This window comes from Phaenicophaeus curvirostris, chromosome 3 (assembly GCF_032191515.1).
Source record: "Phaenicophaeus curvirostris isolate KB17595 chromosome 3, BPBGC_Pcur_1.0, whole genome shotgun sequence".
In the NCBI taxonomy this organism is placed as follows: domain Eukaryota; kingdom Metazoa; phylum Chordata; class Aves; order Cuculiformes; family Cuculidae; genus Phaenicophaeus; species Phaenicophaeus curvirostris.
Genome location: NC_091394.1, coordinates 12,710,578 through 12,854,756, shown reverse-complemented (window position 1 = coordinate 12,854,756; position 144,179 = coordinate 12,710,578). Strand labels below are relative to the sequence as shown.

The following is a 144,179-nucleotide window of genomic DNA, read 5'->3' as shown; positions in this document are numbered from 1 at the left end:
GTTGAGGTTTCATCAGTGGGGTTAAACTGACCATGAAGAGAGGGGAAGAAGAATAAAAACAAAGGAAATCAAGAAATACCATATTATGGAGAAAGCAAAACAGGTTTGTTTAGATACTCACAGGGAGAAAAGAGGAGAAAAACCAGAGCAGAACGCACCCCACTGGAAGACAAAAGAAATGGGAATTCAGGAAGGATGTGTTGAAGAGAAATACGGAGCACTTAAGGAAAAGGACTTGCTTATTCACAAGGCAGAAGCAGAAGAAAGATGAGGAGAAAAGCAAGGGACAGAAGAGTGTCAGCATGCAGAGGTGGAAGTCAGCCTAAACTTTCAGTAGAAGCAGGGGTCTTTGATGGTGCCAGAGGTGACCAAAACATTGACCAAGTACCTGTGTTGGGCAATAAAAAACAGCTAAGCAAGAAACACAGAGGTTGGATCAATCTAAGCTGGAAAAGGTGGCGGTATGAGCAGCACAAGGGACAGAGAGAGACAGTGGAAATTTGGGAGGAAAGCTCAGGATCTCCGTGAGGATCAGTTGTGGGTATAAAATGAGGAAACATTTGTGTTCAGCATGTCTGAAACCTGAGCAACAGAGAGAGCAGCAGATCTATCGGTGACCCCAGGGAGAGACTTCAGAGAAATGTGGAGACACCACATTATCCCATGTTCAGCCTGCTCCATAAAGTACTACTGGAGAAGAAATGGTGTGAAGAGGACAGAGAAGAGAAGGACCCAGGCCAGAGATGTCAGTACCTCAGCAGTACAGCCACTGTGGGAGGATTTGTGCAGAATCTCTACTGGATTAACACTAATCCACAGGAGGCTACTTTGCTTTAAAACACAGCATCTCTATCTGAGGCGCCTGGCTTAATTATCAGTTTTCCCACTACACAATCACCTCCTCTAATGTCTTTTTAATTATTGTGCTAATGGTTGTATCAAGAGAGCAAACTACAGCTACAATAAGGACAAAGTAGCCTGTTAGCCTGCTTTGCACACATCCAAAATCCATACACTAGGAATGTCATATTTAACTATTGTACCATTCCAGGTCATATGCCACACACAGAAAATTCAGAAGGTAAAAGCAAACTAATAACCTTCATTGAATTTTAATGAGAGTCAGACATCTCACCTGAGCTCTTATTTCCTCAGTCAGGTATGACCTGTCAAATACTTATAGCTGTCGTGAAGCCTGTATTACACCTGTAAATATTCAATCAGAAGTATAAGATTCCCCACAGTTCCTCATCAGGTTCCTGACATATTCATCATGTAAATTAGTTTAAAGAGGCAGCTGGTCAGAATTTTGATTAGAAGGAATAAAGCAGCATATCATCAATGGGAAAAAAATTGCAGCCTGGCAGCAATGCAGAAGAAGAAAGACAAAAGTCACGGGGTCAAACTCTCAGGAATGTCCATGGTTTCTCAGTCATTGGCAAATTCAGGAGGCCAAGTTTCACTGTAAATCTGTGGAAGTTTGTCTATCCATACCACAGTCTTCCTCAGTGACATCGGTTACCCTGTCCAGAGCAATGGTGCCCATCTACTGAAATCCACAATGACTGGTGAAGGGCCATGCTTACTGAGAACTCATCAGTGAGGATGTGTGCTGTGGGCAGGTGCATGAGCTTCCAGAGGTGACTTCTGAGAAGGGCTGTGAAATGTACCTAAAGAAAACCAGTAGGTTCAAACAGAAGCCTACACTTCCTCTGCAAAATGTGTGGGCTCTGCAAACTGGAGAAGGTGGTGGAGCACCAGTGAAGGATCCAAACTGGTGCTTTTGACCTTGCCCAGTTAGGATTAAAGTCTGCCAGCATGACTAGGGGAGCAGGAGACCATCATCTGAAGGATGCCTGCCCAACACAGGGTAGGAAGGGAGGACAGGAGGGCTAGTCTCCACAGACACACAGCTAGGACTGTGCTAGTGACTCACTGCCCAGGGATAATCATCCTCCTTCTGGACCTCCCCCAGGGAGGAAATGGGATACTACTACTGTTGGCACAGTGTGCTGCTGTGCAGGAAAACCTGGGCCCACCATACTGTCCCAAAGAAGACGTTCCAATTTTGGCTAATAGGTACTCCCTGGTGGAGTTAGGGGGTTTGTTTTTACACACAACAAGTGTTGAACTAGACCCACATACAGCCAGACTAGTTTCCCGGGGCCAGGCAGTCACTGGTGCTGGTGAAGTTCAACAACTCTGCTCGGCTCCTCATGTGCCTGGAGTCACGCAGACACACAAGGTATATGTCAAGGTTGAGTGACTCTACAGGTCCATCTCAGTCTCTGAACTGTTCCCTCCGCCCCCATGGTGTAATCCTAAAATTCTTCCCATCTTCCAGGCCTGAAGTGTCTCAGAGTCTCTGCAGGACAGAAAGGGGAACCTCACTGTGGAGTTTCAAATGCTGTCAAGACGGTTGAGATCCTCAACCTCCATTTTCGCCTGTGTGGGTGTGAAGGCTCATCAGTTTTCATAATATTTAAAAGAACCTGACTGGGATTTTTCAAGTGATATGGGGCCATGAAAAGGGTAAATCTCGCCTGATTTTCTCACAAATTATTTTTTTTATGTCAGGGTTTACATACACTGAGTGGGCACCGCTGAACATGAGGGAAAAAAGCTGTATTTTATATAGCAGCTTTCCTATTCCCGTAAATACCAAGAAGAATGCATTTAAGAAGCCCACTTCAAACAGGCTGAAAACTTTCAAGATTTTTATGACAAGAAAACCATCATGAAAGGCTTGTCTGTCCATGAGAGAAAGCACTAAAAGTCTGCAAGCATCTCCCTCCTTCCTGTAGTTTCACCTTCCCCAGGAGGAGGGACAAAAAGCGAAGGGTTTTCATAGACAGCTGGAAAGAAATTTTATGAATCTCTGGGTCAGAGAAAAGGTGACATTTTCCCAGCCTAGCCTAGTCCTGTGGCAGAAGCAGAACACCAGCAGTTTTAATATGAAGCACTAGATGGGAGTAAAACATCAAGCAAAGTCTGCTTGAGAAGCAAAAGGAAGGTTTTTCCAGACTGTGCAAGTAAGCAGAAGATGATGCTGTGAAGATGCGTTTTATTCTCCATACAATTCCAAAGTAGTCTAAGTTAACTTAAAATAAATGTGTCTGGAAGTGCTGTAATAAAGCTCAGTGCACAGACCAATAAGCAGAACTTCTTTGACATAATGCAGAGAGTTAACCATCTGTTCAACATAGAGTTGCCGCAATCAAAGAGATATAGAGGGGCTACTTCATAGATTAAATATTTTCCTTCCTTAGGTAACTGTCTAGGTGATGGTGAGTGGTGCTGGCTCCCACGTTCAAGTGGTTCCTGTCATTTAACTGACAGTGGAAATTGTTGACTGAAAGTCACATACTCGGTCCAGGAAGCTATAAAACCAGCAATATGGGACTGTCACAGGTTTTGCTTAAAAGAAGAAACAGCATTTACAAAGCAAGGAGACATTCACACGCTTGCAGCATATTAGCAACACAGCCTTCTCCTCCTCTTCCTCTAAACCAATTACCAGGAGGGAGCAGTGCTTTCTCTGCCTTTCAGAAATGATTAAACAAATTATCTTTTTTAATGAACCCTCTCAATTCCCATTTGCACAGAAAAGGATGAGCTCATCCCCCAGATACGTAAATAGTGTTTGCAACATTCTGCTTCTCTTTCTCCATTCCTGTCTGCCGGCATTCTGGAGGAAGCTGTGTTTCCCCAGCCATTCTGAGGATATGACAGCATGTCACATACCATAGGCATCACTACATTCCAAATCATGCACCTGGCCTGAACACAGCAAGTGCTGGCAGGGAGATATTATTTCTGCTTTGATTCGCTACCCCCTGCACCTCCAACTGGAAAAAACCACAATAAATTTAGGGTTGATGATGTGACTTTAGAGTTGATGAGAAATACCCAGGACACAGATGTTTGACAAATATATTCCTCAATTCACTGTAGCTTGGTACTTCTCTGTACGTAGGTGCTGTTATCCAAGCACTGCAGTCAATCAGAAACAGGTCCCCACAACTTGTCCAAGTCCTGAGCATTTCATGACCCAGAGGGATAAGGCAAAAAATCCTGTAGGTATTTCATCTTTCTCACATTTTTTCCTTACCAGTCCAGCACAGATAATCTGTTCCCTGGGATGCAAGATTAAGCAGGACTTCCTATTAACTCCCCAGATGGACCCTCTGGTGCAAGGCTGCCAGGTACCACCAGCAAAACGTTCCACCACTTCAGAAACAGCCAGCCCCACCGTCACTTCCAGAGAAGAAACACGGCAGTGTGGTTAATGGTTTCATTCATGACTGACTTGAGCTGGGATGTGTATAAACCATCTCAGAGGAAAAGGAGAACCATCTCTCTGTCCCTTCACCTGCATTTCAGATCCTCGTGGGCAAAAAAACCACAAGGCTAATGATGGGAGGCATCTACAAAGAGTCAACAGAAAAGTAGGTTGGGGTACAGCGTTGTGACCCCACTACACACCAAGACCCAGACAGACCCAGACCAGGGTCCCATGGGGCCCACCATCAGCCCTGCCTTAGGAAAGCCCCAGTTTCAAGGGAGGTGAGGGATGATGCCCATTAGAAGTCCCTAAAACTTCTAAAATTTTTCTAAGTCAGGAAAAATTTTAGCAGGACTAAGTCAAGGCAAAACACTGGTGCCCTCACAACCAGTTTGGAGCCATTGCGTGGTGCAGGCAAGATAGAATGGGGAAGCTCTCCAGCTGGCATTATAAAAGACATGTCAAATTGCATTTCGAGAAAGGGCGCAGCACAACACTGGCTCCACACTTTCATCTCCAGATTCCTGGAGCCACATGGTTGCCAAGGTCAGGGTAATATTTGCTATTTGGAGTATTGATGTCATGAAGGATAGTTGCTCCTTCCCTACCTGGTGCCTTCACTGCTCCTTGTTCTTTTCTTCCCTGTTCCTATCTCTTCTTCTCTTTGCTGACAGTCTTCCGTCTTTACAGCATCAGCCTGGAATTGGCCTGGCAATTCTGTCATCCCTGAAGAGGGCACCACACCACATTCTAGCACAGAAGCCCAGCAAATTACTAGATCCACACTTGCTCACAGCTCAGTGCATGCAGCACCAACAGTACTTTTTCTCCCTTCTACTTGGCTGAAATAAAAGCAAATAAAAGGTGCTTTAAGAGAAAGCCAGGAGCTGCTTAATCAACAATTTCTCTAGTATTCAACAACAAAGAACATTCTCCAACAACAGCTGAAGGACAGTTTTACTGCTAACATTTTCCTACTCTCTTAAGTAAGCATTAGGAACATCAAGCAATCTTTCATTGAGAAATAATATTGGACTAAGGGGTATGCTGGGGTGATGGAAAAGCAATAACTTGCAGGAGAGAGAATTAAAAATACCATAATTAAATAAATCTTCAGAATCAAAATTATATATGTCAATCAAGGCCAGTATGTTTTTATTAAATTAGGATCAGCTTTTCCCAAAGAGATGGTCCAGTAGGTAATTTATTCTGTTTGTTTACTCAAAGTTCAATTGTGTTCTGCCAATATTAAATATTTATCTAATTTCTCTGTGCGTAAATCATGTGACATACTAGCACAAATCAGTGACACTAAAAGCTATATCCATTAATTGATGCTTTGTGGGGAGAGGAAGGATGCTGCCATGCATCTTACATTATCATATAACATTGGAAATAGAGAGGAAATGGCCTTTCAGTTCTCCAAAGCATGCAGTTTGACAGTTCTCAGCAGTCCCATCTTGTGCAGAGATTAGAATCAGGCAAATAAATTAAAGCAGTGTAATCAATGAATGCATTCCTTCTTCCTGTTTGTGAAGAAGGGAGGGGGGCTGGGGTAACACCAGGCGGTCAGGTTAATGAATGCGTTCACAGACCAGAATTACTAAATGAGTATTTGTGCACATGCACATACCGAGCCATTGATTACACATAAACCTATTTGCAAAGGAAACTCCTCTGAGTAGTCTGTAGCTCTGATTAGATGCTGGACCTGTGGGGATTGCAATTAAAAATATCTGTACCAGCTTAACTTACCAAGTTTATTGATTTAACTGCACCAGCATAACAATCTCTCTGCTGCAGGATATTGAATGTGCATTACAGGTTAGAGCTGCATTAGGTCAGCTGAACACAGACATCATTGTCCTGCCCACAATCTGCCTGGATGACCCATCTTCATGGATCACTTGAGACCCTAGCTAAAATCACAAGATTGGTTTCAGCTACAAGATCAAACATTGCTATCAAAAATCATAAAAAAGGACAGGGAAAAAGGTTAATGGGTGTCCAACCCAGCAAAGACCGTGCCTGAGGAGTTGCTGGCAAGTTTGTAAATTAATTATTTCTTGCAGCTTTAACACCATTGCTTTGTATTCCTTGATAAACAAGGTGAAATGGGGTTAATGTGAACTTTGGTTTAGTGCAAACATTATTCCAAAAATAAGATGATGGGAAGCATTCCTAGATCAGAGACTCGAGGCTGATACCTTAAAGTTTTCTGCACTACTCTCTGGGCTCCCACAGGGACAGGGTCTACAGTGTTAGCCCTTCAAGCAGAAGAACACAGAGCTACCTCACCTCCTGAGCACCCTGTAAGCAGGGGTGTTCAAGGGTCAGATTTCTCCAGCCACAAAGGCAGTACCCATCCAAAAATTGCACAAGTTAACCCAGATAGCGGGCAGACAGATTTATTGCCGTAGCTGAACTACCTGATCTGGCTAGTCTCTGTGCCTGCCCCCTGGGGAGTGTGGATTATCTCCTCTTTAATCTCTTCTCCCTTTTCCTTAAACTGGAGGTTGGTACCTGCAAACACACACTGTTTGCTCTAGCCTTAAACTGCTAGCTATATGTGCATCGGGGCCCTACCTTTTATTAATATTTGCTTGCAAAGCTCCTTGCTCACTGTGGCACGACACAAATAAAGGGAGAGTCCATTCAATTTACTTCTTGTCAGCCATGGTTTCCTCAGGTTACCTCTTTGTTTGGCAATAATGGCTCTTTTCATACCTTGGACAAATACAGTAAATATTCTTTTGAATATATCCCCTGTCTCTGCAAGTTCACTTTACCTGTTTCTCCTGGGATACTTCCAGGTATTTTCAGTGTCTTTCTATGAGAGTTCTTTGTCTCCTACAGCAAGGTACCCAGTGTAATGTAATGCAGAGCAGCATCTGACCGGGTCAGCTCTGGAAAGAGGCACATTTTCAGATTACAGCAGGGAGCACAGGGTAGGAGGAGATGCCGTAACACAGCTAGAGGCCCATTTCTTACCTCCCTGGGCCCTTGCTGCAGGGATGGGGCATGGATCCAAAACACAAACAGATCCCCCCCTGTTTGCAGGTTTCCTTCTCCAAGACACCTGCTGAGTGAAGCTGTCTAGATGCCAAACAACAGCCTGCTGTACCCACCATCAGCACCTCACAGCTTCTCATCACCATCCTGAGCCCAGACCATTGCCCCTGCTCTTCCCCAAAAGGGCTTCTTGCCCTCCTCTGCAGGTGGAACCCCTGCCCGGGGCGCCTCCCACCACCACACCGGGCGGTTCAATCAGAATATGAAGTGGCTGAATTAATTAGCAGGGCTGACTGAGGCTTCAATGGATGAGTATGAACTGTGCTCTTTGGCTTGTAATAACACGTAACATATTGCTAGAGGGAGCCGATACAATAGCATTTAACGCTGACCAGCTTCTACCCCCCAGCAGATGCAATACTACAAGAACAAAGCCATCAAGAACAGTTCAGTCATGCTTCAATTTTTTTATTTCATTTTGCATTGCAGATAAACCTAGCAGAAGACTACTTTATCCTAATACAAGCTTTTCCAAACATTACAGCGGTATCAGGAGTTACTTGCTGTCCTTTGCCAAGCTTTCAGCTGTACTGCCACACAAACAGCTGAGTCCCATTGAATGATAATATTTGTTGGTAGAAGTTTGTATATCATAACAGGGAAAAATACCCCAAATTTCTGTTCAAATGAATTCATAATGTCCTATAATTTTTTAGGGGAAAAAATAGCACAGGAATTAAGTAAAAAATAAATCAAAAGCACACCACAGCGTGCAAACTCCTCCATTCAGTCACTCCAAAGAAGAAAGAACAGCTTATATTTGTATGTGTTGGAAAGTAAAGTCTGCCAAACCCTTTCCCAGAAAATTATTTCAGGGAATGCTACCGAATCCAAAATAGCAGCGGCACTGTTGTTTAACCTAAACACAGAGCAGATATTTTCATTTGATTTTGCCCTTTGCATCTCAGATCAGCCAAAATGCAGCCATCCTTGAAAGGAAAAGTAGTAGTGCTTAGCAACCATGCTAGAGAGTCCAGGGAAAACTTCGGTTAACCATTCATATACAAAGCACTGCTGGAGGAAGGAGACATTTAAAATACCATTAGACTTTTACTATAGCAGGCAGCCTTTGATTAATAAGGTCTCATCCAAATGAATGTTACCTATTAGACTCATTAATAATTGAGACCAAAGATAATAGCACAAATACACTCGGGATCTGCCTCTGTGAACTACTTAAGTGGGGGGAGAATAACAACAGAGAGTTGTGGGTTGAAGGAGATCTAAGACCTGCTCAGATATGGAGGAGATACAAGATCAGCTCCCATTCAGACTCAAAATTGACACTCATTGTCTGTAGCAGGAATAGGAACAGGACAGAAATCATCCACATGGCTTCATGCTTCCTTCTGAATGGGAGAGAGGAAAATGTAGATGTTAAAACCTTCTAAGAAGTTGCATGAAGCTGGCTGTTAATGCTGACATGTCCCATTACTTTCTTTTTGCAGTACCAGCTCCCCTGAATAAATTATTTTTCTGGGTCTTTTATACCGGAATTCATTCATTCTTCAGCACCTTTTGACTGGGCTTCTTTCCTTGGGAGCAAAGTGCCCACAGGGATGACCAGATCACATTCCATAACTTCTCCACCTCCCTCTGTGCTTGAGGGTCATGTGACAGGGTGCAGGGATGATGGTTCACTGACTAGAAACAGCACCAAACAAAAAAAAAATTAAAAATCCCTATTTTTTAAAAAAAAAAGCAAATACACGTTCAAAGACAAAATTAGGACACATCAGCCAGAAGTCTTAAAATCTTCCTACAGGACCTAATTCTCTACACTCAACAGTAAGAGAGTTGATTTACTTTTTTTCTTGCTTTTAAATTTGGCAATTGTCTCCCAGCTCTCTAGTGAAGACATGGAGGTGAAGGTAAAACACAAGAGGGCTTAATGTTTTGTTGATTAGTTGTGATGCTCCAGGGCAGGATTTTTCTTATGCTTACTGTATGTGAAGCATTATTTTAAGAAACAAGCTGGGAAGTTTCCATCAAAATCACTGCATTTTCTGAACAGGAACTGGTATATTTGTTTCATCAGGCCTTTAGAAATGTATTTTCGAGGAGTTCCTTATAAAGTTACCTAAATATCATGGCAGGTGCATAATAATGTTTCAATTGTTACTAAAGTACAATATCTATTACTAATATATATAAAAGGCATAATATATATATTTTATATATATAATATATATATAAATACAAGTTTCTGATATCTAAGTCTCACTGCAGTGCCTTGTGACACCATTTCCTCTATATAGCCTCAGCAACTAAACAAAGTAAAACCCCTATTACCCTCTTTTCTAAGTTTCTGGTTGCAGCAGATCTGAAGTGAGAAGGAACACAGTGAGGCCACTGAGAAATTCTGTCTAATTGAAATCAGAGTGCTTTTCTTGTCTTCTCAATGGGTGATTCCTCCACAGAGCTGTCATCTTCTCCTTTCATGGGAAAGGATTTTTCCACTCGGGTAAACCTCAAAGCACATATATTCCCAGGTGCTTTTCTCTGTGTTTCTATACAAAGGTTTACACTAAATTAAAGAGATGGGGAATGTGCAGGTTGTCGAAAGGGCAATACTCTTGCGAGTGCTGAGGAGAATGCCGAGGGACCCAGAGGACCCGAACCAGTGGTGTTCTCTGCCTGTGAAGGGTAACGATGAGGGAGCAGAGAGTGATGAGGTGCTTTCAGGGTCACGTACTTCCAAGAAGAATGACAGGCAGTGAATTTGGAAGGAAAATCTTAGATATTAGTAAACAGGAGCAGAAATGGTTGTCAACAGTCCTGATATATTTAAATACAACTCAAATTTTAGGAAAAGAGAAACAAAACCAAACCAACTTTTGAACTAGAAAATCATTATTGATTGCTGGAAAGACCAGTGGCATGGACAGTCAAGTCTGTAGGTTGCCAGCATGCAGAAGGAATTCAAGCCTACCCACAAGTCCTGCCGGGGTAGAGTGTGTTTCCCTGTGCTGGCATAGCTGTTACTTTCCGGGGACGGGACCTAAGCTCATTGCGCTCATTTCCTCAGCAGTTATTTTCTTGGAACTCCGAGTATTTCTTCCCTTTTTTTTTATCCTCCTCCAAAGAAAAGCATGTGACGTTATTTAATGTGACAAGCCAGCCTTCCCATCATTTTAATTTCTTTCAAGGAGAAGCACCCCACATGGAAATACACAATGCTACACAATAGCATGCCAAAGGTTTTAAGCGGGGAGCAGGGAACTCTTTCAGAGCAAGACTAAGAGGGCAACATGTAATGCAGTTTTTTTCATCATTTTCTATTATTTCATCCTCTTTGCGAGGCTTCCAGTCAAGTGACATTTTCTTTGATAGTCACGTCCTTTCCCAATTACAGTTCTTCTAAAATTCTTCCAAACAGCTCTCCAGTTCCTGGTGTGGCTTTGTTACAGCTCATTTCACTGTGTTAGCTTCCACTACCATTTTTCTTTAGAAGCTGAACCTGGAGATGTAGTTCAAATCCCCCTCTCTTGCATCCCTTCCTCTCCACTTCTGCTTTTACAGAAGCAGATCTCTCTTATCTAAACTTCCTTTTCACAACATTTGTAGTATGATCCAGTTTAGCATAACTCTCCCAGCATGCAATAACTAGAAGAAAGGCTAAAACGTGTCCTAGTGATACAATTGCCCCAGCAGTTCAGCACTACTTACCTGAGGCATTCCTGAGCAGGCAGGGCACTTAAAAATGGGAAGGATCAAGACTCTGTTACGTTCAAGACTCTCCAGCACACTTTCATAGTGAAGTAGAGGAGTCCATTCAGGGTAGGATATTCAGAGGCAATAAAAAAGGAGCAATCCACCTTTGATTTCTTTGAAAAGGTAGATTCTCATTGAACACCGCTCCTGCAAATATTCATACTCACCAGCAACTTCATAGATATTACACTGCTGATTGAACACCACTGACATTCCTCTCTCAGGTTAAACTATTCACACAGGAAAGGTTTTTCCCCCCACCCAGGGAGAGCAATGTAGAGTTTGTTAGCCCAGAGCCCTAAATGGATGCCGCAAGTCTTGGCTCTGCATGCAAAGTGCTTATCAATCTGGTTTCTCTCCTCCCCCTCCCCTAGAATTAAAATAGCTGTGCAAAAGCAGAGTAGAAAATGACACATTCACAGAGAATCTCACGATCATTAGTGAGTTCACCCAGCAGTTATACCCGCTAAACAGAGATTTTTGTGTTAGCCAGCCACTGCACATGAAGATCAGTTTTGCCTGCTGTGACACCTTTGACACTCAGCGGGGCTGGATGGGAGCTTCTTGAAACACCTGAGGCTTATTTAAGATAACAATGCCTAGAAAGAGACCAAGGAAATGAAACAGAGATGGATGTTACCTCTACACATAGTCCCTCTGTCTTGTATCATTAAAAAGGAACACCAGGAAAGATCCTCCTAGAGTGTTGTCCCTCGTAGCCTCACCTTTGCGAGCCCTTAAAGACCAGCTGCAGTCAAATACCCCTGGTCCCTGCTGACATCCAAAAAGCAGTAACACATGCATCAACAAGAGCAAAAACTGGAGTTCTAGCGCAGAGCATGCAGGACAGAGCTGATTTTCAGCTACCTGTTACGATCCCGCCTGGGCCCAATAGAAAAGGCACGAGGCTGGGGAGTCAGGAGCCCTCAGCTGCTGTCTCGTCTATGCTGTGGATGCTATACAATGAGGAGCACTGCACAGATCCTGTGCAAGCAGGCTAGTGGATCTGCAAGCTGGTCTCAGCACTGAGATTAACATGATTTTCACCCTTTCCTCCATCACTAGACTGAGGGAATGAATTCTTCCACCCAGAACCCATGTCTCAGCTCATACTTTAACTGAGAGATTGAGATTACATTCCCCCCCTCAGGGCAAAAACTGAGTAAAGATTATCCTGAGGTCACCTTTGCAGCAACAGGCATATTTCTGAGAACATTCCTGACCACAGAGTCCCCACTGCGCTTTCCTTCTACTGCACTGAGCCAAGAATCTATAAATTCCCTTCTCTTAAAATACATTAATGTAATAAAAGTCAGAATTACACAGCCTGGTATTTGTGATTTACAGCCCTAGGCCAAACACAACAAGTAAGAAATAAGAACATCCTGTGGCAACTCAAACAATCAAAGGCTGTTATGCAGAGAGGTAAACTTTTTACCTGCAGTGGAGGAGAAGAGCTATTGTGTCCATTACAGCCAAAATGAAAGTGACAGAGAAACACCTGCGATACTTTTTTTCTGGATTTCAAGTGAGTAAATCAACATTACTAATGACTGGCCTTGGCAGCTCTCATGTCTAATTACCAGTCGCACTCGGACATTATCATCTAATATTAATACCACTGGAAACTCTTATTACATTCAGTTTATCATGATGTCATGTCTGGCTTCTTGTCTTTCTTCTCCAAGTCTGCATGCTTAACCTACCCCAGTATACACCTCCCTGCTTCCAGATTGAGCTGGCATTTTTAGAACTTCTTTGCTGAGGACAGTTTTAAGAAAAACATCACAGGGCAAGGGAGGCACCGGTAGACATTGTCTTTGCTCTACAATTAGCTTCATACTGTCCAGAGTCTCTTTTTTCGCTTGTGCTCATCAGAATTTAATCTTTATACATAAGCACAACCTCAGTGACCAGCTAATGAAGCTGAATTTCAATCATAATGTGTTTTGACCTGAAAAGTGCATTTACTGGCACTGGCTGAGATTTAGATGAGCAACCAGAAGCACTCCAGCACTGCACCTGTAACACCCAAGAGGAGTAACCAAGAGACTCAAGACCTTTGCCATTCAAGCCTACGTACCAGTGGTAGAGCCATGCTTTCTGCTAGCTTTAACAAGCAAAAAAAAAAGAAGAATTGTCTCTTCGTATTTAAATGAATGACCTTAATATTTCTGAAGGGAAACTGAGGAGCGGTCCAATTCAGAAGGAAACTTAGGCTAAGGGTTACAACATCCTACACATTTGAGGTTCTGCAGCACCAAAACTCTAGGAAAAGATGCAATGGGTACTAACTCAAGGTCTGCATACTATCCTGAGGGCAACCTAGGCTTTGAATGTCACATTGAGACTACAGAAAACCAAACTATTGAACTAATCTCTAGGTTAAACATGTGGCAGGCAACAGGAGCTTGTTCTTTCATGCTTAGCATGCTTCAGCAGCCAGATACCCAAAGGAATAGAGCTGCAGGGATGAGGGGGGAACCAGCCCTTGAGGATGAGACATGTTTTGGCTTCCTGTTGGTGTCAGCTTCATGTAAACAGGTCCTGTTTCCACAGAAATGGATATAAACTGGGCATTTTCCATAACCCAGTTGGCTTGTCGGCACCACTTAGGAGCTTTTTTCCCCCTGGGCAGATGAGTCCACATTTTTCTGTCTTGGCTCTCCTTCATTGTGCTGGCAGCGGCTGCTGCAGCATTGCTTCAGCAACCAGGTACTTCCACCCTAAGGGTACAAACTGCATGACTCTACTCTCTATAGAAGAGCCACATTAATCACAGAAAGTGCTTCCAGAAAGGCTAATGACAGGAAATGGACCCAGACACTGATGCTTTGCATATTATCTCTTACTGCAAGGAACTTCCCTGCTCTTCAATTAAATAATATTCGGAGGACATACTGGTTATGAATCTTCTCCACCATCATTCTCAACAGCTGGCAAAGCAGTTAATTCGGCCCCTTGATGATGTTATACAACCACAAAGGCAGTGGAGGAGTGGATGCTGTCATTAGGAGCAATAAATTAGAAATGACTGTGCACACAAAAATGACTGCACACAAGTTTATAGTTTTCTCACAGACACCTGCTTTGAGGTCCTGAGCTCCCATGCACCCCCAGCTGCCCTCTATTATGGTGATCTCAAGAAAACCAGTAGATACTATAATGAACCTAACTTGGGAGCCAAAATTACGGTCATGCAACTACTATATACAGGTCTTCTCTTACTCCGGAAGAGGGAAGACTCAAATCCTGAGCCATGATGCACAAATTTGGGTACAAGTCTAATATAGATGAAAACATTGCATTTCCACTATATTGTTAAACATAATAGCGAGCCTGCTCTGAATCAAGTTACTTCAATCTTAAAAAGGAGTAAGTTAAAAGTGAACATTGAAGGATTCGATATGGAGGATTCCTTCAAAATCCCATACAGTGTTACTGCATCCAGGACGTAAATATGCATACATACACATACATAAAACATGTAGCTGTTTAACACCTGGAAGACCTTTTCCAACAGTTTTCACTAGAGTGAAAGGGGAAGGAAGAAAGAATTTGATTTTTTGATGAGGCATATATATCTGGTTTTCCTTTTTCTCTGCAGTGCAAGTGGCAAGAAACAGGGTAATTACAGTCCTGAATATTTACATAATTTGGGTTTCTTCAAAGTGGACTAAACAATATCAGAATATACATGCCACAAAAATTGAACAGCTGAGCACTAGGGCTAAATGAAGATCAAGGGGCATACACACATCTGAGTGTGCTTCCTCTAGTTGTTTTTTGCTTGCACACAAAGCACTAGGATCTGTCTATAATAAAACCAGTACAAAGCATGGGAATTATGGAAAGGAAAGTGGGGAAGACAAATAGAAATTTTTTGACATCAAACTTCATATGTGAGCTTTTCTTAGAAAACATAATAATTCTCCAGAAAACAGAAAGTAAGGATTGTCTTAACATTAAACACTGTTTTCTCAGGTATGGGATCTGAACAAAAATCACTGTCTGGTGGCAAAAGAAAAACAAAACCACAGAATCACTAGGTGGGAAAAGACCCGTGGGATCATTGAGTCCAACCATTCCTATCAAACACTAAACCATGCCCCTCAGCACCTCATCCACCCATCTTTTAAACACCTCCAAGGATGGTGACTCAACCACCTCCCTGGGCAGCCTGTTCCAGTGCCCAATGACCCTTTCCATGAATTTTTTTTCTGATGTCCAGCCTGAACCTCCCCTGGTGGAGCTTGAGGCCATTCCCTCTTGTCCTGTCCCCTGGCACTTGGAAGAAGAGGCCAGCACCCTGCTCTCCACAACCTCCTTTCAGGTAGTTGTAGAGAGCAATAAAGTCTCCCCTTAGCCTTCTCTTATCTAAGCTAAACCACCCCAGCTCCCTCAGCCGTTCCTCATAAGACTTGTTCTCCAGTCCCTCCACCAGCTTCATTGCTCTTCTCTGGACTCACTCCAGAGCCTCAACATCCTTCTTGTGGGGAGGGGCCCAGAACTGAACACAGGATTCGAGGAGCGGTCTCACCAATGCTGAGTAAAGAGGGAGAATAACCTCCCTGGACCTGCTGGTCACGCCGTTTCTGATCCAAGCCAAGATGCCATTGGCCTCCTTGGCCACCTGGGCACACTGCTGGCTCATGTTCAGTCGCTGTCAACCAACACGCCCAGGTCCCTCTCCTCCAGGCAGCTTTCTAGACAGACTTCTCCTAGTCTGTAGCACTGCATAGGGTTGTTGTGCCCCAAGTGCAGGTGCCAGCATTTGGCCTTGTTAAACCTCATGCCATTGGTTTCAGCCCAGCGGTCCAGTCTTGCAAAGTAAGCAAGAACCCTAAATATATCTGCAATTACTTCAGATCCCATCATTGGTGGTTTACATTCATTTCAGTCTATCAGGTTTTTTTTAAGGTGAGTATTCTTGTTTCTGCAGGATGCATTTTCCTCAGGACCTGCAAACCCACAACTTTGCGTGAAGCGTCACAAAACTTCCGTGCTCCTCAGCTGGCTGCTTGCTCCCTTGGGATGCACTAGTATGACTTATGTCAACAAAGCTGTTCGCAGTCCACCTGTGAAAAGGAATTGTTATTTTCTCATTTGAATGTTGCAGTAACACCAGGTGAGACAACAAAGTACGCCAGATGGAGAGGTCAAGACAGCACAGTCTCATTTACAGGGCTCCAAACCACTTTAGGGTTTTTGTCTCCTCTCAGCATGTGAGTTCCAGCTGTGTCGCATTTGCCGGTGACAAAGAATTGTCAGCCATGAGAAGGAGGGCACGATGCCAGGTGGGATCAGCCATTTCACCCCCCTATCCACTCCCCAGCAGGTCTCAGGTGGTGAGGGAAAGCAGACCCCCCTCTGAAGTCTGGGGTTCTTACTGACCTCCCTCCCCTGCCCCTGAACCAGCAGGGCAAAGGAAGCACCGCTACCCACAGGCAGCATTGCAGGCGTCTCTTCTGCTTCTATTCGCAACACCAGCTCGTTGTATTAGGCCATGACATGAAACACCAAATGAGAGCACGAAAAGCAGCAGTATGTGTGCAGCACAGCTAAAGGTCACCGCTGCATGTGAATTCACTCTTAAAAATAATTAATTGAACAACAGTCTGACATTTACCCTGCAAAGAGATTTTCAAAAGTTTGCTTGCTGAAGCCTGACGTTCACACGCTAAAATGTTTACTGCTGGGGAAGAGGAGGATCATTGTTATTCTAGAGCAAATAAAAGAAAAGGGATCATATTGAATTCTAAGTAAAAGTGGAAAAAAACCCCACTCTAGGTAAACCTTGCATTAGATTCGCTCAGCTTTGCTCTTTCTCCCTGCTTTGTTTCATGGGACCAGTGAATACCATAAGGGCTCGACAAGCATTTCCAATACAAAATGTAATTTCTGCTAGCACATAATTTCTTTCCTCAGGGCTGAAGTTTCACACACATTTTCCTACCTCAAAAGTATTTTTATTAATGTTATTTGCTGGAATGAGACAACAAATAATGGTCAGGCAGTTTTTTTTCAAGGATATAGAGGAAGAAGGAATAAAAGAAAGGAAATTGTGATATTCTCCTCCTTACATTTTTTTAACAGGAAGCTCAGTTGCAAGCAATCCCTCTATGTTACAGATGGGCTGAAACAAGTGGCCTGATCAGCATCAATTGCTAGGGGCCAACAACCTAAACCCATTCTTCTTTATGTACTTGGCTTCTGCACATCCATGGACCATCAATTTCCTCTTGACTGTATGCACCCTTTTTAGCCCTGGAAGGAACAGGCAACAGAATCATCATAAATTATGTCAAGCACAGTGGTTGCTCACCAAGAAGCCTGTTCCACACAAAGTTCATTAAGTATTTTGTCTCACAGAGAAGCTAAAATGTGAACTTTCATTGTGGACTTGGATCAGACTCTCTTCCATTTGCAAGGCATCTGAAATTTGAATGCAATGCATATCAGAGCATCTCAGCCTGTAACCAGCTCTTAATTAAAAAAAAAAAAAAGAAACAAACACAAACATTTAAAAAAACCTTTCCTCCAGCTGCACAGAAACTCAGTTTCTTTAGTAACGTCTGGTATGGATCTTTGCCTAGTGCTGTCTGGAAATCCACATACGTCCCTTCTTCTGTGTCTTCCTTATCCACATACTTAGTGACACATCCATAGGATCTAGAAGCCTAGTCAGGTAGGGTTCCCTTTAAAAAAAAAGCTATTCTGACTGCTTCCTGCAAGCTGCATTTATATTTACCTGCCCAATGTTCTTATGCCTATAAGCTCCATCATCTTGCTGCTGCTGCAAGTCAGTCTCACTGCTTTGTGATTCGCAGGGTGCCCTTTAAAGCTCCACTTCTAAACCGAGTTTACAATTAGGGATTTAAAATCTCCTTTAAAGAAACAAGCTTTTCATGTGCAGTGACACTGATTTTAAGTTTTGATAATGAAAATCTCCATCTGGGGTCTGCATGTTCTAGTTAAAGACAAGTCTGTGACTCTCAGCATGAAAGCAACTGCAAGCAAAAGCTTAGTTCTTCTTTACATACCACACATTTTGCTTAATCACCTACTATTTGTTGACTAATGCATAGTTTTTAAAGGGAGCCTCATGCATTAGTACATTGAAGAACCTGGCATTAGAATGCATATGTAGAGACAACACATATATATCCCAAATCACAATATAAAGCAAACATTTTTCTTTAAACACTATACATTTTCTAACGTATTTGCATCATTAGCTTTTGCATGATCACAATTACAATCTGCTTTCTGAATACACGATGTACACAGCATCGTACTGCACACTGTGTGCAATGTAAAGACGCTCAAGCCAGATTTTCCAGCTCTGCTGCTGTGCAGATACCAGGGGAAGTAACAAGGCTGGCTACGGTGTCAAAAGGGTCCCTGCAGTCACATGAGACCAACAGAATAATTGACCTCATTAGTTTACAGCTAGCTCCAAAATTAATGGTGCAACACTTATTAAAGCAGGCCAAGCTTAAGAAGCAGGTAGACTTGCAGATTTATTGCAAGTGCATTTAGATCAATTATTTAAAAAAATCATTTTCATTTCCTAAAGGTACATTATGAAGCCAGTTAATCTTATGGCTCGCAGGCCAGATGTGGCCTGGGACCACTTGTACATTTTGACCCTTACCTACTGTCCAGAATTATTTTACTTGACCTCTGCGACAAATTTGGGTGTGGTACCCAGCCAATCAGGGCTGAGGTCATTTACAAACTACTTATTTCTCAAGCACAGGTGATGCACAGACATACATGGCAAGTTTCTTAACATCCAGTACTAACATTTTGCAATTCCTTTATCTACACCCTTCAGCACAGTCCCTCCTGTTTACAAGCTGTGATCAATCAGATGAAGACAAGTTTAATTCTGTGTGTTTCAGTGGGTTGTTCTACTGGTGCTGTTTTGAAAACTGACTGGTCCCATTGACTGCATTTCATCTCAGCAGAGCAAGGCACGACGCTGCTGCTCTGGTGCTCAAAGGGGCTTTTCCAGGAGGGAGGGCTCCTTGCAGCACTGACCAGTGCAGCCAGGCACCCCTTGTGAAATGGCTCATCCTCCCTCTCACCCTCATCGGGGGTGGAATCTGAGGAACGCAACTAGCACTGATTTCCAAATGCAATGGTCCGTATCAAAGATTACTAAAGAAACAGAGCACACTCGTGATTAGAAAAAAAAAGGCTCTGGACTAAAAATAGATGAAGAGATGGGAAGGAAACAGCAGGCATTAGCAGTCAGTTTTGAAGACAGAGTCATCAAAGAAGCCTCCCAGGAATCAGCGCTGGAACTGTTTCTAGCCAATCTCTCTCTCGGAGATGCGAGTGAACATTGAAATAACCATATTTTTGCATGATGTTTAGCTCTTTATTTTTGTCTGTGTCAATGGCAAAGAATTTGAGAAGGAGCTGAAAAGAGCTGAACAGGCAGAAAGGTGACAGGTGAGCTTTAGTGTCAATGCAAGCAAAGAAATACACCTAGAGAAAAATAATCTACACTGTGTATACTTGTGCATACACAGTGTGAAGCTTGGAAGAGGCAATCACAGCTTGGAAAACAGATCTTTGAATGATCATTGACCACTCTTGGAAATTTCTTGTTCAGTGTACAGGATCAGACTGAAAGAAAACACCAGGGTGTATTGGAAGTTATCAGGAAGGGTAAGGAGAACAGGGAAATGTAAAACTTTGCCACCACAGAAGAAAATGAATGCCTGCATCTTGAAAATGGTGTGTGGCTTGGGTCTCTGCATCTCCAGAGGGACATAATGAAATTAAAGTACAGAGAAGGGTAACTAAATTGATTAAGTGGGCAGTGCAGTTGTCCAACAAGAGATTACAAGAGCCTGTAATTCTTCTTTTGACAGCAATGGTTGGACTCGATGATCCAGTGGGTCTCTTCCAACCTGGTTATTCTATGATTCAGCTTGCAAAGGATAAAGCTGAAGAACATCATGTCATTATATTTATATTGTTTTGTATAATATCAAAGTTGGTGGCCATGCTGACTGCCAAACTGTGGCATTGCAGGAACTAGGGAATGCTCAAGGAAACTGGCTGGAAACCACCTTAAAAATGTAAAAGAAACCAATTAGGTACATAGAAGATAATGAGCTTCTGGGAATTGCTACCATGGGAAAGCATAGATGTTGATAGTATAAGCAGGTTAAAAAAGGCATTAAGCAAATTCATAGACAATATATAAATAATTTCTGAAAGGACTAGGTAAAGCTGTATTCTGTATAATTTTTATGATGGTGATTGTGGTTGTTGGGGAACTACAAAAGGTATAGACCAACATAAATGGCAGGGCTTGCACAATCTCCTTAACCAGCACCTCCTGTTGCCATTAAAATCAATGCAAATTTTGCAATCATCTTCAAATGAGGTCAATATACCACAGAATCAGCATAAGCTCCCATATACATACCATGAATGGGACTTCATGGTATCCCAGTAGGATAAAGGCTGTGATGGATTAAAACCTGCACAGCGAAGAGGTTCACACTCAGGCTCAGAAACTTCAGAGAACTTCTGCAATTTTGACTGGATAATCCAGTTCCATCATACACAGCACGCAGAGTGGACCTCATCAGATCTCAAGCAAAATCTGAATGTAAACATTACTGCATATTGCTTACCAAAATACAAGAAATAAATTGTTGACACTCCACCATGCACTTCATTGTAATATAATACTCTGGCGCTGCACATTTTTCTGTGAATATCCTAAAGAAACAGTGTCTTGACCTTCAAATTTTAGGATGGAGACAGACAAAACAAATCTTTTGGGAAAGAGCCATGAACAAACGAGATTTGTTGAGCTGAACTGAGGTTTATCTAAGCTTTTTGCTTTCTTGATTTAGAGGACAGGAATGCACCAGAAGGACATTCTCAAGATCAATATTGCCACATAGAAATATCTGCAAAATAGTCACTAACCTCTGTGTCTTTGTATGACACATTTTTAAACAGCAGGAAATCCAGACTACGATGAAAAAAACCCTGCATACTCAGCTCTTCCAGCAACATCACTTTATAGCTTATTCATCTGGTTTGAATTTAGCCTGTCACAGAGAATCAGCAAATCTGAAGGAAGGGGCCATATATGATGGTTTACTAAATCTCTCCTGTGCCAGCTTTTGGTTAAAAGTGTAGTACTATTCACAGTAAAGAGCTTAAATCATGCCCTGTACGCCAGCCATAACGTCAAAGGTAAGACACAAGGGAAACGTTGACCTTTGCAGCTGTTATGCTGTGAGTCAGTGGTGAGATCAGGTGGCCAAGAAAGCAAATAGCATCCTTGTATCAGAAATAAGGTGGGCCAATAAGCCTAGGGAAGTGATTGTTATCCTGTAATTGGCTCTGCTGAGGCCACACCTTGGATATTGTGTTCAGTTTGGGGGCCCTCACTACAAGACAGACATTGAGACTCTGTCTTCTGCAGTTCAAGGAGATTAACTGGAAACTAACAGGTTGGCTTTTGCTATCCCAGAAACTGTGAGGGTTGCAGGAATTTTCTAGGTCCAATTTATGTGTTTCAGCCAACATTTTGCCACCAAGTTGTCTTGGTAAGGAGATCTGAAAAGGGGCTTGAAGGAATGCAGATGAGCATTATATCTCAAGAATCAGACTACACACTTAATCCACTTACAAATCCTATTTTTTATTGCAACTCCAGTAATAACCCCCATAATTCTGCTAAATTGACTAGTGTCTCCTAGTTAACACCAGGTACCACCAAGTCTGTTTAGATTCTTACACCTCTCAAAATTGAACTTGATCTAAGGATAGCAATAGTTACTTCTAAGGGAACTGAAACACTGATTACAGGTACTGGGTGAATGTAAAATTGCATTGATATTTAGTTTGAGAAGCAGTAATCTTTTACCAAGACACACAGATACCTTTTACTCCACATGAACTCGTGAAAAGAATCCAAAATCTGCTTGCTTCATGCAAAAAAAAAAATGTTGTTGGTATAAAAAAACCCCCACACCTAACCTCCTTATCACAATAATGCATTTATGTGAGAGCAATATCATAATTCCTCTTTAAGGCTCAAATCTCACCCTTTACTTAGCAGCCAAGATACTTTCTGAGGAATTTCTTAGGAGAAGAATGAAGGAACAGGTCAAACCAGGCTGCTGCTCAGTGCCATCCTAGATAAACCTTGGCATGCATACTTACTTAAAAAAGTAGACAGAAAGGGTCTGTTCATATCATCACAGTTTTTTGATGTGGTTGTGCGTTACAGCATCTTTAAATCCCACTCCCTATTTCAAAACCCCAGAAGCGGCAAGGTTGAGTCACAATTTTCGACTCCTCTGATGGAAATTTGCATCAATGGGTTTTGTTGTGTGAGTGGTGGGGGCAAAAGAGCATGAATTACTAAATTAAAAAAGAGTTACTTTTGTGGTAACAGACCTGCAAGCCTATACAAAAGTAACTTCAACAATTTGACAACAGTTTTTTTAAATGGAATGCAGTTGTCATCAGAAAAGCCATTGAACCCTACAGAAATATCTCATTTCCAATGATACCCATCCCTTAAGAGATCTGAACTGTAGTGTTAAAAAAGAAAGTTTGTCGCATAGGAAATGCCATGTACAAATACAGTATTCTGCTGCCTACACCTCTAAGTACCCAATTTTAGACAAAAATTTAAATCATCCTTTAAATGATCTGAAGCGATCACTTCACATGTTTCGATCATGAATGATACTCTGCTTTCATCCCTTCTATCTGTGCTTTTCAAAATCTCCTACTGCTTGCGAAGAGGAGTTAGACACATTCCAATGAACTTAAAATGGGAGGGTTTCATCATTTTGAGATGTTATATATGCTACAAGACCAAGATTCAGTTAGGCCAATCTAAAAGTAACATTTTTGCTCAAAAGTGACGTAGATCTTTATGTTGCTATAGTGACAAATAGGCAGCGTAAGGAATAAAGAGGAGGAGCTAGAAGTTTTGGCCCAGACCCAGAGCTAAGAGGACATCATTGACGTAAGTGAAACCTGGTGGGATGAGTCCTGTGGCTGGTGAGCTGTGATGGACGGTTCTGGGCTCTGCAGCAGGGATAGGCAGGGCAGGCAAGGTGGTGCTGGATGTCAGGGAGGAGTTGGATTGTGTGGCATTGGCGGTTGGCCATGACATGGTTGGTTCCTCTGAGTAAGGATGAATAGGAAAGCAAATGAAGTACATGCTGTTGTGGGGGGCTGCTATTAACAGCCCAATGGGGACAACAAGCCCCATTAATTATTCTGTTAGGAATTCAGTGATATCTCTAGGTCAGCTGCCCTTGTCTATCCTCATGGGACATTTGAACTTCCCAGGTGTTAACTGGCAATATCATATAGAGGGCACAAAGAGGTCCAAGAAATTGCTGAAGCACATTGAAGTTAACTTCTTGGTGCAGGTACTAAGGAACTCGACTAGGAAAGGTGTCCCCCTAGACTTGTTTGTAAACAGAGAAGCTCTCACAGATGAAGTGATGACTGGTGGCTGTCTTGATCACAGTGACAACCAAGTAGCTGAGTTTCAAGTTGGGCCATAGGAGAAAAATTGCCAGCAAAATTTCAACCCTGAAGATGGGAAGAGAAGACTCTGGGCTACTGTAGGAGCTAGTTTGTATGGTCCCCTAGGAATCTGCTTTGGAAGGTATTGGGGTCTGTGAATGCTGGTCACTTTTTAAGAGCTCTTTTAAGCTCTCTTATGAGAGCAGGAGCAGGCGGTTCCAAAGTGTGGGGAATCAAGCAAGCTTGACTGGGCAAGGACCTTCTTCTAGAACTTAGGCACAAAAGGAAAGTGTATGGACACTGAAAGCAAGGGCAGGCAACACAGAAGGACAAGAGAGATGCTGTTTGCCAAAGCTCAACTAGAGTTCAAGCTGGACAATACTGCAAAAGACAACAGAATGCGGGTTTAAAAATGTTAACAGCAAAAGGAGTATCAGAGATAACATGGATTCCTTGCTTGACGAGGTCAGTCACATCACAAATAGGGGTGTAGACAAAAACAGAGACAGTGAATGCCTTCTTCACCTCTGTCTTTAGCACTGGTGATGGGCCCAGGGTCCCTGAAAGTCCTGTGTTTGAATATTGTGACTAAGGGGATGATAAAATTCCAGACAACTATGCGGTTTTTGTGACTTGCTCACACAACAAGCTTTCAAGTCCATTGATGTTCCTGCTCTGGGCTCTAAATGAGGCAAGATTAATGAGGGCAAAAAAATGCATATGACCATGCAATTCAGAATCAGAACAGAGATGCAGAAAAGAGACACAGGAAGAACGTGCAGACAATTGTAAGCTCAGCTCTAGAGTCTGAGTGCTGAAAATTACAACAGAAATATTGTCCTAATATAATTCTTTTTTTAAAAAATTAAATACTTAAGATTGATTCTTTGTCTGCTGGAAGCTTAAAGAAAACAATCACCAAAATTTGATGCTGCTACAACTGTAGCTGCTACCTCCAAGCTCTGATACAGTGACACATCAGCATTTTCAGTACAGAAGTAGTCACTGTGGTTGCAGTTTTGGCTGCTACAGCAGCATCTTGGCAGGAGCGTAACCTGGATTCTTCAAATGTTTGTCAATTTTTTGACAGACTAGGTATCCCCAAGAAGGGCAAATGAAAGGGGAATCCAAATTTTCCCACTGTATGGGAGTGACATTTTCCAGGACAATTAAAAAGGCACTTAACAACTCAAGGTCTTTCCACTTGAAAAATATCAAAAGCTGTATTTTTCACACACAATAGCAGTGTGTATTTTTTTTCAGAGAAACACTTAAAAGCTTCCTTTAATATGTCAAAATTAGATATCTTAAAATATAGGATACTTACCAATTCTTCTTTGCATTGTACCGGATATACAGAAGTGCTGTCAGGACCTTCTATTCTACCTTTCACAACAAGGCAGTCAAGAAATGTAAAAATGGAAAATGAACCCCCCTAAAAAAATCTTTTCCCCATAAAATGTGTACAGACTGTGGAACTCAATGCTGCAATTCTTTGAAGTCTCTTAAGTTCTTAAGAAGTTTCCAGGAAGAATATAGAAATAATAGGAGGATCTAGAACTAAAAGTGTTAGTTAACAAAAAATGTATTGAATATAAGATAATAATTTCATTCTTTTTTAAATCATGGATTTAAGATAATTAAGAAAACTTTCCTGGGTGAGGGGAACAAATTATCCCCTACACAGCACCTAAGTAGTTTCACAGCTTCAGACTCAACTACTTGTTGGGGATTAACTTCCATGAAAAGGACACAAAAAGGGAAAGTACTGTGGGTTTGAGAAGTATTTATGTTTTGGCTATGCAAAATGCTCAGTGAGATTAAGTTCACCTGTCAATAGAATTCCTCAGTCTTCATCTGATAACAATTAAAAAAAAAACACCCAAAACTGTTTTATGCATCTTACCCTCTGGAGGACTTACCAAAATACTTGCACAGGCTACATCAATGGGCACTTCCAGTCAAGTGAAGGCACTTGGGCACCATGAAGAATCTGCAAATATGTACAGTCTCTCTCAAAAGAGATGTGCATTTGAGTTTACCACTTGCTTCACCTGTTGGCATGTATAGACACACACGTACTCCTACTCATGGATCTTGCCTTGCTGGAGCCAATATAACCCAAACTGCACTTTATAACACTATTGCACTTTCAAAAAGCAATTGATAACAACTTCAAGTGTTATTCAAAACCTTTGCCATCTCTGGAGACTTTAATTTAAAGTGAAACCAGAGCTGATTTTCAACTGAGTTCATTCTCTTCATGTGAGGCCAATATGCCTCATCTAGTTAAATGAAGCTCTACCTCCAGGATGAAACATCTGATTTCATTAAGACTTCTGAAATAATTTAATTAAGGATTCTTCCTCTTTCCACATGCCTGTAAACACACAATATTGAAGACACTAGGTGATTCTCTCATTTTAATTTTGTCCCCAGTAGCTTTCATCAACCACTCCTTGAGCTGGAAGTCTTTCTGCTGGGTCCTGCCAACAACGCCCTAATGACAGAAAAGCTACGTATGACACATGTGCTTGTCTCTGGCACGTAACCAGAATAAGAATTGGCAGCTCCAGGTCCTCAGAACACTAAAGAAGAAAAGTCCACCCAGGTCCAGCAGTTAACCTCCAGAAGGCAGTATTTCTTCTGAGGTTGTGATATCGACCTAATCGGTGAGGAAAGGCAGCAAAGTATGGATTTGACTTCAGTCCAAATCATCTCAGTTCAAAGAGATCCAAGACCAGCAAAGTGATAAGCCCACAGGCCATCCCCCTGCCTTCACTCCAGGGTTCTCTCACCTCCTGGCTTCTTATATCCCACCAACAAATTGATTGCACGGTAGAGAGCAAGAACAGGGTTAAGGGCAGTGGAGCTAGGAGGCTCCTTGGGACATTTATTGACAGGGACTATCTACAGAGTTTTCCCTTGGGAAGGCAATTAATTTACTGCAAGTTGCAAAAAAAACCACCAACCTATAACAAAGCTCAGGGAACACAAATAGGACCCCTATGCTGCAAACAGGTCTGTTTGTCTATAAAATCCTTTACTGTTGCTAGACTCCAGATGGCCCATCAAGCTCCTTTAGCTATTTTTCCCCCCAGTACATCTGTGTAAAATACAGTAGCAAGTTTCCCCTCCAAACAGTGGTGACCTTTCAGAGTTCACAACTGATATCACACCATCCTTATGCAAACTTTGAGAAATTAAGTTCCTGCCTTGTATTCCTCAGGTACAATAGGCCAAAATTTATGAATCTCTTACCTTCTTGAAAAAAAACTGAGATCCCTCTGGCAGGGAAAAAAAAAAAAAAATCTTTGTGGAAGAGACACGTTGATCACCAAAGGACTGGTTTTTCTTCCTGGCTTGGCCACTGGAGTGGTGCCCAGGAGGACTCTGCAGCACCCAGCCCTTGATCACAGCCCAGCCAGCCAACCCCAGAGAACATCTGGCTCTTCAGAACAATGCACTCCGCTCTGCCAAACATATGAAATGTCACTGCTAGAATCTACAGAAGAATCAGCTCAGCGCAAAGCATTGGTTAACATAGTAAAATAGCAAAGGAAATTACAGAAAGATTATGTTCCGTCTGCTCGCATGCGTGTTCACCTTGTACATGGGTGAAACAGCAACCAAAGAAGAAGGTGTTCATTTAATCAGTGCAACAAGTGGACTAAAAGACTGAAACTAGGTGTATCAAACACATTCAGTTAATACACAGCAGTCTGCCTGTTCGGAAATACTTCATTTTGAAGACTATTTTTCTACACTCTTAAAATAACTTTACTTACAAGCATACAATTCCCATCAATAAATATGCACAGTGATTCAATATTCTTCTTCTATGTGAAAAACAGAGTTCACATGGCCCTGATCACTCTGTTAAGTATCACACCAAAAATACCATATAGACACATATTAAATTATTTTCACTATTCTTAAAGGTGCATGCAGACATATTTAAGATGCACACAGAAATATCTGATATTTAAAAAGTGTTCCCCAGGCATTTGCACCGTAAGTACTCTAAGTTTTCTTGCCTGCAAAAGAACTGTTTCAGAACCTACAAAATAAATAATATTTGCAATATATACATCGAACAAACCAATTCCTGTCTGAAAGTGGCAGCTGAACCTATGAACACAGAGGCCAGAAGGGAAGCGAGAGCCCACAAGCAGGTGGTGTAGCTGCTGGAGACCTGAACTGAGCAAGAGGTCCCTGCAGGCAGAAACGCACTTTCTGATACTCAAGTGCCGGGCGATCTGCTCACTGGGTACTGAGGGCATGTTCGTTCCGAACAGCTCTCAGACATCAAGCCCTAACAAGAACAAATGGAACTAATAGTTTAAGAATTGAAAAGAATGAAAAAAAAAAGTGAAAGAATGAAAATTAATGAAAAGAATAGTTCAGGTTTATGCACGCCTGGAAGGATGAAAGACCTGAAAGCTATGGTATTAAGTACACAGTACAGAGTCCATCTGGAACATGAATATTTAAGGAGCATTTCACTGCAAGTGAAGAGACACCTTACTAGCAACAATGGAGAGGACCTCGTTTGGCAAAGTGACATACGTGATACATTTAGCAGCTGCCAGCTGACTCAGGCAGAGAAAGATAACAGGGGAGGTCCATGATGAGAAGCGGAACAGTACAATATGTTTTTGAGCTTGTGACTGATCCAGGGCTGATCTTCAGCCTCCCTGACAATGTCAGGACCTGAGAAGAAATCAGATTGCCAGGAGACCTGAACTTATCCTTGCCCAATTCAATTTCTGCAGGCTGCACTCAACCTAAAAGAAGGCTCCGACTCTGACACCGCACTCACCATTGTTTGCCTCCAAAATCCTGCAAGAGGATTTCTGAGCTTAAAACCAGTCCAGCAAGCTGTGGTGCGCTCCGCAGGTCAAGCCAATATTGCCACATGTAGGAAAAAAAGAAAAGCATGAAAAAGATTGCCTCATTTTTGGCAAGCACACAGTGGACAGAAATGATCACCTCAAGCACTGCGAGCTAAGGGGAATTAACAATCTGTCCACAGCCTGCTGCAAAGCACTCTGAAAAGCAAATGAGATTATTAAGTTCAATTTGAAGCCGTTACATAGTTACAAGTCAGTTGCCAGAAACAACAGTATTAAATTGAAAAAGAAGCTCCAAGCACTGGAAATTTGTAAGGCAGTCCAGGGTTTATTGTGAGGAGAAAGGAAACTTGACACGCTGGTGAGTGAACAATCATCAATATTCATGAAGAAAACATTTGTAGCAGTGTTGGGAAAAACAGTACCTTACCTTTACTGGATAAAGGATGAGAATACTTGCTCATCACTGCAGCAGGGAGGCAGAACTTCAAGTGCTTATATAACCCCCAAAGACCTGTTTTAAGATAAGTCAACAATAAGATTGTGTCCTACAAAGCATCATCCTCCAAATATTTTCCTCCTAGGATGACCACTTGATTTGGTTAAAAAAATTGGAAGCATGAATATCGACAACTGGAACCTTGGGAAAGAGCCAGATGAAACAAACCAAGGCAAGTTTCTTACAGCTGGAACTATATTAAATATCAAAGCACCAACTGAAAATATGTGTGATTAGTGCACCTAAATTTAGAGCAGGTCTACAATATAGCACAGGTTTCTGGTAAACAAAGATCAGATTTTCTCAGATCAAGGAGGGGGTTGTTGTGGTGCTGAAAGCTGCTGTCAGAGGAGATAGGGTTTTATGGATATATATGAGGTAGATAAAACTTCATAGAAAACTGTCTGATATTTGATTCTAGGTTTCGCTGCTGGGGACATTGGTCACTTCAGACAGCAGCCATCACACACACACCATCTTGCCACTCCAGAGGAACTTGTTTTGGGAGATAAGGTAACACCATCCCCAGTGTTGGGGCAGAAGGAGTAACTGAGGATAGGAATCCTGCCCCCCTGGAAGGCCTCAGGCAACAACCAAAGTCAAATATCTCAGGTCAGAAGACTGCTACAAAAAAAAAGACAAAAATATTTCAGTTGCAAGCCCAGGCAGCCACATTAAGCAGCTCACAATTTATGTGAATTCCAATAATAGACCCAGATGGAAGCTCAGAAGCTTGTGTGGTACCACAACAGACTGTGGAAGTCAGGTTTACCACATCCACCTTTTCTCAGCAACAGGGACCACCACCCTCAGGAGCCTACCTACCCCTCATTCAAAGCCCCAAGATAACGATTTTACTTAGAATCATAGAATCACCAGGTTGGAAGAGACCCACCGGATCATCGAGTCCAACCATTCCTATCAAACACTAAACCATGCCCCTTAGCACCTCGTCCACCCGTGCCTTAAACACCTCCAGGGAAGGTGAATCAACCACCTCCCTGGGCAGCCTGTTCCAGTGCCTAATGACCCTTTCTGTGAAGAATTTTTTCCTAATATCCAGCCTAAATCTCCCCTGGTGGAGCTTGAGGCCATTCCCTCTTGTCCTGTCCCCTGTCACTTGGGAGAAGAGGCCAGCACCCTCCTCTCTACAACCTCCTTTCAGGTAGTTATAGAGAGCAATGAGGTCTCCCCTCAGCCTCCTCTGCCTTTGCGTTGTACAATATTTTCTTCCTTATAAGAAAACACAGGAGACAGGGCAAGGAGAGAGGAAAAAGGTCAGCAAACATACATATCCTGCCTATTAGAAAGAGACAACACTTTTGCACTCCTCTGCCAAACCTCTCAGGCAAAATCATTCGTAGTCTGATGGAAACGCTGCCTGACGGAGCTCAGGTATCAACCCAATGCAAAGAGGTGAAGGAAAATTTCACCAAAAACACTGCTCAGAGGAGCAATAATGCAAGTTTATTTGGTTGCTGGTGGTTAGGCTTTTACTGGGAAGTTAGCTACTCTCAGTGACTCTTGAGACTGAAATACTCCAAATACTCCCATAATCACTCTTTCTTTTTAGCTAGAACTAGATAAAAAAGCATGAAATACCAAAAAACCCCAGAAACACAGCCAAATAAAAACACAGCCATTGCACTACAGATTATTTCCATATGAAGTCTTAATTTCAAACAGATGATGATCATTATATGAAGCAAACAAGAGTAAAAAATACTGAGTAATGGACTCTGAAATGCAATTATTTTAAACAACCTACTTAAATAACAGCTATTGCACTAAATTCACACATCAGCATTTAAGAAAGCAAAAGCACAAAGACTCACACTTTTCAGTGCAGCCTGAAGTGCACTGGAGGCTGATGGCACAGCGCGTGCTCTGCTCCTCCCCTTTCGCTTTTCCCTGTTGAATTCTGGTATCAACCAAACACAACTCAAACTTTCTGCAGCAAAAGCCTGATTAGACTTTAGAAAAAGTAAGACTTTTGGTCTGAAACAGTTTCCCTACCTTATCTCTGTCACATGATGCAGTTGTGAGAGGATAAAATTTAGAGACCAGATGAACTTCCATTATATTGTACCGTAGTAGAAAATGAATGTTCTCCTCTGAGGTCTTCATTTACAGAATCACACAGAATCACTTGGTTGGAAAAGACCTCCAGGATCATTGAGTCCAACCATCTAGTCTTAGCTTACATGCTTAGAGCAGTATTATTATTCTTAAGTTAAAAGCAGACCACGTTATTTTATTTGAATCCTCTTCCTTTCTCTCTCTTCAGCATTCCTCGTGTATTGGAAATAATTGAAAACTTACTTGCCTTCTTCAGCTGAGCAATACAAAACGATATGATCTTGAAAGATTTGCTTTTTCATTCTTCGTACTCCTTTGATGTTTTTTTTGGGGGGAGGGAAAGTGATTTGAGCTGAGTACTTTGGTCAGGGCTAATTTTGTGTTTACTTCAGAACTTTAAGCCAGCAATGACAAAGTCTGACAGAACAGCTGGTAATTACTGCTAACCCTACAGATCCTAAAATTTCAAATCACAGAATTTACAACATTATCTAGGCATATGGAAGAGGTTTTTAATTTCTTTCATAGGATTTTACATCTGCCTCTGCCCTTGTACAATTGTACTTATAGTAACTGATGCACCTGGCTAAACAGCAACAAAAGGGGTGCCAAATATTGATCCAACACACACACAATTCAAATCTGTTTAAAGCAATTATAGAATAGTTTTCTCTAAGATTCGATCACTTATTGCTATGCAAAACACATTTCTTGCAATGCCCAGAAGTTTCCTGAAAGGCTTTCATTACACAGATGAAAAAAGACTGCACATCTTGGGAGAAAATCACAATGCAGCTCACAAGCGAGGAGATCACTAAAGAAAGAGAGCTGCTTTTGATTAGTCCAGATTTGCTCTACACAGGTAATAATAGCTGGGCCAAACCCATGCTGATGGCTAGCAGCACTCCTTACAGCACCAAAAGAGCATTTCTTATAATTTTCTTCACATCTTTCAAATTTTGTCAGAATCAAAATTCTCACAGGCACTTTAAGCATCATCTGGACTCGACACTGGCATCAACATATTTTGTTTTCCCACCGGTTTTAAACTGTCACTTTGGAAAGCGCCACAAGAAGCCATTTAGACCAAGACGGTGGCAGGAGACAAGTAGCCAATGGCAGCCACAGCTCACCAGGGCCGTGTTAGCGCTGGTGTAGCCGCATCTGCCGTAGTGATTGAGTCAAAAAGGCAGTCAATGAAACCACAGATACAAATCCTCCCTTCGAACAGAGCTCCAGCTTTAGATATATGATACCTTGCAGTGAGGAATAAAATTAGATAATGTCAGAGTAGATATACCCAGTGTAGGGACAGTTTTGAAATGTAATGGTGTCTCAGGTCCGTGGTTTGAGGTCAGAAAGAGAAGAGTGGGTGGTTGCTCTGATTTGGTGAGAGGAAAAGCACATGAAGCAACTGACTGTAACAGCGTAAACAGTGGGAGACAAAATTGCAAGCAAGGAAAGCAGAGAGTAATGGAAGAACAGCAAGACACCACACCTGCTTTCCTCCTGCTCTGACCCAAGATTAAGCCTCTGATGTAACCACAGGGTTACATTTTTGGCACTGGAGACAAGGGGAAAGGTGAGGGGGGAAGAATGAAAAGACATGTTGCAATGCCAAGAAAATGGGACTAGTCCCAAAAAAGGAAACTGAGCTCTTTTAGCTGTAATCATCTTGAAAATACTTTGCCAATTCTTTGCAAAATAATGTGTTGTGTATCCTTCTTTAAAAGTAAATATTTCAAATTATTCAGCTATGGAAATGTTTTTGTATGTTTGTTTGGGTTTTTTCCTTTAAAAGATTGCTTTATGTGCTATTTTTTAATTCCCATGAACTAGATACCCATGCTGACAGCTGCAGAATCCTGCCTGGCTTGGCTTTCTGTGCAATTCAGTGGAGATATTTAAGACTGAACAGTGTTTTAGATTCTCTTTCCCCTACCTGCATCCTCCCTTCCCACAAAGAGAAGGTAACAATCATTTTCCCTTTGACTGTTAAGCAAAGCTTCCTTTTCTTTGAAAATTACCCTATTTTACAAATGTGGGGAAAAAGAGAGAAAGATGAGCACTATCTTTTCAATGAGAAGAGACGGATGGCTTTTGTGGGCTCTCTCTTTTGTGAATGAAAATTGAACAAGGCACGGAGCAACTTACAACGGCCATTCTGACAAAGCCACCACTGTTTTTCAAATAAAGTCCCTGTTACTGAAATTCTAGTCCTGGGGCTGGTGATGCTTTGACCCTTAGAAATTCTGACACTCCCCACAGCCTTGGCATGCCCATGTTTTTCAGGATATCCAGAAGCCCCTCCTGTGAAGCAGACACGAGTGACACTATGAGAGTGACACGAAGTCACTACAGGCAAGCCTTCAGGGTGATACTTCTTCTAGATGCAGGTTCTGGCTCTCCTAACTTTAAGAAAAATACTTTATTTTTCTAGGTCTCAACTATATGTATTGATAGTTAGCTATTTGAACCAACAGAATGACTCCTGAGAAAGCACACCTTGCCCCTGTGCTGATCCTAAACATTTCCCATGTAGGGTGACTGCATATACAGTAAAACTGGTTAAGAACTGGTTTTGGACTTCAAAAATAATAATAAAAAAATATATTGCTTTCAGTAAGTAGAGGAGCATTAGAAACTGATCTTTGAGACATTCAGAGGAGCAACACATTCAATTGTTCAAGGGTTTTTTTTTTTTTACTATTTCCCTAACCATTAGAAATCATTAAAACAGAGTAAGGTCATTAGCAGGGCTGGAATTTTTATTTCGCTAGTTTTTGTTGTTGGTTTTGTTTGTTCGTTTGATGTGCCAGCAAGGTACAAGTCTGTTCCAAGTCACATTTACCCCATTACCTCTTAATCCAAACCCCATCAGCTAGAATATAAGCTCCTATTCCTTCTCTCCTTTATTATATACAGCTGTACTAAATCTATTTTAGCTAGTTAACATTCCTAGTCCAGGCATAGCTTAAAAAAAACTAAGTTGAAATTTACAGTCATCAAGCTATATCCACAGGATGCAGGAACACTCACTTCATTCGCCTTTTGCAACAGCTTAGTTTTCAATAAGCTTCATGCTCTGAATTATCAAGATAGTTTGAAGTCAAGGCTCACTTCATCAGTTTTAGAAAAAGGAGCATACTCAAGTTTGCATTAGAGTGAAATTACCTCTAACTGGAATTCTCCAAGTTGCAGAGTTTACTTGCACATTCTTGGTTATACGTGTACCACGATTCTTTATTTCTAGTATCCATAACAGGGAAAGAAACTCTTTTGCTTTTCATATTTTGGGACACACATGTGCCTAGCACCAAAGCTCCTTCTCAGCCGCTTGACTAATTGTCACAGTTTGTAAGGACCTTATGGGAAGGAGGAAAAAGGGAGGAAAAGAAGCATACCTGAATTAATTCCACTTGTGGGTTTTTAAATATTCCATTATGAAAACAAAGATGTATGGCGTCACCTACGGTGCCAAAACAAAGTGCTTGACGCATTGATAATTAATAATTTCTTAGAGGGTTTCCTTTCACAAACAGCAACTTCAGAAATACCTTACAAAGCTGTATCAGCCCTAGGTGCTCAGATCGTCTACTTGAGAAGCGGTAGGAAGAACACTTGATACGATCCCAACTGCAGTGAAATACTCTGCAAAAGAGGGCATTTCATATTCTCAAAGCAACAAATACTGTATGTGTAGCTTTGCCAAATAACGTTACAAACAAACTTGGGTGGATCATCTAAAGAATCTCATACCATTAGGAAAGACAAAACTGTCTGTGTTAATACTGTGAAGCACGGTTTTCAAGGCGAGCAGTTTAATGAAAATCCCAGGTACCTTAATCTCATAATTAAAGTGGAACTTTGGTTACAGGAAGAAATTTAAGATGAACTACTGCATCTCAGAAAGGCTGGATGCAGTTATGGGTATCACTATCCACAACGACTTTCATCAGTTCTGCATTTCTGCCAGAATTTGTCCTTCTTACTGATATCTTCACAGTCAAGTTCCATCAGAGTAGGATTCATCTAACTATCTCATGGAGCTGCAATATTACAAAATGCTAATACAGCAAACGATAGTAAACAAAAAATCCCTCAAAACAGACAAAACCTTTACAACATTGATGTCTGCAAAACTGAAAGACAAACCAGTCTCCTCTAGTTCCCACTACTCTAACCAGTAATATTGAAGACAACAGTCTAAAAATCATACATAGGTATAAACTGTATAATCCTTTTTCCCATTGATGAGAATATCTCACAAGGCGGAAGGGATGTCTGCTCCTACAAGGGTTGTCTCACGCCCATGCCCAAGATCAAGCACAAGAGAATTGTTAGGCACAGTGCTCCACGGTTCTCTGTTGGAAGGTCTGGGAGAAGGGATAGCATCACTGAATAGCTTTGAGAGAGCAATAAAGACATTCCCACTAGCACTGCTGTCCCTAATACACAAAACACTTTAATATTACCTCATTGCCATCATTACCATGAGTGCAGTTCTGTCCTCTCTTTGAAAAATGATGGAAATTTGTACATCAGCCTTTCCGGCTCTACAGCCAGACTCACATCTAACCCATCTCTTTTTTATTAATTTCCCACACATCACTGACAGGATGAGAACAATTAATGTGTCTTGCTGATGTCCAAGTTAAACATATAATTAACAAGCAGACTCAAATGGCCCCATTTCTGGAAGAGAGTCCATTACACGTTTGTCTGATATTTCCTACCCAAGATACAGGAACTTGAACCAATTCAAACCGCACATAAGAATATTCAGTGTATGCAGTAAGTGAAACAAGTTAATCTGAGGCTCAGTGCACCAATATAGTTGGTCAACTGCTTCTACATCAAAACACAACATTTTGTGTGTTGTGGATATTACACCAGCTGGTTACAATGTGTTGACAGCTGCACCTAGCAACCCAGCAAGTATTGATGAAACACCATGAAAAAGGCATTGCCTGTTCACTCTTCAGGATAATGTGGCCTCCTCTCCTTTTCTTGCGACAAGATGGTTCTGCCTTAAATAAATGATGTTCATAGGTGTCCAATTCTGGAGCACTTGGCTCAATAAAGGCGAGGACCTGTTGGAGCAGGTCCAGCGGAGGGTCTGGAAGGTGATCAGAGGGATAGTGCACCTCTCTTACGAAGCCAGACTGAGAGAGTTGAGGTTGCTCAGCCTGAAGAAGGCTCCATGGAAACCTTACCGTGGCCTTTCAGTACTTAACAGGAGGCCTAGAAAAAAGATGACAAACTTTTTAGCAAGGCCTGTTGCAACAGGACAAGGGTTAACAGCTTTAAACTGAAAGAACGTAGATTTAACCAGATATATGTAAGGAATTCTTCACTATGAGGGTGAAGCTCCATCCCTGGAAACCTTTAAGGTCAAGCTGGATGGGGTTCTGAGCTACCTAATCTAGTCAAAGATGTCTCTGCTCACTGTAGGAGGGTTAGACTAGATGACATTTATAGGCCCCTTCCAAGCCAAATCAGTCTATGATACAAAAGCATTTTAACTAGCAATCTGGCCACTTTACTATCAAATCAGCTTAAACACCAAAAAAAGAAAACAATTCAGTCAGTAGTTTGTGACCTTTAAAATGAAACCGTCATCCACCCAAGCTGTTGCAGGTCTGCAATCTTCAGGCACCTGTCATGGAGATCAGTTGAAGGGAAGGTGGACACCACCACCCGATGACGTGTTGCAAGGTGGCAGATGCAGATGCGCTCACTGGCTTCCAACAACAACCACAGAGCAGACCAGGTGTGTTCAGCTGGAGTGAACCACTAGGTCTAAAATGCCTATGCACAAAAAGAGTTGAAGTGTTATCTCTAGTCACTGTTTTGACAAAGGCAAAAAATCCCTTCTCTACTGACAAAGCGTTGGGGGGTGTGGCATGGCTGCTGAGGGGCATGGTTTAGTGTTTGATAGGAATGGTTGGACTCGATGATCCAGTGGGTCTTTTCCAACTTGGTTTCTATGATTCTATGATTTTTGGGAACATTAAGAAAATTTATTTCTTTTCAGTGATGTCAGTGATTGCTTAAGATCACCCCAACGTTTGTCAAATCTGATTGCAGGAATGAACTGAGTTAATGGATTATACTCAAATGGTCTCTGAAACTTTCATGAGGCTGGAAAAATCACTGATCCAATTGGACTGAAGCATCAGAGAAACAAAACACATCTTAGAGGACTGATCTTGACACATTAAAGACACTCAGTCTCTGGCAAGTTCTTAGCCAGAAAAAACAGACCTTTGGGGTCTGGTTTCTACAAAACCCATGACTCAAAAGAAGATGCAGTTTCCTTGAAGATGTGTTTCAGCACTGTTGCATGGGGTTGAAACACACTTTAAAACAAGAATACAGAATCACAGAATCACTAGGTTGAAAAAACCCACAGTATCATCAAGTCCAACCATTCCTATCAACCACTAAACCATGCCCCTCAGCACCTCATCTGCCCATCTTTTAAACACCTCCAAGGATGGTGACTCAACCACCTCCCTGGGCAGCCTGTTCCAGTGCCCAATGAGCCTCTCTGTGAAAATTTTTTTCTGATGTCACAGAATCATAGAATCACCAGGTTGGAAGAGACCCACCAGATCTAGTCCAACCATTCCTATCAAACACTAAACCATGCCCCTCAGCACCTCGTCCACCTGTGCCTTAAAACACCTCCAGGGAAGGTGACTCAACCACCTCCCTGTTCAGATATCCAGTCTAAATCTCCCCTGGCGGAGCTTGAAGCCATTCCCTCTTGTCCTGTCCCCTGTCACCTGGGAGAAGAGGCTAGCATCCTCCTCTCTACAACCTCCTTTCAGGTCGTTGTAGGGAGCAATGAGGTCTCCCCTCAGCCTCCTCAAGGCTAAAGAACCCCAGCTCTCTCAGCCGTTCCTCATAAGGCCTGTTCTCCAGCCCCTTCACCAGCTTAGTTGCTCTTCTCTGGACTCGCGCCAGAGCCTCAACATCCTTCCTGTGGTGAGGGGCCCAGAACTGAACACAGGATTCGAGGAGCGGTCTCACCAGTGCCGAGTACAGAGGGAGAATAACCTCCCTGGACCTGCTGGTCACGCCGTTTCTGATACAAGCCAAGATGCCATTGGTCTCCTTGGCCACCTGGGCACACTGCTAGCGCAACACAGAAAAGTAGAACAACACGGAAAAGTAGAAGTGGCACACAATGCCTCCCAGCAGTCCAGAGCCATGAAAAGGAACAAGAAAAATGAAGCATTTCATTGCACCAGGGACTTGATTGAGCAGGCTCGAGATGACACTCACTACTACCTTACGTACCAAACATGACAGGCAGGGCTAAGCATTCCTGCAACAGGTAAGTTAAACGACCTCTCAAGTGATCAGTTGTACACACTCCTGCTGTGGGGCTAAACTGCAATTTTAATTAGTTGAAGTGATTTCATGTGCTTTGTTTCAACTACTTCACATAAATATGTATATATGCACAATGTATGATTAAATAATTCTTCATTATTTCTTTGGGAATTTACATTCAAGATCACAAAAAAAACCCAGGCCACATCAGAAGAATGATTGGCTTTGACTACAAAGGGCAATTTTTGAGAGCTACTACATTCAAGCAAGCCTTAAATGTGGAACAGAGTTGGTTCCTGTGGTTTTCAGCATCTGGGAATGAGAGAAGAGATGGGGTTTGAAATTTGTCTCCAGTTCACCATATTAGTACAACCACAGCTGAATGGAATGACTCGTGCAATTTGATCTCACTGCCTCAAGGCTTTTTTTTTTTCTTTCCATTTCATACAGGGAGAGGTTCTTTACCTGGTAATGGAAATGACACTTTCCACTCCCAGCACTTCCCTGACTTAAATGACTACAGGAGAAATTGCAAGCGAAGGGTTCATTGGCATTCAACAAGCCATCACTTGCTGTATTACAGCAATCATATATAGTGACGGCTTTTATATCATGAGATACTAGAATACTTATCATCAGAAATGGTCATTTGAGCTGCATCCATCTAACTGCCATTTTGATAATCTGGTTAGCTACCTGAAAACATTTTCAGACCAAAAAGATTAATTAGAGATGTGAAAACCCTGATTAGTCAATTCACATCCATCAAAGCCACAACAGAAAACAGCAGCTAGGAAATTCTTCCAGCTTTTGCTGAACTTGAAACAAGGACTTCGCTCTGAAACAATCCAGATCTCCTCATCATGCAGCCAAGGCAACTACAGAACAACTTCTCAAATTCTTTGGCCTGACTATTTCCAACGCTAAACTTGCTGCAGCAAAGAAGTCTGGGCTCCTTTCCCACTTCCTGTGGGCTGGACAAGGACCCAACAGTTTTTCTTGGACCACGTAACAGGATAGGTGCCTGCCTTTGCCAAAGTTAAGTCTGTAGGAAAGGCATCTTTCTAGAATTTAGAGGAAGCAGTGGTGAGGTCTCTTAAAACACTGGTTTAACCTCCCTCCTATTAGCAGTTCACTTTCAGTATATAAACTATACACAGCCAAGTAGTTACGGCCCCAGAAACAGGGAACTGATGCAGAGGACAGTATCTGAACAGTAAAGATTTCTAACAATGTGGAAATGCACAGTGAAAGGATGACAGGCAAAAGACAAGTTGAGTAAAGGAAATTCCAGCGAGATATTGGAGGGATGGGGACCTTCATCAGGAGAGGTGTCAAACAAGCTGGGCAGAAGGTTGCATCCTTCAAGATATTGAGAACGTGACTGGAGAAGACTCTGAGCAATCTGATCTAACTTTGAAGTCAGCTCCTTTTGCAGGGCTTTGGACCAGGTTCCAATGCAAGAGAAAAGCAAAAATGGGAATGTCAGAAGCTTGTGACTGAACCAGTATCATTAAGTACTGAGAAAGAAGTCCAAGTTATTTAAAATAGCAAAATAACCAAAGCTAGGCAATTTATTAGCATACAAGGAAAGAAAGCAAAAACTATAAATTCAACCTCATGCAAAATGGAGCAAAGAACTACTTCTATAGTCCTGTGTTACAAGCTAAACACTCAGAATTGCCACTAAAACGCCACTGAGGATCACTTCACGAGTACAGTTACTTGTTGCAGAATTAGAATGCATAATGGATAACAAAAATAATGCACATCTCTAATGGCAATATATGAACCCTTCAGTACCTTAAGCCTTAAACACCATAGTCCAACCTTTGGAAGAAAAAAGACTACTCAGAAAGAGTGATAAAAATGAGGCAGAATTCCACAAGAGGTGAGATCAAAAAGCTTTTCTGAAGAATACAAAGCATGAATAATATAAAGGTTATTTCAGAACTCCTATGGGCAATCTACTGAAAGTATGATGCATTTAAAACTGAAAGAAATTCTTCTGTGTCTTACTAGTTGGTTCAGAGGCAAGGAAAACAGTAACAATCATTGCACAGGCAGGTTGCCATCTATGCCCTGAACTGGTGCTATAGCAATTACTTGGTTTATTGTCAGAAGTAGTCGCTCGCTTTCATCCCAGGATTCAGTTTTGATGCAGAGTAGCTTTACCTGGCTCAATGGCTTGGTATGGTTAAGGATGAGCTGACACTGCATGAAAAGCAAGCAGAATGCTACAAATGCAGTTTCCAAGATTCAAAAAGAAAAGAAGTGAAAAACGTAGTGAGTTTTCACATCAATGTCATAGTTTCTATTCTCTAGATAACCTATTAGCTATGTGCCAATTTTGTTTTCTACCTTAAAACCTGTTATTACACAGAAAGTACTATCCTGTTATTCAAAGGACTGTCTGCCATGTGCAGCACCTTCACACAATATAACTATGCTTAGTTTAACACTGTAATAATTGAGAATTGTTAAGAGTAAGACAAAAACTTAGGAGCTATTTGCTTTAAGAATACTGTAACAAATGTTCTTATAGACCTGACAGCAAACAGCACTCTGATATTATGCAAGCTTGATTATTTTAACTTTACACATACCTGCCTTACCCTAAATCTCTAGTATATAATTAAGTTATAATTAGGTTCAAATAAGATGCAAGGCTCCTAAAGCTATAAAAACCTATTCTGTAACACTTAAACTTTCTCTTATTTCTTCATTTGACAGTATGGAGGCTTTGTTAAAATAGTGAAGGGAAAGCTTTGAGTAACTATTTCTCAGCTAATCTTCTGAAATACACTTGCATCTCCTTGCTTACCCTGAAGGGGAAATACAGCAGAATGAAAGGCTTTGCTCATCTCTCCGAATGTGTTACAGCATTTGAATAGAGTCACTAAGAGGCATTCTGCAGAGTAAGAATTACGAAGATTATCTTATTTTTGCTACTACATTGTAATGTAACAGAGATTTTTGTCTTTCGCCAAGATACGTTACTAGAGTAGATATCTCAGATTAGGACCAATGCTGTGATAAAATTAAAAGTGACTGCTAAGGCCTTTTGTATAGTATTACCATTAAAAAAAAAATCAAGCTAATAAAATTCAACTTAATTTCATACTGATAAAACAAACTGGCAGATTAAGAGAAAAGCACTCAGTTTTATGTATAGACAAACTACTTCTGTAACTGTCACTATCTAAACAGACTGAAGATGACCTAATTGGATCCAGCACAGCGTGGTTATCCAGAGTCTGTACCCTAATTAGCAATGTGCTTCAATTCAGTTAAAAGGCACTGGTGTTTCTCAATAAATGTCTTTGCACAGGCAAATGAGAAGAAATGGAGAACAGAACACTATCTTTAAAGCACGCATAGAAAATTTATGCTAAACACACTGTGCACAGGACAGAAAGAAGACAATAAAAAAGCTTACCAATTCTCTCAGAATACAACTACTGATTCCCCCCCTTACCCTGAGTGTATTTGCTATCAATGTCAAATAAGACAAACACGACAGCAGTGGTCTTTTTTCTCGCTCCTACATCTGATCTGAATAAAAGCAGCCATAAATGCAGAGGCACTGGAGAACAGAGTAGGGTTTCTAAGAAAAATTATTCATATGTCTAATAACACAAGTATGTTACACAGTGATAAAAAAACACAATGCCTTTTTTGTTTTCAGAACAGGTTAAAAAGATAGCTACAGAGGTTCTAAAAATTCCATCTAAAGACTTCAGTATGAGAAGACAGATTAGACAAAAAGGAATTAAGTATGCCTCTAGCTCTGAAAGGATGAAGTCAATTAATATTCCTAGGCAAAGTTGGGACACAGAACTACAATGTCTGTAAGCGGAGACCACCACTGGGAGACAATAGCTCAGAGTCACTAAGGAAGCTCATTTTCAGCAGGGAGCTCTGATGACAGCCATGACATTTGCAGTAAGAGAAGCTAGAAGAAAACTGTGTGGTAGAAGCTAGTCTGTGGCCGTGTTTGACAGGTGCTTAATAAAACAGAGTATTTGAAATGCACATTTCAAATGCAGAAGCCCTTGGTCATCCACCAGTACAGTACGACTACTGATCATGTGCTGTGGCAAACTAAGCAGAGGCCACTGCTAGTCTACCAGAACCTGTTTTCCCACTATGGGACTGGCTGAGCTATGAGGCTTTGGGCCAAACACTTCAGAGCTGCAGACACTCTCCAGTCCACTGCTCCCCCTCCTCATATTCTGCAGGGAAAGAGGGCTACCTTTGCAGGTAAGCCTCAGCAAGGTATAGGCTAGAAATTAGATTGCTACTTCAGTTTTCTGAAGCTGACAACTTGATACATGGGGGTTTAGTTGTGTGATAACTTTTACTGCAGTTTTATTTGCCCAACACATTAAATGATTAATCAAATTAGCAAGCGTAGAAACGGTGAGGTCTACCTACAGGATTAGTCACACTACAAGCCACAGCACTGTTTTCCTAATAGGCGATCACACCAGTAATCATAAAAGTTAAAAATATATTCACTCTTCTGTGTTCAGTGATGCGTCATATACTTATGAAATCTGAAGCACTAAAAGAAAAAACTTTGATAACTTACAGGATGCTTACACTGCACCTCTAATGCTCCCGTTTCTCATTCCATGGAAGGTTACCCACCGCTGATTTAGAGCCTCTTCACTGGCAATATTTTTAAAGGGATGTACGTTGAGTTTGGAAAACTGTTTCTGAACTAATATGTAACCTCATTTTTACTCAGCCCCACAATAAAAAAACACCCAAACCAATGCTAACTTGCTAAGATAAACTAAAATAAAATCCAAAACATGATCCAAACCATTATGCACTTGTAAAACAGCAGAAGATTTCAGAATGTACTTCATGGGGCTAAAACGCAGAGTCAGACTACCATGTACGATACTTAAGAAATAGTATAAAAGCTCAAGGGACCACAGAGAACCTAAGGAGCAAGAAAATATATCAATTACAAATGATGACACTGTCCTTCACTTTTCACTGGCTGTACCAAAGGAATAAGTCTTCTCACATAACTAGAGTTGGGTTTGTTCCTTTGAGTTATTTGGCCACACTTCAATATCTTTCTGACAAGAGTACAACACCTTGTACCAAATCCACCATAGTGGATTTTCATAAATCCACTATGACCTCAGAAGATTTGCAGGGCTATTCAAAAAGAGGGGTCAATTAAAGGTAGCTGTATATTTAGATGCTTTATCTGACATTAATCCCACATCCACTCAACCTATGTATTTTTAAAGCAGCAACATAATAATACAATTTGTTAGAATTTCCCCTGCTTTGTGTATGAAAGCTCTTGTGTACTGCTCCAGAGATAACAGAGAACACAGACTACAGCAACCTGGAATAGCAAATCTTAATTGGCCATAACAGCCAAATATAGTTCCACACAACTTTCGCATGAGTCTAGGTTTAATTTGCTTTACAGGACAGTTGGCCAAACAATGACATTTATCATAAAAATATCCTCTCCATTAAGTAAATATTTTTTTTCCAAAAGAAAATTCAATGTATACTCTGAACGTTCAGTGGCTCATATTCAATATCAGCCCACACAGATTTTTCTTAACAAAATAAAGAAATTCAGTTAAAAAATGCAGACCAATGTAATGACAATGTCATATTGCTTTTGGCTATGTTAACCTTAAAAAACATGCCAATTTAGCTATTTTTCTTTAGGTTTTATTAGAAAAAAGCAGCAGATCAACATTACAATTCAGAGTCTAATCTAAATATGCACTTGACAATGAAGCACATCTGGATATGAAGTGAAAAAGGGTTCCAGAAAACCTTCAGTTTTGCCAATCTCTTGCTACCCAAATCATGTATCTTTTCCTCTGGCTTTATGATGACTGAAACCAAACAAGGAACAGAAGATTTATTGCTATGAAAACAAAATCATAGTACAGTAGTATGAGTCTTGGGCGCTAAGCGTATTCCATCAAGTTAATTTAATTTCGAAGTGTACTTAAATCTTTTGTTTGGCCATGAAAGTCCATAAGCTGACTGACCCAAGTATAAACTGAAACGGCAGGTCTGAACAAAAAAAAAGTTAAGACAGTATGTTATCCTCCAGTTTTCAGACAGTAACAAGAAGATACAATTCCAATAACCAAGAAATTAAAATAAAAAAAAAATGAAAAAGTTGATCTGACATTCAAGAGCTAAGTTTATTCTTATGCTCATTTTTTTTTGCACCCAAATAATTTTAGACCCACCAGAAAAAAAATAGTATTTATGGACTATCACACAATTGAAAAAGAGAAATAATAGCCTTTTGACTCGGTTATTTCCCCCCACTGAGGTATAAAATCTACATATAAATTTGATACTTCACTATAACAAATTGTACTTTTCATAGTTCTGATTTAGTTTCCATTAAACCCTGTTTACTTTTTGGTTTTAACCACAGAATTCTTATTTCATGTTACTGAATCTTGTTTCCAGCTCTCCATTTCATTTATTTGTGGATCTATATTTAGTAGTCTGGTTATCACTGCTAACCAGGAAAAAAAATTCTTGGAACTTTCTTCATTACAACAGCACTTTCAGCAGAGGTTACTGATGTTGCAATCAAACTACAACGATATGCAGCTCTTCTGAGAGACAATTTCATTGATTATGTTTCCACTGTCCAAACATTCTCTGAATTATTTGCTGGAAGAAAATCTTTCAATCTTGTAAACATCAGTGGGCGCAGTTTCACTAGTATGTGTGGTAGTTCCACATCCTTATTCAGGAAGGCTGGTTCACAGCTACTGAGAAGCTGCAGGAGTTCAAACAGCTGATGAACTGTGAATTCTGCTGAGCAGAAGTTTCTTCTGTTGCTACTTAATGATGTAGCCAAAATATCAGCCGAGGTAGCCCAGTCAATCCTTGCTTTGCTTTAGAACCTCTCAGAATATTTCTGGAAGGGTGACATTGCGAAGCAGCCACTGCTGGGAGCGGCTACCATTGCAGTCTCTGATGCTGGGTACCTGGCTGTCCTCTTCGGTGGCTTTGTCCAGGCACTGGTTACTGTTCACATGCAACAGGGTTAATTTCTTGAAGACAAAATAAGAAGTTAGTTTTGCAAAAATCACCAGGCATAAACAAATAAAAAAATTGTAGCGTCCATTAAAATTCTTCCATAGATAAATACAAACTAGACAAGACTCCTTGGCTGACTCCAGATCCCAATTCTAAAGAACACATACATGCTATTTGATGTCGTAGATACTAAGAGCATTGTTTCATGAAAAACAGAACAGTCTCAAACTTCTAAAGTAATGTTCTTTCTCTAAACAGCACTATACTGCTGGGAATCTTTGAGAAGTCAGAAATTAAAATTTGGCAAGATGTACAATTTCAATTAATAGCTATTATAGTAATTTTGATCAGATCAAAATGAACACATTTTTCTCATTTTGGGACGGAAAACTGACCCTACGCTATGTTAGTTTTATATTAAGTTCTTCTTTAAAAAGCATGTTCTTCAAAAACGTCTACAAAGGTGAGAGTGGTTAAACAGTGGAACAGGTTGTTCAGAGGGATGGTAGATGTCCCATCCCTAGAAACATTCACGGTTGGGTTTGATGGGGCTCTGAGCAACCTGATCTAGTTGAAGATATGTCTGCTCATAGCAGGGATTTGGACTAGATGACCTTCATGGTCCCTTCCATTCCAAACCATTCTATGATTCTATGATAAATACCTATACATATACATCTGTGCATAAGTAAGTTTAGTAGATACAAGGAATCTTCCATACATTACTTCATCTACCGCAACAAGCAGCAAAGGGTAAGCAAACAAAACAAAAACCAGAGCACATCAGTCTTCTGCACTCATACAGCAAGTGAAGACTGAAAAAAGGGAGTTGGATCACACTTGACCAAATAACTAACACGGCTTTTTTTTTCTCCTCCTTTCTTTTCCTTCAGCTAAGGGAAAGAAGCTGCACGCCTCCTGAACCAAGGCAGAAGAAAAAAAGGTACAGAAAATTGACCTGACCGTGTGGGAAGGCACTGTTGCTTGGTATTCTTTAACTTATTTTTGTGCTTTATTAGACAGCTTTCAGAAAAGCTCTGAAGATTATACCTAGATTTTCCACTGACAGAATAAAGAGAAAAAACACAAATAACAAAATTTACGTCTGGGAATCACCATAGGGGAAGTCTGTTTTACAGTCCGTGGCAACCATTGCAAGACAAACCATTGAAATTAAGTATGTAAAGATGCAGCGTTCTTAGACTCATATTTATTCATTTCAATTAACATTTAATCCTGGAAACCTTCAACAGTTTTCTTCAGTCCCCTACCAGAAGTTGCAAGCAATGTGCAGAAACCCTAGTAGAGATCTGCTGTTTTACACATTAACTGCCATCCTAAGGAAAAAATAATTTATATATCTCCTTTTAGTCTTAGGAGCTGTAGTTTTTGTTAACACTTCAACTAATAAAATCTACAGCAAGTGTACTGAATTAGAAGTAATGCCCCCCCCTTTTTTTATAATCAGTGAAGTGACTTTTTAGTAGCTAAGTATCAGCAGGTTCTCATTATCAAACAGTCATCTTGATTATACTGGCAAGTTTCTTCTTCCACAAACTGTTTTGCAGTTGTCTTTTGCAATAACTGATGTTAAATTATTAAGTTTGAGAATTTTTTTTTCTTCCTAACTAGCCATGCCACAAGTCAGAGTTCCTGAAGGCACTACTCAATCACAAAACTGGTTTTGGAGCTTGCAAATAAAATTAATAATGAACAGATCAACAGTCAACGATTTCTACATTGGGGCAGTTCAACATATGAGCTTCAAAATCAATTTGAACATCATGTACAAGAAAGAACGATTTAAGTAAAGCTGCTTTATGAATGTGTACCTTAACCATGGCCATGATTAGAAATGTAAAACCTTCCTCATAAATTTGAGATGCTGATTTTTTAATTAGAAAAGAATATCCTTTTAGCCTTGTGGGAGCTAAGACACTGGTGCTGAAATTGTCACAAAATCATTAGCATTACCTTTCATCGGTCCAGTAGATACTTGGAATGATTTTCCACTGTTGATCTCACCTAACAGAACACTACACTAGCAGATTATCTTTCTACAGAGGATCCAAAAGCACACTGAAAATATTTTAAGAGTTCCCCCAAAACTCACTCTGTAATTAAATCAACACAGATGCTCATCGAGTGACTACACCTGAATTAATGATGGAGAGAACATAAGCCTGACTGTTTCCTGACTTTAGTTTCCAATAGTGGTCTCACACAGGAATATGTTGCCCTGTAGGCTCATGTAAAAGTTGTCTCATTTTAACATCACAAGTCATTAGAAGACTTACCACTGGATCATATTCCCAAAGCTGATTTCCTTTCAGATGGTGGCACTTGAGCATCGTTACTGGACCATTAAGTTTGGATACGTCTAAACATAAATCATCTGTTCGAATTTCTTTGTTGGCAGTATATGAGAAAACCTAGACAAGAAAGAATGAGAGGAAGTGAAATAAAGGTTCAATTAAAAGTGTCCTGAGGTGTAGAGAAGGGAGCACATTTGTGTATTACTTCATTAATGTCCACTAATCCTTTATTTTTTTCTGTCAGAACATTTGGAAAAAATATTTTATAAGGAAGAAATATAAACAAGCTCTTCAAAAGTCGATGTTTTCAAACTGCAGACTGCTTCCTGCATAGAAACAGGAGGATTCTCAACACAGGTAAACTTTGTATACCAGAAAACAATTCATCAAGAACTATTAATGAAATAGAATGAGAAAACAGATATAAAACAAATTCCAGAACTGACAATCAGAAAAACGCATATTAGAAGTAGTATTGCAAGTAGAGGCATGTTTTTCTCCAAAGTAACGATGCCAATCAAGAGGTCTAAACAGGAGACAGTTCCAGAGAACCTACAGGAGGTGAAGCCTTACTTAAAGAAGTCCCTTGCTCCTCTAATTTCATTTTTCACTTGAAAGTTTATTTAAAACCTGTTGCAATCAGGTCTCAAAAACCCACAAATGACAAACCACCAACAAATCTCATCCAGTTCCTCTTACAGGCATCTTCTTCAATGAGGGTCTCCTAAAATATACTTAAGCTGTAAAGTTTAAAGGATAACTACTGAAATAATTAGAAAATTGTTCTGATGAGAAGTAGTGTTCCCAATAACTCTATATATTAAGATAATAAAAATTGTCACCTGATTGCCACCCATCCCATGGCAGTTAAAGATTCCGACTTTCTCATTTTCTTTTCTTGCCATGTTATCCAGACACTGATTTGTCTCCACATTTCTTATCTGGGAGTGAAAAAGAGCACATTACCAAAGGTTGCTGTTTTTTAGAAGAGAACTAAGCCCATCGCAAATCACACTGACATCAGTTCTTTCTGCTGTACATTCAGGGGTCATGTGAATGAAACGTAAAATACAGGAACTATACTTCAATGAGAGACCACTATCTGAAACTCAGACTCCCAAGGAAATGTTAAAGCAACTGAGTTACAGAACCATGGTTGTTTCTTTGCTTTCTCTTAGGGATCTTTCCATCTTGGGGATGCTTGCGGCACCAAGATTCAGATACAACAAAATGGACACAAATCAACCTCCAGACCAAAACTGCCAGAAGCTTTAAAACACTCTCGTAGGTCCAGGGGGATTAATTCCTTTTGAAATCCCTTTGACTGGGTTTAATTTCCTCACTTACTGAGTTACAGCCTTAATCCTCATATTACTATATAATAAGCAGGCATGACTATCAGTCTCTCGATAGTCATGCAGCAGTACAAATGCCTGCTTCATTCTCTTAAAAACGTACTTTAAAATTGAACAGTACAAAATCATTCTAAAACAGGACCAATATTTGGTTCAACATGACTTGCAGGGGAGAGTACGTGCCTATTTATTTAGAACAGCATAATTTGTACTACCTCTACTGTCACGAAATAAAAAAAAAACCAAAAACAGAGGGATGTCCAACAAGGCTTGTAGGCATCACTAGAATTTGCTGGTCAGTGATGAGGGTTGTGGGGGCAAAGTTCAGAGCAGCTTTTAGGCAAAGTCCTTGTTTGACCTGGTCTAGTTCATTAAGCAAAAATCTTCTCGTAGCCTATGTAGAGAGTACTTATGAAAGCATTGTACAGAAAGTTATGCATAACTATACATATCTGAAGGAAATATGACATTTAGTACTGTAGTGAGTTCCACATGACATTTATTACTGTAGGAAAAAGAGGAAAACATCTAAATTACAGTATCATATATCGAATTTCAGTCTTCTGCCAAACTGAGAGACCAGATGTATCTTTGCACACAACAGAAACAAGATATTTGAACTTGGCTGGAGGTAATTTGTTTGCACTACTCAGCACCGAATACAAACAACTTACAGCGCAATGTACTTTACATAGGATAGTTAAATATGTAGGATAAAAATGTTACCTCTCCCAGAGAAAAGTAATGGCGTGGAATTTGGGAATCAGGATAAACATTCTCCAGGTACCAGGAGAAAGGCTTGCACTGGAGCTTGCGTCTTAGTCCAAGTCGTGATGATATGTCCCCATAATCAACTTTAGTAACCCCTGTAGGGACAGAAAAGTTTTATTTGATGGCTGCTAATAAACTTCATACAATGCCACTTAATACAAAAGGGATCAGCATAATACACTGCTTACATAAAAGATTTCCTTTTAGAAAGTCATACCTACACACAATAGAAGTTATTTTTTAATACAGCAAACACTGTTTATATTTTCAGAGGACATATCAGTCATTACCTGTGACTTCTTTTTCCAGAAAATTATGCAAAAGATGGAATCTATGCTACATATGGCAATGTCTTATCTATAGTTTACAGAACAATTTGAATGCAACTGCTTATTAAGTTATCGCAAGAGAAAGGGTGAAACTGTAATAGTCACTAATGCTGTTCTACCCCAAATGGCAATTGGGGTGCATATCAACACAGTATAACATAGCAGTCTCCTTCTGTGAGGTAAGGAGAATTCCATTTTAATTTAATTCTGTAACCCAGGTATCACTTGCTGGACCCTTCATCACTTGTCTAACTGCACAAAGAAATAGTCAGAAAGCAACCTTCATATAAGGAACCAATTCTTTAATAATTCAGTATTTATTCAACATAACTGCAGCATTTGAAGGACGTATGTTCACCATTAGGATTTATTTTTTGTGGCATTTTGCTTGCCTTTTTTCCCCCCTTTGCTCCTTATTTATTGAAGTGTTCATTCTTCTTGAACCTCCCACTCTTACGGTTATTTTAACCCCATGTGAAAATTCATTTGCACAAGTCCCATCTGCACATGGGTTGAGGGATGTGTGCATGATCAGTAGATATTTTTGCCTCCCTGGAATTACGCACTATTGTGATAAATACTGCAACAATATTAATTAAGGGTAGAATGATTTCTAGTTTTCAGGCATCACAGCCTTTTTGTATTTTTCCACGCTACACTTCACAGGCTGAAAGCAATTCATGACAAAAAAACCTCAAACCAAACAAAAACCCAACCCAAGAAATTTAATGAAGTCCTAGCAACATAAATTCCCCTAACAGAACACAGATATGTCTCAATTGGCCACCACACTATACACCTCTAGCTGCCTACATTTTTCAGAAACCCTTCCACTTAGAGAACTGTGAATTATCTCTAAAATTGCTGACCTTCTGAAACTTAAGTTTGAGACATTTCTAAGTTGGTATACTGGTATACGGTGTTATTAAATAGACCTGCCAGCAGATGGTGTATTTTCTACTCAATTAAGACAAATAACTGCATTGTTTCAGTTAAATGTTTGTAAATATCAATAAAAACGTTAGTAATTTCAATATATCAAGCAGAAAAAGTGCTATCCAGGATTTTAGGCTGAGGGGGGTTGGTTGGTTGTTTTTGTTGTGTTTTTTGCTGTAGCTTTTTTTTTACTGAAGACTTTTTAACAAAGACGCAGGAGATGGGAAAAGGGAAAAGTTGTTTTTTAAAGAAATTTTGATTAGTGCAAAATTAAATTTAAAAATCTCCTGGAATACAGCCCCAGAAAATTTCAGTCTGTACCCTCCGGTTACAAAAGAAATCCCAAACAAACAAACAAAAACAAAACAAGAAAAAAAAAAATCAAATAAACCAACCCCCCCTCCCCCCAAAAGCACTGTCCTATTTTCACCAAAGCAAATATCTCCTTTACACTAAAAGGAGCACACTCTCTTGAGATGATGAAGTCAGGAGGCAAAGGCTGTACCAGCCAAAGTCAAGCATCAAGTTCTTCATTTTTCTGTGATGAAAAAGCATCTAATGGATGAAACAGTTATCACGCCATCCTTACAACCACCTTACAATACTCGAAACTCATTCACCAGTTAGCTACAGTAAGCTTCACAATATAAACACTGTTAAGGCTTTCTCACACCCCTGAATGGCAATAAGAATTAAAGTCACAACCATGAAGAGTTAAAGCCAGTGACACTTAGTAGCATACAAGTGTGTTGTTTATTGAAGTAGCTTTAAATGTCAACATGTAGAAAGAAAAGCCAGCTAACTTTCCCTCCATTACAATGAAATAAAAGGTGTGTACTATATCCTATTTAAGCATTTTTAGTGTGAAAGACTTTTTAAAGCAATCTTCTCTGAAGTTAGGTCTATGCTAAATTGTATACTGGTACATTGATCACAACTGGCAGCAGGCTAGCAGGTGGACTGAATAGTAAAACCAGTTTAGTTGTCTTAGAGATGTCCTCTAGCAACGCTGAATTACTGTTGCCTAGATTTCTTATTCCTTGTCTATATTACACAAAGCTGGCGTGAGTGTTCCTATACATCTGCACTATAGTGCAGCGGCAGCTATTTATAGGTAACGGATCTTTCAAGGAAAAACATAGAAGCAAATTAGGAAAACTGCAAAATATCAAGTATATAAAAAATTAAAACCATGTCTAAAGTCACTATTTCCTCCACAGATGGTCAAACCTATATACACACAACAGCCACATATACCTTTTCCAGTGTTTTTGTACTTGTTTTTAAAGGCTTGGCTAAAAAAAGCAACACAAAAAAACAAATCACAAACCAAGAATCAGATCAAATCTTCCTTCCAGGAGATATTATGCCAGACTCTACAGCTATGTGCCTGATGAAGACGACAGTCATATCTACTAGCAATTCTTTCAAATATTTGGGGTTGGTTCATTTAAAAAAAAAAAATTAAAACCCCAGAAGTAGTATTTAACAGTATTTGTTACTGTTGTCTTTACCTCAACACGTAATACATATTTTTTTCCCCAACTCCTCCTCCCCACACCCTAATTACCCTAAAAGCTCGGACTTCCCCAATGATTCCAGTTTGCCATGCAGTTTGTTGTTTGCTGTGGGACAATCACATAGATGTTCCTCCACACATATGCTTCAAGATGTACTTAAAATAAATACAGATAAGGCAAAAAAAACCCTCATATCAAATCATCCAAGCACACTATCACCGGATCTTTTGCACTTGCTTGCTTTATCGCTATTCTTGAAGAAGTTTGGAATGCATTACCAGACTACTCTGATTAATAATATATAATAGCCTTTGCTTATAGTTTTACAAAAACATACACATAACCATATCTAACAGTAGAATATGCTTTCTTCAGTTTTATTTTCTTTGCCACCTTATATCGAAGCTTCCCATCAGCCTTGTTGCAACAGTTCTGACATCCTCAAAGTTTCAAAACAGCTGAAGATTTGCTTGCCAAGTTTAATGTGTGGCAATGCATTTATGGTAAACTGCTTTGGAAAAAAATAATAGCATGATGTTTTCATCATGATTACAAATTGAGCAATCACTTTCAAAAGCACACTATGAAAATTCTTTCATCTAAAACTAGTCTTCTGTTAAAAATTACAGGAATTGTTTTTATTTAGTATTTTGAAACTTGATAAGCAATAATTTAAAAATAATCCAAACAACAATATTATTTGCATTCCCAATCAATGCTAATAGGGAATACTAGCTGAAAATAATCTCTCAGTACATACTTTGAACACAGGCTTAGCTACACTGCAAGATGTGAATTCAGTCCCTTCCCTGTCCTCCATATCAACCACAAATAAAAATGTTATCCACTTCCAGTCTGTATGTACTGAACCTTGACTTACCATGCTTGGCTAGTGACAAGTGTATGTAGCAATTAGAAAGCAGGCCCACTGATCCAGTTTTCAGTATAACACATCTATGTTTCTGTCTAGATGGCTCTTGCTTAGATTAATTCTGCAATGCTCTCTTTTTAGGCCTTCTGTCTGTCCGCTTAGCCTCAGTGCAATGGAAGACACACCTCTGGGGTAGACTTTTGGCCAAAAATAAAGTGAATTTCAATACAAGCTAGATGAGGTTCTAGCCAAGCTCATTCGAGCTGCTTTTTGGGATGTCTTCAGCTCACCAGCGGCGATATGAGAGGCTGGTGAATGACAAGGATGCACACTGGACAAGGAGCAGGGGGGTGCATGTAGAAGCTTGAACTGAGACTCTCATGCAGCATGGGGAAACCACATGCTCTGAAAATATCCATGGTTTACCTTTAAATTAAGGATAACAAACCCTACCACTGTCAGTCTGTCGTTTATTAGAAGGTTAGGGGGAGACAGCTGTGGTAAGCCAGCCTATTGCTTTGTATCTTCTGCTGCAGAAAGGGGCAGCTTTCCCTTGCTCAGCTTCAGATTCCTGGTGCTAGCTTGACCAGTAGTGAGCGAGCCCACAGGACAAATCATCCTGACAAGTTCAGCAAGTTGAGTCAGTTAATGTAGATGAACAATCAATAAGTGAGGGAAGGTGAAGCCCTATCCTCTGCCATGGAAGTGAGGCACTCTCCTCGCATTAAGCTGTTAGACTGATATTGCACTCTTGTGAGCCTCAATTTGGACAATCCAGTCCTCGTATTTTAAACTGGAGAAAGGGATGAAAGGCCAGCACTAGAAATAAAGAAGCGGCAGAGTCTCCAGAACAGCAAGGAATCAGACTACTCACCTGCTCATGCTGGATCCACTTTCTGAAAGCTTAAGAGGAAATGGTCTGGGAAACATCGCCCTGGTGTAACACAGGACTGTGAGGAAAACCATTGGCTAATGAGAAAAGCCTACAGCTAGTGCCATTACTGCTGTGGAGAACAGCTGTTGCATGAATAAGATAGGCTTGATTTTGGCTGAGTAGCAGCTGCTGCAACACTTTCCTGCCCAACCTCCATCTGTACCTAACCACTGTACCCGAGCAGAGAGATGGCCTCTAAAATGAACAAAAGCCTAAAGCAGAAAAGTAACAATTTCTACTAGGCTGTACTTATTAAAGAAGAAAGGATTACAGGCTTACTTTTCAAGAGGGCAGCTTTCCATTTGACTACATTACATCAATAGTAAAAAGTCTCTCAAGTAAGCCTGTTCTTTCTTCCCAGGAAATACAGATGACATGAAGTGGGAAAGCTACCTGAGCATCTTAGGTTTGCTTTCCTGGACCAATCCCCCTGCAATCTTAGGAGAGCAGTAGAGAAAGGATATAAAGGAGGAAACAAGTTTCTTGTTAGCTAGGCTCAATGATGCCTGTCAGTGTATTACCTCCTTCAAAAAATCAAAATTTACTCATCCATGTCAGCTAATGAGAGAAAACCCTGGGTGCACAGAGGACTGCCTGCTTCCCTCACTCATCCGCACCCAGGCTTACAAACCAGCAACAGCTTTCAAATATTCACCTTGCTCCTCACAAGAACTCAACACGCTATCACAGGGATATTGAAAGTACACACTGTGCAAGCAGAGTGTTTCACAGGCTGCATATTGCACTCTGCCAGAGGGTCACTACACCATTATTCTTCAAGAACAAAACATTTACATTTTTATATTAGGAGGATTCCTGGAAAAGCAGAGCATGTCAGAAAGAGCCAACGTAGCAGAGATTCACCAAGTACCTAAGACAACTATTGGCCAGAATGACTTACTGAAACTTACCCTGACGTTATTTGCCACCAACAGGTAAAATAAGTGTCAGCAACACTCCATTAGGATTGCAGATACCAGAATAACAAAAGTAAGGCATTTGTGAAATTCCCAAAATAGTAATCCTTTCTAGTTAACACCTATTGGCTCTCACAAATTATAGATTTGGGGAATGAGAGGCATGAGCGACACTGAGCACCTTTATGCGTTCATTCTCTGAACCACGGGTATTGTAGAATAGCTAAGGATGACCCATAGAACTAACAGCCCCAGGCAACAAACCAATTTCAGAATAACCCAACCTCTTCAGCTACTGCAGGATATTATTCTTGAAACACTAGAAAATTCTAATGCCAAAGTTTAGTGCAATGTCAATATGGACATGGGTACACAAATGAAGTCGTGTGCCAGCCGGCAGGTACAGCTGCTCTGAGAGCAACTCGGCAAGAATACGTCCCTGTCTAATCATCAATGCAGGCTATTAGCATACAAACTATGCAGACACATCTTTTGAACGGAAAGAAAAATACACGGTGCACTTACAGATAACTACTGCAGTTACTTTCACCATTTCAAAATTTTGATCATATTCTATTTTAAACTAAATTCTTCTATTCCCTTTCTCCAACAGGAGAATACATGCATACTCCACAATACTGAAAAACTGTAAAAGAAAGTCCTATGAAAACCACAATCCTACAAAATTCAAACACTATATGGACTTCTTTTGTAGGTTACACTTACCACATGAAATGGAAGGACTACAGAAATGATATATAAAGCAACAGCGCCTTATCATGCTGTTCAGTAATTTACTTTTTTTTTCAAGAATTAGGTTATTTTTATGGTTTGGTGTTCCAGCTGCTTAGTGCATTTCAAAATCTAGCTTGACATGGATGCAAAAAAGCAATCTTAACCACAAGTTATTGCACCTTTTTGTATTCAATTTTTCTGAAGATCCATACATGTCACGTTTGAACTTAAAATGCCTCATTAGCAACAACACAGGGCAATAACCAAAAGCTGGCAGCTTCTGATTTTACCTAAAAAGCTTTGTGTAGTAGCAGCAATCTTTTTAAATTAAAAAATCTTACCCAGTCTTATTTCAGTAATGCATTTTCTTAAGACAAAAAAAGAAGTATCATAAATCTGTGGTCAATTGTTTCCACAAGTATTCTTAAAACCTACCATATAAAACTTGACACTATTCAGACTCATGTTACACTGTACTGCAGCTTTTAAATTTCAATACTAATGCAGATTTAATAAGCATGTTGCAAGGAAATACTTCTTTTAAAGATACATATTTGGAAAAAATTATGTTCCAGATAGAATTACCACTGAGTATTTAAAGTCAAATGACTAACGTCTCAAGTATTTAGAGAGGATGTCTGTTACTACCGCAAGTTTGTCTCTCTTTGTTTGTCTTTTTAAACAACAACAACAAAAATATCCTGTAGTGGAAAGTAATAATTCAGTATTTCCTAGGCTTCCTTTCTATTCCTGAATTTTTTTTTCCAGAAAGTTTGAGTTCATAGGAAATTTGCTCTCATATTTTACATCCTCCTGTTTTGTTAACATCCATTTTAAGAAGCATAATAAATATCATCACAGTCGAGCATATTGGCAACGTGCCCCTATACTCTGGTTTGTGAAGCGCAAGCTTGAACAAGTCAGATGTTCACTTTTGCCACTCCTGCTACAGGTTTCACTTAAACCACTCCTGATCTACTTAACCTGGAACGCCTACAACACAGAAGCCAGACGCCCAACTCCAGCACATTACAACAGATTTGTATGGCTAGTTTTCAGCACTACAGCTGAGCTCTGACATTCCACTGAGCTTTAATTCTATTGCACAGGAAGCTCACTCATAAATCATGAGCAAGGAAGGAGGATGGAGACTTCAGAGCACATCTCTGGCTAACAAAATTATTTTTCAATTAAGACCTTTGTCTTTGTACATCTTAGGTGAGCTTTCTTTTACGAACTTCAAAGCAATAGAATTTTAATTTATATACTCATTTTGTTTCCCAGTAGTGACGTTTTAGTTCTTAACAGGTATTTCTCATAACCAAAGACTTGCTCACCTGGGGAAATGATGTAAAAAAAGTTTTTGAATTCATCCATCCAGACTTCTGCCAGACGCCTGTTATTTTTGTTGATTATCTGCCCTGTACCTCCTGGAAAAGTGTACGGTGTTGCTTTTCTGAACACATGACCCACATGAGAGCAAGTTACAATTTCCAAAGTGCCACCACACTGCCAGATCTGAAAGTGATAGAATAATTATTATGCAGCTTCAAGTTGTGAAAAAAAGAAGTTTAAAACCGTTAATTACTTGCTTCTATTCAAGTTGGAGAAACTTCATTAGGTTTAATACATTCTACTTAGAGAAACACATGCTTGCTTCCTTCTCAACGGATAAGGACGCTAGTTTGTCTACAGGAAAGTTGAGGAGGGGCCCTCTATCAGGGAGTGTAGTGACAGAACGAGAAGTGGCAGTTTAAAGCTGAAAGGAGGTAGATTTAGATTGGATATTAGGAAGAAATTTTTTACTGTGAGGGTGGCAAGGCCCAGGTTTTCCAGACAAGTCATGGATGGCCCGTCCCTGGAGGTTTTCAAGGCCAAGCTGGAAGAGATTTGGTCTAGTGGAATATGCCTCTGCCCATGGCAGGAAGGTTGGAATCGGATGACCTGTAAGGTTCTTTCCAAACCCCTCTATAATTCTATGGTACTCACATGCCTGAGTGAGTTAGTATGAGAAAGAGCACATCAGGCTTCACAGCAATAATGAATGCATCAACAAGAGACTACTTTAGAGATCTGGGCAAGCTGACAATGAAGGAAGGAAAAGGCTCATCACATGAATCATAGGGAAGTAACAGGTGGTGATCTGTCCATGAAGGTCTGTTGTAAAATAGAATGCCCATGTAAAAAAAACCAAAAAAAACCACAACAAAAACCAGAACCCCATGCATTTCCCAAGTAAAGTTTCTTAAAATGCTTTCAATTTAATTTTAGACCTCTAAAATGGCAGATTTAGAAAGCTGAGTTACTTTAGAAGTAGCCACCTATATAGCTTGAGCTGATAAGTAAAATGAAAGGAAATAGTGCTATTTGGTAGAAACAAAAGTTAACACAACTGGTTAGGGTCCACATCCAAAGGGACACATGCAATCGAGTTACAAAATAGCAAGAACAGAGTTTGTAACAGAGGTGTCAACATTTCACTGACATTAAGCCATGCACTGATGGCATCACCCTTACTTATGCACCCTAATTAGCTTTTCTAACTGCACTCCTTTTAACACACACCCGCACACACACTCATTCTTCAGAATGTCCACTCCAAGCTGCTAATCACAAGGCTGTGCCAACTATTTACCATGCACTTTTCATTTACAGATTCGTATCTTTGCATATCTCCATTGGAGGAACTTGACGGGAAGCCAAGCGCTAACTGCAACAGGAGACGACACCGACGCAGGCAGCATATCTGTATTTTACAGAACTAAAGATGTACTGTCCTGAGTTACAAACACTGAAAAGAGTTTTACCTACCCTGAAAGAAATTTCTAAGTTTTCTCCACCCCAAATATCCATTCCAGCATCATATGTTCCAATTTCCTGAAAATAATCTCTGTCTATAGAAAAAAGACCTCCTGCCATTGTAGGTGTCCTGGGGAAGAAAAAAAAAGTGCCGGTCACCATAAAAATATATACTTAAATACATTTCACACTTACACTGACAAAATGGCTTTTTATTAACCAAGTTTCTAACATGTTCCTTCTCAATAGGCTTCCATCCAAATTAAGTTACCATTGATGTACTTGCTAGCTCAAAATTTCCAGAGATGGAACCAGTTAGTGACAGTTCTTATTTTCTCACTTCAAACTGGAATCCCGATAAACAACCCCTAGAAAGCTGCTGCAATTCCTGAGAAAGACTTCTACCCCTGACGCTGGTAACTCAAAAAATAAACCATTTTCTACAGGAAATTTAAATTTCTGTTAACTGTTGTTGAAAAACCTGTGTGGAGCCATGAAATGACCTGCTTGGTTTCACTGTTAATGCTTTATACAAGAAAATTGTACAGTCAGGGCTACATCAAGGTTTTCTTCACAAATTCCTTATTGGTGAAAAAATAAAACCGTGCTACTTTCTCCTAACTTTAGCAATATCTCCAAAACTTCCATTTTTCAGTCAACAAATACACAGTAGGTAAATTACGTAGTAGGCTGACTATATAACTTTGTAGTTAAAATATATAAAATATTTAAACTCTTAGCATAAAAGATTTTCTATCACTAGTCATGTTCCTTCAACGAGAAAAAAACTATGCCACAACACAATTCATTAAGTACTTACTTACATGATTAACCTAGAAAGGATATAAGTAAACATCTGGTGAATATTTTAACCAATTTAATAATTTTTCATTACCTAACAGGAAGAGTTCGATCTCCTTTCCGTCGATCCATCTCTCTCTGAGGAACAGGATACCAACGAAAATTCAATTTCCAGTTGAATCCACCATAGGTCATATCAGAACCTGCCATATATTCAAAGGTGTCATCGCTAATTACATCAATGATGGGGCACACTACTGTTCGCCTAGAAAAAGGAAAGAACCAAAACCTATTAATTCAAGTGCTAAAAAGGTGGGTTTTTTTAAAACAAAACTTGTTTTTAACACATATGGTTTAAATTTTCATAATGTCATCTCTTTATAACATTTACCGTGAAAAATACTCAAATTCCATCTTGCTCATTGGATTTAATTAATCTAAAGGAAAATATGTTTTTCTGATACAATTTTGGCAATGTTAGCTCTTTTTTAAATAATATTTGTATTATTGCCAGTAATATTTATCCATCTGCAGATGGAAAAATTGATCACATCTTTCCTGATGTTATACAGTCCAGAAAACAAGAGCTTTCATTTTTAGTTAAGTGGTCAAAGTTACTTGCATGTTTTGAAATGAAAACTTGGTTGTTAGCTCTGGGGATGGAGTCTTACATGCTCTCAGGACTAAATACTGTTAAAGCATAACTATTGCATCAAAGCTGACAGAAAGAGGCTTCCTTCTCGCTGTCCTGACATACGCTCACAGAAATTATTTCCTATCAACTTAAAAGACCCCTAAATAATAGTCCTCAAGCAGGCTCTCTCTCTCACAGAAAGTGATGTAAAAAGATTCAAAGGTTGCAACTAAATTCAAAGGACTTCAGTTGGGCCATTTGCACAAATTTTAACAATTTATATATCTTAGTCTCATAGAAATGTACGTCATGTATTAAGTCTTAGCACATTTCTGAACAAAGATTCTATATTACTTTTTATCACATAATGCCATGTTTTGTAACGTTATGAGTTATTTTTATCTATAACCATAAACGAAAACACAGATTTTTAATACCATACCTAATATCTGGTCCATTTAATATGCTGTAGAGTAACAGACTAGTGTGCAACTACAGAGGTACTGCTCAGATGTATGAATATGTTTTACCACAGATCATTCTCTCACTTGTTATCTTTTTTTTCTCTCAATACAATTACCATCACACTATTATGGAGGCAAGTGTTGTGAATATTGACTTATGATGGAAATATAAAGCTATGTTACTGCAGTGTAGATAAGTGTGATTCCAGTAACGGTTCTAACTTGCTTCCAGTAACTATTCTAATTGTAAAAAACAAACAGAAGGCCAAGTCACAGCACAGAATTCCACAATACAAATACATTATGAAATAAAGAAACCACAGTGAGAACCAAAAAACAGTAAATTTGACAGTTCTTGCTCACAGTAGTGGTGTTACATTAGATCTGGTTTCCATTTCTTCCTCAAAAATATCTTCCCAAATGCATGAAGGAATGAGCCAATCTGCAGACAGAAGACCTCAAATTCCACTGCTCCCTCAACTCTATTCATGCTCAGGTCTCCTGCTATTTAACACATTATCTAATGCATCCCAGTATAAGCCTCATGTTAAACCAAGTTTTATTTTTAAAAGTTATAGTCAATCAGCCTTTTAGCTTTACACAAATGAAAAGCACATAATTCATCTGCCTCCCTCTCCCCCTGAAAACAGATACTTTCTTGTAGGCTATATTTTAATACTTGGAACATTTCTTAATAATCAAAATAACCAACAGGGACCAATAGATGGGTAATTACCTGTCAGCTTTGATCCTTGCCAGCAGAGGTTCAAGCCAGCCTACTGTACATTCACAATGAGCATCTAAGAAGGTGATGACCTGGCCTTTAGAAGCAGCAGCCCCCTTTAATCTGGCTCTAATCAATCCAGAACGCTGTTCCATTCGAATCACATGAACTGGCACTTTTAATTTTTTCACATAACTTTCCAGGGGTCTTTTCAAGAAGTCTGCAAAAAATGATCAAAACCACAGAAACTCAGTTACACAGTTCAGCTTTTTCTTTTTTTTATTTAATGAAGAGATTTGAGTTGAGCCATTTCCTCATTTCTTTTCTTTCTCCTACTTTTTCACATAGTTTCCTCTGCTGCTTATTCTACACTTCACAATACACCCTCCCACATCTCCGTGTGTTTCACTTGCTAGAGCAGGAAGTTCCTCCTCTTCATTTCTTCATTATAGGAAACCAAAACGTAGACAGCGTAGAATGCTTGCACAGAAACCAGATGGGATAGGGAAATTTTTGTTATGGAATAGATGTGACTTACTTTCTAATAGATATGCAGAAATGTTCTTGGACATAACACTTTGCTATCAAGAAAATGCAGGAAACAACCTGACTAGCTGAACATGATGAATTAACTCCTGCAGGAATGTAACTTACAGATAATTTCTTTGCAAGCAGTTGATCAATTTTTTTTTCCCCAATTCTACTTTCTCTAGATTTTTCCGTTTTTTTTTATTAAATTACCACTGTAACACCTAAAACCAAAAATACAGATAAAATCAGATATGCATAAATTAATCTCTTTATTATTAACAAACCTCAGCTTAGCCAAGGAACAAATTACTCAAAATAACAACAGCCGTGTTGTATGTACTACTATATTCCCAGAGGCTCAGAATTACTTGCATTACAAAGAACTAACAAATTAAAAAAATTCCAATTCCCATGCATAGTTCTTGTCAATCATGAAAAACTATGGATGATGCCAAATGAAAAACAAAGAATAAAGGCAGAATGCAATTGACGGTCACAGAAACAGATTTCAGCAAAAACTTGCAGATTTTAAATCTGTAAAAGAGGCAGAATAGTCTTATAATACAGCTACAAAAATATATTAGACGATACACTCAAGCATATGGGAGTTGTACTACAACAGTGCAAAGTTCATAGGAAGATTTAGCATAAAATAGCAAGTATCTCATACAAGAATAAGCGTGACATGAGAAGAGAAAAAGCACAGCATGAACTCTCAGTGGCTGTTTTGTAAATCTCGAGGGGCAGAGCTCACCTGAGGTTGATTACCATTCCTTACAGGTGAATAAGTTCTAATTGCCTCCTCATTTTTTTCTGTGCATTGTTGGACTGCCACTAAAACCCACAGAAATAAGTTCTGACACATCTTGAAAGCTGAAACGTGCTAGATGAGCCTAAAAGTTTGATGGATCTTACACATTTGTTTCCAGAAGAACTCAAAGCAACTTAATTCCTGTTATGCATATTATCAGAGACTCAAATGAATACTTATTTATTAGTACAAAACCATTGTACGTGTCTGAATATTTTGCAGGCCTTCTGAGGTTGAGCACAGAGATCATTTAGCTGACTGAGTCTGTAATAAATATAAACTAACATCTTTACAGTGCAGCTTTCCAAAGCCACTTGTTTAAATGAGCTAATATTATGGTAATGTTTATAGTTTTAATGTATATGGCTTCCATGATATACAAAGAGAAAACAAAGGTGAAGCATTTCTCTCTATGCTAACCATCTCATGAGCAAATCACACAAATAAACATGTACCTCTGCACTTTTCAGGTGCAGTACTGACAACCTTTTAGAGTCGTTCTAACCACTTAAAGCCAAATGAAGTATGGGCTGTAACACTGGTCCTTGAATGCACAGTTACATTAACAGAATGGTAAAATCCTGTCAGGAGGAAGAGAGAAAGATTACAATAATAGAACTGTGGCCAGGCAAGGACTGATGCAATCTGCCTACCATGCTCGGCCAAGAAGTGCTGACCTAGTTTTAAGTACTGACTGGTCTTCATTTTTCCTGCTAAGTTGTTGTTTTTGTTTTTTTTTTTTAATAGATACCAAAGATCAATACTTAAAACCAAACCATGAAATTATGAATTGTAGCTACAGAACAATATTACAGATATGTCTTGTTTTGCCAAAGCTTTTCCTTTAGGTGTAAATAAGTGCGTGATATTATGCAAATTTATTCTTCTAAAAGCATGACACTAGCAGGTACAAAGTGTGCTTCAGGCAGACTGAATGATTACTTTATTCCAATTAAACTGACTCTGATGCTAGAATTCAAAATCCACTATTCAGGCTGAACACGTTCTTTTTCCAGAAAAGTCTGCTGCTTTATTTCAACACAAACAGAATGCTTTAGTAGCATATGCTAAACCCTTTAAATTTTCAGGCATCATACCCTTCTGTCTTGTTTAATGTAAAACTACACTTGTTGGAACCATAACAAGTTTTCAGAAAACAAAGCGAAAACCAACTTTCGGTAATTGTTGAAAATAACTACAAATGAAAGATGTTTGAATGATCTGAAATAAAGATTTCAAAACTAAATATTGAAATAGGTTCAATAACACCACCAAAGAGAGTCTGAAATGCTACATCTTTCAGCCTGGAACTGAGTTACTTTGCTTTTATTACCTAGCCCAAACCCAGAACTGGACTACAAATCTACTTTGCAACGAGGACACGGCTATTGCTATGTCAAAACTGGGGTTTTTTTTCCAAAACAGAAATTGAAAAAACAAAACATAATAAATATTATCACAGAATCACACAATGGGCAAGGTTGTAAGGGACCACTGGACATCATCAGGTCCCATTCCCCTGCTAAAGCAGATTCACCTAAAGCAGATTGCACAGGAACGCGTCCAGGCAGTAGATTCTATAGCTTCCCTGGCAAACCTGTTCCAGAGCTCTATCATACAACAAAGAAGATTTTCCTCCCATTGAAGTGGAACCTTCCTGTGTTCTAATTTGCACCCATCGCTCCTTGTCCTGTCACTGGGTACCACTGAAATGGCTTGGGCTCCATCTCCTTGACACCCACACTTTAGATATTTATAAGCATTGACATAAACATTTAGAAGGTCCCCATTCAGTTTTCTCTTTTCCAGGCTAAGCAAACCAAGCTCACTCAGCAATTCCTCATGAGAGATGCTCTGGTCCCCTAATCTTATTAATAGCCCTATTATGTTTACATTATTTTAATATCACCATGCTCTTTATTTCTAGAATATATTGAAAGCTGACCTGTCACAACTAATAATTGGTATTGACATGAATTAGCACCAAGGACTGTTTTGACAAATGAAACAGAGCACACTTGCAATAAACTTTGTTTTTGTAGCAACTGTCTGTGCACAAAAGCTAACTAACCAAACCAAATGTACTTTCTCTGTTCCACTAAGGAAGTATATACCTGTACAATATCTTCTTATAGGCACTTAGAATCCAAATACCACCATCCATGTTAAAAGAGGATTGTTCCTTGGGAACAACACCAAGAGAGGTGAGCAGTTTCACACACAGTAGAAGCAAACAAACCTGGAATTTTTATATAAAGGTTAAAAAACTACAATAAATTGTAGTGTGTAATTACAAGTTCCCCATAATTATGAACAGTGAAGACTTGATCTTGTACCTTTCTAAAAGCAAAAGTTAATCATACCTCTCGTGTAATCTGGAACACATTTATGTGGTAGCCTTGCCCTTTGCATGGCCACTCCTCCTCTGCTGCCAGAGCATAATTGTGTTTAAGGCCCCTGTCTCTTCTCCCAAATGACACAGAAACTGGCTGATGCAGTCAAAGTTAGTATCAGTCAAGAACCCAAAAGCAAGTGTAGATGCCAGAGAGAGGGAAGGCCAGACACATACAAGTGTGAATACAACCTGAGTGCACAAGCTATGCTTCCTTAGTCAGAGCTCAGTTACCTGATATGATCTTTCTTTACTCTATTCAGCTACTCCACAACCAGCTGCACTCGAGACTGATGTAGTTTGGAATGGGTCAGTTAATATGCTAGGGTATCATAATACACAAAATCAAACTGAATAAGCTCTTACCTTCTACCATATTAGATTAGGAGTGAATTTTTGCACTTCATAAGTTCTTCAGCTACAAAAATTCCTGTTAGCCATTATAATGCTTACTATCATACAACCTCTTGTTAACTATTGTAGTCCATGCACTGTAATGCTACTTAGACCATATGATCAGAAATCCAGTGTTTGTCTCCATATACTTGTTTGGACAACAGTCACCAATCTCACCCTGAGCTGGAATTACCACAAGCAGCAGAATATGGATTTTGCTGCACAGAAATCAGATGCATATGGATTTTGCTGCACAGAAATCAGATGCATAAAGCAGACATGATAGCATATTTGGTATAAAACCCTTCTACAACTAAAGCATGGGAATTTCTGCTGATACAGATGATGATCATGAAATCACAGAATAACCAGGTTGGAAGAGACCCACTGGATCATCGAGTCCAACCATTCCTATCAAACACTAAACCATGCCCCTTAGCATCTCGTCCACCCATCCCTTAAACACCTCCAGGGAAGGTGACTCAACCACCCCCCTGGGCAGCCTCTGCCAGTGTCCAATGACCCTTTCTGTGAAGAATTTTTTCCTGATGTCCAGTCTGAACCTCCCCTGGTGGAGCTTGAGGCCATTCCCTCTTGTCCTGTCCCCCGTCATTGGGAGAAGAGGCCAGCACCCTCCTCTCTACAACCTCCTTTCAGGTAGTTGTAGAGAGCAATGAGGTCTCCCCTCAGCCTCCTCTTCTCCAGGCTAAACAACCCCAGTACCCTCAGCCGCTCCTCATAAGGCCTGTTCTCCAGCCCCTTCACCAGCTTTGTTGCTCTTCTCTGGACTCGCTCCAGAGCCTCAACATCCTTCTTGTGGTGAGGGGCCCAGAACTGAACACAGGATTCGAGGAGCAGTCTCACCAGAGCTGAGTACAGAGGGAGAATATCCTCCCTGGACCTGCTGGTCACGCCGTTTCTGATCCAAGCCAAGATGCCATTGGCCTTCTTGGCCACCTGGGCACACTGCTGGCTCATGTTCAGTCACTGTCAACCAACACACCCAGGTCCCTCTCCTCCAGGCAGCTTTCTAGACAGACTTCTCCTAGTCTGTAGCACTGCATAGGGTTGTTGTGCCCCAAGTGCAGGACCCGGCATTTGGCCTTGTTAAACCTCATCCCATTGGACTCTGCCCAGCGGTCCAGCCTGTCCAGATCCCTTTGCAGAGCCTCCCTACCCTCCAGCAGATCCACACTTCCACCCAGCTTAGTGTCGTCCACAAACTTGCTAAGGGTGCACTCGATGCCTTCATCCAGGTCACTGATAAAGACACTGAATGGGGCTGGACCCAGCACTGAGCCCTGGGGAACCCCACTTGTCACTGGCCTCCAGCTGGATTTCACACCATTTCCCACCACTCTCTGGGCCCGGCCAGCCAACCAGTTTTCCACCCAGGAGAGTGTGCGCCTGTCCAGCCCAGAGGCTGACAGTTTCCCAAGCAGAATGCTGTGAGAAACTGTGTCAAAGGCTTTACTGAAGTCCAGGAAGATACATCCACAGCCTTTCCCTCAGCCAGCAGCAGAGTCACTTTGTCATAGAAGGTGATCAGGTTAGTTTGGCAAGACCTGCCTTTTGTGAACCCATGTTGACTGGGCCTGATCACCCGGTTCTCTTGCATGTGCTTCATGATAGCACTCAAGATCACCTGCTCCATGACTTTCCCTGGCACTGAGGTCAGACTGACAGGCCTGTAATTCCCTGGATGATCTACAACCGGTGGCTGCCAAGACTTTTTTCTAGTAGCTTATTATCTATTAGTTGTAGTGGAAAGCTTTCAGTGTAGAAATATAAAAAAGAGCATGATTTAATATACAAATATAGACATGTTTTATCTAAAAGAACCATAATACTCTCCCATCTCCACTAGAAACACAAGTATCCCCCAATTATACTTTATTACCTATGCCACTGAGGAAGATTAAGCAATGAATAATCTAACTATCAAGTATGAACCAAAATAAAATAACAAATACTGTATAGAATATTATTTTTATTTCTACTATCTTGCAATTCACAAAAAAATATGAGAAGAGTAAAATCTAAGGAATGTTATTTTTAGGAAAAAATTAGCTTTGAGTTTTGTCTATTAACTCATTAATTCATACCTGGAAGTTTTATTCAGTAGCATGCAGGTTTTTTATCTGGAGCACTATATATAAAAAAGTAGAATCCCTTACAGCATAGACACTGAATTTCAGCTTCCCAGGAACTGAATAATCAAAATTAATCCTTCTGAGCACTAACTTTAATGGTAGCACTGATAGTAAATTTGGATGTGCATGAGGAGTGGAGTTGCCTATGCTATTATTCACCAGGTGATTCAAGTATTAAACACCCTCAAGCTTTACGAATGCATTAAAATTCCAAATGCAAACCATGAAAGCTGTAATGGGATAGACCCACTAACAAACTCTACACTATCAACAGAAAAGCAAAACAAGACACATAAAATACCACTAGTTTTCAAAGAATGACCCCCCACACTGTATTTCAAAAGGGGGATTGCTCACCCTGCCTTCCCCTGCCCCAGCTACAGTCTTTTCCTAAGAAGCAGCAAGCCTGTAGAAAGTGAGTCTCAATTTCTGAACTAAAAAGAGCAGCAAGCTAGGGCATCCACGTTATTACCTCTTTCACTGGCATCATCAACAAGGACAATTTCTTCCAGCATGTGCCGTGGCGACCGGTTTATCACACTATGAACAGTTCGTAGAAGTGTGCTCCAAGCCTCATTGTGAAAAACAATGACAACGCTTGTCGTGGGAAGGTTGTCTGCATAGACCTTCGTTTTACACCTATAAATGAAAAGAAGGCACGTATGTGTAAAGGACAATTCTTCAGTTAGAACTGGATTTTTGAGGTTTATTTCTGAGTATCAATATTAACATTTGTGACATGCCAATTGTATGTAAAGTATGACAAAGGAGCAAAAGGTGCACAGATTTACATATCTACCCAAAAAAACCCCACCCTGACTTCTATGTATACATCTATGTATTTCATCCTACCACTACGAAAAGAGAATCTCAATTCAATAACCAATTCCAGAAATGAAAGAGACATCCATACTGCTAACATACAGACATGATAACGGACTATTTATTTCACAGAGTCATAGAATGGTTTGAGTTGTAAGGGTCCTTTAAAGATCATTCAGTTTCAAATCCTCTGCCATGGGCAGGGACACCTTCCACTGGACCAGGCTGCTCAAAGCCTCATCCAACCGGGCTTTGAACACCTCCATGGATGGGGCATCCACAACTTCTCTAGACAGATTGTTCCAGTGCCTCATTAATCTAACAGTCAAACATTCTTTTTATTATCTAATCTAAATTTGTGAAGAGTAGAAAGCCCAGATACACTAAACCAAGCCCCTAATTCAGGCCTCAGAAGGCAAATAGGGAAACCCTGGTACTGTAATGGGGACAGAGGGGGAAAGGAGAGACAAACATAAGATAAGAAACTGCAAACTTAAACCAGGAAGTAAATGCAATAAAAAAGTATATAATGAACAAAACCAAATAATAACTAAGAGATGAAGAATTCTGGACAGAGTTGACATCTAGAAAAAGCTAAGACTACATGCATACTACCTATAATACTGGTGAGTTAAGCGTATTTCATAATTGCATGTTTTTATATTATGCAGGTCTTTTCCTCCTCATTGTATACATACTGAGAGTGCTGTAAAGGTTCAAATTAAAACATAATTGTATTCATACTCCAAAGTTAGCACAGAAAACCACAGGTTTAGCTCTCCTAACAGCATATATAAGACATTTATGCAAAATAGGGCATACACTCCAAGCAACTCCACACGCAGCCAACACTTTACACTCTGCAATGCTATTTTAAAACAAGTGATATTTTCAGTACCTCCTAGAAAAATCAATATGCTGTACATAAAGTACTCTTCACAACTCTGAAAATACAATTCTGCTCTAAGAAATAATCAGGCAAATTTAAGTGTTTTCTGCACAGATCTGTTCCTCTTGCACATTCAAAAAACACACACAAATTCAGATAAGATTTGATGGTACTAAACCCTTTCAGAATCAAAGCTAGAAAGATATATGCAGATCTCAAACACACAGAAAACACTGAAGAAGAAAAAGAAATATATTTAATGGAGCTTCATTCCAACAAAAAAAGCTGTTATTAGATCCCAAATTATTGAGTCAATTTACTGTAAAGTAACTCGATTAAGTGCTATTAAACTATGGGTATTTGTGACAATCACCTTAACAACAGTGCTTTTTGAGGGGCTTGAGAAGTACCTAGTCCATATCTTCTACCCTAAACACACAAAAACAACACTGAAAGAATAGCCTGTCAATGTAGGATGAGATGTCAGCACCTGTCCCCACCCTTCTTTCCTCTGGAAAAACCAGTGACACCAGGAACGTCAGCCAAAACTGGGCTCCCAACATGAATATTTTATTTGCTGGATAACTTGGTTAGCCAGAGCTCTTCTAAGCGAGATCAGCTCTCATAGCATGTACTCATTTTGGCTCTGAGGTAGTGACAAAAGCCCAATGTGCACTGAGATCCCAAAAAGATCAGTAAGTCCAGGTACAATCTAAGAAGCATCTAGAAGAGCTTCTATAGAATCACGTCTCATTTCTGAGAATTGAAGCAGTAGGATCAGGCAGTATCCATCTTCAATATTCTACTGTCTTATTACAAGCTTATGGCCAATATTAATTGCTCACTATACTGAAGTGAACATCATAAAATCTTTAGGGAAAGCCATATATCCCTAAGTATTCTGATTCAATCCACGTAAAAAAATAACCCCTTGAAAACATGCCAGATGATAAAGTTATTTCTCTGGTATTACTTGAAATATAAAATAGCTTTTCACAAAAATGCTATGAATATCAGATGAAAAATTCAATCATAAGACAAATAATTTCCCCCCATTTTTGTCACTTGTTCAGCCTATTTTGCTACTTTAAAATCAAATTCTTAATGTTTTATTCCTTCTGCTGCACTGCTCCCTAGACCAGAAAATAAGTGTCTGATTGCAGATCTTCAGCTACAGCAGTAATACAAATCCACCAATTGTTCCTCTGCTTTTGGCAGAACATTTGAAAAGAAGTTGAGAGAAGCTTGTTAGCAGTTCCCTCTGAAAAGCAATAACAATGTGTCATTCACCAGGAATATCATGCTGGTGTGGCCACAGGAGCTACCACTGCAATATGAAATCACTCATCTCCAGCCTTTCCTCTTCTTATGGTTTTACAGAAGATTTTATTTTACTAAGCTCATATCAATGAATTGGTATAATAAAAGCCAGCCAAGTGATCAGGAACTACCAAGTTTAGAAACTATTACACTGTTCAAAGCATCAATTTATCAAAACCTTTAAGATCCATCTTTGATGGGAAACATTTTAGCATTAAGAAGAAGGAATATAAGAATTTTTGGGTATCCCCAGGCATGCCCTCTATCCTGTCCTGCATAAGGTGAACATCCTCCTTTCTATAATGCCTAGTCCCACCTCCAGAGATCAACCCCATCTGAGGCAAGAATTTAAAAGCAGCTCTAGACTGGCTTGTTTACCGATATGTAAAAGGCTGCCATGGGTTTTATTAACAAAACTGGCTTAGAAATTTTTTAGAAATTCTTAATAAAGTGCTTGGTGTGAAGTTATTCTAGAATTAACTAGTATTATATCAGATTTTTAGTACTGCTTCCACTTGCCTTTCTATATATACCTTTTCACTATATGTGTACATTTTTTTTGTGCACAGATCCAAACAAAAAAACCCTGGGTTTCATTTTGAAAACACTGATATACACTTCTTCCCCAAGGAATATTTTCCTGCAGAACGCAAGACAAAATAGAACAGTTAGCACCTGTGATTAGAGTATTTGACTTCTATGTAAGCCTCATGTTTTATGCTTATTAGCAAACATTTAAATTAAGAATCCTTTTTGCCTCTCATTTGAAAAAAATTCCCCCAGAAAGGGATTACTATACTATTTAAAACAGAGCATTACTTTCAACCAACTGTTATGCAATATTAGTAGCAGAATATGACCACAAGGGGTATGACACATAGGGTATGAATTAAGGACAATATGAATTTTAATTCATCACTAATACATTACGTTCCTTTCATTGGACCATGCCTCAAACAGTTTTAAAATTGAGTGCAGAATATTACTACCATCTCCAGTACTTAATAAAGACTGGAAACAGCAGCTGAGAATGTCTAAGAAAAGGATGATGCATCCCACGTGAAGTAATCTATGGCATTCACCATGCAAACTCTCAGCTAATGTGATCCCATATATTGTTTAGATTGTGGAAATTCCCCAAAGATGTCATTTTAAATGCAAGCAGAGACTTACTGTCCTATTACCTAAAGACACAGAAAAAGAATAAGCCAGACTGTCAAAATATGATTAAGACAAAAAGCCTAATTAGTCTACATTTCTTTATACACACATTCCAATGCTCAAAACAGTAATGTTCTTTATTTCAGAGCAACTCTTTCTCCTGCACTGAAATCCCCACCTTCAGCTGCATTAGTCTTGTATTATTCCCTAATATTTGATTTCTTGCTTTCATTTAGCTGAGAAATAAAATGGAAAATTAATTAGGAATTAAAATTACTTATCCAAGGACTTTAATGACCTATCGAAATCAGATTTGAGGAAAAAAAAATAGTTTACAAGCTGTACTTTTTTAAAGCTGTTTTGAAAAGAAGCCAGAGGACTATAAAGACGATCACACACATTCTTCACAGAATTTCACCTTTTTGCAATTTCGTATCATATATTCAGAATACTTTGGCCTGGTCCCTTATAACTACACGGTTATTTCTAAGTCCATAGATTCCCAAGAGCACAAGGCAGTTTAACAGGTCCAAAAACTTCATAACTGGAATTTATGTTTAACGGACTAAAAGCAAAGGGAAGGAGGACTTATCCTAGCGTATGTGCGTATAACATTGCTAAAGAAGAACAATGACAGCAAAGTAATTACAGGGTGTTGCTTACTTCAAAATTTTAGATCAGTTATAATTTTTCTTTTTAAATGGAAGCATAAAAGCAAGTGAGTTATGTCATGTTTCTCCGTTATCACAACTTTTTGTCAAGGTGTTAATTGAATCTTATATAGAAGCTCTACACATTTTAGATAACGAGATGTTCAGAAAAAAAATCTCAGAGAACTTTATTCCATGGATTATGTATAGCCACTTGAAAACTACCTGATGCTACTTCAAACACACCTGAAAAGCCCCTCAATAAACAGCTCTACTCTGTTCTCTTATGGCCCAGGGTTCAAGTAGTCCACAGGAGACATTACAAAAAAATAACCAGAAGAGACATCAAGTAAGGCAATTGTGTGCAAATAAAATAAAGTCATTAAATCTCAGGTTTAATTGCTGTTTCAGCACACTCTTGCAAGGAAAAAAGACAACGCGTCAATGACGACCACATCCTCTCAACTCTCCTCCACATCTGGCAAAATTGGAAGCCTCTCTTCTCTCATGCCAGTGAAGGAACGAGGAAAAAAAAAACCAACATACTTCACCACTGTAGGTACAGAAAAAACTGCCACGTGATCATACTAGACCCTTCATTTGAATCCCTCAGAAGGTGAATTTCTTCCAACTCTGCTCAGCGCCCCACTCAGAGATCAATAAGCTTTAACCTCCCCCCACCCCCAGCCACCAGCACCCGAAACACAGAGATACCAGGACACCTGGATACCACTCAAGGCTATCCTAATGCCCACTATTTCAGTTTACCGTAGGGATTTTCACCAACACTTCAAATTACTACCTTAAAAAAACAAAGAAAAAAATACAACTGTGCAACCATCTTATAACAGAATAGCACTTGGCATCATACCAGTACTATGAAATACTACATTCATGGGTCAATTTCCTTAGAAATTATTCCTAATACCTAAGATTGAATGCTACATGCGTAATATTGTCGTATCTCGAAAGACAAATATTTACTATATTAGCAGTGATCTGTCTGTACACTCTTCAAAGTCATGCTAAATAATTTCTGAAAGTATTGTAATAAAACAGGATTTAATATCTTAATAGCTCTTAAACACTTCTGTTTCATAGGCTAAAAAAAATCACAGCCCCAGTAAAAGCTACAAACAGGGTAGAGGTCTCATAGGAAATAAATTATTCACTACCACAATGCTGACACAGTGAGACACAACAAGGAAAAGCTCATTCACTACAGTGAGACACAAAAAATATTGTGGGTCATTTTCTGGGAAGATTATATCATAAATATTTTCTGCATTAGGAATAAACACTACATTTCTAAATACTACAGGGCAGATCTATCCCTTCTGATGCTGCCAACAGATTATTCTCCACAGAGGAGCAAAAAGTGGGCAGGTACTATTGGAAATGCTTTTTTTTTTTTTAAATATGTAATTTTCAAAATAAGGTCACTCATGCTTAACTAATCACAAAAATTGATACTCAGACACTACCTGAATTAGGATTTGCTGTACCTGATATCAATTTTTATTCCCAGACTCCTCCAGCATTTCACAGGAACAAGGCACGACCAATAATTTACCGTGGCTCAAAGACATTAACAGCAGTAAAACACCTATGCAGTAAAGCACGTGTTTTCTATCCCCATGCTCACAACTCAGAGCTCTATGATAAAAGACAGATATGGAATGCGAGCAAAAGTGCACTAAGCAGCTCTGTTGGAAAATATATATGCAGTATGATAATGCAGTTCCAATGCATTTTTGAAAGCTGTACTAACAACAGATTGGGGCTTGGAGGGAAACTTATTTGGTCATCTTACAAATTTAGCACAATCTTGTCTTGCATACTTCAATAGTTATAAATAAATTGTATCCCAGAACTTCAATTTGACAACATAATATCCAAGTCTTGCTGAAAACCAGGTTAGAGCTGAAGTTTTGAGGACAAGCCATATAGCATAGCCTCTGTAATAAATTTGTTTAATATTACTGATGCAGTATAAACAGCACACTTAATTACTAAAATATACTGGAGTCTCTGGGAAGTAAGCATTGGTATCCTTAGAGCTGAAAATGCATATTTATTTTCTATTGAGGTTCCCAAAGTTAATACCAGTTCAGCAGAGCAGAAAATCTGAACTCCTCTCATGAAACCTCAGCTTTAATTAATGATACCTGATGAATATCGCTGCAGTGCCATAAAACGTCAGTACTCCATTGTTTACCTGTCCATTTGCCATAAGTTATGGCCTGCAATAAAGTTAATGTAACAAAGCCGAGGCAAATCTATGCCCAACGCAAAAGACTCCTCTCTACTTAAATCATGGATGAAAACAGTTTTGAAATAAGACTGAGAGTCACCCTGAAGCTGCTGAGACTGACCTACATTTCCACCAAGAGGATAACGCCCCGTAGCAGGGGTGGCAGAGAAAGTGTCAAAACACTACAGCAAGAAGCACCAGCACTCAAGTCAAGTGGCATGTTTCTGGTAAACACTGACTTAGTCTTTACTGGATATGAGCAGCAGCCTCGTGATTTCATTAAGAACAAAGGTGTTAAATCTGCTTCCAACAAAAATTTTAAGAATAACCTAAACCCACCAACTGAAAATAATTGAGCTGGATAAAGATCTAATTGTCACACAGAAACAACACAGCTAAAAGGGCTAGAAGAAGTATTTCCGAGAAAGATGGAATCACTGATTGTTGTAACAAGCCAAACCACTCCACTACGCAGACCTTGCATACAAGCACAGTTTCAGTTTGTGGGCACATAGAGAAAGCACTGCAGACAAGGTTGCAACAGAACTTCATGCTATCCCTGAAGCTGCTTCTTCCAATCAAATCAGAACAAATTAGTTTAGAAAGAGGTCTTCAATTCTATGGTTCATATCACAACTCCAATTAGTCTTTCTGAACAGGTGACCTGAATGCAGGCAAACCTTACTTAAACAGTTCCATCCAGCCTGCTTAATGTCTTCCTTCAAATAGGATTACATAATTTACCTGACATCAAGAGTATGAAACTTTCCTTTCTTCTGATCTCAAAGATTTGGATATAAGAAAGGTCGCATTATCTCATGAGTCAAGTAGAAATCTTCTTTAGACCCTGGAAACAAAATCCAAAATGGTCCTTAAAACCATTGTGGTTACAGAATTCAAGCAGAATTTCACAAAAATAATTAGCTGCAATTGACAGTTTGCCTTATCCTGAAAGTGATCACAGGAAAGCATCTCTTGACAGAAGCCAAAGCAAAGACTGAAATTGAGCTTCAAGTTCTCTAGCCAAATTGAATTAATTGAATAAAGTTCAGGATATGGCTGCTCATCCAAAACGGAAGACACTCATAACTATGAATAAGACTGTGAAGTGCTTGTGTGTACATACAAACACACATGTATATATGTACGCATATATACATGTATGTGTATATATGTCTATATATGAAATAACAGTTTCAGGAAGCAAGCTGATTTTTAAAGCAACCTCCCCCCCAACCTTTATCTAGGAAAAAGATTTACAGGTAATTTCTTCCAGCTAATTCATTAACTCAACGTGAACAAAAATATTTCCAAATGTTGATTCTAGAGTGAGCCAGTAACAAGCTACATGCACCATAAAAGCCAGATGAAAAAAATATTCCTGCTTGAAAGAATTGTGAAGTCTTTAATACTTCACAGGCTTTCAGACTTCCAGCATGACATTGCTGAAAATTACATCGCTGTCATCAGATCAGATTTCCTTTACAGATGCCCAGTTAATGAACATCCTGGATTTCTAGCTTATAACAAAAGGTTGAACAAACATTCCATCACTTGTGTAGACAACTTTGCTCCGTTGTGTTATGTTTTACGCCACTGGGACCTGAGATAAACGAATACCAAAAGTTCACAAAGCATATCACAATTTATGGAGCTATTTGAATCCCTGTGACCTCATGAGAATTTTAATGCACATTTTCTTCAAGAAACTTGTACCCCCTTTCCCCATTCCCTCCACGTTCCATCTAATGCTGTACAACTACAGGCTGCTGCCAAAAGTGATAATCCCACTTTTCACCATTACAGTTTTGTCCCATCTCCTCTGAGCCAGATGTGGTAATCATACAGCTGCTGGGTGTGTTGCTTCAGTTTGCTGATTCAACAAAAAATACTTTTTTCTCCTTTCTTGTGTGCAATCCTCCACCCAGTCAGTAAACACAAAGGCCAGATCAGTATCAACAGAAGCAGTAAGAAGACTTCTTTCATCTGCAGTCCACATTTAGACCAGGTTAAATGTAGTTTAAAACTACTCCCTTAGCTCTTGTCCCAAATGAAGATAACTAAAAGAAAAGAGAGCACACCTTCACAAGCCTCACATAAAAGTAAATATGTCAAGTGCTGCCATTTAAAAAAAACCCAAAAACCATAAAACATCACACTTCTGAGTTCCAAGAGCACGCTCTTGCATGTGTACCTTCACTAGTTTTATCATGTTTTCTCCAACTATTTGCCTGACACAGGGACTGTGTAAGTTTTATGAATCTGTCATATTATGATTCAACTGCAGTATCTTAAAGCAGACAGCAAATCAAATTGTTTTGAGAAGTTAAAAATCCAACTTCCAGTGTATTTTCACATTTTCATTTCAGGCTTAAAAACAACAACACATTTTTGAAGCACATGTGTGAAAGCCAGATTGCAGTTCTGTAACTGAAATGCATTGTATTGTATCATATAATTAACAGTGCATAAATCTAAATATGGTTCTTTCTAAGCAAAGAGATGACAACATTAGTCATAGGAAGAACTTACTCAGAAAGGAACCCAGCATAATTGCTATAAACTCCACAACATCCATGTAAATTAGACTCAGAAGGATGGGTTTTAACCCCAGAAGGAGCAAAAAAAAAATGCCTATTTCCTCCTGATTATGAAAGTAAGCTTGGCAGCAGGAACTGAGCAGGGTAGTTTGATACAGTAAAAAAGCCTTCTGACCGCATTACTGTACTGGGTAAACATTAAGGTCTTCTAGATCTGCATTTTATTTAAGTGGCTGACGTCACAGTTCATATTAATTTAGTTGGTTTACTCAAATATGGAGGGCCACCTGGATAAAAGCTTTTGTTTACACCCTGACAACATCTATACCACTCAAACCCCATCATATGTGCTTCCTGAATACAGAGGGTTTGAGAGAAGGACTGTTAAAAGATCCCAAATGTTATGCAGAAGTAACTGAGGTATAATAACACGTCTGGCAAAATTATACCAACTAAGGAATAAAATGACAAGGAAGATCATTCATGACAAGTTCTACAGAACCTGCAGCCCTGGAGAAAAGGTTGCTAAGGTATCCCAAAGTTATCTACACTACTCCTTGCAGCAGGTCTACTTAGGGAAGCCCATCACCTTTCCAAAAAATCTCAACCTGCAAAATGACACCCTCCTAGTGCTACATCATAATCTCCAGTGGGGACCAGAGCTTACACATATAACATCATTCAGACCCAGCTACATCCCCACCTTTCCAGACTTGAGCACTTGTGGCAGGAAAAGGAAAACATTTTAAGATACTCTTTTCTAAAGTAAAAAAGTCATAATTGAGTTTAAACTCTCCCACTAGGGACCCAAAATGTCTCCTCAAGCGTTTTATATATTCCACAAATTATTAAATAATGACTACAGCCTGGAAAGCTGAGCCTCAGAATACAGTACTCATTCTTCTATTCAAAAAGCAGCACCCAAGTAACCTCAGACAGCACTGAAAGCAAAAGCCAAGTCATACAACACATACAAGCTCTGTGCATTTAACCACACCGCTTCCCAGTCTGAATACTGGTCTAAGACACAAGCACAGCTGAACACCTATTTTAGTCATTGACACCTATTTTTATTCATAGCCTCTCTCATCTTGAGCAAAATCAAGGCAAGACTCTAGTGTTCCTAATCACCCATCTTTCACTCTTTGCTGTCATGTCAAGCCCACAGCTGCATATTTTGCTGGCAACTGTGAATCAACCCCCACTTTGATGACTGATTCACAGACTAGAATAAGATAGGCTTACAAGAATAATTCTATTAACAACTTAAAACCAATCTGCTATCCCCTGCTGCTTCTCCTCCTCCAACATCCCTCTAGAGGTTGTGAAATTGTCAGTAATATCAGTTACAGTAACAAGCCCCAGTCCAGATTTGGGGAAGTATCCAGGTTAAAAGAGTTACTTCCCGTTCATTTTTTTCTGTAAGCAAATAATTTTTTTGGGATAAGGAGAAGAATCAGTAAAATAATGTTCCTGCTCAGAGACCCAAAATGACTAGCAAATCGGGCATATGTGAATGATTTTAAAGGCATCTATGTGCCTCAGTAGTTTCACGCCAAGTAATAAAAATAAACCCGTTGATACAACTGGGGCACTGCTCAGCAGAACACAGATTTCAACTTCTGTAGATGTGTCATACTGAGGAGCTCCCTGAGCTGGAGAAGTGCCTAGAAGTTATTAAAACAGCTCACATTTTTGTACTTCTAGTAAGGAAACAAAATTTCTTGGACAAAACATAAACATGCCTGGAGTGGGTCATCTACAGAGATTAACCTATTAGCACTCAGAGACAGAAGCGCGAGGCAGAACATGTAACCCATGAAGGAACTTGCTGCATCAAGACCCAGGCAGGTAGACAATGTACTTGCCCTTGCACCCATGACAGGGCTTTGGCAGAACTGGAAATTAATGAAGGATAATGCAGACTACTTTAAAAAATGCTTTCCAGCCGACAGGTTATGCCTTCCATATTAAATATCTGTGGCAAATTGCTTCCAGCACACCTAATTCCATCAGCTTTTCAATGACTAACCGTTAGGAAAAAACTCTTACAGACTTCCATATTTCAGAAAAGCTGACATGCTGGAGAATTACAGAACTTTAAGAAGTCACATTTCTCCACCCCATGTTAAAGGAAGTCACCCACCAATCCTGTGAAGAAACTAATTACGGGGTTGAACAGCTAAGCGTGCCTTTGAACACATCCCACTTTTTCAATACCTTGACTAAAAGTGCTACTAGCAGCTTTGCTGTAAGCTACATGAATGTGGCAAGAAATTATTAGAAGGTACCCATTCTCCTCCTTCCCCAACTATTTCCATATTAGCAGGGATACAGATAGAACAGTTACAACAATCAACGTCGCTTACACAGTAGAAAGTGTTTCTGCCCATCTGAGCACTTTGCATACATACAACATCAAAGCATATTTATAGCTTTTGGAATTTTGGACATGGCTACAAGAGTTCTTTGAAAATAATATTAATCCACATATACAGATTGAGATACCCTTGCATTGTAAACACAGTATTGTTCTAATTTCCTAATAACACGTTAACATACTCCCAACTTCTTAATTAGCATGACCTTTTAGGGTACACACTGAAAAGATGACAAAAGGAGGAGCTTTGTAGAGACAATTTTTCCCTCAAATGTAAAGATTCTTGGCAGCATTTACAAAAACAGAAAATCCAACTCTGCCCTGAGACCTTATTTAAAATTTTATTCTAGGAATCCACTTTCACACACATAGTATTGTGACAGTATTTGTGCCCATACAAATGGAAAAGAGAAACAAATACAATATCACTAAATCTATAATGCATACCTTACTGTGAAACACAACACCTGCAGAACACGGCCAAGTTTACCAGACAAAACTTCCTATAGCTCTGCTTGATTTTACAACTGTCATTTCATTTGTCTGCTAAAGCTAGAGTGATACATAGGTAACAACTTTTTAACAGTTTATAACAATTTCTCTTTCCCTATCTGGTTAATTCAAAGTCTAGACTTCAAAAAGCTTATGGTTAAGCCAACTTTTTAGATACAGAAACTTATTTTCTTTTCTTTGTACTTACACTACAAATACAGCAGACTATATACATGCAACATGAATGTTGATAAAAAAAATATTATTTTGTTTCTTCCATACTTCCAGGGTCATAATTAAAAACTACTCATGTTTACCAACCAACTATTCTAACTACTATTTCCCCAAAGTTCTGTTAATTCCTTCCATCCAGTTTTTCCAGAAAAAAAAACTTGGAGAAATCACCCCAAACTAGCATTCCTGCTTTGACAAAAGTCTCCCACAAAACTCATTATTTCCCTTGCAGCTAAAACAAGTTCAGAATGCGAACAACAAGTTCTTAACCAGTGGAAGTCATCACTTCACAGCGAGGCAACTTCTTATCCTACAGAGAGTGTGATAAAAGGGGCAGACACTACACAGGAATCTGCATGAATGCCAAGACATCCCATCGCCAAGTTACAACCATAATCAGAGCAATGACATGACAGAAGGATATACCCCCCCTCCAAAAGACACCTTGTCAATTTTGAAAGAAAACCCTGTCACAATTTGCATTCTTCCACTATACTGAGAAACAGGTAAATAGTGACTATAAAATCTGATTAATAATACCTGAAAAATCAATGAAAAAGTTCCATTTATTCCAATGGCTCAATTATTAAGAACACCAGCACTACCAGGAATTCACACACTACACAGAATCACATTCATTACAATAGATGAAGACACATACACAAATCAGCTCTTTTATTACCACTAAAAATGAAATGCACCAAAACTTCATCTCATTCTTCTATTACTATCTTTGGAGGTAGGAAATAAAAACAAATTAAGCCAGCAGGTAGGCCTTGTGGGTACAGAAGGAACAGCAGAGCTTCTGAAGAAATGGAATTTCTATAGAATTTGATTTTTGCAGGAGAATGCAGATAATTGATTAGGAAAATTTAGTTTCATGAAACTTATTCGAGAGTCCCTTTCACAAACAAGATGAGTTGAGCTTAGGGGGAGGCATTAGCTATCCTGCCAGAGTAGCCCCTGGAGAGTAAAGCAATCTTAGTTTTATTTAAAACAAGGCTACAATATTCTTTTTAATTACTTCTGACTCAAATAGCTCTGGAGGGCTTGATATTTCAGAAGCAAGATCAAAGACAAACCAGATGGATATTAGAAAACATAATACAATCTAAATGAGGCTTTGCACATTTCATTAGGTAAGAAATTTTGGAAGTATTTATTTCTCATCATCAAATCTCTTCTATTTCATACAACGCAAAATTTTCATCTGCCTCATTACAAGCAGTGCATAATTTTTTCAAATAAGTAAGATTTGACATTTCAGGAAATAGTTAACTGTTTTTCTTCAACCAAATTAATTTCTATTCCCCAAACAGGCTTCATACTTGTAACGAGATTCAAACTTAAATAATACTGAAGAAAACTGGTTTCTGCTGTTCAACCTCATTTTACAAGTAAGTACTATATAGACAGGAAATCCTCCTACTCTTCACTCAAACAGCAGTATCTTGCAGAACCAAACTCCTGGTTTGGATCACCCTTTGCAAAATCTTCATTTAAGTAGAGCGCATTCTTAATACAACATATAGCACTTACCCTTCTAACCTGACATCAGGTAAAGATCTGTTGAGTGCAATCATTTCACTTGCCATTAAATTAAATTGATTTATTTTAAACATTTCTTTCATTTTTTCTTGCTCCTCTTTCGGAATGACCACAGGCTTCCCCATCTCTCCAGGTCCTTCATGTGGTTTTTGTATGGGTTCTGGAACTAAGAAAAAATAAAATGTTGGTAACTACTTTTATGTGTGTTTGTTTATACTTTATTTTTTATACTGTAGGGGAAGTTCCTGTTTAAAACAGAGTTCTAAACCTACACCAGGGTTTTGGAAATGAAAACAAATCTTTATATTTGGGATTTTAACAGAAGTAGTCAAGTGCTACTCTAAGACATTACCATTAATTTGAAAAAACATTAAGGGTTTATATCTATCCATCATCAAGTTCTAACTGATTTTACTGTTAAAAGTTCTGAAACAACGGACATCTATATCCCAGACTGTTCTTGCACACACAAGCTTTTCAGGAAAACTTGAATTTTTCTTTATAGGGAATTTAGTAAAGATTAATGTAAAGTAAAATTGTAACTTTGAATTTATTTCCACATTTTTATTTTGACAGAATGACACTGGCATTTACAGCTTAGAACTATTTTTTCTTTCAGTAATTTTATTCTTAGTAATATTATTTTTAGTCAATAACATTAAACTAAAAAATGTAATTATATCTCTTAAAACAGAAACACACATTTGACATGTTTAAACCAAAGAAATCTTAAATATCACATATCTGATCAAACTGATGAGGGAGAGAATTAAGAGAAAATGAATCTAGAACCTTGAATTATTTGTGGGGTTCTTTTTAAATAAGAGCATGAAAACCCAAAACATTTAAAAAGTTACATTTTCTTTACAAATACCCATTTACTTTTCTTCTGAACCAAAATGCTTTAAATGCTGCAATACTGAATTTGAAATACATTACTACTTTAATTAAAACTTTATACTGAATCCATAAAGAAATAGTAATTCAAGATCTAAAGGGAGGAACAGGAAGTATTTTAAAACAAAAGGCACCAAAGCTCTCAGTAATAAGTCTAGCTTCAAATTATCTTTAACTTGCATCTAGGATAGCACAGCGTAATTAAAGCTTATGCCAAGAGCAAACAGCCCTGTAAAGACAAAAACAGAATTTAAGAAAAATCCCAAGCTTCTGTCTTTGCTGAAACACTAACACCTAAAACATACAGTTACTAATAAATGAAGCATTTTACTAGCATGCACATAGCACTAATCTGTTACAGGCACAATGTGTTCCTTGAGAAACTTTCATTTTCGAGTACCTGAAGCAACTGCATGAGCTGCATTAACACAGTAACATTTCGCAGAGAAAATCCTCCCAGCACAGAGATGTTTCCTTTCTACCAAACTCCCCAACACTGCAAATTTAGCTATATAATACCAGAATTTGTCAGCTGACCACTCATACACTGAAAACTGATAGAATAAGTATGGCTAAGCAGGTCCTGAGTGAATCAACTCAGGTGCTTGTAACCATGGGTTAAAATGGGCAAGTAGTTCAATTTGCATCTTTGCCTCCTAAGTAACTACAGTTGAATCCACATCAAAAACTTGCGGATTTGCAATTGAATAAACTTTTAAACTGGAATTTGTGCCTTTTGAGGAGGTAAACATAAAATTATGGTATACCACAAGGTAATTATTTGGGCTTAATTTTATATATCCCTCTTTGTTTTATTACTTGGGCTATCGTAACTATTTTTATTGTGTGTAGCAAATAGTATATAGGCTCACTTGGACAAAAAATGATTAAATGATGAGTGCTCGACACACCTAAAATCATTAAACAAAAGCTATCAGAATACAGTTACATACACAATGTTCTTCAGCATTCTCAAAACTGAATTGTCTTATCCTACCATATTCTCTATTTAGAAGAAAAAAAAGTTTCCTATGTCATTTACACTTCCAGTTGTGTCTTAACTTTGACTAAACCAGATAAACTGAGTAGCTACATTAACCGAAAACTCATACTTTGCATTTGCAGATCTCACTGTTTAATGCTAGCTTAGCACATCACTGACTTGGATCGAGGTGTACAAATTAATCAGTTTAATTTTTAAATTTCTTTAGCAAATACGTACTACTTGATTACAGACTTTACATAAATAAAATGCTCCATTCTCCAGCAGAAAAATCCAGTAACAGCTTATTAGATCCACAGACATTTTATGGAACTCACTAAATGCTAAGACAGGCAAGCTTGGTGTAGAGGTAGAGATGACCTTCCAAGAAGTTAACCATCTTCTCTGAGGTTTCTGCACTTACAGTAATCTGTTTTCCCAGAAAAGCATGTAGATTTACATGAACACAAGCCAATAACATTCTCCCAAAATGACTAAAATATGTTGTTAAAAGTTCCAGTGTTCTTTCGTCAGTTTACCATTAAAAAACTATTTAATTTGAAGGACTGTAGATATACTACTAATGACATATTACTAACAAGTGGAAATTTAATTTACAACTACAAGTTTCAGAGGCAAATGAATGACTTAATCATCACCTGACCCAATGGGAAATCTAGTAATGTTTTTTCAGGCATTTCTCACTTGTATCAGTAAACCATTAGTTTCAAAGTGGGCTTGATCTCTTCCAGACGTTCATTAAAAAAAATCAGTAACTCCTTATGTCTATGGATTACAAATTCCATTTCACCAAGCAAAATACCTAATGAAAACCAGATACCTCAAAATCCAAGACCATCTAAAGCCAGTAAAAGGGATGGATTCTTCAGTGACACGTCTTTAGGGGCCACAACAATAGCAAACTGACCAAAACATCAAGTCTGGTCACTTTTGGAAGAACCACCAAAATTACAAGCCAGCCATTTGGACAGGTAAAAGTTCAGAGAAGTTTTGTCTCTTACACATACTTCAGCCTTAATAGAACAAGGCTGATTTATGATAAGCAGTTCCTATTTTCAAAAACTAAATCTGTGTTTTATACCTTGAACTTTCTAATTTTCTTCTTTGCAATTTTTACGCAGATGAAAATATCCAGAACTGAATCACAACTTAGAGATTCCATCTTTACCAAAGATTTCAAAATTCAGAACACAAGATCTTAACTGGTGCTTGACCGAAATGACTGGTCCTGCTTTAAATTTGTCATTGGCCCAAGAAAAAAGTGTAAATAATAAGTAGCTGAGGTCATAAGACTCTTGCAAAACCAATCCTACCTCTGAAAGCATATTTTCAGGGTTTTTTTGTTTGAGTTTGGTTTTTTTTTTCCCCCATTTTGCAGAGTCCTAATCATTACACAGATGGAATGACCCTTGAGGGAAAAAAAAAAAAGGGAAAAAGGATGAGTTTGGAATTTTATGTAGAAGCTGCATAAAGCTCCAAAGCCAGAAGTTACTTTGCAGTCCCACCTTTAAGAAGCCTATAACTGGGGGCAAGGAAGGACTCGTTTGATCTTCATTTAAGTCAAGACCTCAGAGCTGACATATAGGATTCATACAGAAATAAGACAGAGCTACATAAAAAGAGATCTTTTTAGTAAAACCACAGTATTACTTGGGCATTCTTTGTTTACAGGCATGGTCCCCTTTTGTATTTAGTATTGTTGGAGAATGGCTTGAACACTTTATGTCTAGAACTTGTTTACACTTATTATGTATCAGGCTGTGAAATCTCAATTGTAATGCCAAATTCCCATCTGGAAACAACAGTGCTCAAGTGGCTATCTTATGTATTTCAGGTTCGTAAAAAGCTACATCATAACATGGATGATGCTGACTAAGGTTCAGTGATTTTCTTTCCAACTTGTAACAGCCTTTAAACTTACAGCAACAGCCTTCCATCAACAACAACTACTCTTTGTGGACTTGACTGATGAACTAACAGTAACTATGAAAAGGGAACCACCACCCGGAAGATGTGTCAACATAAAGAACAGCTGTGACAGCTTGGAAAAGAGGGTGTACACCATCCAGTCAGCTGGGTAGCTCAGAGGAGGTGAGACAACCTCAGAGCTAAGCATAGGAGGGAGTTCCCCCTAGACCTACTACCACTACTCTGAAGTCATCATGGTGGAGACAAGAAAGATCAGCAATATCAGACTGGACAAGCTCAGGCTCCTTCCTGGCTCCCACAGATGGATGCTGGGATCAACACTGCTACATGCTCTGATAGTACCTCCCCAGGCTACCTCCTGAAGCTACTACTGTGTTATTCTGCAATGGAGGGGGGTGGACAAAGGCTTAAGCCTATGGCCAAACTACCCTACACAGTTTCAGTCACTAGATTCCAAATATCCATCCTCCAGTATCACTTCAGTTCCCCAGCCCCATCCTGGCCAGACAGTATGCCAGGTCTCTTTTCCTAAAACACGTCCACTTCAGCTCTCTTACAACCTCTTATTAAGTTTCTGCCCCTTTTCCACTTCACCTTTTGTCCCTTTGTCTCCACACTTGCATCATTACAACTACCAACACCCAATCTCTATGACAGCAGACACAAAGACCTTTATCTCACAGTTCACCATAATAATGTACGCAGACTTTTCCACAAATTCACAATCACACTCCTTGACTATTTCTTATTTTGAGTAATTTGTAAAATATAACAGCGGAACACATGGAATTCAATATTGGACATATATGCCGCAGCTCCTGATTTAAGATGCTAGTATCTTATGCCATCAATACCAAGGAGAAAGGTTTTTCCCAAAGGCAATTTAGACCACATCTCTTAAACTCACTCTGAAAAACAAACTCTCGCCATTTTCTGTATTAAAAGCCTAAAGGAAAGCATCCTTCTAACACCATGAAAACCTGAACTATCCAAATAACCCCAAAATCATCTGATCATGCTTAAATATCTAAAGGCTAATTTTTCCAACTGGGCAAGCACAGCCTAAGATAAACTTAAACTCTTCAGAAAACCTTGGTCGGATGTTGAGTAGGTTCATCAACGCCATGGAATTCTTCCATGAATTGAAAATAGAAGTAATAACCCAGAGTGACATGGACAAAGAGACTATTAAATTCAGAACACTTATATAATTTATGCTGAGTCAAGAAAAGTAAATCAATTATGGAAATGAAATAAGGGGAGAAAAAGTGAAGTGAAAAAGCAGATTTTGATAAAAGCTTCACAAAAAAAAAATAGCCTCAATGTTATCTGAGGAGGCTGTAGGCATTCTGAGTGAGAATAAATCCACTACAGACTCCAAAACAGCAAACTACTGAAACAAGGATATCTAAGGTCAGGCATGGAACTAGGTTAAAAGGAAGTACCACGGTGTCAATTACAATCATGGTTTCTAGTAGACATACTTCTACGCATACCTTAGTACAAGTCAGTTGTTTAAAAAAACCAAGAAAAATATACAAAACTACATACTAAGGTTTGGTTGATTCCTTCGTTTACAAGCCAATATCATTTCAAAAAGATACAGGGATTTTAACAGATAGGAGTCAGAATGAAGACTGTACTCGACTAAGTAAGACGAATAATGCAGGTTTATTCTAGTTATTTTCATTACAACACTTACTGTTCCTTCTTATGACAGTCACTGGCCTAGGTGGGGTTTGTTTTTTTTTTTTTGGAAGGGGTGTGTGTGTGTCTGCATGCGTGTGTGTTTTGGTTTGGTTTTTTTGCGGGGGCAGAGGGATAAATAAGCTTGGTTGCTGGTTTGGTTTGTTTTACCACAACAACTAATGAATAACAGTGCCTTTACCTCCTCGGAAACTCAGAACATGTTTTAGACTATACTAATAAAGTTTACATTCCTGAACTGCTTCTTGTGTAGTTTTATTATTTTTCATCTACAATAGTACTTTAGAATTCTACAGCTTAAGCAAGCATTGAAGCCTGCAACATAGATCTTGGGCAGCATGCTTATTCCCTAGTCATTCAAAGCAAATACTGTGGTTTGAGTCAAAGTAGAAACAGTTTATGACCTCAGCTAAGTCTCATCTAAGTAACTTCATTTTCTAAAAGTTAAATGCCTATTTTTCAGATGGTAATCTCTCTAGAAGTGATAACATGGGGCACTGGTATGCAGAAAGGGCAAAACTTATACTTCTTCCTATAGCAACCAAGGCCATCTTCAAGCTGGCAAAAAACAAGGTTGCACCTGCAGGGAGGGGCGAACAGGACAGGTGACCCAACAGAGTATTCCATCCCATATATGTCATACTTGGTATGAAACTGAGACATCATGAGGGTCTTCCTCTCTTCTGCAATAGCCGACATGCAGCTAGGACCTTGTCTGTTTGCTCCCGATCCCAGATCTGTGCATTCCTGATTCCAGTTCCTAAGCTCAGCTCAGCTCATGGACCAATCCCCTCTTACCTGCTCTATGGTATTTGTGGTGATGCATAGTCATCGAGGGGTGGGGGCGCAATCTCATACTTGCGTATATTATATTACTCTCTATTCTTTTCTTCATTACTATTATTAAGATCTCATCAAAGCTGCAGTTTTAGTTTCCAACCCACAAGACTTTTTAATCTCATTTTCCTTTGCCCGAGAGTGGGGCAGGGAGGGATCAGAGAGCCCAACTGCTCAGTTTTAGCTGCTGAAATTGGCCAGGCCAGGGCTAAGCCAGGACAGCAACACTGAATATTCTGCAACACCTAAATGCTGACTCAATCCTATATTGTTGTAGGAAAAAACAAACAAACGAAAAAAATCAAATGTTTAAGAGGAACCCAAATTCTAAATGAGCATAATTTAAAGATTACTCTGGCCAAAAAACTTACCATCTCCAGCAGGCAGGCCTCGTTCTTTTTTCTCATCACATTTGTTGCATTCACTGAAGTACAGCAATAGAAACATATCCAGAAGGACCCAAACCAAAGAGGTGGCAAGGACCACCTTGCAATATGCAAATTTTTTCATGGCACTTTAAGTCAAATACAAAAATAAAAAAGTATAAATAAAAATATCAACAGGTTTCTTTAATCCAGTTTGATAGACCACGTTCTATACCTGAAAAAAAAAAGAAAAAAGAAAAAGTCACAAAAAGTTACCTAATATTTCTGATTTTAACTGCTGTATTTAACTGCATTTGAAAGGTTACAATTTCATTATCAAATGCTGTATGTATCAAAATGAATGCTCTTTGCACTCCAATGAGATTAAGGGAACAAAGTCAATTAAAGCAGCATTACTCCAGTATCGTGCTATGTTAACATTCATCATCTGAAACATTAAAATGACTGACCAAGAGAGTGCTCTGCAGACTGTTTATTTCCATGACCGGCAAGACTGTTTATTTCCATGACCGGCAATCAGGTAGCACAAAAGTCAAGAACAGCTTTGTGTTTGTTCACTTACACCAAAACACGACTTCTTAAATTTATTTCTTTTCACTGACAGGTTCCCCACCAGTGCTGAGGTATTTCAGTGCAAAGTACTCCTGAATTATTTCCTAGTGGCAGTAGCTTACTAGTTAAAAAATAGAACTGCAGCTATTCCTAAATGGAAAATACTATTCTTCAAAAACAGAACAGAATTTTAAAATTGACAAACACACAGTTTCTCTTACATCCTTTGAGCGTAAAGCGAAGAATGTATTACAAAAGAGAACTTTAATAGTAAGCCATGATTATGCAAAAAACCACACAAAACCACTTGTATCATTAGGATTACCCTTCCTTTAGTATTTCATTGTCATAATTTGATTCCTGCCCTTCTCCTTTTCACTCTTCTTGAAAGTACTATTACATCTCTCTTCTAAATACAGCTTATTACGAATTGGCAGTAGAGATATTACTGTCTCCATGTATCCCTATACACTTAAGCAGAATAGATTTGGATGGCATAGTAACGCGGAAGCCTGCAGCCTTCTACTTGTACAAGACCAGAATTGTGCACATCCTTCTGCTTCCTGCACAGACATGCATCAAATGCCAAGAAAGTTTTATTTGGGATAATCTCAGTTTGCATATATATAGTTTTGGTATATAGGGCTGACTATATAAAATGAAGAACTGCAAACGTATCTGTAATTAACACTGGTGAGGAAAAAGAAATCATAAGGGTTGTTTGTTTGGGTTTTTCTGTTGTTTTGTGTTGGGGTTCTTGCTGCTTGTTTTTCTTTTCTTCTTTAATACACACAAGGATGGTTCTGAACTCTAGATCTTGGAGTAGCACTACAAAGCTTTATAAAACCATCAGCCTGGAAAGCAGCAGCAGTGAAAGAAAAATAATTTGCTACAGACTACTAAGAGAAGAACAGAAAACAAACCATCACTGTACCATTTCACTGTATCTGCTTTCTCATCTTGAGCACTTGAATGAACATCCAGACTTTTCATTTCAAAAAGGATACAGAATGGTTAGAAAGGACAAGTGAGAAGGGCAAAAGGATGAAGACAAGGAACAGCTTGATTACAAGGTAAGGGAAGAGAGTAGCATTCTTCGTGGCTGGAAAAAATGTAACCTAAATCAAGTGGCAGGTCTATAAAATCAAAAGCTGCACGTAGATGATAAAAGAAAGAACTGTTGCCCGTTACTCTTGTTTCTTGTGTTGACAGAAACCAAGTGAATTTAGCAGCAAGGAGTTAAAAAAAAAAAAAAAAGGAAGATGTGCCCCACTATATGTGGTTATGCAGGGGAACTTCCTACTCACTGTCAGTACTGCAAGCCTACTCATCAGCTATTAAATACCAAATCCTCACCCCTGCATCAGGCACTCCCTGACTGTGACTCTCAAGTCACTAAATGTTCAGAGAATAGAGTGAAAGTGTCATTACTGTTTCCCCTGTTTTCTTCCCTGGATACACACTGTCAACCACCAACAGAAACAAATACTGAAGACACACAAAAAAAATCTGTCTGACATGGTACAACTGTACTTAAAACTCTTCAAACGACTGGTTTCTTCTTTTGCTCTAACTTAGGGCACAATAGAAATGATCTGGCAAAGAATCAAGCCATAACACCACCCCGTGTGTACTGAAAGAAAACAAATGCTAATTAAAAATAGCATATTTTTTTAAAAAAATAAATAAATTCTTACAATATCAGACTTCTTGAAATTCAGGCTCATGAGATATTAGGCTACAAAAGAAAAGGGTAAAACACACAGGAGCGCAGTCCTCAAATTAAGGCAAGACACTAGAAGAAGAACTGTAAACGAGACTTTCCATCCATAAAAATACCAACTATATCACGTGTTTTTAAATGCAGGGACTGGCACTTGCCTCTAATGCAAGAAAATTCCTTTGAGAGATCAATGAAATGTCAGAGACACTTTGTGAATGCTTTGAAACCTTTGAGGGCTCAGGGAAGTGGTTATTGAGACAGCAATGCAAAAGTTCAACACACACTGGTTACCATCGATAAGGCCCTTCCCCATACCTTTACACAAAAGCTCTTACTCCCTTGGGCAGTTTACCCTCTCACGAATCACACCATTTTTATTGCTGGTTTTATGACAGCACTTCCACTGTCTGCTTACCAGAATAACTCAGGCAGCACAGCAGTGAAACAAAAGGGCCCAGAAACTGCTGAAGCAACTGCCTTTACCACACCAGATAGAGCTCTGGAAAAGGATTCTGCTATCCACAGTTTGGGCTGTGGTACCTCTCTCTGGTACTGGAGTGGTGGTGGTGCCCTCAGCCCTAGGAGGGGTGCTCTGCCTGATACGCTGTTCTTCAGTGGAGGGAGCTACGGGATAAACCAGGCAGACTGGTATACTATGAGCAAGCATGAACAGTAGGTAGAAAGGTCTTCACTGAGACATTGCAGTGCCACAAGGGTGAGCCCCACGATGCAAGGAAGAAGAGACAGCTAGACATTCTACTCAAAGAATGAGGGGATGAAGATTACCAAGTGAGGGGCTGGGTGAGGGGCAAATCCAAGAAATCAGTGACTTGTGGGAATAAAGGAAACCTGCAGATGTGCATTTCCAGAACATTATATCACTGGGATGATTTGAAAGACTGATGCGCATGCCAGAGTTCAGCTTTTAGATAACCACCCCTCGGCTATTCATCCATCTATGAATCAATTATACAACCAATTGTGAACTTGAGCATATGAGCAGTGACTATAGAGCTCATGGGGGAAAGAATGTAGCAGGCACGTGTCTTAGATACTGTTCACAATTGCTTCAGTGGAAGGGCAGAGTGTACACGGTCTATCAACATCTGCTGCATGGCTGGTGTCAAATGCAGGCTACTGAGACAACAGGACCTTCTCTGAAGAATGAGGGCTTCTGGCACAGCATCTGTGTGACTGAGACAAGCAGCAGCATCATAGAGAGGCTCTTGGAATTCTGTGAAATACACACAAGGTGGAAGCAGAGGTAGTTTGGAGGAATACAGAAACATCCCCTGAGCATGGGGGAAGGTACTCGGGGAACCCTGGAGTTCAAGTTCAGAAGAAACAAGAGCAGCAACAAGAAAGGCACTTGTAAGGATACTGGTGAAAGAAAGGCAGAGAATAACTCAGACCCCCTACTCAGTGGAACAGCAGACCTGGCAAAAGCCAGCACGGAAAAAGTCTAAGATACTTGGTGCTTGCCTTTTTTTTTTTTTTTTTGGCTTCCTGTGTTACTGGTTGCCCCAGATCAGAGTCTAGTGGGTGAAACTTCAAATGCAGTAGAGACAGACTGAGTCAGGGTCCTCTTAAGCCACCTGAACATGTGCATCTACATGGCACCAGATGGAGGCATCCAAGAGTGCTGAAAGAGCAGAATGATCTTATTGCAGGTTCATTCTCTATCATCTCTGAAAGGTCAGAGTGATCCAGACAGTTGCTTCAGGACTAGGAAAAAAAGCTGTCATCAAGAAGGAAAAGGAAGATCTGGAGAACCATGTGCTAATCAGTCTCAGTTCAGAATCCACCAAGATTATGGAACAAATCTTCCTAGAACCTGCACCCACACACACAAACAAATGGATAACTGAGTATAGACATTACAGATTCACCAAGAGGACGTCACATTTGACCAACCTGGCAACTTGCTTTAAGGAAAAGACTAGTTTGGTGAGCAAGGGAAGAGCAGTGAATGTTGTTTAAGTTGATTTTAACAGCGACTGTGAAAGTTTTCCCAGAGTATTTTGTCAGAACTGAAGAAGGGGGCTACCAAGTGAGTAGACCGCTAACTAGACAACCAGGCTTTACGGGTTTTGACCAGCAGAACAAAGTCCAGCTGACAGACATTCACCAGTTGTGTCCTTCAGAGGGTCAGAGTTGGGACTGATATTGGTTAGTGTCCTCACAGCAAACCTGAGGGATTGGACTGAATGCACACTCAGCAAGGCTGCTGGTGACACCAAACGGGAGGTGAAACATGCAGATGAAACTGTACCCTGGAATGGCCCTAGGTGGTCAACCCAAGGGACATCATCCAAGGGCTAGGTTGAAAACCTCAAGAGGTTCAATAAATGCAAGTTCAAAGTCCTGTACTCAGCGTGGAATAATCTCATTATCCATACAGGCCGAGTGTCAACAGGCTAGGAAGCTGCCTTGCAGAGAAACTTCGGAGTCTAATAGCAGCTCTAAAATGAATCAGCAGGGTGTCCTACAGCGAAGAAAGCCAACTGCACCTATAAGTTCAGTAACTACAGCAAGAATATGAAAATGCACAGATTTAGTAACAGCCTTTGTTACTGAATAATGACATAAAACTGAAGATTACTATGAAAACAGGTATTTTTCTTCACTTCAAAATAGTGGGTAATATGTAACAAAGCCTTTATACCACTGATGTAAAAGGAGTGCTAAAACACCTTGGAAAGAGTAGAAACAGAGGCTGTAACTTACCAAGGATAGAGTGAAAGGAGGACAAGCAGCTACATTCAAGCCTTGTTACAGTTGAAGGTCAAGTGATTCCTCCCCTTAAATCCATGATACACTTGACAATATAGAAAAAGGTCATCTATAAAATTACCGTTCATATAGAGTGTACTGCTTCAGTTTACCACTTCTTTTACCAACACAGTTGACATGAAAAAGAATGCTCACTCTTTTCACTATGACACATTCAGCCACTTCTATTTCTGGACTAACTTCATCTTTGCTTATACTAGCGATGAGTCTTCAAAACAACTTTGTAACAGACTTGACAAAGGGCTTCATTGCCACTATTCAAATAATGAAGATCCTGTGCTGGTTGCGGCTCCTAAACAGACGAAGCTGATGTAAAGTTTGTTCTCCAGACTTTCAGATATGAATAAACAGAAGCTGGCACAAAGTAAGGGCTCATCAAAATCCTGATACAACATTTGCTATTTCTAAGCTATTAATAACAATTTAAACCAAATGGAGAGTGATTAGCTGACAGCATCTAAGGAAAAACTGATGGCCAATACAAAATTGAATTTTTAGCTTCTCAGTCTATTTAGTAATGAGGGAGAACAGACAGATATACTTTAGGTAACACATTAGGTATATGTATGGATTTTTGAGCAAACTGCTGAAAAATGAACCAAATGCAAACTGTCAGTTTGAGCATCATCTAAAACTCCATATCTGAGCTATTAATGTGGCCTATCTAATGGAATGTGTGTTCATTTGAAAACAGAAGTGATGCCAACACTAGACTCAAGTTTCAGAACTACTTTTGCTACTGTTATGGTGTATTTTTTTTTTCTTTACTGGCCCATGCTCTGTTCAATTGTTTTTACTGTTTGTTAGCAAAAACCTCATTACCACCATCTTATCAGTTAACAAGTCAGCTTGAGGATAAGCAAAGTACTACCTAGTTTCAATGTTAAAAGCAAATGTAAAAAAAACATTCAAATCAGAGGGTCAATCCGTCACCTGTGGAAAACAGGTATATGGTGTGTCGTCTTCACAGAAACAGATGCAACTGTTAAATTTCATCAGGCAAAAAAAAAAATATTCACGAGCTCAAGGATGCCAGTAATCTCTTCAGCTCAGGAGCTGATGCAAAGAGAAGTATTCTTCATTAAGCTACACTTGCTTGATGAATTTTGAAAGATTACAGTATTCAGAAGTCATCTATCCAGTACAATTCAGCAACAGTAAGTTCTGAAGAAGTGAGGAGAACACATATCATACGGGTCTGAGCAGCATGAGAAAAAGTCATTAAAACTACAGACAAACCTAGGAAATTTAGGCCAGTAAAATAAATTTCTATCCTTGCTACGTGCAAGAATACTACACTTAAAAGTGAATTTTCAATTCATAACTCAATTTTTTTAATTTGACCCTTATGAAAAACTATCACACTTATAAAAACTGGTAGGCCTTGGAAATAAGGAAGAATAAAACAAACATAAGAGTAGTTTACTAAACTTGATAAAACAAGGATTAACTCAATGCACAAAGGCATAAGTTATGAGTTCATGAAAGCTTTCCTACACATAAATTAGAATGCATATATTTATAAAAGTAGAAGCTCTTGTGAGATGAAAATCCAGCTCACCACATAGAAAAGCAATGCAAAAATGGAACAACAGGCATGTCATCTATCCGCAACTTTGTCAAACTGTTTAACTGTATGGAACTAACTCAGCGTGCACTTGAACCTCAATTCCAGTGATTTACTTATCCAAGTAGTCTTAACCTCTAAACTTCTATGATTAATTCTAATTACTTCTACAGATACATAGTGAGGAAATAACATTTCTGAATTGAGTAGAAATGCTTTCAAAACCAAGCTTGCTCAGATACTGCAAGAAAACCAATAATAACGCATTGCTATTTTGACACCTACACATTTCAGAAACATCTTAACTACAACCATTTAACTTCTGAAAACAGTTTATTGTTTTGCAAATTAGAGTGCTTAACAGCTTCTCAAATGAGTTTGTAAGCAGCATGTACTATTTTAATTAAGTTTCCTAAAAATTTCAAAATCAAGCAATCATCTGGTCAACACTCCCAAGCAGTTCCCACTACTACGCAGCCCTTCCCGATTCTCTTCCTAATCAGCGCTATTCAAACAAAAATGATCATTTGCACATTAATAACCATCTAGTATGACCCAAATGTTAATTATACTAGAAACAGTGTTTACCTCCATTTAAGAAAAGACGAGATATGTGAAAATTAATTGCAACAGGGACAAGGAATTGGAAATTATCAAACTCGAGATGAAATAAAATGAGCTAAGATTAAAAACTGCCATGGGAAATTTCAAAGTACGACAGCAGAAAAGTCTAGCAATTTACTACACATATGCCTTGAAAAAGGCATAAATGCAAAAACATTTGGACAGACAGCAAGTTGTCCAGACATTTATGTTTAATTTCATGTAGTAATACTGTATTACTAACTTACATTAATGTAACAATTAATGCAGTTTACAGTATGCAAGTATTGCAAAAGTTTCTAGAATAGACTGAATGATCAGAGATGGAAATAGATCACAGAATCATTAGGTTGGAAATGACCCATAGGATATTCTCCCTGGTCCTCCTTTTATTGTTAATGTATTTATAGAAAGGTTCTGTGTTATCTTTCACAGACTTCGCCAATCTGAATTCAAGTTGGGCCTTAGCCCTCCTGATTTTTCTCTCTGCACGATCTCACTTCCTCACTGCAGCCCACCCAAGACACCTGTCCCTTCTTCCAAAGTTCATCGACATTCCTCTTCTTTTTGAAGAGCCTCCTAGACTGCTTCCTTTCTGCTGTATTGTACTTCAGGCAGACATGCGGAAGATTAAAGTCTCCCACAAGGACATGATCTAGCGATTTTGAGACTTTTCCCAGTTGCTTATAGAAGAGCTCGTCAGCTTCTTCTTCTTGGCTCGGTGGTGTATAACAGACTCCCATCACAGTATCTTCATTCTTGTGGGCTCCTCTGATTTTCACCCACAGACACTCGATCCAGTCATCACTACAATTGAGCTTGAGGGTATCAAAGCACTCTCTAACGTAGAGGGCTACCCCATCATCTCTCCTACCCTTCCTGTCCCGCCTGAAGAGTTCATACCCTACTATAGCTACACATCAGTTATTCGAGTCGTCCCACCACATTTCTGTGATGGCAACTACGTCGTAGTCTCCTTGCCCTACAATAACTTCGAATTCCTCCTGCTTATTGCCCATGCTGTGTGCATTGGTGTAAATGCCCTTCAACTGGGCTGGTGAACCCTCAGGTCTCATAAAGGGAAGAGTGTTCATTCCCAATTGACTAGTTCTTGGATCCCAATTGACTAGTCCTTGGAAGGAATTCAGAAGCTGAATAAAAAGCAATATAATTTTGATAAAATAGAACAGTGTAAAATTAATTCAATCTATAACTGACTTCAAAGTTACTGCTGCCAGCTAGTGCAAAATATTTTATATATAGCTTCCACAAAGAAAATTGTTGTTTAAGGTGATGAAGTTCAGAATTAATCCAAAAATTAATATGGATAAACAAGACTATTACAAGAAAGACTGTGAAGACAAAAAAAACTCAAAACTTTTGGCTCACAAGAATTCACTTTTGATAATCTGGCAACTATTTTCTTTAGCAGTCTTGGTGCTACATCTAGGTTGGCCATCTTGAGGCAAGCGATAAGGTAGTTTTTGTCAACTGGAATAACAGAATCATGATGACACTTACTGAAATACATTCAGTAGTATGTTCTGAAGTATGTAACTCTGATGACAGCTGAAGAGTTTCAATAAAGAAACGGCTCATAAAGGTGACACTGTGAGGTGCTACTGTCACCCAGTCATGGACAAAAGGCCAATGAGATTTTTGGACGCATCAATTAAGTACTTTCCTTAGATATAAAACCAGAAAGCATTGCATGATGTGCCACTATTTCACAAGGGAAAGCCAGAGTGAGAGCTGCATGTTCAGCAAAGACAATGTTTCAAAGCAGAGCCCTGTGGATCTGTGGATTTATGGAAAACCACCGATCCAGTGATCTAAGCAGTCCTTTTTACTCCCACTCTTCCAGCCTGGAATTCATGGAAGTATACTGAACACAAACTGAAAGGCCTAAATTAATTGCTTCCAGAAACAAATGCAGATGTTGGATCTTTGTCACAGAATTCCTCTATATCAGCTCAGTGTTTGCTGAAGGTGGGGGGTATGTTGGTTTCAAGTTGGTTTTTTTTTTTTTTAAGAAGAAAAAACAAAAACAAATGTCCACGCTCATAGATCCCCCTAATGCCAAATTGGTTTTGAGAATAAAAGACTATTTACAGAACTCCTCAAATCAAAGTCTTTGAACAGCTTCTGTAAGTTACTACTTTTCTCACCCATAACCAATACTTTTCAGACCGAGTTTAAGAAAACCCTGTCTTGCTTGGAGGAAGAAACTGCAATTGGCAATGTTTCAAAGGACCAGATGAACAATATTTTAATCAGATACTAAAAGTTCAAACCAAATGAATCCACAGATTTTGGTTTTACATTCTTTTTTACAATTTTTGCTGTACAAGAAAGAATAAGTTGAACCAGGAGGGAGAGCAGAATATCACCGTAAATATTACAGGACCTCAAGAGGATAGCTAAAATTTGGAAACCAAAAATACATAAAAGTACAAAGACTACTGCTGTCATATAAACAGCTAAGATTCACTAGACTCCTGTTCCATGATTTTAAAGTAGCTTTCAAATGACTGTGGCAACAATTTCATTTTTCTGTCAGCTCTCCAGGTTGAATTAAAATTATCTAAAAATAAATAGACTTATTCAGGGATTCTTCAAATATTTCCATTTTCTCAAGTGCTTTGAGATATAAAATATACTTCTATTATGCCCAGTAAGCAATGTGTATACATTACTTAATACTGCCAATTTTATACAAAAAACACTATACCTCATCTTACAGTACTGCTTCAAATTTTAGGAATATATCATTAGTTCAATTTAATTACAACACAAAACAAAATGAATACATAGGTAATGAGTACCTTGAAGCTAGCAGCAGTAAATATTTGCATCTGCATTGGGTTACTGGGTACTGCAGCACTGGCAAGTAAGTTCAAACCACTGCTATTCAGATCTTTTCCTTCTTATATTGAACAGCAGTTATTGCCTCTCCTGACATCTACAGAATAGGCAATCCTCTTAGGAAAGGAGATTTATAAGCCGATAGACAGTTATTTCTTTTCCTGAAACAACGGCAGTCTTAAATTGGGCTATTGATACCTCAGATGTTGATGGAGTGCAAACATTCCTCTTCAAAGCCATAGCTATTTCACACACACTCTCTGGGAGGGCTACTGAGCGTGCTTGACTTAGAGTAACACCCAGCTGAAGAACACAGACAGTATTTTCATCAGCAAGTACCACAGGCAGCATGAGGACAATGAACAATTCAAGATTGAAAAGCTTTTGTTATTAACAGCAACAAGAGAGGACTTCAATGTCAGTGCTAGCAATGCACCAAGCTCATAAATCCCCAACATACAATAATTAATGCCTGAAGATGCATCAATAAGATCTATTTGAGCCTTCGGCTACTCTTCACAGAGACCTGAGGTGGGATTTTGTTTGGCTTTTCTTTTTGGAAGATTCATAGCTGGTGAGACAGCATTTAGCTTTTCCAGTACAGTAACACTCCTGCCAATCAGCATTCCAGAGCTATAAACTGACTCCAACCTTTCTTAAATCCCTCAAGAGCTGTGCTAGCTGGTCGTCGAATCTCAACACTGCAGGACTGGAAGAGGAAAATCCAGATCAAATCAGCACAGATGCTCTAGGTGAGGACCTTCCGTTACCTCGAGACAAACAATTTTATCATGTGAGCTACAGACTGTGCAAGTTTACCATTATTCAGAAGAAATATTTTTTTAAAAACAAGTAATCGTAGCTTCCCATCAGAGCTAAAAGACAGTTCCAAGGCTCTTAAGAAATAAAAAGCTGAACTACCCCAAATTTATATTACAATGGGATAGTATCACAGTAGTAGAGATTAGGCTACCAGTATACTACCTGCTGTCAGCAACAAAAACCCATAAACACCTCCATGTATTTTAGCTACTCAGGCTTGTGACATGGAGTAACACAACATGAAGGCTTCTAGCCAAAACTAGCATCACTTGGCCTTACAAGGCGTATATTCACTAAGACCAAATACAATGCAAGCAGTCAAGAATTTCTAATAGTGAAGAACTCCTACATTCTAAAGACTATTTTAAATCATCTGACAGGTGTAAGACGAGCTGTCAGTAAAACAGGCTTGCCAACAGTACTTCTTTTTAAGTTAAAATTCCTGCTTAAAAAAAAAAACACATTTCCTATTGTGAGTAATCTTCTTTAAGAAATCATATGCACTAGATTAGATTACATGGAAGTAAAAACACAGTAAGCTGTTCCATATTCTCAATGCTCATTTTCCATCCTCCTTTGTTTCTGCGTAGTCCAGAAAATCAGATTTACTTCCAAATTCTTTTCAAAGTTCTACCAGCTGAGACTGAGCCAAAATGAATAGAATTCTTATCAACAGATCAGTCTTCATTCAGACGTGTCAAATACTCAAGACTTTTTTGCAGACCATACTTTCTTCAGTCTGCACATGTCAACAGTTATAAACATCAGGTTGCACTTGGTTTTGAGGAAATAAATAGATTCGTCTTGAAAACACAAATGGACACACACAGAGGGGCTTGGAATTTACTCTGTACTCTGCTATTCCGATAGAATTTAGAAGAGAAGAAACCTAGCAACTCGAGTATCAGTATTAAAGAAACAGATTTCAAGGAGAAATCTTTGACTACTTGAAGGTCAGAATTCATTGTCACCAAGCTAGTTACAAATTTTTCACAGACAAATACCTAAGCAGGCTATGAACAATCAAGTGAATAAATTTCTTGCAAGACAATCTTGAAATCTTGCTCCTACATTAGAAGAAATCGTTAAATCTTGCAAGCTGAGTCTCAAATGTTCCAAAATATACAACCTCCATAAAACTACTGATTATTCTTTAGATATGTATCAAAGCCAAAAGCTGGAGTGGAATAAATTGTTCATTAATTCTTCAAACATTTTTAAAGGCAGCAGAAAATTACATAGGCAAATAGTCATCATTAAGCATGAATCACTAATGGGCAAGAATTTAAATTAAAGAAAAGCAGTGTCAGCTAATTAGAAAAAAGATTTTAAAGGAGATTTCTGGAAACCATTCTGCAGTGAACAGATTCAACCATCCTTACGTGAACAACTGCAGAAACCTCTAATCTGGAAAATTTTCTATAGCAGACTAAAAATCCAGAAGGAGACCTTGAAGAAATGTCAAATACACTCCAAGAATATCTTTTTTTCTGCCTTTAGTATTTGTGGAAAATACTCAAAAACCTAAATATTCTAGATGAAAAACTTTGAGAACAATACAAGCAAAGAAAAACTGACAATACACACTGGGGCCATAGGATGTTAATTGAAGCTAATTGAATTCTGCCTAGAACTTGCCGATATATCAAATAAAGGCAGCTACCAAGTTAAGATCTGCTGAATAGGATAATACACATGACTAAACATGAAGATATAAAGAATTAGGAATTACAATTTGACATAATAAGGATGACAATTATTTAATACATGGTGGGTTATATTATCTCAGGTAAAATTAAGAATGGTAAAGAATTTAAAAGGTTTTTGTTAACAAGTTTCACTTCTCATCCCTTTAACGGTGATGATGCAGACAGTTTTAAAAAAAAAAATTAAAATACTACACACACCCTACCACGCCTAGGGAGAAACAAAAATTCTAACCAGAAGTAGTTCACCAGTTTCTACATAGAAACCAAATGCCTGTATTTATACAGACAGGCCATACAGCCCTTAAGCATACGTTCACGCAAAATCTGTTTTCACAAGTTCGCTGCTCAGCAGGTAGCTTCTGCTGTTAACAACTGTTTTCTATTTAATTAACATACACAGCATTGCACCAAGGATAAGAATCTCCACATTCATTCTTCACTTTCCTTCTCATCCCCCCCCAGCTTTAGAGTTGTTACAGTTTTTCTTCCCAGAAATCTCTGACAACATAAGCTTGAGGATTATCATGCTTTAAGTTCTTTATTGCCATTGTCAAACTATGGTATAGAAAGAATAACCGTGAGATTTTCTTCAAAGGTCCGTAAATTTGTCCATAGAAAGACTATTTCTAATGCAAGCAATGTTTGCATTTTGGGTTTTACTTTGGATAGGCCAACAAGGAAGCTATCCGATAAAAAACACAACAGGCAGACAAATAACGTGAAGTACTGGAAATCCTTCAGAACTTGGGATCATTTGCAAGACTGGACAAGGAAAGAAGAAACCGATAGGGAAAAGTTGCTATAATAGTTTGCAAACAGTCCAATAAAGCAACAGCTCCTCTTGAGGACTACAGTCCCGCATACTTTTTGTCCCCTTGGCATCTTGCTCTTCAGAACTGATGCTGATATTTCCATAGGACTAGAGCTTAAACTCTAGAATTCAGACTTCAGGTGAGCTTCAGGTTTATATGCTGAAGAATCTGTGATGATTGACTGTATATGGGAATTTACCAAAGTATAATTACTGTCTATTTTGAACAGTTGCAAAGGCCAGTTTCACATTAGGGACATTCTCACAGCAAAAGTTTACTCTCTTTTTCCTTTTCACTGCATTTTCCCCTTTGATATTCAAGCACACAAACTATCAACTCTCAGGCAGCCAGCAGCTCTGATAAATTGTTTCACACAGGCAGATGCACTCTCCTCCTCCTACTGCTCTTACATCTGCATCTCCTAGGCCAGTACAATACAAACAAAAAATGATCTTCTGTTGCTGCTGGAATCAGGACTACTTAACAAAAGGAGAATTAAGGAGAAGATGGAGAAGTTAAGACCTCGCCTGTCTAAAACACACAGGTGATTCATAGGATATTCATATCATGCAAATGATTCATAAAAACTGAAGCACACAGTGTTCACCTAGCCACAAAATACACCTTTCTGTGAGCAGACAAATGACAGACCTCAGCATAGAAATTGTAATCAACCATGGGTACGCACTCAGCTCGTTCTAAGTCAGCAGAAAGGAAGCTGCCCGATTTCCACTAAGTGGAAGAGGAGAAACTCAGTTCAGCCCACTCAAGTCACATGGTAGCCCTAACATAAATAATTGAAACTGGTTTTACATTGGCAGTTCCTAGAAATGTGAATACATGAAGAAGTTAGACTAGTTGACAAAAAAGCACAACTGAATAGTCATGAAAAATTCACAGAAATTTGATGACAAACAAAAAAAGGACAATACATGGCCAGCCAGCAGAATAAAAACTCTTAATTGCAGAATGCTGAGACTATGTAGGAAAAAAAAAAATAATCAAAGACTAAAAAGGACAAGAAATCCAGTCTACTAATTTCATTGTGAACAGCAATGTCGTCTCCCCACACCCCAAACCAGACATATTAGATAGCTTTATAAAAAATACTTAGAAACCAAGATTTTATTTGCCAGTATTTCCAGACACAATAAATGCTGATTACATTGAAGACTTCTCAGACTCATCAGCAATACTACAGCAAATCTTTAAAGCCCTTTTACATTCACTAGAGTAGTACTTCCAAACAATTAACTATTTTTAAATTTCAGTGGATTAATTTATTTCTTTAAGTACAGACATTGAGACTGAGAGCATGTTGCATTTAAATCCAGCCAAGTGTGACAAAGAATGTCTTGGTTTTACAGTTTTTCAGAATGAAACTTCTGCACTCTGGACAGACCATAATAAAACCTACACAATTATTAATGATGAAAAAATGTAACAGGGAAAAAAAAGGTCCACATCAAACAGGTGGATATAAATTTAAAGGAGCTTTGGGTAGCCTTATCAAGTCACTTTAAACACAACATTTGTGCAACAAATTCCAGTTTGGATTTCCAAAGGTTAAACAGAAGCACTGAGCACTCTTCCTAACTTTCAACTTCATGGAAAAATAATAATAAAAAAAGACATTCAAGTTCACATTTGGATCAAAAGTAGTAATACGCAAACAATAAGTTGAGCTCTATAGAAAACAGCAATCCTGTTCTGCTAACAGCTTAAAAAACCTGTATTTTTTAAAAATAAGGACAAATCTATCATGTTTTGAGCTCCTTTGTGAGAAAAAATGCTAGAAAACAAAAAAAGAATAATAAAACTGAAAAAAATCAGTTTTCTATTTAAACAGTCATTTTCATAGGTAAATGTTACATTTTCAGCATTCTGTAATAAATTCTTTTCCAATATTGCTGGATATTATTTCTTAATTCTCTGGAAGAAATAGAGCAGATCCACTCACATGTTAAATTTCATGACTACACTCTTAGAACTAATGACTTCAAAAAAAAGGTTCTCCATCTGGTTTAACTGGTATATGTTTTCACCCTAATATGAAAAAGGTTTGACAAAACTAAATAAAATAGCCATATCAAGATACAGGCTTGCATCAGTAACTGAAAAAAGTAGATACAAGTTTAGAATCTGTTATTTGTTGAACTGCACAGCAGACCAGAGAAATCTGAAGCATGATATGTAATTTAAGGCAGAAAAATTATTTCTTGAAAGAGTTCACTTATTCTTTCAGTTAACTGCAAGCTTGATGCTAACAATTTTCTGCATAGTTGCACAGGGAAAATCAGTATAACATTAGGTATGGCAGATATGTATTAAACTTCACTAAATTACTTAAGTTTCTTCAAATACTCAGGTGCTTATTACTTTGCCAATTTTTTTCAGAAGCTGTCAGGCACTCCATGAAAAACAGCTAATGTATTTAACACAACATTTCTGAAGGTATAAAGTTGAAAGTAGCAACTTAAGCTTTTTTACAATTCAGAATTCATACCTGAATAGAAGCAAAGAGACAAACAGGTCACCATAAAAAAAGGTTAATGGGTGACACAACACTTAAAAAGGTAATATGATGGAACTGTTTTGCAAATTCAGCTGTGCATTAGTTGCGGGTCCCAGTATTTGAGTAATACAATCACTTTTTAAATTTAAATTAAATCTGATACTTTCAAAGCCACTTTTAAAATTCTTTGCTTCAATTCCTATAGAATTACTTTCAGCAATCCTTCTGAAATATTTTCAGCTTCTCGGAAGATACCAGTACCCTTACAGCAATGGGGACTAGACATGCCTGAGAAGCCACACCACACAGTCAGACCATGGTTAACAATTCACCAACACACTACTGCTTAAGTACTTGCTACTTCGTCTTCTCTCTCATTCCAACAAGGCAGCCTTCTGCTTTGCCAGCAAAAATATACACAGTAATGAAGAAACTCAATCAGGGAACTGATTCAACTGAAAAATAAACATGAAAATTGTGGCTTTTCAGCCACACCAGTCTCCCAGAGCAGACCGAGACCAAAGAATGAACACCAATCAGGTATCTCCCTTAACAGCATTTATTTCCACTTCCATCTCTTGCCTCATTATACTCACCATCAGAGTAAACAACCACAGAAGAGGTGGCTGGGTTACAGTGAAAGAACCATTAGTGGATCTACAGCTTGAGAGGCCATAATCAGTAAATTCAGAAATATAACAATTTGCTCTGCTTTTTTTTTTTTGAGACTCTACTTTTTTTTTAATTCTGAGAAGCCTCTACTATTATTTAACGGTATTAAATAGTAATTTTGGATATATTTTGCCCTCTCTTCTAAACTGATGCTTGTTCAAACAATACTTTCTAAGCACTGAATGTAAAAGTACATGCCAGATAGCTCTAAAAGATTTTTATCCATCTGAAAAAGCATCCACTTAGATCTGAAACAGGTTTTTCTGTTTTTACGCCACTGAAACTGAATTTCAAAGTTGACCCCAATGAGTTCTCATAACTGTCTGTGAAAACTAATCCTACAAATGGTGCCAACAGGTTTGCAGGCAAGAACAATAAAGACAAAAAATAAGCACAAAATGCCAATACTGAGGACACCAAGTGGAGGGCAACATTTAACATTCTAAATACAACTGAATTTCTGCCAAAGGAAACAAGGTCCTACCACATCTTTGCCCGAATGTCCTGTTAAATTTTTGTTCTCCATCTTGTTTCAATCAAGCTTAAAAAACAGTAGCAATTGGGGGATACACACAGAGAGAACGCTTGACAAGAACATAGTTGCTAAACACCTCACTGGGCAATCAGTGACTACACAACGGTAATTTAGTAAGTCAACTCTTGTCCAACAAGGATGCTTTAAGGAAAACTTGTTTACTGTAGAAACACAGAAAATACCAGGCTTCCTTAGTTCAGCTGGATGGAAAACTGATCTAAATTCCAGCTCTTTTCAAGGTGGTATCACGCTGAGAGCGCAAAAGTAAGCTTAAGAGAAGTAAAAAATAAGGCCCTTTACCCACTTGGTTATTCCACTTTCCAATACCCAGAGAAAACTCAATAATAAATAGATTGGACTTGTGCTAATACCTAAAGGGATTCTTATGGACACCTGTTTAATAGCTACAGACAAATTAAGTGGTCCACCAGGACTGTGAAGGAACAGAAAGATATGGAATATGCAATGACAAAGTAGTAACATATGTGCATACTAAGTGCTCCCTTTGCTCTAAAATATATCCAGAGTAGATAGATCCGATCAAAGAGTCAAAATTCCTGAACTACACTTTGTACTAACCTCCTCTGCAGGTTCACAGCCATCTGGATGGTCTGCTAGCACTGGTGACAAAATCCCAATACATTGCAGTAGAGCGCTGGTGGTAGGAATCGTAGAGCAACAGATTGGCCTAGGCCATTCTGACATGAACGCAGAAGCACAAAAGGTCTTCCATCCACAAGGTCTTAAGGCTGTCCTAGAACAAGAGAAATTCAATTAAGTTCCCCATGCAACTGTTGCAGAGCTTGAGGTGGAACGGGAAAGGGAGGAAAGTTTTCCAGCATTTAAGACTTAAAAATCCTGTGCAAGGGAGAAGTAGCCAAAAGACTGCTTCTAAAATGAGGCAGCGAACTGAGACTGTGAGGAAAACAACATATGCAGGGTAGAGTGGAGAGGTGGAACAAGTTATCAAAATTTTTTAGCCTCTCGGATGATATGATTTAAGTGGGAGGACTGCCTGTCCTCCCAAATAAGCAGTTATCTATTTTTGAGTTCTATATATGTCACAATCCATCCAGTCATGAACACTTAGCACAACAAACTATGAATTGTTCCCAATATGGCTAGAAAACAACCTCCTCAATAGCACACATTCACGTGAGCAGTTCCCCAGATAATCATTCCTTTGGACTGTTTTCCCATACATATTCTAGTTTACAGACACAGGTTTTTTTTACATTCTTTCATCTCTCGACCACAAGTTAAACATTAGTACTTTAGTTAGCTTTAGGTGTTGCCTGTCCAGATGAAAAATTATGTACAACAGAGAAAAAAAGCGATGACACTGTAATAACCTGAGGAATACATGCTAAGTAAAGCTAAGATTGACAGTGATAGAAAAGATGGGTGTCAACTGCTTATTCTGAAACAAATCATTACACCAGTATTGAGGCACGTGAAGTTAAGTATAATACTTGGCAGCTTCCTTTTTTTTTTTTTTTGCTTATCAAAGTAAAAGGCAATGTCTCAATTCCTAATTTTTTTGCTCCATTTGAGGACAGATTACCAAAATACTGACAAAGCATACTAACAGATTAGGAATAGTAAGCATTTTTATAGCCACAGAAGTGGTTTACAGTCTGAATTTTAAAAGAACTTGCTAAGAATCTCCCAGAAATAATACAAATTTTTACAAAATCTGAAAAAAAACCCAGGGAAGTTTCATAAAAAAATATGGATTCACAAGATGACTTGATACACACCCAGCAGGACAGCTAACACAAATCGTGATTGTTACCTTTCTGAAAGTGCTAAATATAAAAGATCGTGACAATTCTGAAGAGACCAAACCACCTTTATCAAAGCAAATTAGTCACAGCCTTCAAGAAGGTCAGACAGACAGACTTGTATGGTACAACTGACTAGGCTCTAAACATTGCACTGTAACACGTAACACACACAAAAATAAACAGAGTTGCTTATGTTAAATTAGGTTTTTTCTTCAGTAAAACTCAAGTGCCTTACAAAGGTGAAGAACATGATCCATTTTTACAGATGGGGGAACTAGCCCATCACTAGCAAAGTGGCTGGCAAATCTGGGAGTCGGTTTTCTTCTACCTGCCAGAGAAGTTTTAACTACATTTCTGTCTGGTTAGATGAAGATCCATCTTTTTGTGATTTTACCGACTTATATATTTCTTCAAAAGATCCTAAGACAACAGGCTCTTTGTTCAGTGCTGTCCAGGCACTGGACAGAAATAGCTCTTATAAAAACCACAAGCAAAAAGCAAACAATGAGAGTAGGACAGAGAATGGTCCTTGTTGCCATTAGTAAGCAAGGCACATCTAGCAAGGGCAGACGTTTGCTTTTCTGTGGTGAACTTCCACACACTTAAAAGCTTACTTCCCTTGATCTTTTCTTTGGGTTACAAAAATGCCAATTCAATCATTCTTTCTGCACATACTATCTTTTCTAAATCGCCAGTCATTACCATTACCCTCCTGAAGCAAATTAACTGTGCCTACATCTTTCCTGAAGTGCAATGGCCACAACTGATACAATACTTTAACTTTACAATATAGAACAGAGCAGAAGGCTCAACTCTGCGTGTCCTCCAGATTATACTATTGTGCATTCCTGTCAATACATACACACACCTTTCTGAACAATGCATCATTGTTAACTCTCATTTTATATTCCATGGCTTATCCTATATCAAGGTAATGAAAGGGTTGGCAGGAAAGATGGGGAACAACTATTTAAGTTATTTTCACCTAAATATAAAGCATTTGGCTTATTCTTCTAAATCACATCCTATTCTTTCAGGCCATCTTTTGAATATTCAACATTCTTACGAATTGCCTTCCCAGCTTTGTGCATCTGCATTTATTCCCAAACACCTCTTCCCTTCAGATTGCGTAGCCATATACCAGTCCATTACCTAGTTCATGAACAAGACCAGTAAGTTGAAACAACTGTACAAAATCCCATAAAATACACGTTCCCTTGATGAATGTGAAACATAAAACTCTGCTCCTGTTAACCTAATGATTTTACACACATCCTAAAATAGTTTTTTTATCTAGGCCGCGTTTCCTTAGCCTGCTCTGTAAGAGTATCACACGGCTTTCTCCAGTCCACAAGCTTCCGGCTTTAGAGGAAGTTAGACTAGCTTGACAATGCATTTCTGATCTTCAGAATAAGTCTTCCAAATTTGCTTCCCTAAACTGCATGCTCAGTGAGAGGACTCTCTTACCTGTAACTACATCTCTTTGTTATGTTTCTAGTCAAGCTGGATTTTCCATTATATCGTGTCAAGACAAAACTTAAGGCACAGCATGCACACAGAACTGGCTGGTGATTTTCTCATGGCTCTGACTGAAAAGAAAACCCATTTTAGCCAGAAACAGGCTGAAGAAACCAAGGTGAAGAAAGCGCACTGTGCTCTTTCATTTTTTTGACGCAATCTTAAGCATCCAAGGAAAAAGTAACAACCTACCCACACTGCAGACGCAGATAGGCAAGTGGGTTATGATACCTGGACACCAATAACAGAATACGTAGCTGAATAAGAACAAGAAAACCTCTGCTGCAGCAGTAGCTAGGAGTATTTAGATTGAGGATACAAGCAGGCATTAGCTTCAAATGTGCCAAACCATGTTGCGCTGCTATACAACTTAAACTGCAGACTACTTCTGCTTTAAACTGTGCATACAAATATCCTACAAACTTCAAATGAAATTGTTGGAGCTTCCGTTGATAAGAAATTGAGGTGCTAAGGGGCATGGTTTAGTGTTTGATAGGAACGGTTGGACTCGATGATCCGGTGGGTCTCTTCCAACCTGGTCATTCTATGACTCTATGATTCTATGAAATACTCACATCTGAGTATTTCAGAGGATGAAAGTTAGATGAGACTAATTCTAGGCTAAGATTTTCCTTACTAATGATCTGTACTGTCTTTTTCTTATATTTCCTTACCACCGGCAACATGAGATGTCATCACATGCACCAGACTCACTGCACAGTGAGTGCCTCAGCTTTTGTAAGTGGTATCTAACCACAAAGATTTTTCGAAAGTTGACTTTTCAGGAGAATCCAATACTCTGAGCTTTTATTTAAACCTAAACAAAGTTTAGTCAGTCATTCTGACATGCTGACCACAAAGTCTGTGGAGTGCAAAGCACAACTGTCTCATATTCAAGTATCTATACTGAACAGCCTGAATATTTGCACTTCCATTTCTCAGAGAACTTCCTTCTGACACATTCAGCGCTAATAATAGCAGTAATCATGCAGAGCTACTTATGCACAAAGAAATGTTTATTCCTAATTGTCATTCTTTATTCCACTTACCACTTTCACCTCTTCCTAAATATAAGATCATTCAGTCACTCCATATAAAGTCACACATTACCTTCCTAGTCTATACATTCCTTTGTTTATTCAGTGACACCCCCACCATGCACACAATCATACAGTTGCCATGAAATACATAGCCAACTCCATTTTATCAGCTTATTTTTCTACCACCTTAATCCAGTATGACCCTGCATATGGTCAGAAACTTCAGAGTAATGGAGTGAACAGGAAATTATGAAAAGGAGAGAAAATTATTAGCCTGACAGGAAAATCCAGGGAACAAAGATTTGCAAGACAGGAAACCACATCTTCTAACCCATTGGTCTTGAGGTGACCAACGCTAAAAAAAAAACAACCCATAGTACAACAAAACCACTATGGTAAAACCATAATTTCCATCGCTTCATCTTATACAGAATAACAGCAAGGGAAATAATCATTTGAACAAATCTTTCTTAATGAGACAATCCAAAGAAGTTGTTTTTTTTTTTCCCTCCTGCATGCAATTAGTCTGGGCATCCATTAGAATACAATCAGCAAAACCTAAACATAAGTATATTTCTCACAGGTATAAAGTATATACTGTTATCATGTTATTGCCACAAAATTTATAGAAAAATTGTTAAGGTAACAATTATTTCAATCAAGCTGACATCTGAAGTGTATGTCCTTACTTTTCTTGGCCTTCATCAACAGGTCAATCACCAACCAAGCAGTGATTCTTGCAGGTACAGCCATGCAAATCATGCACCAGTGCCCTCCGCTCCCAGCCTGCCCACTCCAGTTGTCGAGGGGAACAAAGCAACAAACCAGCACTAGTAGTGTATGAAAGGGACAAAAATCATTGAATCCATATGGGGTTTTAAGTAAATACTATTTTTAGAAGTCAACTGTAAAATGCTCCCCCTGCCAAATCAAGACTAGAACAAAGTTCATTTTCACTTTGCTTGAGAGTCCTACACTGCTGGAAAGCACTAGAAAAAAATAAAACTACACGATCATCTACTGCTCTCAACACTAAAGTTTATACCATCACATTCAGCATCATTACCAAATCTTTTTGGACTGTAAAAAAAATATATTTTTCATAATTCAAACCGTACCTACACAGAATTGCACAACTTGAAAAAGATAAAAGCCATCTTTCATAACCTCACAATTGCCCTCCAGAAAGACAAAACTCCCAAATTATTTGTTAATCATCAGCAGTACTACAAGCCCGTAAAGATGATCGAAGTATTTTTTAACTATCATGAAGCAAAACCATTAATAAAGTAATCAGCAAAAGCAGTTTATTTTGATAGCATTAATACACAGTCTTAAGTATGAGCATGGAGCACCAATGGTCCAGGCACGCTTGCCTTCAATGGGACTATCAACAAAGGGTTGTGTGTTGACTGCAGTGAGCTGGCAGACGCCCTCTACCCCTTCTCTTCAGCCACCAGGAAACACTATCCTCATTGTTTCACAAGTATGCAAAGCAACCAGCATTACTTCATATGGAGGATGTGAGCCACAGTGCAAAATGCATTAAACGCCTCACAGCTCCTTCGGTGGACAAAGCCTTCACTATGAAGAAACCCAAAAGTCAAGAAAACGAGACTCAGTGTCAACCACAAGCTATCTGTTTGTTTTGCTTGTTTATAAAGAGTGGGCAAATTTAGTTTTTCAGTAATATTTCTATTGTAATGAGCTACTGAAAACCTGAAGACCAAGCTGTACTTTCCTCTCAGAATCTCCACCTTCCTATCCCACTCCACAACATTTCAAACTCCAGCCTTGTCTTCTCTCCCCTTCTTGTGAGAGCTCAGTTGGGACCAGCAGAAAATGCACACCTCTGACATTACAGACAACAGTCTATATACAAAACACTAACTTTGGACATCACTGACAACTCTTCCCCACAAGTCACATGAACCTCATAAGACATCAAATAATTATCGCTTACAATAATAGCTTGAGAAGTCATCTTCCTTAAAAGAAACCCCAAGAATACGATAACAGCCTTAAACCAAGCAGCAGCAAAAAGGCAGAATCATTCAGCTCCCTCCAGTATGCCAAATGGCACTAACCCCGCCACCTACACAGATGAGTGCAAGTATGCATAGGTAGGTACACAAAGTGTATTTCTTCACTTAGGGCTCAACTTCCACTTTCAGAGTACTGTTCTTTGCTAGAAAAGGTATACATAATGTTAACTCCCACAAACAAACATAGGATCTCTTCAACTAAGAAAGGCTGTTTTCTGTTTAACCTTTTGTGGTCTTCCCTGACTCATCAGAAAAGAGCGTAAGTTCCCAGACCTACTGAGGAAAAGAAATCCTATTTAATTATGAATACAAAATAGTTAAACAGATAACTACATTAAAACAAATCACAGCTTCCCCTCAAATGTTCAATAAAATTGCATGCCTTATGATGAACAATGCTTTCTTCAACAGTCAGAGAGCCTCAGGAAAGCTGCCTGCTATATTCTCAGCTGTAATACTCTATTGAATAAACTGTAACCTCTTATTTTCTGATCTGATTGAAAAAAGAAACACAACACACAACCACAAGACCACCATCACCACCACCCCCCCCAAAAAAAACCCCAAACAACCCCGAACCAGTAGGAAAGCTTATGGGGGGAGGGTGTAGGAGAACAGAGTTTAAATAAAAATGTATGAATTATTGTCACAACCAGTTTCTCTATTTCCACTAATTTTTAATAGAACTACAGAGAGCAAGCTAACTACAAATATTTTCCATTACCTCAGACGATCAGAGGGATGAAAAATCATGCACATTCAAATATGCTGCTTTAATGGTGCTTGAAAGATCATAACCTCAGTCTTCCATTAGCCAAGAAATCAGTTTGCAAGTGGCAACAGGCAGCTGTGGGATAATAAAATTACAACAACTCTGTCCTATACACAGAGGAAGGAAACTACAGAACTGTTCTACTACCAATCAAATTATTACCTTTTTTTGGCAATCACACAGACCATTATATTGTGCCCTATAGCATATTACTTAAAGTGAGAAAAGCAAGAGGGGGAGGTATCTAAGCGAGATCCTAAGACTTGCCATTCACAACAGGCAGTTCTTGAAATAAATCAACTGGCAAATTTGTAAAAGCAAATGTCAAATTTACACAACGCTTCAACATTTACAAAGGATCTCAATGATATAATATTTTCTTGTGAAGATAATAAACAAAGTGCTAAGTGGTAGAGAGTCCCCAAAGTAAAACCACTGCTCTACACATCCAATTATGTCTGTTTAGACACTGAGAAATCATTTCTTCCAGCACTTTGGCATAAGAAACAGTCTACTATTCAGCTCTGTACTTGCACTATGAAAGAAATATAAATATTAGGAGTCCTTACTCTAAACCAAATAAACTATGGCTATACACAGAGTCAAAAAAGGCTGCTTATATATTTCATAACTTAGGAACCAAATGTAACCATAAAAAAGCCTCACAAATCAAATGGGAAATACTCTTTTGGAAGTTGTAATTAGCACTTGTTAATCAATTATCAAAATGAGAAAATTGCATCCTTTTCCATAACCTTTTACAAAGCCCTATATTATCACATATTACAACATTAATATTTCCATTAGTGGCAGACTAAAGACAGCTGTTTAAGATGCGAACAAGCACATCATAACTCTAAAGTCCAAAATAAGACACTGCTTATTAGGGGGACTTTAACTGGGGGAATAGTAAATTTACAGCACGTAGAAGTAAACTTTTAGAAAAAAAAAAACTTAGCCTAGAGCACAGCAGTAATATGCAGAACCTCCCCTAGACAAAAAATGTCTGGCCTGGGGAGTCAGTTCTTTGGAAATATTAATGTTCTATTTAAAACAAAAATGTTGTGGCAAGGGAAATAAATGGAAGTAAAGAGGGAATGGTTTGCTGCCTTCTGCCAGATTTAACGCATTTCAGTAAGACTGTCTGTCAGTGTCAACAGGAGAATATGTACCCTAAAACAACAAACTGCTTGAGTGAGCATATGTCTTCATACACAAATACTAACCCTCCCACAGAAATTCTAGTTTCGGATATCTTCATCTGCCTCCAGGCAAAGCTCTGCTGCTTGCAACAGTATCTGAAATTTGGCTGAGCTGACAAATGACTATCATTTCTCATTTGCAAGAGTAGGAAGATCGCTTTAAACAAGAAAAATTCTTCCATTCTTCGAAGTAGAAACATGCAGGCTCTTTCTGGCTTCAGGTGAGATAATGGTCCCTATTTCAGGAAGTTTTGTTTACCGCAAAGGAACACAGGAAACATTACGTTATCAAGTTTCCAAAACAATGGATTCAGTTAGCAACAGCAATCCTAAATTCTTTCTTGTCTCTTTCTGAAAATCAGTAACAGGTAAAGTCCCTTTCTGTAAAAGCAGTAAGCAGAAACCAAATACTGAGCGCTATTAACACTGTCATAACAAGGATGAGGAAACTGCAACAATAAACCAACAAATAAGCTTTTCCAAAAAAAAAGCACTGCTGTTTTAATGCAGCCTTCAGCAATGCAGCAATAGAGCAAACAGTTTCCCAAATCACACTGCAAGTCTTTAGGCTTCTTCCCAGAAACCTCCTGCTTCGCTTAGTTTACTAATTGCTGAGCCAGTCGGCTTTTCGCACTGCCTTTCTTTCTACAAGCACAAACCCAGAAGATACTTCGGTGTGCAGTTTACATATACGTCATGTCTAAAATCAAGCGTAAAAGGAAAAAAAAACCTAGAATATTGAAAGTCAGCACTGCAGTTCAAGGAATGCATGAAAACAACCCCCAATCCCTAAGCATTTGCTTCTATCCACACACTCTTTTCTGACAACATCATATTTGGGTATGGCTTAGAGCTAACGTAGCACAGAAGCGTACTGCAATCCAGAAAAGTTTGCTATCCATTTCACAATACGCGCCTAAGGAAGGGAAAGAGCGGTCAGGAAAAGACTGTTCACTTCACTGACAGACTGGCATGCTCATGAAGCTAATAACCTGATTCTTAAATTTTGATACTTGCCATTGTTTTTATGCTAAATTTCAACAGGCCTTTTATGCAGTAATTATATCTTCTATTTTCTCTAATTGTTTGGTTCTCAGTTATTCTGTAACTGTTTTCCACCTCAATTTAAACATCTCTTTAGAAGCTCCTGAGGACCAGGAACACTGTGAATTACATAATAAAATCATGAGAGAAGGATTAGTAATCTAACATCTGGGAGACTGCTTCAGGATCTGAGTAACTTTCAGTACTGGAAATCTCCGTCAACTATTCAGAAATAATCTGAATTATTTAGCATTTTCAGTAACTGAAGACATCAGTTGTATGCACCCTTCCCTCCCTAAAACAGTTGGCTGGTTCAAGGCTCAGGAATTATTCTTGTTTGAATGTTCTACAAAGGGATGAAGCAGGAAGCTTCCACACGGAAGCTCAACCTAGGGTACACCAAAAGTTTAGTAGCAATATGAAAACATTGAGATTGTTTAAGTTTCTAATCAACTCCTAAACCCGAAGTTACTAAAGATAAAAGAGTGTAACAAGCAGGCTAGGTACTTGCTATTTTGAAAGGAAGGTCAGGATATGACTTACTTCAGAATAACATCTGAACATTTTATTCGATAGCAGGCATGCTATACTATAGAACACTTCAGGAAGCACCAAAGCAAAAGAAGGCACCTTTTAAAAACAGTTAAATAAAAGGCAATAAAAATATGAAATTACTACTTCTGTTCAATCAGCACTTAACTATTCTTATTCCTTTACAATGATGGGAAAATACCTTTGTAAGTACTATACTGCCTTAGACCACATAAGCCAAAATGTTTAACTTGACATCAAGAAAAGCCAGCAGGAAGCTCTCAACATTTTTGCACACCTCATGATAGGCCAAAACAGAAACTCCCAACTTGCTCAGCTTTCAGGTCAACTGTTTAACAAAGTCATACCCTTAGCAAACCACTTCTTAACATTGGCTAGTGTGGAAAGTATCAACTAACTTTTTGTATATGTTAGGAAATGCACTATGATTTTTAAAGACTCAAATCCAATTCATCATTAGTAAATAAACCAGAGAGGCAGTGCCATTTGGAAAAAGCATTTTGAAGTCCTTCCTCTGCAACTGAAAACTTGGGGCTTGCAATTAACTCCCTGTGATGCTCCCATCAAAACAAACGACCATCTATTTGTCAAAATATCTATGCTGGATTTCCATGGTATGATACATGAACATTTAGCTTCAAATTATTTTGATATAAAATTAATAGGAAACAACTTATAAGTAGCAGCTCAAGTGCTTCATCAGCTTCAAAAGAATAGCAACCGCTGAGAACTATTATTTGCTCTGCAAGTTGAAGTGTTCTACAGACCAAGTATACTCAAACTACCGATTTCTCAGCATCACTCTTAGATTTGCACCGAAAAGCATTTCACACTTCCAGAAACTAAGTTATAAAAAAACTCTGAATAAAAAGATAACAACTTGAATATGATCCTTTTAGAAAAAGCCTTATCAACTTTCCATATTCATGAAAAATCTAAATACAGAAAGGAAAACTCAATTGGATTTTTCTGTGACATAACAATATTCTGCTTACTCATCAAGAGTGAATACTGAAAACAGTTTGCAAAAGACTAAATGTCCAGTGCTATCTTCAACACATATATGTAAAAGAAACTACAATAATGTACACAGCAGCTACATTTAACTTCTTATATAACTATCTTGTCTGCCTAGTTTGGACTACCATGCAATGTTTTGCTCGAGAAACATTATCTCTTATCCAAACACATCAACTGTCTTGTCTAACTCCTCAACAATTATTTCAACATAACCCAGGGCTACAATGGTGTGCCCTAAGCTGTAAATTAAAGCAGATGGTATGACTACTTTACATTTTACTGGCGTATATAAATCCCTCTTATTTCTTGCAAAGATCCCACGGTATTTTCCTGATAAACATAGCTTACTCTCTTTTGTCTGAATTATAACAACATCTCTACATTTGAAAGCAATTTTTTTATGTTTTTACGTTTGCATTTCCAGAAAGCACAACCAAGCACAAAAAGGAAACTAAGTCCCAATTCAACAGTAAAATTTTACTCAAGTCAAAAGGGGCTGGAAGGAAGAACATCAAACTGACTGTTTCCTATCTGAAATTTGCTAGACAAGCTAATCATGCTGGTCAAAAATAGGTAGATTCTCCCCCTCAACACTTGTGCGTCCTCCTAATGGTTCTGGATTTGCCATGTATCTTTTACCAATTAGCTTGCTATACAACCGTAAATGTCACTATTTGACAAAAGAACTAGTGAGATAATACTTACCCATTTAAGTATTTTTGTTATCTTCTACAGCAAGATGCTTACATTTTATTCTCTCTTGTCAACTCTTCTGTTGCCCTCTTTTACTGGTTTTTATTTGCCCAATTCCTGTGTGATTCTACTTGGAGCCCCCAAGGCACACCTTTAGGCAAAGCACTGACTAGGAGACTCTCCAATGCTGCTTGTACCCGCTGTAAATTAAAAAGCTGAAAAGGGGAATGTCCAGTGCAGCAGTCCAGGGAAGGCTGGAGACTACAGGTTTAGTCTGATCAACAGGATCTTGTACCAAAGTTTTTATTTCAAAGCTGTTCGGATGCTGCCCAAACCTTTAATTCTGACCCACCCATTACTTCTAATCATTAAAAGATGCTTGGTAACATCACTTATGCCACCCAGACCCAAACTTCCTCAGTCTCAAACGTTCTCTTTGAGGCAATCTACTTCTTTTGAAACAGCCTTCAACAAAGCAACGTCTCATCATAAAATCCAGCGGTTTTAGCAGAGGTCTAGCCTGTGACCATTTACAGCTTATATTCTTAATGAAATAACTACAAGCTGAGGAGCCAAGAGTACAGTATTTCAATACTGTAATCTCGTCATATCTTTAAAAAGCTTTGAAAAGAACATAAATGACCCGTGAACACTGTCAGAACAGAAGAAGTTTGAATGTAACAGAACATATTGTATTACATGTAGTTTGCAACATTTTGTTATTATGCTAAAAAAGGGAAAAAAGATCTGCCAAACAGGGATTGCTCAACATAAACCATGATTCATATACTACTAACAACAAATTAAAAAAAAAAGATAGGTAAAATACACCTAAAGACAACCTATGCTTTTTCCATTTATTTATTCATTTGAAGGCTTCAAACAATCAACTCTTTGGATTATCTTTTTTGATATCAAGGAGATTGTTATGTTATGTACAATACACGGAAATAGAGAATTAGGGTAAAAAAAGTGAGTGAAAGTATTACGTAAAAACAAACCAAAAAATATGTCCATGTTTACATTAACATTTCACTTCTTAATAACAATTAAGTCCTTAAAATCATATCATCTAGTGGCATTCAAACAGGAAAGTGAAAGAATATCATCATAAATGGTTATATTTTTATTTGTAGTATAAGAAGGTAAGACCTTCCTAGTAATTTCTGGGATACTACTGTGTAGAAGGCATGTCTACCAAAGAAACTAGGTCACGACTAAATATCCAACAACTGAATATGACTGAGCAGACAGTTGCTTTACCAATTTTCTCACACCACACTTCTATGCAAGTAGCTGTCACAGTTAAGAAATAAGCCTCAGTTTTCTCAAGGCATGAAGGTATTCAGTTTAATTTTAATGCAGAAAAAACTAGCATGAAGACAGTGAATTGAGCTTCTTTATTCTTTTTCCTCAGTATTCAAAAAATAAATAAACTAGTTATCACACCACGTAATTCCATTAGCTTAAATACTTTACATGTATGAACAATACATTAATGTTTTCTTCATCTTGTCTGCAGTCTTGCCAGCTGTTCTTTGTTTTTTCAAAAGAACAGGAGATAGCATACCTATAAAACAGCCACTTTATAAGCTAATTTTGTTTTCTACAAGCAGATATTCCCTTTAAAAATAAAACCCCAAACCCTACACTCAGTAAATTCAGATTGAAAAGTTCATAAGTGAACTGCAGAAACCTTGTGTCAGGGAGAAGAAACATAACCAACTATTCAGTAAAGAAAGCAAAGTGGTTTAACTTTTACCACTGTGTTCTTCTGAAAAACTACCCTGTGGTAGCAGCTGGCTATTTTTCTATCATTTAAAAGGGACAGCTACCGTAGGAACAGCAGAATGTCACAGCTTAGAAACAAATTACAGTCTATCTGCAAGCAGCCCTTGCTAAAATAAGTTATGCCGCTTTGTGGAAAGCGGAACTTGTGGCCTAATCTCCCATAGATTTCAGTGAACTTGCTGCTGCTGCCCCTAATGAGCTCTCCTTTATTCTTTTACCCCCAATACATCCTTTCCCTATATGATACTATTGTATCTTCCCTATGTCTCTTAAGTACCAAAAGGTATCAAGTGCTGGGGTTTGTTCCAAGGTTTAGGTCAAAACCATGGCTCACTAGCGAAATAGCAGGCTAGAAAAACAACACGCAACTGTTGAGTTCTTGAGTTGTCTTTCTTTCTCAGCACCAATTTGCTACAAACTTATGCCCACTCATAATACTTAGAGGAATTCTGCCCACTGACTGAGATTAAAAGCAGCCTACAAATTGAGGGTAGGGGTCATGTTAGGGAAGAGTGATGGAGGGCTGCAAGTGAACAGAGGAGACCAAACTGTGTCAAAATGCAACTCCTCCCCTCCTGCCAAAGCTATTTTTGATGACTGGCCAGGGCAAGAATACACAAAAAAACACTATTAACTTTTATAATATTGCCTACTGGAGGGTATGTTGTTACCGTATTTGACACACGAGGAGAAAGCACACAAACTACAGGCAGAGAACAGAACTCCAGCCAGTGCTGGTGCAGCAAGGGAAATGCCCCTTCCATCGCTAAGGCTGGACATTTGATCATACTGATGCAGCCAAAGCAAGTGCCTTCAAGCTTTTCCAGATGGCCTTCACACTTCCTGTGTATTAAAGTTTTGTCTTTAACTTTCCTCTCTCCTGAAAAAGCTATGTAAAAAAAAAAAAAGTTTATTTATAACTTTATCAGGCATTCTTTTTGAAGCTGAACAGACAGCCGTATTTCTTCCATAAATGTTCATTTACAGTAGATACAAAGACTATCAAACATATACACAGTTTTAAGATAGAAATCTCTTAAATTTTCCCTAGTATATACACAGTTGATTTCATAAGCTTGGAGGCTTTTTAGTAAGAATTTAAGCTTTTATAAATACATACTTTTCCCTCCTCCACCCCCCATCTGAAACAAATGGCTTTTGGAAAAGGAAGATAATTCAACAGCAGCTTGCATAAGACTGGCTAAAATTTCTTGTGTCTGAAAGTGACTGCTCAGCCCATGAGAAGATCCATGATGCCAAAGCAGTAGCAGTTCCAGCCACTGAAGAGCCAAGCAAATCCCTTTCTTCCAAATCTGAAGACTCAGATCTGGAAATCTTTAAACAGCGTTTCTCATTTGGGCCAGTGTGTTCATTTCCTCTTCAATATGCCCAGACATAAATAGATTTCAATTTACTTCAAAGATGTCACATTTCTCTTAGAGAAGTATTGTCTACCTCTCCTGACATATCCTAGTTTTATCCTTTTATGTAACAGTTTAATACTTTGCTAAAACACAAAGGAACTCATTATGTTATTAAAAATGCATTGAAATATCTCTAGTAAATTAAATTATGTCAAGAACTCACATGCAAAGAAAAATACAAGACCCCATGCCTTTTCTGAATACTCTCCAAGTACCAGTGCAGTAAAATGAGTCTTCTTGGTAAGTTGACTTTGAGGCAATTTTCTCTGTTTCTGAAACACTTGAGTTACACTAAAAAGAGATGATTTTCTGAAAAAAGTTGAGCTTCACTTTCAGACAACCAGGTCTCTGAGACATGCCAAACTATATCATAAAGCCCAAATCACTAGCAATTTCTGTTATTTTGACTTCTTTCAGATACGCTTCTCCACTCCCACTTCTAAATCATTACTATATCCTTCTGCATATAAATTAATGATGCACCCGACCACCCATTACACACCCAAACAAAGGGAAGAAATGGAGAAAAAACTGTGGAAAACTCAAGCTGGTATGCTGCAACAGTAATTCATCAGAGCTGTTTTAAACTAACAATTAGCCAGCACCTTACAAGTGACAGATACAGAAGCAAACGTAGTCTCTCTTAGAATAAAAAGAAATTGTTCTTGTTTCTGCTCCATAGAAATAGACTGTACAGCTCATCCCTGCAGATGGAAGCAGTAATGAATCATAATTTCATTAGCCTCCGCAACAAAAGAAGGTTTGATTATAAGAAAGTTGGTATCAAATATTTTTACAGCCTCAGAGCTGATAATTTAGCAAAGTCAAACATTTGATTTGGAAATCGGTGCCTGATTTGCATGCTATTTAAGTCTGGGCTCTTCTGTATAGAAGTGAAAACAAAGAAGGCCTGCTCATTTTGAAAACCATCCCATTGTGGATTCTTTGTTTAAAACCGCTAGTGATCCAAACTAGTGGATTAGTACAAACTAGTGACCGCAATTCAGTGCTATTCAATTCTACTTTAAAAACATGAGGTATGCTACAAAAAAATAAAAGACATTGTTTTCCTGGCAGAGGCAGATGCGTTTCATGAAGTTTTCAACAAAGAGAAAAATGTGGTTAAAAAGAGTCTTTACATGTCTTTGAAATACACATAATACTCATGAAATATAGAGAAACCATTGTTTCAGCTCTAAGAACTTCTTACTGTGTTTGGGGAAGCACAGTTTTGGGGTTGGGGGGAAGAAGGAATAGTCATGACAGTCTAAAACTGCATAAGGAAGCTTTGATGTAAGCCAAAGAAAGAAAATTACATATTATCGTACTTCTGTGAATCAGATCACAGCTGAGATTGGGACAATTGGTTTCTGGCACACAGCAGATTCAAACATTAACTGGTTGCAGAAATATGATTAGCTTTCCTGGACATGGAGAGACAAAATAAAAGATGTGATTTGACAACTATGCAAAATCCAAAACGAATTAAAAGAAAGAAACATGAGGAAGGACGGAAGGAAGGACGGAAGGACGGAAGGACGGAAGGACGGAAGGACGGAAGGACGGAAGGAAGAGAAAGAAAACATAATTTAAAGAAACAAAGGGCTTGGTCTTCGAGGTTTTATAGGGTCTCCTTTTTAAAGATTTACAAACTCAGTATACAAGATAACTTGGTTTCTTTTGGGCACTGGTTGCCTTACAGTTTTGAAAATTAACTACCATAAAGTTATTATGATTTAGAACTGCAGTGCAAAATCAGATATGTAGCCTGACAAACACATCTTGATAAAGAAAAGTTTTGTGCTGGGTCTGCATGCACAAGGTGAACACCGCTTTTAAGTGCTTTAACCAGTACTGGTTACTTACTAGACTCCTAAACTTTTTCATGTTTTTTTAATACAGCTTTTCATTTGATGAGATAACACCCTAGCAGAATGTGAATAATAGTATGAAACTATACTTGAATTTGTAATATGAAAGAAAAAAATGACTGAATTAACAATTGTACCATATGCTTTTTGAATATACAAGTTAAGATTTTTCAGATTCTTTTGTCAGAGTAACTGTGACTCTGCTGTTCCACAGTTAGGTATCTTTCTTCCAACTGTGCTTTTACAAGAGTTGATGGATTGTTTAATATTTTCTACAGGAGTCTGTTAGGGTTACTGGACAGTCATGATACCAAGTTTTGCCTCATTCTTTTAACATTCTGTACAACAAAGTAGCGTTGCAACTACAAACATACAAACTATTTTAGACTTGAGAAAATATTAATGCAGGCCCCAGCAATTCAATGAATCTATTCATAGGTAAACACCAAATACAGATTTTAGACTATGTAAAATCTATAACGACCACTTTTTTTTGTAAAGCTACACTACCCATACTTTTTAAGCTCTCTGCACATTAGAGTTATTTTGTAGGCTAGATTATCAACCATTTACTTAGGAAGCCTGCACAGCTGAAGCAGTCCTTAAGGCTGATGTTGACATACACATAAACACTTTGAAGATATTTTAGCCTAATGTTCATAAAATCTGTGATGCTATACATTAAAACCAATTTGAAGCTGAAAAAAAACAAACCCTCATTTCTTATAAGTATGCCATCTAACACATCAGCAGCTGCCCCATTCGGTTCTGCTTTTGCAGGGAACTTGAGCTTTTACAAAGAATAAAGTAATCCTGTGCATCCTATCTGCCATATTATTCTCCCTATTCACTTCAGTGCCCAAATAAACCACAGCAGAAGTTGAAGGGACCACCAAGCAACTTGGAGTTGTTTTCCCACAGCTATCTTAGACGACATTTCCAAAATGCTACCAGTCTGTTCTTCTAAGAGGCCAGATACTTAGATTAAAGCTAAATTGCAAGAACATTTTTTTCTGTTAACTACCTGAAAGGAGGTTGTAGAGAGGAGGGAGCTGGCCTCTTCCCCCAAGTGACAGGGGATAGGACAAGAGGGAATGGCCTCAAGCTCCATCAAGGGAGGTTCAGGCTGGACATCAGAAAAAAACTTTCACAGAAAGGGTCATTGGGCACTGCAACAGGCTGCCCAGGGAGGTGGTTGAGTCACCATCCCTGAAGGTGTTTAAAAGACGGGTGGATGAGGTTCTCAGGGGCATGGTTTAGTGGTTGGACTGGATGACCTGGGGGTCTTTTCCAACCTAGTGATTCTGTGAAATTCAAGTTTAACTTATCGCACTTTCCTATCCTATCTGTAAACCTTTTAAAATGCAAACAGCACTTGGAGCAAGGAGTAAGTCATGATAAGAACCAAATGCCTTTCAAAGTTTGTGAGAAAGTACAAAGCGTGTATAATTTTTAACCAGCATTAAGGCTGAAGGTGGTACTGCACTTTCCTACTCTACTCCCTAAACTTACTGAACTGAATGGCTTTGTATTTTTCACGCAGTAGCTGAGAGATTCAGTTCAGGAAAAAAACCACAAAAATCATATATTTAGAAATGTCAGTCTGAAAAAGGATTTCAATTTTAAAACCTCTTTGCAGGCAGAGGGCCTTAAGGGTTTAGTTTCATTTTTCTTGAAGCACGTATTTCAAATAAACTTATTTAAACTGTAGTACCTCTGGGGTATTTTGGGAAGGTTAATATTTGTACTGTGATGTGTACCTGTCCGCACTACCTCCAGAATTTGAAAACTGAAAACAAAATACGTTTACTTAACTATTAGTAACTAAAGTACCTTTATTTCTTAAACTTCTCATCAGTGAGCCTTGAACAAAAAACTGCAGGAGTATATTGCGAAAGGGGTGAACAAAGTCACATACTGCTTACAAGGGTGAATTTTTTTTGGCTACTTGAAGTATACCTGTTATCCAAAGTGTCTCTTTGGAACCAGACTGCTCTGGTATGCGGTCTTCAACCATTTTGCAAAGATAAAGATAGGATACATTAATTTTAGTTGCATGATACTACAGACAATGGAGGTTAAAATCACAAAGTAGTCTTAAAAAAATCTCTGTCAAATTCTATACAACAGTCACTAATTCACAAACTGGATATTCAAAGTAGTATCCTAATCAGCAGAAATTGAAGGAATTTCTTCCAGAAGTACTGTCTGGAAACAACAGTCAAAGCTGAGTTTTGCATCTAGAATTAGGATTCAGCTTCTGTGTTTGAAAAGTGTATCAATCCCAATTACCCTGTGTACACAATGAACTGAAAATTAAATAAACCCATTAGTTCCATTTTAACATAAATGAGTCCTTTAAGATACTTTAAAAAATGCCCCAACCGTGAGTGTTCCCTCTTCCTTGTATTTAATGCAGAAACATCATGAACAGGATATGCACGTAAGAGCCCAGACTCTTCTTAGTGCTCAATTATTCATAACAGTAATCACACTGATGAATGCCACACAGAGTCAAAGTACAACTCTGACCAATCCTATTTTTCACCTACAACTAGTTTGCACTTGGATAATCTGAAGATTCAGAAGCCTACTGTGGTTCTGGCTTTTTAAATTATTATTAATTTTTAAAAATGCATCACCTAGGAAAGTAACGAAGTGACCACAGGAAATTACATACGCTTGTTACTCACTTCTGGCTGTGGGGAGAGACAGCTTTACACTTGGTCTCAGTCCTTACTCACCCTCATTAAACTCATTTCAAAACAATGCTGCAGAGACTTCTGATTAAGACCAGTACTAAATAACTCTTCCTCTTTACAGAGGTCCATCGTCACTTGACCAATTTTTCCTTCTGCTTTTCAGTCAGTTTCGTCATTCATACATGTTATGAGTGCTTCCAGTTATCTACATGCTGACAATTGATTCCAACCTGTTACAAATATTCCCATCCCCTGGTCTGCTCCTCACAGAACCCTACAAAAACTCCAAGTTTGTTTCCCTCTCCCCAGAAGAATCCTGGCATCACCACTTCCCTTTTAATTTTCAGTGTAATTCTACCATTCACAATCTGCATTAAAGCATCACTAGCATACAGAGTGCAGGCTTAAATGGCATGGAAAAAGATAGGACGACAATGACTTATGGCTACAGAAAAGTAAGCAAATTCAGATTCAAGTTCTTCAGACTCTATTGGCCTTTGTCATGCTGTGCTTGTAAAATGAGGTTTGTATTCCTGTGTCCCGTAAAACTACTTTGTGCAAGGTATTCATGGAGTGTGGTATTATCGTAATTCCTGTGGCTGACAGGAAGCACCAGCTGAAGCTCTGGAGTCTATTCTGTTAAAAAAAAAAAAAATAATCACAGAATATGACATACCCTTTCACTTGCCTATAACAAGTTTTCACAGGCAACTAGGACGCTGAATAGAGTCCTGATTCAGTTGTTCCACATAAATGAGATGACAAATTTTGTCAGATGACTTCACTTATGCATCAGGAATTCTCTTATATGAAGAAATATCAGAATGAATGAGAATAGTACCTTCCCTCATTACAAAGAAACACTATTTGTACAACAAAAAATGCTGGGAGTTTATCTACAGTGAGAAATATCATCAGAAAAATGCTCGACTCTCTACCACTTGCACAGCTTAATCCATATTAGCACTAGTGAAAATAAAGCAAACTTTCCAAAACATTCATAATAAGACCTTGGCTTGCAATTTAGAGGACAAAGTTATAAAAAACAAGACAAGTGTTACAGAACAGAAGAGCAGTTCACATGTTCTGCCTCCAAAGGATGCTAACGCTCTTTCAGCTAGATAGCAGAACACTAAGCTATCTTATCTTTTGGAGAAGTTTTCTAACAGAATAAAGTTTCTGAAAGTTAATACCAGCATGGTACACGAAAAAAAAAAAAAGTATGACAACATCCTCCTCAACTAGCAATGAATTTCCCAGCAACCGTACATCAGCTGGTCCCAGTATGAACTTCCACAGCAGCAAACCGCTGCTGCTTTATTCTGTTCCTCACAAGCAGTAATTTCTCAGAGGAGGACACACACAAATGTCTTAAGGATCATCAGATTATGGAGAATAGCACCTACAACACAAATAGTGTCCAATATCCCTACCTGCGTTATCTCCCATAAATGCTGGGAAAGATCTGATAATAAAGGAAAAATACATGAGCTGAAACTATCAGTGAGAGTTGCAGTGGTCATTGAACACTGGCTCCAGTGAAAAGGCTCCATTACAAAGCTCTGACTACTGAGGAAAACTCTTTCATTCCACAGAAATGAAGCTGAATACTCCAATATCAAAACAAAATACCTTGGTAAAAAAATAAACCTTTGAAGCCACTTCACCATTGTGTTCCATAGCACAGTTACCTACCACTTAAAGGCAAAAGAGGAGGAAAAAAAAAAAGTTTGTTGGGTATGTTTAATGATTAAAAATAAGGCAATGGATCACAGAAACAAGGGTGGCAAGCGATTTCAAGAGAATCTAGGGAGACTGCCTTGCCAAAGATACCTTTTCTTAATTGACCAGGTTTCCGAACACATTTGCTTTCAGTGACAACTGAGGGATACCAGCAAAACACACTTTCCTACCCTGACTGCTCAGTTCCATTGCCCCTTCAAACAAAGGCACAAGAAATCAGTCATATACCCTACAAGAAACTACAGACCACTTGCACAGTCCAGCGCTTTAGAACTCAAGTTAATTCTCTTTAGCTGATTATAACCATACCTTTACGTGCACCTGATGATAAGGCTGCCTCAATGAGTTGGGAGTTACTACAACAGTACATGCACAACATATTTATGCAGTGCTGATAATCACAAGCTTCTAATGTAGCCAAAAGTAAACACCCCTTAAGGATCTTCATATTTCATAGTGTAAAATCACATTTAAGCAATCAAAAAGTGAATAATAGAGCAGTTAGCCAGCTCTTTAATACATTAGCTAAAAGTATATCAATTCCATTGATTTTTATGATGGGCTGATTTCACATAATGGACTCATCTCACTACAGAGACTGTAAAAGGGAAAAATTGCTTTGCCAGAATTCATGGAAGGTGGTGTCAAAATGCTTTTATGACAAGCATACAGTTAAAACATTTTATTCGGAGATGTTAAATTTAGAATACTACCGTCAAGAATAGATTTGGTGCTAAAAGTTGAGTAAGAGCCACAATTACAACACTGCAGATTTATTTTGCAGATTTCAGTTATATTTTGCTTTAAATATTTTGTTGTGGGGTTTTTTAAAAATATTTTGCTAAGAAACAGGAAGCTTGGACTATGTAGTCAAACTTCAAAACGGCAAAAGGTTAACACAGCAGGATATTTCAAGAATCCATTAAAAAAGCCACATTTAAAGGCACTTTTTAATGATCTGGAAAAGAAAGCAGAAAAGTAAAGAGTTCGGTAGATTAGTCAAGTACATGAGACCAAAGACGTAACCAACTAGGAGCTAATAAAACATGAGGTACAGGTAACAGTGGCAGATAAAATTTGACATTAATAAAAGCAGGAGTTTCACTGAAAGTTAAAGATGGAATTACTAGTATGGTCAGCAACCTTCTAAATTAAGTAGGCCTAGAATAAATAAGAGGATTACAAGTACCCCTGTGGAACTCAAGGGAGATCTCTGTTCAATGTGAGAACGTAGCTGTTGAAAAACAGAAGTATCAGGATTCAAAAGCAGCAGTGGCAAGCACTAACAAAACCGTGAGATCTTCATATAAAACCAGTGCTTCCTGCTTAATCATTACCTGAAAAAGGCTCCTGCAGCAGGTGTCTAAAGAAATTTGTATAGAGAAAATTTGAAATTAATACAAAGAATCACAAAGCAATACATGAAAAAGTACATGGCTGTAGTTAGACTAAGCAAAGTGAACAGAAAGGAAATAATTTACACTTCAAAAATTAAGATGCTGCTCAGTGGAAGCGGGAAGTATACTGTTCGGGGGACTGCTTTCTTGATTAAGCATTTGAAGTAATTTCCAGTACATCTTTATTACAAAGAATGTGCAAATAGTCAAAGAAGGGAAAAATAATGGCCTGAGGAACATCACATTTAAGGACCCAAGCCTCATATCATAACAGAAGTATTGAACATCTGCCTGATGTAACACTTCTTGTATCTGCCACAAGCTGTTCATCTAGATGAACTCCAAATAAGCTCCACTGCCAAAATGTCAATGCTAAAATCACCCTGTTGGCCCTGCGAGGGGGGCACACACAACAGAAACACTACTTTCCAAATGTACTTCAAAAATCAAGACCCTTAAGAGTAACGCTAGAATTCAAAGTATACACTATAACTTGGCCTAAAGAATAGCACAAGAGACTTCTAGATTTTGGTTAATAAGATAAATGAAAACCCAAAATTCTTGATAAAGTGATTGGTTTATAAGTATGAAACAACGCCATTCTCAAAAGCATTACTTCTAGTGCTAAAATGTGTTTAACTGCACCTTCTTCAAAAATAAAAAACATGTTATATATGAACTTGTAGGCCAGTTGTTTTCTCTGTAAACACTGAGGGCTCCCAATACAGGTCAATCTGTCTCTAGAGGTGGTTTTTGCACTTCCACATAGAAGACACTTAAAGAAATAGACAGGAGGGGCTGCAGAGCCAAAGATCATACCATTTTGGTCCTGTGAATCAAAGTTCTGTGCTAGGTGGACAGTCCAAGACCTATGTGCGTTAACAAAAAAAACCCACTAAAAATATAAAATGTATAACCTGTCAAGAATCCCTTGCCTCCTGAACTAAACATAATGTAAATCGCATTCAACTGACTTAAGTGTTTGGAAGTACTCTATTTTTAGATGAGTGTCCCTGGAGCTACTATTTGTTCACATCCCAAAGACAAACATCAAACTCTTTCTGTGACAGAAGAAAAAAAATTATTTAACAAGTTTAGGGCTAATATATGTTTTACTAACATGTATGAAACAAAGAAAGGGCAGCAGGTTACTATTTCACTGAAGCAGCAATCTAGCACTGCAATTTATTTTAAATTGCCTCTATTCTTTTCCTGTATAGCTTATTCCTGAACTCATTTGAACAGATGCAGCTTGAGATGATGGGGGGAATTTTTGTACAGAACTGAAACAGTACCACCTTACCACTAGGACACGCAGTGACTGTCACACAGTATTTTTAAACACTTCTGCGACTTTCATTAGTGTCTTTGAATTGCCCTGTTCCTACGGGAACAAGGTATCCTCACTTGCCCAGCTTACAATTATGAAAAGCGAGGCAGCATCCGATATCAGTCCAAGTGTTATCATTATCACCTTGATCTCAAGGGTGGCTTGTATGTGGTGCCCTTGACAGGTACCGTTTGTATCATTTCTCTGAAGATGACCAGCCTGCCACAATCTCCCTCCCAACAATCATTTGAGGAAGGTTTCTCCCTGATGACCAGCTTTACGGACACACGCAGCAGACAGAAATTCAAAGTGCTAGCAATACCTCTGAAAAAGGCCAACATCACAGGAGGACGCGGACTAAATTCCCAGCGACAGAAAACGAATCTGGCACCAGAAAGTGAAACGCTTTCTCCAACATAAGGAATCCTTTGTATTTACATGAAAAACGGGTTCTGTGGTGTTCCAGGAGTTCAGAGCAGCGCGATCTCCGCTGCTTTTGTAAAGGAGCAGAGTCCTAGCAGCAGCAGCGTATAAAAATATATGGTTAGTTACATAGTTTTGGTTTGCACAGCTGCTGGCTACGCTCATTTACAGTTCACGTAGCGCCAACATCATTTATATAAACAGAAGAGGCCGGTTCGCTCCTGTTCATCGCCATAAAAGTTATTTCTCCACCGGGGGGAAAAAAAAAAAAAAAGAAAAAAAAAGACAAAAAGGCAGTTTCTATTCCAGCATCTCACCCTGGAGCTCCCGGCGCGGGAAGCTCCAGCGAAAAGGGAGCAGGACCCGAAGAAACTTACCCAGGCAGGGGAGGCGGCGCTGGGGCCGGAGGGCCGGAGCCCGGAGCCCCCGTTCTGCTCCCCGGGGGAGGCGGGAGGCGGCCACCCGCCGCCAGCCCGGGGACAAAGTCACACCAAAACTAAGTTGCCGCGGGCGCGGCTCCTCGGCGCGAGAGCCTCGGCTCCCCCGACCCTCTTCTTTTTAAGCTTTTATGAATTTAAAGCGGAAATAAATCGAGGCTGATCCGGATTCCGGCAGATAAAAGTCTGCAAACGCGAGTCACATGTTACATAAGAACCATTAGGCGAGCGAAGCCGCCGTGACAGCGGCGCTGGCGGGGGTCGGGGCGGGGGGGGGGGGGGGGACGAGCCGGGGATGCCGCCCCCGGCCCCCCGAGCCCCGACACCGCCGAGCCCCCTTCCCCCGCCGCTCTTCCCGGCGAGGAACGACTCGGCGGCGGGCGAGGAGCTTCCCCTTCCCCATCGCGGGGCGCCCGCACTCACCTCGGCGCGATCCGGGAGGCGAAGGGCGAACCCCGGCGGGACCGGAGCCGCTGCCGCCGCCGCCGTCAGACGCGGCCCCGCGGAGGAGCCGCCGCCGCCGCCGCCGCCGCCGCCTCTCCGCCCGCAGCGCCCCGGCAGCGCCCGCCCCGCATGCCCCGCTCCGCCGCGCCCGCCTCAGCGCCGCGGCCCCATCCCCGCGCGGGGGCCGCTCCCGCCCCTCGCCCCGCGCCCCCTGGGCGGAGCCGCCCCGCCCCGCCGCGGCCCCGGATGTGCGGGCGGGGGACGCGCGGGTTCCCGTCACCCACCCCCCCAACCCCCCCAACCCCCCGCGCGCTCCGTCTTGGTACTGCCCGCTCGCATTAAAACCCGTGCCCTCGGGCCACTACTATTCCCGCTCTGGGGGGGGAGTTGTTCAAATCAAACGGGTGGGTGGGAGCGGGGCTGGTGTTGAGAACAGAGCTCATGAGGAGCGGCTGGAGAAGATGGGGGTGTTTAGCCTAGAGAAGAGGAAGCTCCGCCAGGGGAGGTTTAGGCTGGACATCAGGAAAAAAAATTCACGGGAAGGGTCATTGGACACTGGCAGAGGCTGCCCAGGGAAGTGGTTGAGTCACCTTCCCTGGAGGTGTTTAAAAGATGAGTGGATGAGGTGCTGAGGGTCATGGTTTAGTGATTGATAGGAGTGGTTGAACTGGATGGTCCTGGGGTTCTTTTCCAACCTAATGGTTCTGTGATTCTGTGATGTCCAGCCTGAACTGCCCCTGGCAGACCTTGAGGCCATTCCCTCTTGTCCTGTGTGTCCCCCCCCCCCCCCCCCCCCCCCCGGTCACTTGGGAGAAGAGGCCAGCACCCTCCACTCTACAACCTCCTTTCAGATAGTTGTAGGGAGCAATGAGGTCTCCCCTCAGCCTCCTCTTCTCCAGGCTAAACAACCCCAGCTCCCTCAGCCGCTCCTCATAAGGCCTGTTCTCCAGCCCCCTCACCAGCTTTGTTGCTCTTCTCTGGACTCGCTCCAGAGCCTCAACATCCTTCTTGTGGTGAGGGGCCCAGAACTGAACACAGGATTCGAGGAGCGGTCTCACCAGTGCCGAGTACAGAGGGAGAATAACCTCCCTGGACCTGCTGGTCACACCGTTTCTGATCCAAGCCAAGACGCCATTGGCCTTCTTGGCCACCTGGGCACACTGCTGGCTCATGTTCAGTGGCTGTCAATCAACATCCCCAGGTCCTTCTCCTCCAGGCAGCTTTCTAGCCAGTCTGTAACACCGCATAGAGTTGTTGTGCCCCAAGTGCAGGACCCTGCATTTGGCCTGCTATCATACATCAGGAAAAAATATTTTCACAGAAAGGGTCATTGGGCACTGGAACGGGCTGCCCAGAGAGGTGATTGAGTCACCATACCTGGAGATGTTTAAAAGACGGGTAGACAAGGTGCTCAGGGACATAGTTTAGTGGCAGATAGGAATGGTTGGACTCAACGATCCAAGAGGTCTTTTCCACCCTGCTGGTTCTATGATTCTAAGTCAGCAGGTGTGGTGTCATCCCTGCTGCGCTGGCACCTGCTGCACCCGCACTCACACACACACCTTAAATGTAGGTCTGGTCTACAAGGACGTGCAAGAACTGTGTGACCTACAAAACCATCCTTCCTATGCCCTTGGATGGGGAGCCGCCACCAGCCATGGTTTCCAGCTTCTCGCTTCACCGTGAATGGCTTTGGCGTAGCCTGAGTAGCGCTATGTGGCACACCAACGGGGACGTGAGGAGCCATGGTTGAAAGAAACGTTGCGTTGGGTCGTCAGGCTGTAAACCAGCCATGGCTTGGCGGTGGCTCCTGAGCAACGGAGCGGGATGTAGGTGTGGGACCTATTGCAGCATCAAAAAGTCAGCTATGTGCCCTGTAATGATGCTTGCACGCTAAGATGACTTAATACAGCTGGAAGATTGCCTTGAACCCTCCTCCCAAGATACATTTTGATGCTTGAATTCTGAAAAGTGTTTTATCCTTCCCTACTCTTAAATTCAGCTTTTTAAAGTTTATAGATCAAAGTTTATATACCTTCTCTAAAAAGTCTAACTAGCAAAGTTTCAGTGAAGAAAATGCTGGGTTTCCTTGACAAGTGAGTCTTAAGTCTCTGAAATGATGTATAACTTTAAAGAAGTATTTGTTTACAGAACCCAAAAACCATGCTGTGCTCATTATAAACATATTTAACAAGTTTCTTGGCAGAAACCCTATATTCTAAATAGAATTTAAACAGGGAATGGGAAAACAGAAGAAAAAAAAAAGGTATGCAGACAAAGTTAGGTGAGTGCCGAGCACTGTAATACTGATGCCCCCACAATTCTGTGGGGAATTTTGCTGATGCTTCCATTCAGTTCTCTCTGTAAAAGTCTTTCTGTTCAGATGCTGACTGGTTCCAGTCCTTTACCCACCACATACTGGCAGCTGCCGCTACCCCATGGTATTTTTATTCTGTCTAAGCCTAAGGTCGATTTTTTTTACCGTCCTTGCTGCATATGCAGGTGCTACTTGCTCTTGCCTCCCTCAAAAGTAACTTAGGCCTTTTTTAAAGGCACTTAGACTTCCCAACCATTCATTTGGGATACTTTTTCTTCAGAGAAAACTGTTGAACTCAGAATCCTTCGGTGCCCCCATAGATCTGTTGGGGATGAGTACTTCATTTGCTAGGTAGAGAGCATACAGAATCTTTTTTCTCCATTTATTTTGAAGTTTGCATCTTTTGACAGCTGTATACTTGCCTACATTTGCAAGAGTTAAAAAAGACATTTTACACACGGGCTTTTTAAACAGGAGAGTGCAGGCAGCAGCATGGTGGTTGCATTTGGACTCCAGCTGCCTGGCATCCCCGCACTGGAGAGAGTCAGAAGTGGATGATGGATTCCTGAGGAGAGGAGACATCTAGCCAGAGTAAGCCGAGGATTAGACTAAAAGTGGCTTTGACTAATGCTGACTCAAATACTTTGAATAAAAAAACATTTTAAAAAATGCTTAAAATTGTAGTCAGGTGACAGAGTAAACATGCATGTAAAAATACCAAGGTAGCCAGTGCATAAACAGTAGGACAAGGAGGCATTCTTTTCCCAGCGCAGGACTCGTGCATATGTTCCCCGTGAATGGGATTCCTTGTATGCTTAAACAACTTCGGTGTTTGAGCTTTGCTGTATTGCTCAGCTGTATCATTCACCAGGGACTGTGTACTACAAGAGGCAGCTTCCCTGTCAGAGGTAACACACACCTCTGCAAGAGCTAGAGAGCTGCCTTCAGTCAACATTTATAGGCTGGGGTTTGAATATGTGTATGTTTATGCAGAGGCAGATAACATGAGAAGTGCAGGCTGTCCCACGACAAAACTGTTTTCAGTTTACACTAAAAAGTTTTGCAAGAGTGATCTATTGTATGCAAGCAGTTTACTGTAAGCAAGCAGCTTAATACTTGTTCCGTTATGACTGATGATGCTGTAGGATGTATCCCAAATCCCTCCGGTGGAATGTCTTTATGACATCTCGATTACCTGTTCTATTGCAGTGCAACTGAGTCTAGGAAATTCACTTAGCAAAAATGTTACCAATTTCATGAAAAGAAGTCAGTGTGAGATGTCTAGATAGAGCCAAAGACACTTTAAGAAGTGATATGAATTCACTAAACCATGTAGATGAAGAGATGTAATTTTTGAGCAAGTGTACATTCAAAAATGTAGTGTATAATTTAAGGACTAAGTTTATGGCATTTGTATTAAGAGAAGTATATCAAGATTCAGGTTTACGGATTGTGGAGCACTACTAAGTCAACTTTGAAAAAATTATTATTGCAGGGATCTTTTAAAACATGTACATCTTCAAGTCATGAGAGCAAATAAACAGATTTTTAAAATCTTTGCGATGGTTTGTAATTATAGTCCGTGCTATCCTTCTGATTGCATGAGACTCAAATTACTCTGACATACATACTGCAGAATGCCTGGGGGCATGGGGAAGGATTTTTCTTCCTTTGGTTTCATGTTTGTCCAAGCTGTACCACTCGTCTGACGTACCCAGAGCACCACAAAATACCAGGTCTGGGTAGCACGCTGCAGAGGGGAACCTCCTGTGTAATTTGTACGATAGCAGGCACTAATAGGCACAGTTGCCTGCGTAGGTCTCCACTCTACCCGTGTGGCCCAGCTACAGCTGCAGAGAGGTGAACTTACCAAGAGAAATCCCAAAGCTGCCAGGTTGAGGGCAGATGAGGAACTCAAGCTCAGACTACCTGCAAGGTAAACAGAGGCACCAGGGGCCAGATACCACAGAAAAAGTATGTGTAACCCTAATTAATGCTGGCAGCATAGCTTAGCATCTTGAGGGCAACAGCCAGGAGCAGCCTTGCCAAAGAATCCTCGCAGAACTGGGATTAAAATGTTCCCCTGCTGAAGCAGGTCACTGTGTCAGGGTTTGGCAGTTTGCTGCATAGGAATCTGAGACAGCTTCCCATTTGAACCAAATGCAAACAAACAGTACCTTAGTGGAGGTCATTTTACACTCATTCGATATTTAAATTATGTTTTTAAAAGAAAACCTTAAAAATAAGAAGTATGCTTTCATTCCAGATACAATCTGCTTTGTAAAAAGAAAGAAATATGTAAATACTACCTTCACATCAACTGTAGGGAAGTGTTTGTCCCAACAGAGCTAGTTGCCAATGAAAAAAATGGCATTTATTGTTGAGGTTGTTACAAAGGGCATCATAAACTAACTTTATTATAGCAAATGTTAACTGTATTTGCATTATTTCCATTGCATCGTTTTTGGTTTACAAGCTGTCTACAATAACTGTTCTTGGAAGGTCTCCAACAAAGCATTCTCTTTGGGGCTACTAACTGCAAATAAGATTAAAGCTTAATATGTCTGGTAATCAGTTTTCTTTTAAAAAGTGTGATTTGATTTCTTATGGTCAGCTGGGATCCCGCATATCCTCATTTCTTCTGCTTTTCAGCTTGCTGCTCTCAATAACAGAAAAAGGCAATTTGCTAACAGATGTGCTTTCACCACTTTTCCTGAACTGGAGTGTCATCTGAGGGGTAATCATGTACCACTTCTACTCCAGAATCCAAGACTTCCGCCTATTATATGCTACTTTTTTCCCCTCTAGCCTGGACAAGAACAAAGCACTTTATGTCCACTTCTTTTCCAGTGACAACTAATGAATAAAGATGGGTAAAGCTCATTTGCCCAAACCAAGCAATCTGCAGCAGGTCATCTCTGTATTCCTCACTTATACCACTGATTTGCTTTGAGAGAGCTGCAGCTGTACTGGGTGAATTTTTCTTGATAACAACAAAAATAACCCTTTGGACAAATGGCAAGTAAGAAAGAGAGAGCACCGCAAGAATTTGTCTGTCTTTCCTAAGCTTGATCCCACCCCTCCCAGCTGATTTGATCTCACCTCTCTTGTAAGGGTTGCTGGGATCTGTGTTAGTACCCTAGAGGAGAGGGTAGAGCACCCCATCTCCCAGGGTACAAAGGTCCCAGCACTCTCATTTCCCATGGATGTTCCCTGAGCCCAAGAGTACACAGCTCTTGTCCATGTTGCTCCTCTGCTGAAGAGGAGTAACAGGGAGAACAGTTCTCCTTCACCCCATTCCTCCCCCTGTAATGGACTGGTACTAGGAAGCTGTCCTGCATCTGCCGAAAATGTTATGGACAGAAAACCAGTGAGACTGGATAGACAAAAGCCTAACCCCACAGATACCATGCTAGTTTGACAGCCTAATAATTATTGAATCATTTGGTACCATGTGCCAGCTGAACAGCAGCCAAACTGTGCAACTCCCATCCATACTGCAATATTGCACCACTGAAGGGTCGGGAGTTACAGGAGACCATTAAGGAAAGCAGTGAAAGAGAATCCTGTTGTTGACTTTTTCTTTAAATATTCCTAAAATTCATCTTGACTGATAACTACACTTTTCCTAATGGGCCTACTGGAGCAAACCACCAAAGGCTAGTGTTTTCAGAGTGCTAGTTCCTCATTGGGACCTAGTTTCTCAAATTCCAGTCCTTAATTTTTACTTCTGTTAACGTTCCTACTGAAAACAAGTTTTAGGACAACATCAGAGCATATTGGTTTATTCGACAGCTTGGTTGTCAGAGGTCCAAGATGATTTAAACCAAGTTTGCCAAAGAAGGAGGTTGCTTCTAGATATAAACATTTCAAAAAATGTAAACACCAGTTTTCAAAATGTTGTTAAAAGGTTTTGGCAGGTATGAAAGTGCTTTCATTTCCATCTACATTAAACCCGGAGCATATTCATCATTCTTACATAGCCTGTTGTTATTCCATATGTAATCATTTGTTTTGATACATGTTTCAAAGTTCTGTTACAGGAAAAAAAGAAGAGTGCTGTGTTTCTCAGATATTTCTGGCACAGCAACATGTTTCAGTATATTACAAAACATTTAATTCAGTGAGAATATCCACTACTACAAAATGTGGGTGTTTAAACCGCAAAAGAAAAATTACTTTTACACTTCATTCAAATATACATGTGGCTGAAAGGACTTGGGATTTATCACAAACAGCTCTAGCTTTTACATAGTGAAAGTGACTGGTCCTATTCTGGAAGAAATAAGAATGGTCCTTCTCCCATGAAAAAGAGAAGCAGCCTGAGGGCAACGTAAAGGTACAGTAAACCTCTAAAACATGAAGTCTCTTTTATTTTTACAAGAGTGACTTTATGTTATGGATAAACAAAGACAAAATATACTTTTATGTAGCCATTTTAAAGTTCATAAGCCTAGTTAAAGCAACCTTGCTCAAGCAATCTTAAAAACAACAGTAAAACCAGCAACTAATATGTTTGTCTGATATACTGTCGCGTCTACATGATAGTAAGGCCTGTCTAACGCCATTTGTTCTCCCTGCAGATGGGATCCCAGTGTTCCTGTTTCAGCAGGATGTTTTTGTCACTGACTTAAAAACAATAAGTGATTAAAGTGGGAGCAGATACTAAATGTTTTCACATAAAAGCCTGTCACAGATTTTTCACCCAAATGCTTCCATCTATCCTTCACTATTTACTACTGCTGCTAACACAACGGGTCAGTAGTGTAATTTTTTGCCAAATGTGAAACAGGGCATTTCTGTAGGGGATGCCAGAGGCTACCCAGAAAGCAATTGCTTGAAGGAGAAGGTAGCGTCTGAAAAGGGACTCTAGAAGTGGCATCAAGGGCTTCAACTTTGTACCTTGATAGCTTCTGCAATCAATAGGCTCTGTTTATCTACACAGAAGAGGAAGCAGGCTTCCCACAGACAGGTCTGCAAAACGAAGGTACCATCTGCTCCACACATCATAGATTAACCACAATAAAAAAGGCTGAATTCATCAGTGTAGAGGTACACAGCATTGTTAAATTATGCCTTCAGTGACAACTGAATAGTCCATTTGCCTTCAGCAGGTTTCTAGTGGAGGCAATGATTGGAACTTAATAAACAGTTGTGTTAGAAAAGCTCTATTTATTATATATATGGCTTGTGAAGCTCAAGCAGTAGAAGAAAGCGGGAACATTTATTCTTAGTTACAAGCATCAGAAGAAATTACTGGCGGGTAAAGGAAGTGGACAGATGTGGTAAAAATACACTACTTACTTTTCAGCTGGGACTAGCCCTTAACAAGTATTTGGTAGGTTTTCCCAGTACTTTGGGGTTCCTAGAGTAATGTGTACACTGATTAGCATTCCCACAGGTTATTTCCGAAGGGCTCCACCCATAATCTAGATTCCAGTTTTACTGCCCAATTAGGGTTTTAAAATGGTCAACACCCACTGCAATTCAATGATTTAATTACATATACCATTTACCTAAATGACGTTGCAAATGAGCTGCGCCTGCAGGAATGCATCATTTGGATCAGACTAAAGGTCTGTCTAGCCACTTGTCCTCTCTCTTGACACCCCCCAAAGTGTGTAGCCAGGAAAAGATTACAAGGGCCACTATAAACCATGGTGGCACCTCCTATGCTTCCAGCCAAACTTGGATTTAGATTCTCCTTTATACAAAGGTGATTTGCAGTGCACTTACTTTCTGTAACCTGCCAATAACCCTGTAGATCATCCTCAGCTAGGTCTCCACCTAAACGTGTGTTTCATTGAAATGTATTGGCAGTACTTAATTGCTGCTGGTGAGCTTTGTGGACATATAGGCTGCTGGCAAAAGCAAAAGGCAAGTATCACTCTGTCTTGGTTCAGTTTCTACCTTATGATCTGGTTCAGATCATAGGAATTCATATACACTTCCTAGGGTTTTGATTTCAGGAAGCAGAGGACAACTTGAGTGTAGGGTCAAATAACTTATCCCAAATATAAAAAGGCTTTTCTCTAAAACCAAAGAATAATACATCACTCAGACTTCTTTGTTAACAATTTTCAAGTACTATGAAATTGACTAACATTCTTACAGCTCTGTTCTTATACTTAAATTCTTCTACCCAACAATCTCAAAGTATATGCAAGTATAAAATATTTTACCCAGGGTATATTTGAGTAATAAGGACATTCTAACAAGTTTTCTTCTGTCTTGCTGTGTAGCAAAAATCTTTGGTAGTAGTACATTCACTGCCTTCCTTCCAGAGCTGCACTGATTTTAGACAAGGTGAGTAAAAATCACTCCATCTGAAGCTCTTTTAATGCCCAATTCCTAAATCTTGCACCGGAGTTGAGTACACCATGGCTGAACACAAACCCAGCATGGAGGGACTAGAAAAAAAAATAATCTAGCACCTCAAGGTAGTACTTGGCTGCTGCTGTTTCAGCCCTAGAGCTACTGCAGCTGCCACAGCCAAAGCAGCACTACTTGCAACAGACAGAATAAAGAAGATCTGCCTGACCTGTTATCTACTTCTCCTTCCCACCTTGTGGTTTGCCTGAATTTTTTAACTCTTTCTTTACATCGTGCAAATACTTCTACTTGGAGATTAATCTTGTGGATCCAGGACAAAAAACATATTTTCATCCCGATTACCCTTTACGACCACAGAATCTTCCCCTCCCTTTTCCTCAGCCTCACCTCAATGTTACATTGTTAAATGAAACATTATTTTTTGGATATAGGCTCTGAAATTCTAGCAGAGGTTGATAGTACAGAAAGATTATTTCATCAAATGTAACATGCACAGAGACTCTGCAAGCAACAAGCCATACACTTAGGAGGAGATGAGAAAAAACTGGAGCATATAGTCTAGAACCAGCACAGCAGCACTGAAGTAAATTCATGTATTTAATTTTATATGCATCTATTTTCATGCCTTTCTTTTCCTCCAGTCAGTTCTAAAAAAAAGGTTTTAACTCTCCAGAGTGCCATTTCAGAGACGGTTTACCATAATGCAAAAGGGGAAAGTCTATGAGCTTTCCAGTGTAAGCGAGCAGCAGATATGTGTGAGCAGAGGGCTCGCTAAGTAGGGTATTTCAGAGAGCTTAGATAAAGTGCTTAATACAATGCCACAAGTCCCTGTGGGATGTCGAAGCCTGCTATGGAAAAAAGTCAATGGAAGAAAGTCAAAGATGATGCAGGAATGTGAGATTTCCTTTTTGAACCTTTGAGCGAACCTGTCAGTCTGATGAAGTCAACAGCAAGACGCAGCATGTGGCAGTGAGCATGGAAGACGATAGTACCTGTTCAGGGTTATAAACTGCATTCCAGTTGCCCTCTACTAATTCCAGGGCATTTCCAGAGTGTCTTGGCTAACCACTTCCGTCAGAGTCAAGAGTAAACACAATCCCATCATTAGCAAAATACTGTTTTAAAACTCCACCTTTGCAGATAAACAAAGTCTCGTTCTTCATCTAATTATCTGAATGTACACAAGATCTGAGTATTATTAAACAGTGGGAACATTGGCACTTTGGTTAGCACAAGTCTCTGATAAGCAAACGTGTACATCCATCATGTTCTTTACCTGAGGTTCTTAAAGCTTTTGCTGACGCAAATGTCCCAGTCCCATTCTTGTTAGACAAGCAGCTACGCTTACACCAAAGCCATGAGACCCTAGACTGAATTCTAACTAAACTTCATGTGATCCCTAATGCAAGTAATGTTACCCCTGTTTTTTGAGAGGTAAAATGAGGTCTTGCCTGGGGCTGCAAAGCAAGTCAGCGACGTAGTGCAAAAGGATTCAAGGTCTTATCTCCTCTCTCATTCCTGTGCTTCATCGTTAAGCTACACTCCTATTTAGCTACACGTGTCTCACATTCCACTATAGCCTATCACTGTTTAGCAAAGTTTGAACAGTAAAACTTGCTTTATGATTTGAAATATCCTTCTTTGAATAAAGAAAAGAGTGATTTTTTTTCGAAGATAAACTCCTGCCTTGCAAAGTAAGCATTAAATCTCTCTAGCTGAAAGACTATTTGTGGTCTGCATAGTTATTCTTTCAGGGTATGACATCATCCTTAACACATGCATAGTCCAGAACACAGTAAATTATCTTCCCTGAAAATTCCTTTCATTACTCTCAGATTGTTAAACATCACCTAGTGGCAAATTGGTAACTGATGTCTGTTGTCTGCAATTGATTTGCATGCTTTTTTTTATTATTATTTTTTTGTTACACGCTGGGGGACCATTTTTTGTGTCTACAATAGAATAAAAGACATAAATATTTTAGGACATAGGGAATAAATTACACTAGCTTATTTGCTTTTTTCTGAACTTGTATTTATTTGCAAACAATACTTATTCACACAGTTACATATCCTCTGGTACTATCCTCAGCTGCAAAATACAGTTTGCTCCCCAATATTTGTCATAGGACTTCAGCCTTGTGTGCAGCCACCTTCTGCCAATGGCCACTCTCTGTGACTTTGCAAAGGAGTGATGTTTTGAAGTTAACACTGCTTTATTCATTTAGTATTGCTACTCAAACTGGTTGAACAGTATCAGTATGACCTGAGGCCTCTGAAAGCAAAAGGTTTAATCAGAGTCCCTCATTCAGTCTTTGGGAGCATTTTTCAGATGGACAATACAGGCTTAAAACTGATTTCTTGCAGGACCTCTGAGTGACGGCTGTAAAGAATAAGAAGATGACATTGATACGAGTCCCATAAGGAGAATCACTTTAACTTGAAGAATGCTGGAATTCCCAAAAGCTGAACAGTGATGAAAGCAATTACCTGAAAACACAGGCAATCTTTGATGCCTTTGCTGTTGCCCTTTCTTCCTGCCTTCAGGAGCTGCTTTTCTCTTGGTTACAACACTAAGGTCAGATCTGTACTCTGCTACTGTCCACTCAGTTAAGCAAGTTGCACTTTTGTTACTGAAGAATCAGGCCCTTAATCTGAACAGGACTGTCTGCAATGAATCAAAACACCTCCAGAGCGTTTCTCTTGTAGATGTCTATTTACATCCACATAAGTTGTTCCTTTTAGGCATGAAATGCTGCACTTCTTCCGACACCCAAACAGTGATGAACTTCTTGGTCACATATTCAGACAGAGGAGGAAATGCCTCCCTTTCTAAATGTCTTCTAGCTGTGCTGTCAATCAACCACAGTTTATGCTTCTATTAAATGGGCAGATTTTCCTGTTTTTCTGTGTAATTTTTTTTTTTGGGGGGGGGGGGGGGCTCTCATAGTTGCTTACCTTGCTACATCCCAAACAACAGGCCCTGATGATCTAAATGGTGCCTTTATTGGGATTGTTGTTCTAGAGGCATTTCCCTGGAAATTTGATTGATTTTTTTTCAGATGAAAACAGACGTGAAGAAAGGAATTGTACAAAACTGATTATTTTTTCTATTTGAAAACTAGTTTTCCTGCTGTTCTAGACAGATGGAGAGGAAAAAGATGGTACTTAATGAGGTGGGACATATTGTAGTTCTTGACAGCAATGCTGAGCCAGAATAACTTTTTTTTAACATGAAAACCAATGCAGTAGATAATGTGCCTTTCAAGCAGAGCTTAAAAGTGAAAACCAACACACAAATCAACTCATCTCACCTAATTTTCTCATAACAATGATAAACTACTTTTATTGCCTACATTTGTATTTACTACTGCTCCCTATTCCACCCATTTCCTACCTCACTCTTTTTTCTCAGAAGAGAAAATAAACAGATGATACCAGAGTAACCCTCAAGATAAAAATATTTAGAAAAAAATTGCACAATTTCCCATGAATTCTTTCAATGAATGCTGCTAAAGGTATATGCTCATGTACTGTAAGCCTCACACTGAGCTCTGGTCAGTGTGGGACATTGTTCTACACCACCAGAACAGAAAAGCTGTTCTAACAATATAAAAAAGCTTAGAAAGTTTATAAACTTATAAAGTTTAGAAATTCTCTGCTGGCAAGGTTGAATTGTCCTCAGCTCTGAAACTAAAGATTGAAATCATCTGGAAAAAAAACATAAACAAAAACGATGCATCAATTATCAAAAATGAGCTTGTGCTTTACGTATAGCTTATTAATAAATATATAGTCAGACCACATCAAGTCTACTGAGCAAATCCAGCCTGCAGGAAGCTTATTTTAGGCATGTGATTCAGGAAGCATGCAGAAGAAAAGGCTCATCCAGAGCGGGTGCAGTCAGCTGGAAGAATGCTGTTGACCGGAATGGATTTCAGAGGACCCTGATGGGTAACAGTCGGATACCTTTGGCTGTCAGCATCGGAGTCAACAAAAGCTGTAGTTTTCTATGCTTTCTCCCAGCTACACAGAAGCCACAGTTACCTTGACTATCAGAGTTCATTAGCAGGTTGGAGTGTTTACTATCCGAGGTCTACAATCCTGTCTCTCTCAAAAATCCCAGTAGCTGTAAGCCTCTTTTTCCAATTAAGGCCAAATCAGACAACCCCTGCAGAAGCACTCGAAAAATGTAGCTTTTGAAATTTCACAAAGCCAACTCAGATTATTCAAACGTAATTT

The 144,179-nt window shown here is 39.3% G+C and overlaps 1 protein-coding gene and 1 long non-coding RNA gene across 3 annotated transcripts in view; both read right to left on the bottom strand.

Annotated features, from left to right (window-relative positions):
• Window positions 1-5,009, bottom strand: part of LOC138718536 (uncharacterized) — a 10,316-nt gene extending 5,307 nt beyond the window's left edge. The window contains exon 1 of the long non-coding RNA XR_011337102.1: window positions 4,894-5,009. This is a non-coding gene — a long non-coding RNA (uncharacterized lncRNA). The remainder of the gene's footprint in view (window positions 1-4,893) is intronic.
• A 38,760-nt stretch (window positions 5,010-43,769) lies between these two features.
• Window positions 43,770-131,352, bottom strand: GALNT1 (polypeptide N-acetylgalactosaminyltransferase 1). Of its 2 annotated transcripts, XM_069853392.1 has the most exons (13): window positions 131,268-131,352; window positions 106,633-106,807; window positions 88,871-89,099; window positions 82,118-82,292; window positions 68,309-68,475; window positions 61,566-61,773; window positions 59,826-59,996; window positions 58,943-59,060; window positions 57,469-57,649; window positions 49,845-49,984; window positions 48,606-48,704; window positions 47,746-47,880; window positions 43,770-45,462 (listed from the first exon to the last, which is right to left on the bottom strand). In XM_069853392.1, exons 3-13 carry the CDS (start codon window positions 89,007-89,009, stop codon window positions 45,316-45,318), a joined length of 1,680 nt encoding a protein of 559 aa, XP_069709493.1. In that variant the 5' UTR covers window positions 89,010-89,099; window positions 106,633-106,807; window positions 131,268-131,352; the 3' UTR covers window positions 43,770-45,315. The 2 variants fall into 2 exon arrangements, with proteins under 2 accessions (XP_069709493.1, XP_069709494.1); XM_069853393.1 differs by lacking the exons at window positions 82,118-82,292; window positions 88,871-89,099; window positions 106,633-106,807; window positions 131,268-131,352 and adding an exon at window positions 75,677-75,697.
• Between the last annotated feature and the right edge of the window lie 12,827 nt (window positions 131,353-144,179).

Coding starts and splice junctions, on each gene's coding strand:
- GALNT1 (XM_069853392.1), bottom strand. CDS start 89,009: ATGAAAAAATTTGCATATTGCAAGGTGGTCCTTGCCACCTCTTTGGTT. Junction 61,774..68,308: donor TGATGATGCCAGTGAAAGAG/GTAATAACGTGG, acceptor CATTTTTTGCAG/ACTTCTTGAAAAGACCCCTG. Junction 49,985..57,468: donor TTTTTACATCATTTCCCCAG/GTGAGCAAGTCT, acceptor CTGTCCCTACAG/GGGTTACTAAAGTTGATTAT.